Genomic DNA, 144179 nt, shown 5'->3' with positions numbered 1-144179 from the left:
TTTATTTTAAATAAATGACTTGGATGACACACATGTCAAATGCGTAGTCGATTTATGGTGGTAATATATTAGGTAGAGTTTTAAAACTCTTAAATCAAGTAATTTGTGGAATAACTATATCTTAAATAGTTTGTGAAGCAGTAAAGATTCCGTTGATCTTTTCATGTTAATAGCCGTTGTTATCGTAATGGCATCTGATACACATAAGCGATATGACACTGGTGCCTGACGTTACAGTGGTTTTAGCTGAATAATCTAAGTATTCATTATCTTTGAGTCCAATATGTGCCTTAACCCGAATAAATTTTGTATTGAAGGCAGAATCTGCTAAATCCTTTAACTAATGCTTTATTAAAAATATATAAGGATTACCTAATGTTTTGGACAAAGAAGTATTTTTTATGTTCTGTACTTTTTTTTTCAATATAAGAGTTTTTAACATATTTCAACTTATCCATAATTTAAAGATTTCAATCAAAATTGTTACGCTCTATAACATATGATCCAGAAGAATCACTCCAAAATAGATGTGAAACCTTTAAAAAGATCGGAGAAGAACATCTAATAGAAAATAAAGAGAAGATGAAAAATTGGATGAATGACAATATATTGCAACTCGTGGAAGAAAGAAGGAAATCAAAGAATGACAAAAGAATGTACAAAAATATTCAGAGACAAATAAGAATCGAGTTACGAAAGGCCAAAGAATATTAGTTAAAACCACAGTATGAAGAGATAGAGTTGTTGGAACACAATCACAATACATTTAATATGCATAAAAAAGTAAAACAAGCAGCTGGTCTTCAAAAATCCAACACAGCTAGTAAACTGATTTCAACAGGAGAACATCATCACAGATAAAAATCAAGTAATATGCATAAGGATCAAATACATACAAGAACTCTTTGGCGATAATAGATCCGAACAACGTTCGTCCTACATATGTAATGACCACTTACCAATCACATCAGATGAAATAGAAAAAAAAAGCAATATAACTACTAAAAGATGGCAAAGCTCCTGGACCTGACAATACATATGCTGAACTCATAAAGCTATTTTTAACACCGACGGTACTCAACGACTAAGAAAAATATTCAATGATATATATTTAAACGGAGTAATACCAAGATCATGGCTTAAGTCAACGTTTATTGCTCTCCCAAAAGAAACAAAATTTGTATCCTGCAATGCTTTCCGGACCCTCAGCTTAAAGAGCGACATTTTTAAGTTTTTTTTTTTTTTTATTTAAACACAAAACCACATCAACCGCGCAGGGTTATTAGTGGATATAACAAATACATGAAATATTACATTAAATAAAATTGAATAACTTGATGTCTTTTAAATAGCTTAACACTGTCGAAATTTTTTGGTGAGAACTGTCTTGAGACCATCATCTGTGAATCCGTGGGATCTTCTTTTTTCCTTGAATTGAGGACAATCAAGCAGGATATGTTTCACAGTCAGTGGGTTAGAGCATGAAGATAGCTACTCCGCCACTGGCCTGTTGTGCTACTCTGTTTTTTGGAAAACATTGATAATTTCGAAGATTTATATTAACTTGTTTAAAATGAGTTTCTTAAAGACATAAGATATTTGGGCATAATTCATTTATTAATAGTTTTAACTGTTCCAAATGGGTATAAAACCCATTAAGATTCCACTGTAAAATAAAGGAATTGGACATGTTAGAATTCTGCCTGAGATAATTGTTCATCTGTTTCTTCTGTGGAAGAGATATTATTGGGCTTTAGTTTCTTTTTTAATCTAGTTATATTATTTTTTAATTTTGAACTGTGGGTATAAAAATGAACAAAATTAAAGATCTCAATTAGCTCGGTAGTTTCATTCGAGTAATCTTTTGAAATTATTTCAGGGTGTTTGGCATATATTGTATTTTCTAGAAAGTCACATATTTCATTATAATTTAGGATAAACGGTGGTGATCTGTTTTCTATTTTATTTTTAATTGACTCTAATGAAAGTAAAAGTTCTTCTCGGGAATTTCTGGTTGACTTTTTTGATTTTTTTTTGGTTTGCTTACTACAGAAGAACTAAATATCTGTGAATCGATCTGTGGGGTATTTTCGTTAGTATCTGGAGAAGATGAGATGAACCTTTTTAGTTGATTAGGGACGTTTGTATTAATTGGATTTGGTGTTATTTCTACTGGAGTAGGATTTCTGATGTTGTTTGAGGTTAATGATGTTGGAGTTTTTAAGGAAGATGTTTCACTTCTATTACTTATGGATCCTGTCAGGTTATTGTCAGTTTCCATAATTTGTTCTGTTTGGTTATTAAAGGATTTTATTGTAATTAATGTGTTTTGAAAAGTTTCTGGGTGTGCACTAGCAGTGGATGAATTAGCTTTGTCAGAACTTTGTAGTTCTGTTTTGTTATTAGATGTATTTACTGTAGGTAATATGTTTTGAGAAGTTTCTGAGTATACATTAGAAGTAGTGGGGTTTGCTTGGTTAGAGCATTCAGCTTCTTGATGACCAATAGTCTTGCATTTTGTACAGTTAAATCCTTCTATAGAAAGGTATAAACGATAATTGGTATTATCATAAGAGATAATGAAATAATCGGGAATAGATATATTGTCTAAAGGTGTAATAAATATTTGCCTTCTAAAACTCAAGACATGATTGTATTCGCTTTCAGGCATACCTACTCTTAAAAAAGTCATTTTTGAGACGGAGTTTATACCCATCTGATGTAGTTCTTGTTCAATTAACGAGTTTGGAACAGTAGGACAAGCATTTGATATGACTAGTCTTTGAGCTGGAGAGATAAGTCTTCTTATTTCTACTTGAGTTTCTTTTATATTAACATATTTGTGGGAATGTAGTAGTGGATCAACTGCATTTGTGGGTGATGATAGATATAGACATATTCTATTGTTGGCAATTCTGGAAGCGAAGGATACGTTACGTGGACCAACTAGTGAATCAACGGCGATGATATAGTCATGAACTTTAGTTCCTTCAATACTGGAAAGTATTATAGCTTGTTCTTTTGTTGGATCTTTAAATGTGTTGACAACACTGGAATATGAGACGTGAGATGAAGTGTGAGTAGTATTCATAGTTTTATTTGAAGTCATGGTTGATTAATTATAAGTCCGGCCCTATCACCGGCTTGAAAACCGGTGTGGATTTTGACCCAAAACTGGATTTGTTTCTATTTCTTCGGAACGTTATAGGTTATATTAATATAAATATAAATACTATGAAGTGATTTTTGGTACTCACGTAACGTTTACTTGGTTGACTTGAATGTAGCACTATAAAGATTTTCTCCAATAAGTTTACTACCTTTTTACTGCCGAAGTTCACACACTACTTAGTTTTTAACCAGTTTTACTAAATGAAACTGTAAAAAATACTTTAATATTAATTAATATTGAGTATTGTTGAAAGAGTTCTAACTTAATATGTATTCTGACTTTGACATTCATTTGACAGTCCTCCATTTTAAAGTTATTTCTAAAAATCATTCATCAAAAGATATATAGACTATGCGAAGAAAAAATAGGATATATATATTATGCGAAGAGACAGGAGAATCCGATGATATCAAAATCAAACGTGGAGTTCGACAGTGATGTATACTATCACCCTTGTTGTTTAACATATACTTTGAGGAAATCTTTCAAGAAGCAGTAGAGGATGTTATAACCGGAATTCGAATTAACGGAGAATGTAACAATAACATCAGATACGCGGATGACACAGTGGTATTCGCTGACAGTTATGAAGCTCTCCAAGAATTAATGAAGAGAATCACCGAAGTGAGTCAGAGATAATGAACTTTCACTGAACATTAAAAAAACAAAATTTATGATGTTCTTTAAAAAAGAACAGCAAATTAAAAGAATCAGTGTGAATGGTCAACCAATAGAAAGAGTAAAAACATAGCCTACCTTATTACGAACGTCAATGAAAATTGAGACCATTCTCTAGAAATTAAATGTAGGATAGAGAAACCAATATCTGCATTTCAAAAAATGGCTAAGCTATTCAAATACCATGATTTATCAGTACCTATAAAAATTAGGTTACTACGATGTTATATTTTTTCTATTGTTACTTTAAAATGACTCATGTTTGACCTGTAAACATTTTGTTATTTCTAACTTGTGTTTTCTAGTACATTCTCCGACCCGCTAGAAACCTGTCAGGCGTTCCCTTCCATTCGAGAAAGGTCAACATCCAGTAGAGGGGATTCCAGACTAACGGCTGTTTGATATATATATATATATATATATATATATATATATATATATATATATATATATATATATATATATATATATATAGCGGAATTTTCATTATGTGAGAATAATAATATCGAGTCGAGTTTTGAAATGTAATGCACGTATTGTCGGGAATATAAATTGTAATAAATGTAAATAAATTATATAATTATAGTGTGAAATAAATTAGTGTAATATTGTACAAACAAAGACTTTAATAAACTAAGTGTTACAATATTTTATAATAAATAAAGTTAAAAATTGACAAACTTAAATGGAGTTTCGCGGGCCACACTGCTAGACAAAAATACCAACGTTGGAATACTACAATACAACATTGGAGACCTTACGAAAGTAAATGACCAAGAGGAAGACCACAGATGAGATGGGTTGATGACATTAAAAGAATAGCCGGAACCAATTGGAAATATGTTGCTCAGTATAGAGACCGATGAAAGGAGTTGGGAGAGGCCTATGTCCAAATATGGACGACAAAAGGCTAAGAAGAAGAAGAATAAACTCAGTTCACTATACTGTTATACAGAGTTGAGTATTGTACTCTCATAGACGCTACCTGCAAGAAAATTAAGGGATTCGAAATGTGGCTTTATCGTCGAATTCTGAAGATATCGACCCATATCGACCACGTTACTAATCAGGATGTTTTATTAAGCATGCAAAAACCTCGGTCACATCATGAGGAACAGTGAAAGATATAAGTTGCTGTAAATAATCTACAAGGAAAAGTATAAGAAAAACGAGAACCAGGAAGTCGGAGAATTTCCAACACAACAACCATAAATAATTTCAGGGCAGCAGTTTGCAAGATACAGATTGCTATGGTGGTCGCCAAGATCCGAAACGGAGAGCCACTACAAAAACGGTGACATACGCTTCATGGTTCGTGTTAAACAAAGATACTTATTGTGATCTAGAAATATTTACAATCAATAAAGTAATAGATCAGTGCAACGTTTTGTACTTAAAAAGCCTAGAAAACGATATCCAAATGCCCTGGCAATAAACTTTCTTGATAACAATCAACAAACCCAAGGACAAAAACGTAAAAAACCATTATATCTGAATAATAACTAAGTGTTCTAACTCATCATAATTGTGTATACATTTTAGATATAATATGTATTGTTTGTAAATGTAAAGTGTATGTATATATCATATTATCAGAATGTCATTTTTGTTCCTTATCAGAGGTCCTGTTTGGACTGACCTCTCCAAAATCAATTGATATTTAGAACTCCTTCTTCTTCTCTTGGTGCCGTCTCCTTTCGTAGGTTGGCGATCCAAATGGCAATTATAATTTTGGAAACTGCTGCTCCTTAGGTCTTTCAGTCACGAGTTCTGGCGTCTTCATACTGATCTTTTGTCCTGTACTTTTCCTTCCAGTATAACTTGAAGTAATTCGTATCTTTCGCCTCTCAACACATGACCCAAATATTGCATTTTCCTCTCTTTGATTATTCTTAGTAATTCTTTTTGTTTACACATGCGACGAAGTACCTCAACATTAGTAACTCTTTGTACCCATGGAATTCTCAACATTCGTCTGTATATATACATATCAAAGGCATTGTCCAACTTTCAGAGCCATACAGTAAGACAGAAAAAACGTAACATCCGATCATTCGGATTCTAAGCTGCAGACTAAGATCTGATCTTGTAAAAAATGTTTTCATGCTCATGAATGCTTTCCTTGTTTGTTCGATTCTTGATAAGATTTCTTTTTTTGGATTACACTGACTATTGATATTTGCTCGTAAATATTTTATGGAATTTACCTGTTCTATTATTTGACCCTTGGCATACACATGTACGTTTATTGGTGTCTTTACAAATACCAAAGTTTTAGTTTTGAAAACGTTTAGATGTAAACCGAATATTTCGCTGTGGTGAACTACCGCATTTATTATATTTTGTAGTTCTTGTGCGTTGCTTGCTATTAAGAGTGTAAGAGGCGCAACATTTCAGGCCAATGCTTTTTAAATTCATTTATTTTTTTCGAATCCTGAGAAAACTAATTAATATTTTAAACAAATTTAAACGCAGAATGAAAAATTACATTTTTACCGAGGGTCGAAAGTTCATTAGATTAAACAAGTAGTTTTTTTTTAATGAGATATTTTAAATCAAAAATCACACTTAATTTTCTCTTCTCTTCACTTCTCTAATAATGTAATCTTTTATTTTACGTTTAAATTTTTCAAAAATAATCATTAGTTTTCTCAGGATTTGAAAAAAAATGAACGCAGTTAAAAAGCATTGGCCCGAAATTTTGTGCCTACGCTCTTAAGACGGTATGATCAGCATATCTGATGTTGTTATGATGATTCCGTTAATCTTAATTCTGCCTTGGACTCCGAATATAAATTAAACAGTAGCGGTGATAAAACGCAACCCTGTCTCACTCCTTGTCGGATTTGTATATCTTCGGATGTTGTGTGCTCTATTTCAATTGTTGCCGTTTGGTGCCAGTATAGTTCTGAGATCATTCGCAAGTCTTGTCCGTCAACTCCAGTCGTTTTAAGAATTTCGATCATCTTTTGATGGTTAACGCAGTCAAATGCTTTTCGATAGTCAACAAAACATGCATATACATCTACATTCACGTCTCTGCATCGTTGCGTTAACACATTTAAAGCAAAAAGAGCCTCTCGTGTTCCCAATCCGTTTCGAAATCCGAATTGAGTGTCATTCATCTGAGAACCCCAAAGACGCTGACTATTAGAATGTTTATAACCAATAAGTTGCTAAACATACGTTATAAAAAAACTATTGCTGTGACAAAAATTGGCCGTACTACTGCAGAGTTATTAAACTATCATAATACGTTTCCATTTCTGTTTTGATATCCTTTTCGTAAACGAATCTGTATAGTTCAGATATCATGCTTCCATTGTCTGACTTACTTACATAAGTATTTTACTTTTGTTTAATAAATTTCTATAATTTTTGATATAAAATTCGATTATATCGTTCAAATAAATTTAATGAATTTGCTGTACATATAACGAACTGTTGGATCTATTCTAAATGTTTGTGTTTCAGCTCTTAATAGTAGTTTTGCTGAATAACTAATGCTTAGTAAATTGTATTCTAAGATACGATCTATACTAAATTCAGCAGAACATCATTTAAAGTTCGTCTCAACGATTTCCTTCTGCTAGAAGTGAAATTATAACTTGAGCGAAAGACACCGGATTGAGGCTGCAGTGCATATTATCTTGTGAATGGTTTAAGACTTGCCTCTGAATTTAACTTAAATTAGAGATTATCTATTTCCGTTTCTCCTCTTTGTTAAAGAGCTTATCCGATTCTCAACAGATATTTCTCAACGCTCTGAATGAAAGTTCTGTTCCAGATAAGATGCCTTTTTTCGAATTCTCGCTTCTCCACAAACAAATATAAATGCATTATTCATTTGTAGAGAGCGTAAAAAATTACTTAGATACCGATTTTGTCGTACTTTTATCTGTGGTTGTATTAGAATTTACCTAAGTATTTTATATTTTTAATTATAAAAACGCCGTGAAATACAGAAATTCTTGTTGATTGCAAAACGTTTATTTCTAATATGTGAAAACATTTACTTGCATATTTCATATTTTAAGCTTACTTCTTCTCCCTTCGTTAGGTTTTTTGTATCAAAAATTGAACATAGGACTATATTGCCCTCCGTGTCTCTTGTTTGCTGCTCTCGGCTACGTTTAACACGCTATCATTTTGGGTATTGTCGCCATCATGTCTTTATGCTCCTTGTGTGTTTATATATATATATATATATATATATATATATATATATATATATATATATATATATATATATATATATATAGGTGTTCCTAAAGTAATAGTAAAAAAAATTAGATTCTACACTTTTGAATATTACGATTTATGCCACTTCATGTTTATAAACATATTTATATATAAAATGTAGAACTGGGTACTCTACAAAGTAGACCTAATTTCTCTGAACCGAGAAATTATAATTTAATGCATATTTTAATGTATCTGATAGAGGGCGCTACATATCCTACATACGAGGCATTAATTTAATAATAATTTAATAATATTAGTAATAATTAGACTTCGGCAAATATGCATATTGCATATTTTGCATATTGTGCATATTTTATGCAAATATTTCATATTTTGGCATATTTGTATAAAAGTTTGCATAAAGTGCATAAAAGTTCAGATTTTTATACTGTATTTGAAAATTTTTAAACATACCAATTTATTTCAATTCTTGTATAAAATTTTGTAGTCATTTTAATCAAGAAATGATCTAAGTACATAATCTCTACAGGTACAAAACATTTACAATTTCAAAGAAAATCAATTTAAGTAGCCCTCAACATTCTTAGAAAGTCTCGGTCACTGAGGCATTCAGTTATTGGATAATAGCTAAGGGTTCGCTCATTTGCATTTTATGATCTAATCCCCAAATCTATCTACAATTTATTGTATCTTAACAGCAGGTAAAGTGCTAATAGTTTTGTTCCTAATTTATGGATTTTCCAAAATCTCCCAGTTTATTGAATTAGGTACCTAAACATTTCTAATTTGATGCTGAGATTTGTAAATCATTTTTGTTTTGATATTCAAAGCGTAAACACTCGTTGTGCGTAACAAAAAGGAAGATTGTGATTTTATAATGCCTAAAACAACCAGTGCTTCAACTTGGATTAAAACTTATAAAGAGCTGTCTATGGATATGGGAAAAATCTACTGTTCAGTCTGTGGCAAAATTGTAAGTATCTAATATTTTCTATTAAATATATAATATTTCATACATACAGGGTGTTTCCAAATGACACTTACAACGTTTGACTGTAGATACTTCTCGAAAAATTGAACAAAACGATATAGTTAATGAGGGGTCAAACTTATTTACTTTTCGAGATACAGGGTGTTAAAATTAAAAAAAAAATTAAATTCTTTTAGTTAATAACAACAATAACTTTAAAACCAATAAACGTATTTACTTGAAATTTAGTACTCGCAGGTTGTTTTTAAATGAAAAATAGCTTCCTTTAGTGAGAAAAAATTGTCCATGGTACAATACAATGGTGTGTATTTAGAAAAATTTTTCACCTTTACTTTTTTTTATGAAGTCAGCTATTCTAAAACACAATTATTTTTATTGTAATTGAATTAACAAAAAAAAAAACTTTTGTTGAATTTTAAAATAAGTTATATGATGTACTAATGGTTAGTAACAAAAACTAATTTGTGGATTAATACTGCATTTAAAACACTTAGCGAGTGTTTTTTTTTCCAAACCAGTTATTTGATTAACCAAAAACACCTTGTATATTTTTATATTTTAAAGGTTGGGTTAAAATAAAGGTTTTTATTTTTATTTATAGATAGCATGTGAGAAGAAATTTCAGATAGACCAACATGTGAGAACTGCTTCACACATTGCAAAAAAAGGAAAAATAGGAGGAAAACATCAAATTTCAATGGCTAAATGTTTCCAATCTACTTCAAAAAAATTAGATGAGCAAGAAACTTTTAATGAAGACTTGTGTCGCGCATTAGTGTCTGCAAACATACCGCTTTCAAAATTAGCAAATGTAAATTTTAGTTCGTTTCTAAAAAAATATTGCAAACTTAATGTTCCAAGTGATCGGTCTCTAAGAAGAAATAATGTGAACGGGCTATACTCGTCGGTGTTAATTAATATTAAGGAAGAAATTGCAGATAATTATTTTTACATATCTGTAGACGAAACCACTGATTCCTCAGGAAAGTATATTGCTCATTTATTGATTGGTGTTCTTAAAGAAGATACCTTACCAAAATCTCATCTTATTTCATGCCAGCAACTTGAGAAAACAAATGCTTTAACAATTTCGCGTTTTATACAAGAAACATTAGCAACTTTTTTTCTTCCGACAACTATTCCTTCTAATAAATTACTGCTTATTTTATCGGATGCTGCTCCTTATATGGTGAAAGCAGGACAAAATTTAAAAATATTTTTCCCAGATTTAATACATGTTACTTGTGTAGCGCATGGATTAAACAGAGTTGCAGAGGAAATACGAAAAAAGTTTCCTCTTGTAAATACCATGATATCCAGTGTCAAAAAAGTATTTCTTAAATCTCCTATAAGAATTCAACTTTATAAAGAAATGCTACCTAACATTCCTCTTCCACCACAACCTATTTTAACGCGATGGGGAACATGGTTAGAAGCAGCTAATTTTTATGCAGATCATTTTGTTAAAATAAAGAACATAATTGATAAGTTAACAGATGAAAGTTCCCAATCTCTTTTGGATTCTAAACAAACTTTTCAAAGTAACTTGCTTCAACAAGAACTTTCATTTATAAAATCAAATTTTAGTTTTGTTCAAAAAACAATTACTCAGTTAGAATCACCAAAACTGTCATTGTTCGAAAGTACAGCATTAATAAAAGAATTTGCGTCATGTTGTCGGAACGTTAGAGATAATATTGGAAAAGATATTTTAAAAAAATTTGAAGCTACTATGGAAAAAAATAAAGGTTACCATATTCTTTCTGAAGTAGTCAGTGTTTTAGCTGGAAATATTTCGGAAACAATTAATTTAGAACCAAATGTTTTGGTTAGTTTGAAAAATGCTCCCGTTACATCAGTTGATGTTGAACGAAGTTTTTCCATATATAAATATATGTACTCAGACAGAAGCCACAAGTTTTTGTTAGAAAATTTTGAACACCACTTGGTCATTTATTGTTACCATAATTCTAAATAAGTTTATTCATACTTAAAAATGATGTAGTTACTTAAAATAAATGTAAATCTTAATGAATAGTAGGAAATATTTAGTTATGTACACTTTTTTTTTAAATAAAATTGTTACTATTTTACGATTTTTTTATTTATTTGTATGCATATTTTGTAAAATATTTGCATATTTTCGAGTAAACACGTGCATATTTATGCGCATATTTTCTACATTTTTATTTGCATATTTGCCGAAGTCTAGTAATAATAATGTCAAAACTCAACAGTTTTCGAGATAATCGCATTTTATAAATCAGCTGCATAATAATTCTTAGTTGTGATGTTTGTGCAGTAAAGCATTAAATACCTGCGGATAAGCATAATTAATAATTTATTCTTATAAAAACAATTTAAAGATGGTTATCCAATACCACAAAATGCTTGTTAAATGTCTTCTTGGAGCGAAGCTTCTATCTTCTTTGGGTGCCGTGTCCGTATTCGGACGTTGGCCGTCATTATGTTTACAATTTTCTAAAACCTTTCTCTATAGCTTCTATAAGGTTCTATACTCGCGTTGTATGACTTTTTCTGTTTAGTAAAGTTCTGAGGCGAGCGTCACGGAAGAAGCACCACGAGATGGCGTCACGAGTAGTGTCACGAAATACTACGTAAACATAATAATTTATTGAATTATTTTAATATAATATAATTTGTTTAAAATATAAATAATAAATAATCTAATTACTTTAGGGGACGAAAAGGGTATGTTTAAAAAGATACCCAAATAGAAAATCATTACTCTTGATCAAGAAGATGGTTCGCGTTGACGATGATTTTCAAGTAAGTAACTACACGACATTTATCTTCAGCGTTAGGAATCAGCAAAACTTAAGTTTTAAAAATTCTATACCATGAGGATTTTCACCCTTACCGTTTTACACCTGTGTAAAATCTATTACCAGCAGATTTACCTTTAGGATGCAGATTTGCAAATAATATCCGAAACAGGCAAAATCTTGACCACTCTTTCGTCGATAGAATATTATTTACGGGCGAAGCTATATTTAGACAACATGGTGTTTTTAATTTAAGAAACAATCATTTCTGGCATACTGTTGTTTTTATGTAATCTGGCTGTTGGTTAATTTGGTTGGACATATTTTCACAGAATATTTACTTACAAAAACCATTCGAAGACATAATATGAAAAATTTTATCGAGTTGACTCAAGAAACTTTAGCGATAAATTCAGTTACTAACAAGAGGAGATGTTCTGAGTGCCCTGTACACATTAAAAGAATGAGGACCCAAATTTGTCAGCAGTGTAAGTGTCCAATTTGCAAAGATCACAGTGTTTTAATATGCAAGAGTTGTATTGACTAGTTCCTTAACAGGTATTTATAATTTGTTTATGTTTATATTAATTCTTATATTCCTAAAATATTATATCAATATAAATGAAGAAATAATAAATAAATATTAGACAACAATTAAAGAAAAAATCTGTTTTAGTATTTTACACTCATCGACAAAATTAACGGAACACCTTAACTATGGTTCACGTTAGATATCTCGAATTTCCTAAACCTGTTTTCCGATTTGAGTAATTTTTTTAGTATGTTATAGGTATATTATTTAAGAATATTGATGTAATAATATTGTTGCTAGATAGGTCAATGTCATTTTATACCGGGTGTAACAATCATACTGTGTTTTTTCCTTAAAGTTCCTAATACCCTGTGGAATATTCTAGCATATATAAAATATTGAAATTAAAACTCGATTATAGCGTCAGGCTTTTTTAACATTTTCTTTTTTGATTCATTTGCATGTGTTGGATAATAAAAAAGTTAGGTACTTTAACAACTAGCCATGTTTTTCATCAATAAATACTCATTTTCTGCTTGGTTTCACCGGCATATTTAAAGGAACAACCATAAAATCTGAGTATTTTCTCTCTAGTCTATATATTGCTAATATTGTTTAGATAATATCATAATACCAATTTTGGTGAAGTATTTTGAATTTATATTACAATGGTATTACAAGTAGTACAATATGAAACCTGTTTAAGAAGAAATAAAACACAAAGATGTCAGACTCAAACAAAATACGGATTTTAAACACATTAAGTTTATTGTACAGTTTGAACTTAAATTGGTTTTTTTATGCATTTTTTTTGGCTTTAATAGCGTGTGTTTCCCCCACGAGCCCTTACAACTGCAGTTATTCGTCTTCTCATACTTCTAATAACGCTATCGATCAGTTGTTGAGGCAGTCTCCCCCATTCCTCAATCAAAGCAATTCTGACTTCCTCTCTGTTTTGAATAGCAGGAACCCGTGCCCTAAGTTTTCTGCCTAGCATGTCCCACACATGCTCTATCGGGTTCAGGTCTGGGGAACAAGCTGGCCAATTCATCGTTGTTATACCCACTTGTAATAAGAAATCTTTTACATAGCCTGCGACGTGTGGGCGCGCATTATCCTGCATTAAAATAAAATATTAGCCAATATATGGTGCAAAAGGTACCACATGGTCTTGGAGAATATCTCTGATATACCTATCTGCTGTTAATGCTCCATCATCAATCACCACTAACTCTGTTCTTGCTCCCAAACATATACCGCCCCACACCATAATTGAACCTCCACCAAAAGGTACGGTCGCAGTAAAATTGAAAGGGGCATTTTGTTCTACTTGGCATCGAGACAATATTTTTCTACTGTCGATGTAATTTACACAGAAACGGCTCTTGTCCGTAAAGAGAATTTGACTCCAGTGGTTATTATTCCAATTTTGATGTACTCGACCAAATTGTAGTCGTGCTAAACGATGGTGTCTCTGGAGTCTGGGAGCTTTTATTGGCACATATGACTTGAGACCGGCTTCTTTAAGTCTCCTTCTTACTGTGCGCTCACTTATGGTAGTTTCACGAACATTTTGCAACGGGTTTTTGGTTTGAACTGCCGTTTGACGTCTATTACGTAATGTTTGCAACGTTAAAAATCGATCATCTAAAACCGTGGTTAAACGTTTTCTACCTTGTCCCCTTCTTCTTACATACTCCCCGGTTTGTCTCCAACGACTTACACAACGATGGATGGTTGATGGTGATTTACCAAATATTTCAGCAACTTCGCTGTACGTTCGACCATTTTCGACCATTGTTACGGCCCTAGCAATATCAGTCAGTATTAAATCACCCATTTTTACTTACTCTTTGCAATAAGAATACCACTGATTAGAACAAATAAAAAAAATCACATCCAACAAACTCCAACAAATTAACTTATCAATTAAATACAAGTTTATATTTGTTATCAATAGACAGAACGACTGTAAAATGTAAAACACCATACAAATAAACAAATTAATTTGACATTTTGACATCGAAGACTTTCTTGTGACAAGGAACATTCAAAACTATGTAGATATAGTGTATAAAATACAAATTTAAAGAAATATTACCATAATAACTTGTTCCTTTAAATTTGCCAGTATGTGTATTAAATTGTTAACTTCTCATGGCCTACTTTAGGCTTGTTTATTAAACTAAGCAGAAAATGAGGATTTATTGATGAAAAACATGGCTAGTTGTTAACGTACCTAACTTTTTTATTATCAAACACAAGCAAATGAATCACAAAAGAAAATGTTAAGAAAGCCTGAGGCTATAATTGAGTTTTAATTTCAATATGCTAAAATATTCCACAGGGTGTTCCGAACTTTAAGGAAAAAACACAGTATCATTGTTACACCCGGTATAAAATGACATTGACCTGTCTTAACAGCAACAATATTATTACATTGATATTCTTAAATAATATAACTATAATACATATGCTAAAAAAATCACTAAAATCGGACAACAGGTTTAGGAAATTCGAGACAACTAATGTCCCATTTTTAAGGTGTTCCGTTAATTTTGCCGGTGCGTGTATTTACAAAGCAAGTCTTCGAGACTCATGTTATGCCATAACATAGAAATATTTGCTTGTGCATTCAAGGTTTAATTTATTTATTAAAATCAGCTAAAACCCAAGCAAAATCAGTATTGTTGAATAGGTATTTTCAATATCTCACTTGATATAAGGTCCTATTTAAAATTATCGGTGACAGTGGCTCTGTAACGTCATCTATGACTATTACGTCACATATTATAATTTGTTGAGTAGCCTACGTCCGATTATTTCCTCTTTCCAAATTTCACTATTATAAGTATGGGGAGTATACACGAGGAAGGGATGGGACTTTTGGCTAGCACTGTATTATATATGCAGATAGAATATGAAGTATTTTCTGTGAATCGCCCCCTAAACAAATATATAATTTTGTTATAAATGTGGTAATCAATTATTTATTTACATTTGTTAAACATTTATTGAAAACATTACATGTATTAAAAATGTATTTGAGTGCAGGATTAACATGAGGAATTTTAAATTAACTGGAACACTATTTATTTTTGAGTATGTTTCAAGTTTCGGAATATTTATAAAATTATTTATTTGAAAAATTTAATCAAACGTTTTTATAAAGTAATAATAATTATTGTAATAGAAGATCACTGTATGTATTTATATGTCATCGCCATGTTAAAATGTATTAAAACAAAATATGTTTTACGGAGTGGCGTTTTACAAAGGGTGCCTCTAGAGGTCGCATAAAGTTTCAATGTTATACAAACTTTATAAAATATGTAATTTATTTCATCTACAAATTTTGCAGCATCTGATGACAACGTTTCAAGTCAACTCTTTTTTTTTCAACAATAAAACACGGAAAACTTTTATTATTTTTGTAACTTCCACAATATTTACTACAAGTTTTTTATTACTACAGCTGTTTCGGCAGGGTGCCTTTCTCAAGTGATCTATTTTTGGTATGCGTTTAGACTTTATAGTCTTCAATTATTTTGAATTTGAAGAATTTAAGATTGGTTATTAAGACAATGATTATGGTTAAGTAAAATCTGTTTTTCTATAATCGAAAGCCCTTTTATGTTTTGCTATACATTTGTTACAAGTTCTACGAGTTTGACAGATGTAAGTTTTTAGGCAGTTGCTGCATTTAAGTTTGTAGACATCACTGTGTAAGGGCTTTTTCTTCTGGCTCTTGTTGTTCTTAATACATTTACCTAAGTTGTTCTTTGTTCCAAAAGCTGCTGTTATTTCTTTTTTTTTATGTGCTTGGCTATTTTTGTTAATATCTTGCCTGTATACAGGGTGATCCTTACGTAATTGTACAAACGAAAACCGTAAATTCTACATTTTAAAATTTGACGATTTAAGCCAACTTGCTTTAATAAAATGTTGATATTAAGAAAGATACAGGGTGTTAAAGTGGAAATTTAAAATTCTATTTTTCGCTATAACTTTTACGTTTGTAAATATTTTTGGACAAAAATTTATAATTAGATGCTTTAAAGCAAAATAAATTATAATTTTATACTAACTTTATTGTAACTGATAGAGGGCGCCACATATGCCACATATGTGGCATAGATTTGCGCTTAACTTTTTTGCTTTTTAAGTTAGCTCTATTTGTGTTAAAAAATATTAAAGATACATTATTTTTACAAGGAAAAGGTATACTTGTTAGTAACCTTAAAATTTAACCGTTTTCGAGATATTCGCATTTTATAAGTCAGCTGCATAATAATTCTTAGTTGTAATATTTGTGCGGTAAAGCACTGAATACCGGTAGATAAGCATAATTCACAGTTTATTCTTATTACAACAACTCAAAGATGATAATGTAATATGTATTACAAAATTTTTGTTATGGCCGCTAAATGTCTTATTGAAGAAAATATTCTTCATCTTCTTCTTTAGGTGCCGTGTCCGTATTCAGACGTTGGTCGTCATCATGTTTACAATTTCCTTTTTCTATCGCTTCTTAAGTTTCTATACCTACTGGCGTTGTATTACTTTTTCCCTATTGTAAAATGCTGAAAACCCAAAATATGTGGTTTATGAAGATGGTACACAACTACAGTCTAGAGAGAAGGCAGTGAGAACATACTTAAATATAACTGTTCTGAACGTTGGATTGATCGTGGCAGTCATATTCCTTGGCATTGTGGTGAGATATTAATATAATTATTTAATTTATAAAATATCCCAAAAGAATACTTATTATTCATTACGTAAATTGTTTACCCATTTTTATTAGGACAATTAGAAACTAAAGCCCAGGTATTGAATAACACATATGTGTCTTGTTTCATAATACTTTTGCTACCAATCTAACCTTAAAGCCTTAAAGACATTTAAGACTTAAAGCATTTTTACAAAAACATCATCGTTGGCCTAATAACGGATATTGTTATAAATACAGTAAACACACAGGTAATTTAGTTCAGCATAATATTAGTTATTTAGTTAATCATAATAGACCATTTGTTCGAGATGTAATTATAGTTACTCGTAAGCTGTAACGTAATCATATAAATAAGTAATATCGATAGGTTATTTTGTGTTTATATAAGTAACCAATGAATCAGATACATCACAGTTTAATACATTATTTAATCTCTGCGACAAATAGGATGTATTTCCATAATATACCATAAGGTTTGGATATGTATCCAAAAGAATATATTCATCCATTATACACTATAGCCACCACGTAGCCCAGAATTAAATCCGCTTGATTTTGGTGTATGGGGCGTATTAAAACAACGTGTCTATAAGAATCCTATAAACATTCGCAACCAACTATGGGAAGAAATAAATACTGCAACAGTTTCTTTAGAACCAATGATGCTATTTAATATGAGACGATCTTTTACGTAATATATTGACAAATGAATTAAAGAAAATGGTGGACATATCGAACACTTACTTTGACAAAAAGTTATGTTATTTAGTTTAACTATTTCTTAATTTTTTTTGTAAACAAAATGTTTTGATTATGACTTTAATTTAACATAAAACGTAAAATGTTTGAAGTTAAATGTGTCGATAGCAATTAAAGTAAATTGTATACTCACGCTTAATCATTACAAGCTCTCTCTGATGACGGAAAGACCCAGAAACACGTGTCAGGGAGTGGTAAGAAGCTCAAATTAAATCGAAACGCAACCATTTTCGTAAAATGTTTGATGTAAAATCCTATTATTCTGTTTTTGTCAAATCCTATTATTAATTATCTTGCTGATATATTTATTTTATTTAATATTTCGTTAACTATTACCTTTAGTTAAAGGTATTTTATACCAACATTTAGATTTATTAATGTTTTTGTCTATTTTTCCTTCGTTACCTGGAGTAATTGCCTTAAATCAGAATTATGCAGCTGATTTGTAAAATGCGATTATCACGAAAACTGTTAGGTTTTGAACTTATTAAGAAGTATACCTTTTTTTGTTAAAATAATGTATGTTTAATATTTTTCGTCACAAATACAGGTAACTTAAAGAGCAAAAACGATAAGTGCAAATGTATGCCACATATGTGGCGCCTTCTATCAGCTACATCAAAGTGTGCATTAAATTATAATTTCTCATATTTAGAAGTACCCAGTTGTAAATTTTTATGCATAAATCTTTACAAACATGAAAGTTATAGCGAAAAATAGAATTTTAAATTTGCACTTTAACACCCTGTATCTTTCTTAATATCAACATTTTATTAAAGCAATTTGGCTTAAATCGTAATATTTTAAAGTGTAAAATTTGCGGTTTTCGTTTGTACAATTACTTAAGGACCACCCTGTATATAATCGAGCCAAAAATACTTTTTTTTTCTCTGATGGTGAAAATACCAATTTCAGGGCTTTCTTACGTAGTTTGTAGTATTTCAAATCACCTTGTATAAGTTAAAACACCGAAATATTATTTCAATCCTATTTGCGTTGCCGAGGTCGATAATAAACACATTTTAAAGTTTGTTTATATAACACAGATGTGTATTTTCCTCGGTATTCTTTTGATCGAGAGCCACTTTGGAATATTTTGAGTGTCAAGTGGACATAAATATTCCCGTTTGTATGTTTTGTTTATACTGAGTTGGGCGACTAAATTTTAAAGATAATTACATCACTCTCGGTAAGGCCGGCCACTGTTAAAGGCGTTTAGTTTTATTGGAGTCCGAATTTTTCTTTAAATTCGTAATTTTTTTGTTTTTCGTTCTTTATCATGGGAAAATGTGTAGTATTGTGGCAGTTAATTGTGCAGTGTGTGAAGTTAAGCAGGTTTGGAAGAGATTTTATTGAGAGTAGACGGCGGCGTGTGTAGTTTGAAAAAATCGGAAAATTTGTTGCGAAAAAGTGATTTATAATCAATGTAATGTGTCAGTTTTGATAAGATTAGTCACTTTTTTACTTTTATGCCCTTTCTCATCTGAGATACTTGTAGAACGACGTTTTTTCAACAAATTTAAAAGATACCATGTTCCCAGTTCTGCGTCCCAGTGAACAGCTTCCATCCTTATTTTGTTTGCCCCAGATCATCAGTTGGAGATGCATTTGTTCGTGTTGCAGAGAATCTAAATCCAGTTCTAACCCCAGAAGGGGTTAGTAACTCTTTTTCAAAAGAAAAAATGAACATTTAGTAAAATACCAGGTAGTACAAAAGAATAGTAAATTTGGAGTAGGATTTAGAATAAATAAAGCTATAAGTAAGCATGTCCAAATTATCAAAGGTATATCAGATCGGCTGATGTTGATGTTGATGAAAACATCAGCCGAAAAATTGAGAAGGACACAACGAAAGATGGAGAGATCAATGCTTGGAATAAGCTTAAGAAATAGAATAAGAAACGAGGAAGTTCGTAGACGAACCGTAGTGGAAGACATTATCGAACATATTACAAGGCAAAAATGGAGATAGGCAGGACATGTTGCAAGAATGAAAGACGACAGTTGGACAAAAAAATTGCTTGAGTGGAGACCACGGGCTGACAAGCGAAGCGAAGACCCCCAACGCGATGGACCGACGACCTCAAAAGAATCGTGACCAATTGGATAGCAGAGGCGCAGAACAGAAGCAGATGGAAAAGTCTAGAGGAGGCCTATGTTCAACAATGGACAACTCAGGGCTGATTGATGATGATGATAATATCAGATCGTGTCGCCTATGTCATATTTAAATAAGAAGAACATCAATTAAAATTATCCCTGTGGGTATATGCCCCCACGACAGCTTGTGATGACGAAGATATCGAACTATTTTATGAAGATATATCAAAGGCTATGGAAGAACATAAAAATCGTCTTACACTAGTTATTTTAGATTTCAATGCCAAACTGGGTAGAAAACCAAACAAATAGGAGAATGAAATAGGAGATGTATGGTCAGAGAAATGATAGAGGTGCTACTTTGATGAACTACCTAGAACAAAAGCATCTGTACGCAATGAACTCCTTTTACAAAAAGAAGCCCCAACGAAAATGGACATGGATCAGCCCTAATGGATCCACAAAAAATGAGATCGACTACATACTGTCCACGGAACGATATAGCATTAAAGATGTAACAGTTCTTACAACAGGTAGCGATCACAGGATGGTCAGAGCAAAAATTAGTATTGACGGTTACTATGAAATAAAAAGAAAAATAATTAGAAACAAACTAAGGCAATATAAAGAGATATACAAAGACCTAATAAAAGAACAACTTACCCAAAAATTAGACAGTGATGATAAAGATATGGACGAAATATATACCCAAAAAGGGAAGCAACGATGTATGCTCAATGCTGAATGACTTTCTATGGAATTTTCTCGATGTACAATTAAGATCGCTTGAAATATTCTGCGACTCGTGTGGGGGGCAAAATAAAAAATTCACCATGTTTCGGTTTTTGCATTATATTGTATACAATACACGTAGACTTGATTATGTCTTTCTGATTATTTCTTTTCTTTTTAAGTTACTTTCCCTGTTCGTGGGCATTCGTACATGGAACCGGATAAAAATATGGGCTTAAGTAACTCCAAACAACGAGCTGAGATTCCTTTAGATTGTAGATCTAAATTGATCATTCCTACTGTCGAGCATGGACGAATTTTTTTAATGCTAAAACAGATTATTTAAAGAAATGTCCTTTAAATTCCCGTTAAATTCGAGAATTAGAAATACATCAAGAACATGGTAGACTAATATATCACCGGGAGTCCTATAATGGAGCATAAGAGTCAGCAATAGTGAAGGAAAAGTAAGTAAGCGAAAGGGACCTGTGCTACTACAAAATGAATTTGAACTTCCTCCGTGTACTTATTCAGGTATAAAAAAAATATTTATATCTCGGAATACTATTATTAAACAATATATTATTTTTAGGTTTGATACCAACCTCGGCTAAAAAATTTAAATGCTTACAAGATTTAAAACGATTATGTGGTGACGAAGCAAAACAATTTTTTGATAACCTGCCCAAGAATTAGAATTATTTCATATTAATAACTTTTGTTTACTTGGCTCCTTTAGGCCAATAATGTTTGGTGGTTTGACCAATTAAAGCTTATATTCTATTTTGCATAATATCAATATAAGTTTAATTTCTTGTGTGTGTCTCATTAATTACCCAAGTAACTGATCTAATCAATAGAGCTCATGATAACAATCAATAACACAGGTTTACAAAAAAAAAATTTTTTTTTAATTTGTTTGGAATTTCATAACTGATTTTTATGTATTTTTCAGCGCTGATTGCAAAAATGCAATCCATTTTTTTCTATCACGTAAGATTTTGTCACAAAAAAGGAATTAGTTTTTGGTGTAATAACTAAATTTTAGCAATTTTTCAAATTTTTTCTTAAGTTAAAGGATTTTATTTCATGTATAATACATGTTATAAACTACATATCTATTACACTTACATTTCTCTTTAAGCTCATAAGTCCTTATAGTAACGCTTTTGCTTTCCGTCGAAGCTTCTTTTATTGCTTTTCCGGCTGTGTACTCGTTGAGGGTCATCTCGTTTTAGCATCCAGCAGTAGTCCGCTATCATGTTGACGTTCCATCTTCCTTGATACCTTCTTTCCATTTCCTTGATATCTTGGTGGAATCTTTCACCCTGCTCTTCACTTACATTACCAAGGTTTACAGAGAAGTAGTCTAGATGTGAATGGAGGAAATGAACTTTAATGCTCATGTTACATCCCAGCTTCTTAAAGTTGTCGAGCATGTCTGCGACGATTGTCTTGTAGTTAGGATCTTTTTTGTTTCCTAGGACACCGGTAACAATTAGTTTAAAAGATGTCCATGCTGCTTTTTCGTTTGTTTCCATTTTGTCCATAAAATTGGAATATCTCATCAGTTTTCTAATGTCTGGTCCGACAAAGACTCCTTCCTTTAGTTTTGCCTCGGATAAACCAGGAAACTGTCCACACAGATACTTGAAACACTCCCCTTCTTTTGGCAACGCCTTTACAAATTGTTTCATTAACCCCAACTTAATGTGGAGTGGTGGTAGTAATACCTTTTTGGGATCCACAAGGCTTTTCCTCTCAACATTTTTAACCCCCACCTTTAAGGTTTTTCTCAAGGGCCAAACTTTTTTAATGTAGTGTTGCTTTCTGTCTCTACTGTCCCATTCACAGAGAAAACAAGGGAACTTTGTATAACCACTTTGTTGACCAAGCAGCATTGAGATCACTTTCAAATCACCACATAGTGTCCATTTATGGTCTGAATAGCAGAGTTTGTTTAAAACCAGTTCGAGGTTTTCATAACATTCTTTCAAGTGAACAGAATGTCCAACTGGCATAGAAGCATACTTATTACCATTGTGTAGAAGCACTGCTTTAAGGCTTCTTTTTGAAGAATCTATAAAAAGTCTTCACTCATCAGAAGCATATTCTATTTTGAAACGTGCCATAAGTCCAGGAACATCACTGCAAAATACCAAGTCACCTTCTTGAGAGAAAAAAGATACAAACTTCTTTTCCCTGGAACGATACCAAGAAAAGAACGTACCCGGAGCCAACATATTTTTATCTTTTAATCTAGACCCTAAAAGTTCTGCCGAGTCTTTAGGAAGACCTAGGTCTCTAACTAAATCATTCAGTTCAGATTGTGAGAATGGAACGGGATCGGCTGTGCCAGGATCGTAGCCATCACTGTCTTCTTCACTTTCACCTAGCTGAGCCAATGGCTCGTGGTCATCTAAAATACCATCCAAAGAAACTGGAGGAGAGGGTATTGGTACTTCAGGTCCATGAGGAACAGGGCGAATGGCTGATTTGATGTTAGGGTAAGAAATATCCTTTTTGTTTTTCAAATTGAAACCTTGAACATTGCAAGAACAAAAATAGCAGTCATCACTATGGTTTTTAGGCTCCCTCCAAACCATTGGTATTCCAAAACGAAATGACTGCTTTTTACCTTGAAACCATTGTCTCAGTTCTTCAACCCACACTGAACAAACTTTGTGTGGGGCCCAAGACTTGTCTTGATCACCCAACTTTATACCAAAATAGGTAAAATATACCTTTTCAACAAAATCGGAAATGTTTCTTTGTTGCTTTTTAACTGTATAGTTACCACAAATGTAGCAGAAGCAATCTGGTGAGTTGATACATCCTCTGGTAGCCATTTTTCATAAAACAACTTCACACCACAAGAAAACAATCTGTTTAGGCTGATGCCTTGAATTTATGTTCTTTGTAGTTCGATAAAAAATCACTGAAAGCTATTTGATTCACACTTTATTGCCAACTATCCGTGTGTCACGAGATATCATTTAATACTACTCTCACAATCACTACTAAAAATCACTAGTAACCACAGCACGTGAACAGCACAGAGTGAAGAGATACTGTGAACTGAAAAACATGTAGCAGAAGCTCACTGCTTGGTGATGGAGAGGGGGATGGGCACTGTGGCAGACAGGCACTGACATAAAAGATGCTCAGTGAGTCAGTAAGTGGATGGCGAGGGAGGGGAGGCAATGGACAAGTACCGACATGAAAATAATGCTGGTTTCTCCTAATCAACTCTTTATTTTACATACAACTTGTATAGTAAAAAAACAGCTAAGTAACTGAAAATACCTTAAAGTATTTTTTATACTTATTAAAAGTACTATGAGCTTAATAAACAGTTCATAAAGATCCAAAAAACAAAAATTCAAACTCACTAGAGTACGGAACTATGTATAAAATTATCGAAAAAAAAGCTAAAAATAGACAAGCAGTTTGTGGAATAACTGTACGTGATGGAATGTTTTCACTATTTTTCCCAAAATTAGCGTTGAAAATACTATAAAAATCACTTATTCAATTTTAAACAATTTTCATGTCGCAGACCTGTGTAATTTATCAATAACTGGTTTTAAACTTTAAACTTCGTTTTGTACGAAATAAACATTTGGTGACTTAGCTCTTTAAGGACCTGTACCCTTCATATGTAAAGGGCTTATCAGAAAAACTGAAGGGGATAGGCAACAAGTTCAACATCACAACATTCAAAACAACTAACACACTGAGGTCCATCCTGCCCAAAATGAAACCAAACAACACATAAGAAAGATAAAAAACTGCATCTATAAAATAACCTGTGAATGCAACAATTTCTATGTTAAAGAAACAGCAAAACCACTTAATGTCAGGACAAACGAGCATGAAACATACATTAAGAACAGAGACTTCGAGAATTCCCAGATATGCAAACGTGCCTAAGACAACGAGCACAGAGCGTAATGGAAATGAAAGTGAAAGAAACAAACATGAAAAAGAGGAAAGTCAAAGATGCAGCCCTTATCCTACTCAAAGAAGACAAATGTGTAGCAAACCCATCAGTGGAATGTAGCCGGCTTTGGTTGCCAGTACTTAAAGAAGAGGTCAACAATAAGAATATACCAACAATAGCTGAGTAACAGGAGGTCAAACACATCGTCTACAATCTAACACACAACACATATGCAACACACAAGTCACACATAAATAAATAAATTTTTTGATCAACGTACGTTACACAACCAAAACTGTGATATAATTTTTTATACAAACATATAACATGTAATACACAAAAGCTGTTAGAATTTTATATTTCTAGGGTAAAAACACCACCGTCAAAATATGTTGTAACCACTATGGGCTGTTGACCTACAAGATCCATTCAGGTCAAGCATCTCAACTTTAAAATGACATAAACAGTAACAATATCTTTAGGTATACACATTCATATATAATTTGTACAAAAAAACCTTTTTTTGGGAACGATTTCCGGAATGGAAATCGAAACGTCAAATATTACTTAATTAAAAATGTTATTTTTCTCACAGTCAACCAATAATTGTGGCTCTATTACATAAAAAATATGTTTAAATACGTTATCAGTTAAAACCGTATTTTTGCTTGTCTTCGACATTATTTCAAATGAGAAATTTTTATTTACTTTCTTAGCACAGCGTGTAGTGTTTTATATTTAATATCTATATAATAGTATAAATTCTGTTTTAAGTTTTGTATTCAGTTGTTTCAAAATATAGATGTGTTTGTCTCTGTTACATTGTCAGGTAGAAAATTATTCCGGTTAAAACTAGGAAATGAGGACGTTTAAAATAATCAATAAAATGCGTGTTGTTTATGCCGTAGTAAAGACGTATTAACGCTGAGAATATTTTTTGTCTTTATTTACATTAAAATCCTCCTATTCTCTGTATGTATTGTGAGGTAAAAAATTTCCAGTTACCCAATTTAAAAGTAAATATTTCAAGATGTTTTTTTGTCGGTTCGTTGCTAAGAACGAGGTCAAGAGGGGTATTTTGTTTGTTTAGGTTCGTAAACCACAAACTGGCTGCGAGACGTGAAGGGAAATTATTTGGCGTTGAATTTGTAAAATGTAACGCAGATAAAGAGTCAAGCAAGAGATTTTAGACTAGAAAGATGTTTGGGCGATTTTGAATCAGAAGTCGATTCATTTTTTTTTGTGTTATGTCTTAAGACCGGTGAAAGGTTGGATAATACTCTTTTGCAATAATGCAGTTTAGAACAAAGTATCAACCATAAGATTTGTGCAGTACACCGGAACTGATGAAATTTTGAAAATGATTATATAGGATGTCCCACCAGCTTTGTTGTCGTTTGCTTTCTTGATCCAACCCCATCTACGTCAGATCTTCGCTACTGAGTATGGAAATGGTTTCCCTTTTGTTCCAGTTGAGAGTTTTGTCCTTGCAGCTCCAATCCCAGAGATGGTAGCAAGTTTTTCAAAGTTAAGTGGCAAAGTTTGTGAATTAAGGTAACAATTAACATATTAATTTTTCCAAATTAAATAGACATTATTTTTGATAACTGATAATTGCTTTTATTAAAATAAAAGAATTTGTAATATTTAAAGTTTTATATTGTGTTAGAGGTGTGGCCAACAAAATGTCATAATTTATTCTGTCTTACAATGTTATGTTGACATATGACATTTTGGCTTAAATCTGCTGTTGTTGTAAAACAATTTTAATTTGATTATTATATAGAAAAGATATTTCATATATAAGGTTAAATTTTAAGATATTTTCATAAACAAGCATATCTTTAATTCTTAATAATCTAATTTGGCTATATTAATAAATAACCTAGGAACCATTTCGAAAATTTTTGTAGCAATCTCCTTTGTAAACAGATAAGCACGTAAGTTTTTGTTAATTTTGTTATTATTTTATTTAGTATGCTTCTTGTGCAATCTGTATTTTTAGTAACTGTTTGTTTGAGACAAAAATAAACGTTTGATTTGTTTCTCTAATCCATTTTTTTGTTTTTAGTTAGAAAAGTCTCCTAACCCTTGTATGTACTCTTGATTTTAGGGAAGAAGAAATTTTCTTTTTTTTCCAGCAGGAAGTTTTCTTCGAAGCGGCGTCCGAATAAAAATAGCTAGAGGTAACCTTGTCTGCCATATCTTGTTTCGTTTTTGTCCCAGGAGATTTATGTAAGTATTCTTTTGTTTCATTATGTAGTTACCCCAATCCGACCCCTTTGTCATTTATTTCAACTTATCCACGACCCAGCTCTCCAACTAACCCCTGAGTGCCCGTTCGCATATGTTTCGAATTATTTTGTTTGCCCTATTTCTACCCCAGTAGTTTCTGTCCCCAATCTTCTACCCCTATGTTCTTACCCTGAGGTAGGCAAAAAATTTATCGTTACAAGCGGACCGTTTAAGTCAAAGTTTTTATTAGTAGTTAAAAATAATCGCAAAGTCGTGAAATATACTTTGTATAGTTAGCGCGTGTACGGTTAAATGGCCTCCGTATAGCCATGTTCAATTTACAATAGTTTTTTCCTCACAGTCACAGAAAAAAACACGAATGACTTTTACCATAATAATGCACGCGCAAAGCTATTCGTCACCTTCTCCAACATTTAGTTGTATAATTATTAAGGTAAGATAGAGCCATCTGAAAACTTTCAAAATTAATGACCCGATGTGCTGACGTGTTAAATTAGAATATTTAAAATAGTTTAAGCCACGTCGAAGAGAAAATTTAGTTTTCGTAGAATATGTCTTATCTTCGCCGATCTGGAAAATCAGATTTTCAAACTTCCTGTAATAGTGCTTTTAGTTAAATGTTTTTATTCCTTATGCAAGTGCATTGACACAAGGTAATGTCATTAGTGAATTTTATCGGTAACAGCTTGCGCTTTATTTTAGAGTAGGACCGCACTTAAAATGTCAGAATTAATTAGGGCGTAACATCCTCCTTCAGTAAAACATAGTTTTTATTTCTAATAAGCAGTGGCGTAGTTTTTGACAAATCTTAAATGCAATTTGACGCTTATTTTACACTAATCCAGTTACTGAGGCTTAAAATATGGTAATACCTCCGAATTTTTTATAACTGCACCGATTTCTTTTAAAATTTCAAATTCAGCTTATCTTACCCTCCACTTCAAAAGTTATATACGCTCCAGGTGCGCTTTTTGTTTTTAAGGGGTGAAAACTACCCCTTATTGAAGAAACTGGGAAAAACACGGATTTAATTATTTTATTCACTTAAATCTTGTTTATTCGCATAAGGTAAATATTGTAATGTGTTCTCTAATATGAAAATTAATTATTCACAATTTTTAATCCTTAAAATCCTTTAAAAACCCATAAAAGCTAATACTTTTTATAAAAATAATATGAAAAAAAAGTCGTAGCAGCTTGAGACATTTCAATTATGCATTTAAATACAAATAAAAATTAATACCCTAGCTATACAATTATATTTTATTTATTGGAAATTTTCAACCCTTACAACCACCCTTATGACAAAAATGAATTAAAAAATATTTTTATTGGTTTGAAACATTTCTTGAGTGCATTTTATTTAACGAAAATTAATTTTTTGCATATAATACATAGTATATTACTTTATGAGCCGGAGAAGCATGACTTTTCTTGACGCGCCCGATATTTCGCGCCGAACCAACTGAGGTCATGGACAGGCAAGTCAAGAAAAGTCGCTTCTTTGCCGAATAAAGTATACTATTTTTTCTTCGAACGTAGCAATTTTCAACTCTAAATAATACAATTCATACGCTAGTTTTACTCGAAATTAACTGTGACAACTATCTAAGTCGTCTAGATATTAGAAATTAAAATAATTAAGTCGTCGGTGGGATTTGCGTCTTCCTGGTTACAGTTGTTTGACAGTTGTTTGCAATTATTAAAGACAGCTTATTGTTGTTGTATAAATTTAGTGCGAAAATGGAAAACCTAAACGAAATTGAGTCCGCGGCTAATGATGCAGTAGCACGTTTGGGGCCCTCCAAGTCCGGAATAAAGTATCGGTTAGCGTACAAGCACTTCCAGAATGGTGCGATACAAGAGGAGTACGGCAAGTTACCGAAGACGTTTTACTGGCATATTTTAATATAATGGTAAATGAAAATAAAAGGAAATCTTCTACAATGTGATCACGATACTCTATGATAAAATCCGAGTTAGTTATTAGAAAAAATGTGGATATAAGCAAATTTTTAAAGTTACGTGCCTTTCTGGAAAAAAACAAGCGAAGAATATACTGCAAAGAAGTCTAAAGTTTTCACTAAAGACGAGTTTGAGAAATTTTTGTTTGAAGCGCCAGATAAGTTGTATTTAGGATTAGAGGTAAAAAAAATTATATTGCAAAGCATGTAGTATACTCTACTAAATTATAAAAATATTTCAGATTGTTTTGTTAATTGGGGTTACCGGCGCCTGTCGATGCGACGAAATGGTAAAAATGAAGACTGTGGACATTGAGGATAAAGAAAATGTAATAATTATCAAAATCCCAGACAGTAAAATAAGACAAATTAGATCTTTAACGATAATTGGTCAAAAGTACATTAAACTGTATAAAAAGTATGCCTCACTGCGGCCTGAAAATTTCACAGAAAACCGATTTTTTATCAAGTACCAAAATGGAAAGTGTTACCGAAGCGTCATGGGAATACATTCGATCAGCGCAGTAGCCCAAAAAGTAGCTAGTTATTTAAATTTAAACAATGCAAGCGCATACACGGGTCACTCTTTACGACGAACTTCAGCAACACTTTTAATTGATGGAGGCGGAAATCTAGAATGCCTCAAACGACAGAAGATAGAGGATTCAATAAGAAATAAGAACGATAATGCTCAAAAATTTTTAAACTCTTATGATTCGCCAACATCGGGAATGATTGCTGAAAGTTGTTCTCGACCATCAGTATCATCAACAATTACCAATGCGTATCAAGAGTCGGGAACATTTTTGCACGGTTTCAATTTTGAAAATGCCTCATTAACTAATTGTACTTTTAATATTACTATAAATAAAAATGATGTTTAATTGTTGTTAATGACATTTGTATTGTTGCTTTGTGACATGTTTCATATTGTTGCCATGACAACATTTTTCCCTCCGCCGTAAAGAAATGGGAAAAAAAACTGCTGCCGGCGGAGCCATCAAACTTTGACAGGATCAAGTTAGATAAGTAATGTCATCATTATTTGACGTTTGAAGAAAAAATAACTTTTTATTATAATTTCAACATTTCAACCCTCACAACCAACCCCTTTTTTTAAAAATTAATTTAATATATGTTTATTGGTCTGAAACATTTCTTGAGTGCATTTTATTAAACAAAAATTAATTTCTTGCTTATAAAATAACATTTTATTATAATTTCAACATTTCAACCCTCACAACCACTCCCTTTGTCAAAAATGAATTAAAAAATATTTTTAACGATTTGAAACATTTTTAGAGTGCATTGTTTGTAGACAAAAATTAATTTTTTACTTATAAAATGAGCCTACTTTTTTCAACCCTTACAAGCACCCCTTTTGATGAAAATAAAATCCTTAAATCCTTAACTTAGACATGGACATAAATAGAAAAATTTAGTTTATAATATATTACAATTTTTTTATTTTCCAAAATACTAAAAATAAATAATATTTATATAAAACGAGGTATAAAATAAATGAATATCTATTCATCATCGGAATCATAATTTTCACCGTCCAATTGGTCTTCGTTTACTGGAGGACAATTTTGGCAATTGTCACCACAGCATGTTCCACATGTTGCATTGCAAAATAATCCCAGCCTCCGTCAGCCACACGCTGATGCGCAACCTTTTTTTTTACAATAACTCGGTTAATTTTGATGCTACAACATGCATAAAAAACCGATTTTACAGGTAATTAAACGGGCTATAAGTATAGGAATGTTAAAACAATCTAAAGTCCTTCATGTTTAAAGGGTGAAGGGTTAAAGGGTCGGAGACCAGTGGTTCATGCGCTATAAAGCAAACTTCAACCAACTATATCTCCGTTATTTTTTAAGCTACAAAACAAATTAAAAAATGAAAATTTTTGTTAAAAAAAAACCTATTTTTTTGTATTGTTGTATTGTGTTATCTTTTACGTATCTTTTATAGTTTTGAAGTTATTATAAAAAAAAATTTTTTTTTTAATATTTAAAAACAGAAAACAAAATGTAATCATACGTTTTTTAAAAACTGGGTATTCTAAAGTGGCTAAACTTTTGAATCATACAAAAAACACTAAAATAAAGTGAATTCTATAAGGAAAACAATTTATTTCAATCCTAGTCAACATGAAGTTAGTTTTATTGCGTTTTTTTACAAAAATTTGAGAAACCCATTGTTTTTTTGATCGTATCTCACGTACAGTTAGCGTAAAGAACTTTTACTACGACTCATTTTAAAGGTCTTTTTAAGCTCTTTAAGTTTTTGTCGAAAAATGTACCTGTTTTCCGTTAATTAACGTTAAATACTCGTATTGAAAGACAAAAACAAAAACAAACCTTCTTTGAACAGCCATACCTCAGTTAATATTGAACTGAAAATATTTATTAAAAAGCCAATCTTTTTGTTTTTTATGAGCTTTAATTTTAGTCGTTACCCTTTTTTTTTATAAAGCTCTTATTTTCAGAGCTATTTTTAAAAAATCTTTGAAAAACATGTTTTTTTTAACGAAAAATGACACTTTTCAACAGCGAATAACTTAAAAAGTATTGATCTAGCGAAAAAAATGTTTTCCACATTTTTTGTTTGAAATTTATCCTTCTATCGAAAACCGTGGTTATTTTGAGTGAAAAAATTTCCACTCTCGAAAAGAGGTGGCAAACACCCCCAGGGTGGAAGTGCACATCGGCACTATATAACTTTTGTTCCTTGAGTAATTATTTACCAACACACAAAATTTCAAATGAATCGATTCAGTTATAAAGAATTCGGAGGTTAAAACCCTCAGTAACTGATCTACACAGGAAGGACGTTAAGATTTGCATAATTTCAATATTTTTAAAACTAAAAATATTTTGACGAAATCCTCGGACAGGTCGATTTATATTTTGAATTGCGCATCGGCTTAAATAATTCGAAATACTGATGACAATTTTCATCTATATGACGTCATCGATGTTTTTTTCAGATAAAATGATAATATTCTTTTTTCGTTTTTGAATTTTGCTTAAAAAACGATTTCAAAGACACATAGTCTAAAATCATCAGTTCGTGAATTAGAGAGAAATGTTTATTACAATTTTATTACAACTTTTATACAATGTTTACTACAATTTTTGAGTACAATGAGTCTTACCTCATTTCGAATTGTTTCTTTTAATTCTTCAATATTCCCTGGTCTAGTCATGTGTACTTTAGATTTAAGATAACCCCAAAAGTAAAAGTCAAGGGAAGCTAAATTATGAGATCTTACTGGTCACTCTACTCATCCGTCTATTGTAAAAAACAGTATTTAAATAATCGAGCACTTCTTCTTCTTATAGTGCCGTGCACCTATAGTGCGTTGGCGAATTATCTTAAGGCCAGACGTCTGTCTTTTGCGACATGCAAAAGATCGCCAGTGTTATTTGTGCCTGTCTAGTTCTTTATGTTCCGTAGCCACGACATTTGTTTGCGACCTACTCCTCTCTTGCCTTCAATCTTTCCCTGAATGATTAGTTAAGGGATTGCGTATTTTTTTCCTCTCAGAATATGGCCGAGATATCCAATTTTTCGTACCTTGATCAAATTGAGTAGTTCTCTTTCAGTATTTGCCTTTTTTAAGACTTCCTCGTTTCTCACCCTATCTGTCCATGGTATGTGGAACATTCTTCGCAACGTCCACATTTCGAAGGCCTCCAACTTATTAATGGAAGGTACTCTTAACGTCCATGTTTCTATGCCGTATAACAATATGGAACATACATAGCATTTAACCATCCTGTAGCGGAGATTGAAGGAAAGATTGCGGTTACAAAGTAGCGGTTTAAATTTGATAAAAGCTTGTCTTGCTTGTTCGGTACGGCATTTTATTTCTTGTTGAGGATCCCATTGGTCATTCATCATCATTTCCAAGTATTTAAATGTTTTCACTTGATCGATTGGAGCATTATCTACTTGCAGTCGTATTCTCAAAAGTGCGTTTTTTCTTATTGACATGCATTTAGGTTTTCCAGCATTTATCTTCAAGCCATATATTTTTCCTACGGTGTTTATTTTATTAAACATCAACTACATATCATGTTTGTTGTCTGTTATTATCGTGGTGTCGTCGGCGTAACGAATGTCGTTTACCTTTATTCTACACTCAGAGCCTTCCAGTGTCTCTGCGAAAATGTTAGATAGCAGACAAAACACATAAAGATAGCAGACAAAAACACCCCTGTCGCTCCCCTCTTAAAATTTTAAATTCTTCTCTGTTGGTTGATTTGTTCAGTCTCACTCGTGCTTTTTGATTCCAATAGAGATTATGGATAACTTTTATATCTTTCTCGTCAATTTTAGCGTTGTGTAGCATTTTTATCATTGCGTCATGTTTTACTGTGTCAAACGCTTTTTCATAATCGAGGAATATTATGACTATATCCTTTCGTTGATCCATGTAGTTTTGTACAAGCGTACTCAAGCAGAAGGCTGCTTCACGTGTACCCAGTCCGCTCTTGAAACCAAATTGTGTCTCATCGCTTGGGTCTTTCAGCTTTCTGACCATTCTTGTGTGAAGGATGCGAAGAAACACCTTAAGCAAATGGTTCATTAAACTTATCAGTATGTGGTCTCCTTATCGCCTTTGGAACAATATAATCACTTGAATATTTATTTCTACAGGGTTAACCACAAGTGTTGGTTTATTAATACAATTAACTTACAATAAATGTTTACTTAAAATCAATTAAATTATAACAAATGTTCAAATTCACGACCTTCAGCAATAATACAATGTGAAAGATGGGCAATCAATTCTTTCCTAAGGTTTTCGATGAGTTCAGGTGTTATTTGTGCAATTTCCGTTCTGATGGGCTCCATTAACTTTTCTAAATTATTCGGTCGATTTTGATACACTCTGCTCTTTAAATATTCCCACAAAAAAAAGTCTAACGGAGTCAAATCTGGATACCTTGGTGGCCATTCGATGGGCCCCCTTCTACCTATCCAACTACCTGGGAAAACGTTAATTCAACGCCGTAGTGTGGGGAGCCTAATCATGTTGGTATTGCAAATCATTTCTATTTGGAAATAGCTGATTCAGCTGTGGCAACAGATAATCCTGAAGAAATTCTAGATATTGAGAAGCAGTTAAGTTTTCCTCAAAAAAATATGGCCTACGATTTGTTTGTTTATAATGCCGGTTCAAACATTCACCTTCTTGGGATATTGTGTCCTATACTCTTCTATCCAATGTGGATTATCACTTGCTCAGTATCGATATGTCTGGCGATTTACGTGACCGTTCAGCAATAAAGACGCTTCATTGAAAAAAAGTACCTTTTGTATAAAACCCTGATCTCTGTTACATTTTTCCATAACGGTTTCGCAGAATTCGATTCTTCTATCAAAGTCATCTTCTAATAGCTTCTGCACCAGATGTACTTTGTATGGATGCCATTTCTCTTTTTTAAGGAGTCCTACAACAGTTGATTGGTGGACATTATTATCTAGTGCGACCTGCCGAGAACTGTTATGGGGATTTTCTTGAAACGATAGTACAACGTCCAGTTTCTTGGCTTCGGATATTGATTTTCTACCACTTCTGAGAAGATCTTTAACATAACCCGTTTCTCTAATTTTTTTTTCAATTTTACTTACTGTTGATTAAGTACTTGGTTCGCGATAAGGGTATTTAGCATTAAATAAATTACGAACTTCTGCTTGAGTCCTCACTCTATCTCCATAACCAATCAAGATTAAAATCTCGAGTCGTTTTCTTTCTGTTAGTTTCATTTTTCTAAATGCTGTTATTAATGTCGGCAAAAAACTCAAAGGGTAAAAATTTGACGTCTATTATTTGACAGATTCAGAGATCATTGACAAATAAAGACGAGTCAATGACAGTATTGATTTAAATATTTTAAAAAAATAACTTGGAATACTTACTACAATAATTAATTTTAGATTGTAATGTAGCATTGTTTGTTATCAATGTATTTTTTTTTTCGGAACCAGCAAAAAACACTTTACTAGTGGCGTTTCTTAGTGTATTTTAGTTCAGTGAATGAATATTTATTGTAATTCCATGGTATTTACATAATTTTGGTGAACCCTGTAGAAATAAATATTCAAGTGATTACATCGTTGCAAAGTCATCTGTTTCTAAAATAATAAATTTATTCCACACATTTGCATCATACTGTATACCAATACATTATTTGGCCAAAATAACTTGGTTTAAGTATCAATGACTTATGCCATTGTTTTTACACGCTTTAAATGAATGTGATACTACATTCAGACATTTAGTATGCACACAAACATTCTCGGTATATAGAGAGATCTAAACTTATATTTCACTCCAGATATTAAAAAGCTTTATTTACTTCTTTAGTTAATAACGCTAATAGCATCCAGAAAGAAAACAATAAACTAACTTCTCGCCACTCAATCTAATATTGTTCTTTACTTACTCAATCAATATTTGTATTGAGTTGTGGTTTTTCTGTAAAAAGTTCAAATTAAAAAATCTTAGAACGTTTCTGTCCTTGGAAGTTTCCAAAGAGAAGTAAATATTTGAGACCGGATTAATCAGAATTTCATACCCTTTCCAGTTAGAAATTGTGCTCCCAATTTGTTGACAAATGACAAATTTTAATTAACGTTCTTTTCGAATTTGTCTACGAGTTTGATTCTGACATATTGAAGTAAAATTTTTATTAAAATGGATCAAAAATATATAATAAGACATTGTTAATAAGAAATTTATTTCATTGAACTATGTTTATATAGTTTATTCCACGGATTTTGTCTGAAGAATGAAATGATACTCGCAGCAGAGTTTTGTCTCTGTCAGACAGTGATGCGTTTTAAAGAGCCTCTCCTATTCAAATATTAACCTGACCTTTACATTCGTGAACCCTGTTACCACAAACGAGGCTCTGACGACCGAGTATCCGCAACATAATCAAACAATTGTAATTAAGGAAATTAATTTAATTAATGAGTAATGCCGTCCCGTTTTTCTGAGTGGTGTTGGTTGAACTGAGTAGGTGGCACTGCTTAACCCCGGTTCAAACGGTCGATATTAGACTTCTTCTTATACTTCTTTCACTTACACTTCTATTTATATTCTCCTACTTCACCTACCCATCTCTCCAATGTGGTGGAATGTGGCAAAAACCTCTAGAAACAAACATTTCGATAGGACAGACAGGAAAGGCATCGCAGATGAGAAGGAATTTTATTCCACAATCCCACATCGAAGCAACGGTCTGCCTTAAGTATTCTGGAGAGGGGGCCAGTCGACATTGATCAGGAAGATTCACAAGAAACAGCTCCATATAGGAACATATAACATCCATTAACTGGCAAAAAATGAGGAACTCTACGAACTAGAAAAGGTATTGGGGAACATAAATTGGGAACAAATAATGGGAAGGTAAAAATAGAGGAGAAGGGCTGGATTTATATTTAGGCAATAAGCTCTAGTATAAAGGCAAAAAAGACCATTCATACGGTGTAGTAGGTTTCTGAATTAATAAGAAGAGAAAATCACAACTTCAAATAATAAAAAGCATCTCGGCAGGGTTAAAAACATTATCTTAAAACAAAATTCACAAATCGGAATAAAGATCGTGTAGGTTTATGCAACTGATAATAAAATAAATACTTTTTACGAAGACCTTAAAGCTATAGACGACAACAAACAACCTAAAAAAATAATAATAGAAGATTTTTACGCCAAAATTTGAATCAAGATTGAAGACTCTGAAAACAATATTGGAAATTTATGATTGGGAACAAGAAACACAATAGGGGAAACACTTATAGAATTTCTGAAACAAGAAAACATGTATGCTATTAATACCTTTTACAAAAAGAAAGCTAACATAAAGTTTACATGGATCGCAACTAACGAAACCGCCAAAAATGAAATATACTATTTTCTCCCAAACAATAAAAAAATATTTGAAGACATCACAATTATCAACGTATGGTAGTGGCCATCGTATAGCTATGGTGAAAATAAATACTAACACGGAAGAAGAGAGAAAGAGAATCTTTAAAAAAACACAGCGGATAGATGCCTTCAAAGTAAGAACAAATGGAAAAGAATTCCTGAAGGTCTTAGCGAGTAAGTTCGAATCAGATCCTTTACCCTCTGGCCTGCCTCAAAACATTCTTTCATTCTTCTCTATCGAGTGTCTGTTTTCTTTATCCCCTTACTCCAATCTCCCTTAAATCGTCCTGCACATCATTCAGATACTTGAGGGTAGGTCGCCTTTTTCTTTTTATTTCGACCGGCCTATTTAGCATGGTTATCTAAAAATAATCACTTTCATCCATTTGCATAACGTGGCCCACCCATCTTAGGTGGTTTATTTTAATGGTTTTTACGATATCTGCATCACCAAGAAGTCTATAGAGTTCGAAATTATATCACCTTCTTCACAGATCCTGTTCGTTAGTGAACACTGGGCGTATTATTGTATTATTGTTTTATAAAGTTTGCATTTTGTTGCTCTTGGCATATTTCTTGCTCTTAGTTGAGGGCCTAGGCCAAAATAACAGCGGTTAGCCATTCATATTATTTTTTTTATTTCTTTGTATGTGTTGTTTTTGCCAACTAGTGACCTTAAGTAGCAGAACTCTTCTACAAATTATATAGTTTTATGTTGCACCTCTAAGTTATTTAGTTGCATTCATGATGACGATGTTATCAGCATATGCCATTTTTAGTATACCATGGGTATATATCGTACCTGTTAAGTTTATTCCCGAATCTCTCATAACTTTTTCTCACGTTAAGTTGAACAATGTGCATGATAGCGCATCTCCCGGGTGCAGTCTTTTGTTAGTTGTAAATGGTTCTGAAACATCGTCTCGTTCTTATATTGAACTGTTCTAACAGTTCTGTTTTTATATAGAATAAAAAAATAACGACAGCTGTTTGTAATAATTTGGCAAAAAATTAAATTCTTACTATCTAAACGAAAGTTTTAACCCTTTTATGGGCGTGAGTAAATTAAATAGTTTTAAACAATTTTATTTTGACTGGTTAAAAATTATATAACTACCCCTAATGATTCATAGTGTCAAAAAAATTTTGTCTCTCCCCCTATTTTATTTAGAGTGGTGGCGAAAAATATAAATTCAAAAAAAGGAACATTTCAAACTAATTTTACTTTATTTAGAAATTATAAAATGCACAATATGTATGCATAAATGAGTAAATACATCTCATTGACTATGAAATTACTTAATAACAGGTGTTGTGCATAATGGAAGATTGCAGTAGGTACAGATATTCTTCTCTCATTTTGTTTAGTACTGCACATCCAACATTGCCTGTAATGTTGCTCCTTGTTTGGTATATGTCTACCAACTTCCGCTAATCTCACTTCATTTGGATCTAAACGTTTATTTGCTAAATATATTACAGATATATTTCTACGTTTTCGTGACGTAAAGCCCGAAATCAACTGTCTTGCTAACCCTCATTAGTATGAACGAAATACACACACACACACACACACACACACACACACACACACACACACACACACACACACACGCAGTGATCAACCCTCCTCCTTGGAACATGTGTATATCAATATAAGAATGGGATCCACATGTCCGAAGATCAAACCGGTCACACTTCACTAGTCACCAAGTGGTACCTATCTAACCCCCAGGCTTGTCCTCCACCCCTCCTCATCGTGTGACTTACGTGAGGAGGCTTATGATGTGAAAGTTACTTAAGGTGCCCTGGGTAATGGAACACCCTCTGTTTTTATTGACTGTGGTTATGACACCTAACTGTAGGGGTAGCCACATCTAGGCTTTTCTCCCTATTTACTTTACTGACTCTATAGAAGTTACTTTATCATGACTTCGGGACTTGAGTCCCTAAAAGAAAAAGAAAAAAGCGTGTATTCCGACCATAGAGCCGCCAGCCTGAGCTGACGACGCTATGCCCGGAAAAGAGTGTGGGCTCGGTCACTTAGCAGCCGATTTGGCAAAATATATTTTGTTTTCCTCGCCGGCTGAGCACCCGAGTGGGGTCCGGCCACCAAGCCCATGTATGCCGCACATGACTTGAGTACTCGGATTTCGCGTGAAGATCAGCATTCACCTGATCTGCCTTAAGGGCCAAGTCCGCTAATGGGTCATTTTCTATTTATAAATTATGTATGTTCGTTTAGGGCACCTTTGTAGGCTTGGTACTGTTGTCGGTTTTTCAATATTCCGATTTTTTTTATATATTTAATTTTTTACATCAATCCTACGTTTTAACATCGAGCGGTAAAATCACTGTATTTGGCATCATTTTAGAGCCAATAGATGTTGCCGGTATTAATCCTTAAAATAATATTTTATGGTATAATTTCACTATTTGAGAGAGTGAGTCATCGTTTAAAGACCCAGAAATGCGGAAAGCTGTTTGGAAATCCAGTGACGTACACTTACTTTTATTTTAACGTTAATTGTATTTTATTTTTCAAATATTAATGTTCGAAATAGGCCACAATATATTTATTTACAAGTTTTTACTGAAGTTTCGATCTCTATATCCAAAGACCGCTTTCAAAGATAAAAATGGTAGTTATATTTATTTTATTTGTTTATTATTATATATTTTTATAATCTTATATTGTTTATTTTCTTTTTTTTTTCTATCTTTAAAAACGGAATAGAGATCGAAACGTCAATGTATTAAACATGTAAATAGATATATTGTGGCTTATGTCCAACCTTCTCCCTAAAAATACAGAATGTCACAAACAAGCAGCTATAGAAAAATAAATATATCTGTCATTTGTATGTTTGAAAACGGTCTCTTTATAGAGATCGAAACGTCCGTAAATTAAACATTTGAATAAATATATTGTGGCTTATTCCCAACATCATTTCTAAAAATACAGAACGACAAGCGAAAAGCCATAGAAAATAAATAGTACTATCATTTGTATAATTGAAAACGATCTCTGGATATAGAGATCGAAACGTCAATAAATAAACATATGAATAAATATTTTGTGGCCCATTCCCTACATTCCCCTAAAAATACAGAATGCCACAAACAAAAAGCTATAAAAAAGAAGTAATTTTGCAGAAAGTTTACTGATGCCAACCGGCTGTCGCGGAAGTTACGCTAAAACGTCTTTTGACGTGACCCGTCCTTAAACAGTTACACAATGAAATTTTTTTAAAACAAATTTTAAGACAGTTTCCACACCACCCCGGAGGTATGTCTTGTGGCACGATACTTTTTTTAAATGGGTGTTCACCAAGAGCCATATTGTCTTATTAAATAAAATGAACAAAACACTTAAACAGTATAAAACAAAACAAAATAAAATCCTATAAAACAAAATAAAATTCTATAAAAACAAAATAAAAATAATGTTTGATGTGTTTAAACACAAACACTATACACACTTACTATGTTCTTCTCGTTTTTTTTTTGTTTTTGGTTTTTTTTATGCTGATGTTCTTATTAAACTATTCTTCTTCTTAAAGTTCCATCTCCTATCGGAGGTTGGATATCATAACGGCTATGGCCACTTTGTTAGCTGCTGCTCTGAAAAGTTGTAGTGAACTACAGTTAAACCATTCTCTAAGGTTTTTCAGCCAGGAGATGCGTCTTCTTCCTATGCTTCTTCTTCCTTGGATCCTTCCTTGCATAATAATTCTCAGCAGCTCATATTTTTCTCCTCTGGTTATGTGACCCAAATATTCTAGTTTTCTTCTTTTTATGCTGTTCATAATTTCTAACTCCTTATTTAGACGTCGTAGTACCTCAGCATTGGTAATCCTTTGAACCCACTGAATTTTTAATATTCTTCTGTAACACCACATTTCGAACGCTTCTATTTTCCTTATGTGTTGTTTCTTCAATGTCCAAGCTTCCATTCCGTATAGTAAGATAGAAAATATGTAACATCTTAGAGCCCTCAATCTGAGATGCAACTGAAGGTCTCTGTTGGTAAGCATTGTCTTCATTTTCACAAATGCTTGCCTTGCAGTTTCAATTCGGACTTTGATTTCTCTGCTTTGGTCATTTTTGTCATCAACCCAGGTTCCCAGATATTTATATGTCTCTACTTTTTCTATTTGGGTTTGCCCTATCATTAATCTTTCATTTCCATGTTGCGTTTTTGAGACAATCATGAATTTAGTTTTTCTCTTATTTATTTTTAGTCCGTATCTAATGCAATAATCGTTAATTCTATTTACCAATTCTTGTAGCGATTCCAGGGTGTCTGCCATTATAACGGTGTCATCAGCGAATCTTATGTTATTTACTATTCTTCCGTTTACAGAGATTCCATCACCCAGATCCGCTATCGCTTCCTGGAATATGGCTTCACTGTACACGTTAAACAGTAATGGTGACAGAACACAGCCCTTATTAAACTATTAAACTATTAGAAAATATTATTCGCTGTCTAAACCTGAAGATGCAGTGCTGCTATCGCTGTCATTATCTTCACCACCTGGTGTAATTATAATTGGCTTTAGTAAAGCTTTGATATGAGTGTCAAGTTCCCACATACGATGTTCTTCTTTAATTATGTGGCCTATACATTTAGCCCATTTCGCTTGAGTTACATGGAGGATTGCTTGAATCAAAAGTTTCTTAATTTTGTTTAATTTGAACGTTTTGTTATTGCGTGCTACATCTCCTTTCACTTGCTCCCAGATAAGTTCAATGGGATTAAGTTCGCAATGATAAGGTGGTAGACGCAGAACTTTGACACCATAATCTTTTGCAGTTTCATCTACAGCATATTTAAGATATTCAATTTTCCTTATCCGTGCAATGTCAAGGAGCTAAATTTTGAGCATTGATTCTTCGTATGCAATCCCCTTTTCTGTAAGCCATTCTTGAATCCTCCCTTTCAATTTCTTTAATAATCACCTGTTTTTTTCAACTCAAATTGAAGAAAACCATCATCAAGAAACCCTGTATCACTTCCTATATGGGTGACGATTAAACGCCGTCCCTTTCCTGATGGAGCTTTTAATCCAGTATATCAGCCTTCTATAAATGCTTCGCGTTTACTTTTGACATTTAAATCTTGCCAAACTTTTCCAACTGTTTGACCTTTTTCAACCTTGGTTAATCCAGGTTTTATCCAAATAACATATTTTGCGTCCAGTGCTGCGAATTTTGCGTATTTCTTCTAAATATTTTCTTCTCCGCACAATAATTTTATTTTTTTCTAATAGCATACTTTTTCTGTTGAGTTTTACATATCGAAAGTTCATTTCACGCATGGTCCTGGTTAAGACTCTACGAGATATCTTGGGTAAGGAGTCATCGTTTTCGAGCTCTTGAGAAATATTTTTCAGTGTTGGAATTTCATTCCGAAAATAAAATGAATGAATTTTTCGACGTATAATATTTCTTTTCTCGTCATCCAAAACAATGCTTTTCCTACCTCTAGTTTTACCTTTTTCTTGCTTTTTATTTTCCGATGTATTTTTAAGTACACGATAAATACAGCTAACGGATACTTTTGTTAAACTGCTACAAATGTCGACCGCTTGACTAACATTTAATTCCATTTTTCTGCCGACAATTGCTTCATAAACGTTTCGTATTATTACCTTCTCTTCGGACGTTAACATTTTCCGTCTCTTTTGCGGCATTTCATTTTTGGAATCAACATCAGAATTTTGCAGTCTTCTCTTGGAACAACTCGGTTTTTCGTCCAACTCCAATAAAACTCAAACCAAATAATCACAGAATATAACTAAACATTTACTATAAAACAACAAACTATAACACTCGTATTATCAATAACACGTTTTATCAATAACACAAACTTATCGCATAAAATACCCTACTCTCAGATACGCCAATGTAAATAACCTATTGTTTATGGGCACTCGCTCGACAAAAACTAGTTTGACGGCTTTCTGTGGATCTGAATTGAAACGGGGTTCCGTCGCTAATTCCAAAGTTGCCAAACGATTGAAAAATATTGTTTTAAAATATCGATTTTTATTTTATAAATTTAAATATGTAATGAAAATTTTGTGCTTAATTTTTACTATTGAAAAGATCAGGTTTTTTTGTATTTTTATGACGGTAATAATCGCTGCATGGAAGAATACAGGTTTTGTATGACCATAATTACTACTTGTGAACAAGAATTGGCTACACTGTTCGACAACTTCTGGTCAAGTCTACTATAGAGAAGCACAAATAAATATACTACTTTATATATTCTGTAATTTCTTATGAGGAAACGCAAATTGCAATCGAGAAAACAGGCAGTTTTCGAGGGCCGCTGTGTACATTTAAATTTGAGGATATTCCACGTTTAAACTATGATATCACTCTTCTAAATTGAGGGTTTCTACTTTAGATACCTAAATATCGATCGGTGTGGGTCAAGTTCGAATAACGACATTGAAACTACCTGCTCACAAGTTGCAGTCTCAACAGGTTTTTTTCTTCGTTAAGATGTTATATTTATTCAACCTAGATATTTTTGCCCAGAGAATCGTCTAGGGGAATATTTTACATAAATTTCACTTTATAACCTGTTTAGTCGAAGCTATCGATGAATAGTTTGAGATAAATATTATGGTTTTATTGGATTAAGGCCTTAATTATTGGTTGTGATTGTGGTAATGTTTGAAATTTTGATTTCCATTCCGGAAATCGTTCTCAAAAAACGTTTTTCTGTACAAAATGTGTAATGTAATGTGCACATAATTAGTACAATAAACAAATTTATTGTAAAATAATAGTGGAAATCAAAACGTTAAATATTAGTTAATTAAAAATGTAATTTTCATCTCAATAACGACCAATAATTGTGGCTTAATCACATAAAAAAATAATATTTGACTTTGACCATGCCATAATTTGTATACATTCTAAAGAAAAATAATTCAAATAAAAGTTGTAGACCATAAAAAGTTTTTTATGTAGAGAAATACCAAATTTAAATACATAAATAATTGATATAATTCCAAAAAACCGTAAACTCTAAGATATTATGTTTGTAGTAATTTATAAATGTTAATAACTTTGTTTTTTGCCTAACGACAGGTAATATAGCTACTTGAAATTATGGCAATTGATGAGTTATTAAAGTGTGCTAAATATCAAGCAGATCAAAAAATATTTTACAATTTATTCAATTTGTTTATGACAGAACGCGATTATTTAAACAACTGTACTTGTCCAAACAGTATGACTCTACAAGTAATTTGTAACTTGCAATCGATTCTTTGCGCTTTCAGTTTTAGGGTATATTAAAAAAACTTTAACATATTATTAAATTTTTTATTAAAAACCAGTTTGAATAGGGGACTTTTTAGTTTTTAGACCACTTCACTTTAGGGTATAACACATTTGTTGTGGAACCATCTTTGTATTTACAACTGACAAAATCTGTATCTCGTGGAGAGAAATAGTTGCTCAAGATATTGACTAGTTTAGTATCCATCCACTTTATTGCAGCTACCTTTTGTTTTGTACTTAACATAAATTATTAACGGCACATCTTCGTTTTACTTTTATACATATCTGGTAATCCCTTTCTGTGTGATCTTACCGTACCAACAGCATAAACCTTATCTCTAAATAACTTTTTCATAAAAGGAAAGGATGTAAAGAAATTATCAAAGGCTATCAAGCATTCCTTGTTTTTTAGATAGTTCTCAAGGTTTATAACAACCTTTTCATCTAGGTTTTTTGCTCCGGCAACGTCTGCCAACTTTCCAGCGTAAATATGGAATTTGTATAGCCTGTAATTGAGTCTGCTTAACACCATACTTTATAGCCTCGTTTGACAGGTTTCATGGGAATGTATTGTTTGAGTGATGATCTGCCCTTTAACGCTATCATCTATTCATCAACAAATAAGTAAGATGAATGGTTATACGTAGATTGAATTGCACTGTTAAATTTTTTCACAAGTGTTCTCAGCTCATGCAGTTTGTTATATCCAAGTTTTCCTCGAGACACTGCATTTTCATTGTTGTTTATGTGTAAATTTTCAATTAGCTTTTTGTATCTCTTAGATCCAAATACTTGCGAAACTGCTGATACGCCTAAATATGGATCGGTAGATCAGTAATTGGAAAGCTGAGGAAGTTATATATTTCTATATGTATGTATATATTTCTGTTATAATCATTACTCAGATTTTTTTGTGACATCGTTATTTTTTTAAAAGACTAAATCTAATTTTATTTATTTTTAGACTGAATTTAGATTACAAATTAAATACGTTAGAGATTTCAATAAAACAACCTAGCACAATGTATCCAATGTAACAAAGTTTTAGAATATTTTGATTTCATGGTTGTTTTCGCTTTATGATCTTTTAACGGTTAGCCGGAAAAATAATTCGGAATAGAAGTTCAAAGGATATTTTTCGCCTTGAGCAATAAACTGACTGTAAAATACAGGAAGTGTATATATTTCAAATTTATAAACTTATGTTTATTTACAACGGATTTCTCGACAAAGTTGTAAAATAGCAAACTCATTAGCATAAAAATAATATAATAATATCAATATCATAATATCAATATATTTAATACCAATTAAACAATCATCATTTTTAATATCATTAACTGAATAGCCTTTTATGAATCTTAGCTTGTTCTATTATTTTTAGTCATGCTAATATATTCCTTGATTTGCTTTCCTATTTGCTATTTAATACTGCATTCACCTGCTTTCATTTATTATGAGCCATTTAGCAAACTCTTCAATATTTTTAAATTCAATGATGACAGGCTTTTTACTATTAAAGGTAGTTTCCTACCAATTTTTGAGTGCCCATGTCTTTGATCCATATACCAGAACTAGACTGCAAATCGAATTTACACTTCAGTTTTTTGCAATATCTCACTAACTGTTTTAACCTCCTTATTGGTGGTTTTTGGGATCATCATGAAAGCTATGCTGCAACAAATTTTTTGGTCATTTGGCTAGTCTCTCCACCAATACCCGCGGTTATATATATATATATATATATATATATATATATATATATATATATATATATATATATATATATATATATATATATAATGTTATGATGTTTTGTTTGTGTATAGTTTTATCAGCAATGAGTGTTTTTAAATAACATATATATAGGGTTTTTATCGCGGTTCTCAAAGAATTAGTTTGTAAGCACTATTTGAAATTATCTTTATTATAATTATTATGAAACACACATATATATCTAATATAGACAATGTAAATTAAAACAAACTATCTTTAAATTGAAATTCTTATGACACTAATTAAATTATATTAACTAAATTTGTTACCTTTCTGTCACTGAATGCCTAAATGAAACTGTTTTCCAAAATAAAGATTTTAATCACCACTCAATGTCTTCGTTGTCAGCCTCGGTTATCCTTCTTTTTGTGAACTTGCATTGCCAAATACACCACAATGTTTTAATTATCAGCTTTCACCATTTTAAAATATTTTTCTTCTTAATAGCATTTATAAATCGGTAAAATATTCTTCCTTTCTTTTATTGCTTTTTTGTTTATTCTTTTTTCGAATATTTTTTTTTGCTCTTCCAATCTCCAATCACCATATACATAATATATTTTTAATCTCCAACTAATACTCTCCTAATAATATTTTTTAATCTTCATCTAATATACTTTCCAATTACTGAATCACTGATTACTGACTATCTTGAATATTGCATTAATGACTATTGAATACTGTACTAATACCATCGAGCAAAAAGACAAAAGAGGGAATGTAAAGGTAGTGGGGGCAAAAATATTTTTAGACAGGAAGTGCCATCTTGAGAGGCCAAATTAAACAAGGAAAGAGAGTCTTTCCTTGTTTAAGAAATCAAATTTAGTTGGGTTATGTTATTATTTGTCCCAACTGTCACATGAAATCTTATTTATATTGAAGTTTTTTAACAATTGTTTCACATTTTAGACTGTTATCGTTAATATTTAATTAAAATTTTCTCGTCTAAGACACATTCTGAAAACTATTTTATAGCTACTGTTAATAAGTGTCGGAAAATTTAAATTTGGCGCATTCCCATTTCCGGATATGTCCGCCATCAGAGGCCACTTTTTTGGACGCCTTTTCATAACGATTAGATTCCCTCTTTTGTCTTTTTGCTCGATGACTAATACCCTGCGGACTGCGTACTGTCTTTTCAATACTAATACCCTAATACTGACCATACTGACTATACTGACTATACTTACCCCCTTGAATCCAAATCACATCGTATTTATATCATTTTAATGTTCACGGATATTCTTAAAAGAAAATATATTCGAATCCTTATATTTCATAGACACTAAAATGTTCGCGAACATTCTACTCCGAAAAAAGGTTAAATTCTTTCTATTGACGTCTTATTTTAGAGTTCTAGATAATTATTTACCCTTCTATCGAGAATTTTATGGAAATTTAGGCTTTTCAGATCAGAATGTAAACTTAAATTAAAATTAAACATCTTAAATCAATAAATAACACTATTTTAAATCCATAATTATTCACAAAAGTTCCTACAACCAAATTTACTTCAGTGTATATTTGGTTGCCTATAAAGATCTCAATTATCTCAATATATATATATATATATATATATATATATATATATATATATATATATATATATATATATATATATATCAATAGACCTCTTCAGTCATTCGGGTTGATATAAAATTCAAACCCATTTAACTAATGTCTCCAAAATACCCCTATCCATTAATGGAGAATAGTTCAGCCATCTCAGATCTTCAGATAATATCGCTAATATTCCTGCAGAACTACAAGAATTTATAAGCGATCTAAATGCAGCTAGTGCCTAATATAGTAGGCCTAACACTAAATTTGACAAAAACAAAAACCATGTACAACGAGCCAGTGGATGTCCAAGAGGCAGTAAGGCAGTAAACACGTATGTATATCTGGGATAATTAATACATAAAACTTACTCCTTGTTCGCAGAAACCAACAGAAGAATGAAACTGCCCTAGGTATGTTTTGGTAAAAATGCAGTTACAGTCAAATCCAGGATGCCACTCCAATCGAATAAAAAAGCATTCGATCAGTGTATACTACCAATCATTACATACGGCTGTGAAACCTAGACACTAATGAAAGAGAAACTCGAAGTCACTCAAAAGGCAATGTAGCGATGCATGCTAGTCATAACAAAGAGAGATAGCAACAGAATAGAATGGATCAGAAAGAAACCCGAGGTCACTGATATAATTCACAGACCTAAATCTTTAAAATGGCAGTGGGTGAGACATTTGGCGAGAAGAACTGACAATATGTGGTCCATTAAAACTACCCTGTGGTATCCAAGAGGCGTCAAGAGACCAAGACGGTGTCCAAACTTAAGATGTGACTATGATATAAGCAAACAGGCAGGTACAATATGGCACAGAGAAACAAATATTAGACAATCGTGGGCAGAAATAAAGCACGACTAATCAGTTAATTAAAACAGTTTTATTCAGACTAACCATTTTAACTCTAAATAATTATTAGTATATAAATAAAAAATAATATAATAACTTAATATTTTAAAATATTCGATAAAAAAATATTAAAACAAATGAGAATACATGTACATATAATGTAAACTATTAAACCGATCCAGAATATGGTTTTGGTTCTCGTAGATGGATCAAAATTTTTTAAAATATATATTCCAACTAATAGCCCAGTAATTGCACCTGCAATATGAGCTGTGTGTCCTATAGGTCCGTTTTGCTGGTTGTCATCATTATCAATTAGAATAAATATAATATTAAACACTATAATGGACAAAAAACCTCCCAATTGTATTCCTGGTAGTGTCATTTCGCGCCAATTCTAAAAAGAAGATGCATGTAAAAATAAAGCAATATCTATAAATCAAAACGTTAACGCTAAATGTTGACACGAATATTCTTATCTATAAACAAACAGATAGAAACCATTTAAAGATTACAGTATCTTAGTTGCTGGATAACAAACAACCTTGACCTTCTTCTTCTACAGTGCCTTATTAGGTCCGGATGTTGACAATCATCAAGGCTATCATGGTTTTGTTGACTGCTCTGCGAAACAGCTCTGCGGAGGTCATCCCAAACCATTGTCGGAGGTTTTTCAACCACAAGATACGGCGGCGTCCCGGTCTTCTTCTGCCAAATACTTTACCCTGTGTAACGAGTTAAAGAATTCGATATTTTTCTTCGTTCCGCATCACGTGGCCGAGGTATTCAAGCTTACGTTGTTTTAATAAATCAAGCACTTCGTTTTCTTTGCGTCAGTGTCCAGGCTTGCGATGTGGCAAGTTCTTGCATTTAAACTTATATTGTAACATTTGTAAATTCCTTGGAATATATTGAAATCCTTTCATATTTATTTGTATTTTCAATCCTTCTGGCGTCGTCGAATTGATGTAAACCATTTTAGAGTTTGTTTATATTTCACAGAAGTGTATTTTCTCGGCATTCTTTGATCGAAAGCCGCTAGATATATGCGTTTTAAATAAACATCCATTTAGATCGCTGAGAAAGTTCTGCCGGAAAGATAATTGCTCACTCTCGCTGAGGCGTTGTCAGAGACAACTGCTTCCAGCGTTTAGTCCGAATTTTCCTTCTAATTCGTAATGGTTTTTCCTTATTGTTTTTTTTTTTTGTTATCGGAGATAGTGAAATTTGGTAGTATTGTGGCAGTTAATAGTGCAATTCCAGTTTTAATTGAGGTTGGAAGATTTGGTTAAACGAGACAGACGTCATTATGTAGTTTGCAGAAGTCGGCAAAATTTGTTGAAAATAATAAATTTTACTCTATGTAATATATCAGTTTAGAAAGAGTAATAACTATTTTTCTAAGTATCTAAGATATTTGTGTCTTGTACAATAAATTTTAAATATAACCATGATGGTTCCAGTTTTGTGAGAAGCCGAGTCCAAGGTGTGTTCCAATACCCTGACTTTTAGCCTTAAGTTTGTATTTGTTCTAAGAAGCCGTCTCAGAGCATCTTTCATAGTTTGGAGATTGATTTGACCATGTGGCAGAGAAGGTAACCCCAGAAATCTTTTATAGTGCAATTTAGTGCAATCAAGGTAACTTTTTTTGTGATTAAATTTCAAAGTAAAAATAGACGTTTTTTAATAATAATAATTGCTTTCAGTTTATAACCCCTTTTTTGAGTTCCATTTAGAAAGATATATTTTGCATTTCTAATAATTATTTCAATAGTTACAACTAGTTGTTGTAATTGTTATAATTTGACACCTCGAAACGGCGTCCTTATTTTAAATAGCTAGAGGTCCTTCCTGTTGTTTTGTTTGTCCATTTGTTTCAGGAGATTCATGTAACTACCCATTTGTTTCATTTTTGTAGTTGCCCCAATCCCCTTAATCCTCCTCTTTCATTCACTTATCCACGACCCAGCTACTCCAAATAAAGCCTGAGTGCCGTTCGCAAAATATAACTATGTAGTAGGCAAAATATTTCGTTACAATATTTAACGTTGTTAGTTGCAACTTTTCTTTTTTAAAATGCGTAATACAATTTGAGTCTGTTGGTTATTCTATTCTCTTTCTTGAAGTCATGATAGGTGACTTTATTTATCTTATCGACCTTTTAATAAGTATTAGGACAGCAGTTAATAACTCAAATATTTATTATACTAAAGATATACTTAAACAGCTAATATTCAACACAAGGTTTTATATTTTATTTAATACTTTCCTGTTTAAGGTCTACACAAATAAAAAAATTAGCAAATACAGCAACTTTAAATGGAAAACCAAATTCTCTAAAATTAAAGATCGGACACCAGTAATGTATAATAGTACTTTTTTTTATTAACAAAATGGCATCAGCCAGATGGGCTATTAGCTAAACAATAGTAGCTAACAGTAATTTATATTACATTATTTATACCGGGTGGTCCAATAAGCCGATCTCTCGGCTATATATCAGAAACTATTCACGTTATAACTTTAGGAGAAAAAATTTCTTAGTAAAAGTGGCCAAGAGAAATCGCTGGAAATAACTTTCAAGTTTCTGGGTTAACCGCTAGGGGGCGTAACCTGTGAAGAAAACTTTGAAAACCAGTTTTTTTGGGAAATATGCCCAATTATACCAAGTCTTAAATAAGTAAACTAGAAAGAGGCCTAAATTCTGCACAAAATTGTTCAAGTACTTTTTTTATTTTTTTAAATAAAGGGTGGGGGAGAGTGGGAAAGTATTTGTGGATAAATACCTATAACTTTGGTTTGAATCAACCGATTTTAACGAAATTAGTGTCATTAGAAAGAGTGTGGATAAATTAATTTACATCTACTATAAAATAATTGCATTTAGTTTTAATTGTCATAGGTAGAGGGTACTTTCGAATAGAAAAAATTAAAATTTGTTTTTTTTCATAATGTTTAATGAAAACACGTATTTATTGTAAATTATAATAGAACTGGATTGAATTCGTAACAAAATGGCGCAAACTGCATGTTAATAGCTATTGTCGCATTCGAGATATGAATAAAAACGCATAAACATAAGTAAGTATACTATTGACTCACACTGTATTATACATTAAATTAAAAAATAATAGAATCTTAATGTTGATACCTATTTTGACCATTGTTATCTCATATGATTAAAAATAGTTTTTTCGAAACAATGAATTTGACGTGGAGTTCATATTGTTTATTTATTGACAGCGGTCACAACATTGTTAAGAAGTGTTATATTATAATTCGAATTGAAGATTGCACTTTTTTCAATAGATATTAATATTGGTAATATTAGTAATTAATTATCAGTACTAATAATTCGTGATGAGTATATCAAATGCAGAATTGTATGATATGATTGGAGTTTATTTCGAATGTCACCAAAATGCCGCTATTGCCTCACGTATATATTCTGTAAGAAATCCTGACAGGAGACATTATGGCAAAGAAGTATTTGAAAGAAAGGCAAGAAGATTAAGATAAACTGGTAGTTTTCATCGTCCTTGTTTTAAACGACGTAATAGAGGTATGACCGAAGATAATTCAATTAATGTTCTTGCTTTAATTCCACAGAATCCACATATAAGTAGTCGGCAAATCTCTATAGAATTAAACATACCCAAAGCTGCTGTTCTAAGGATTTTAAAACATCACAGGTTGGTTTTTCATATTATAAAGTGAAGAGTCAGAAACTTGGAATTCCCTTTAAACTTTAGATTCAACTGTTATTTTAATATTCCGATAAAAACGGCAACACGGCGCTTTTATCCTTTTATCCGTTTCTTAAAAATACTTATGCACGATTTATTTTGTGAAACAATTATGGATTTTTCAAGATTTTTTGAGTTTTAGTAAATATATAGTGGTTTTTTTTCACCAATATTTGTTGTTGTTTTCTAGACTGCATCCTTATCATGTAGTTCTCCACCAAGCTTTACATGAGAGAGATTTTGATGCAAGGCTGGATTACTGCAATTGGATGTTAGGTCTGCTAGAAGACCAACCGCATATCATGTCAAAGATTTTGTGGACAGACGAGGCTACGTTTAATAGTGCGGGTTTTGTTAATCTGCATAATATGCATTATTGGGCTGAAGAAAATCCACACTGGATACATGAGGTGCAGGTTCAAGGTAGATGGAGTCTTAATGTTTGATGTCGTATAGTTGATGGAAAGATCGTAGGTCCATATTTCTTTGATAGAACTTTAAATGGCGAAAAATATTTGGATTTTCTGGAAAATCAATTGCCTGTTTTATTGAAAGATATTTCCTTACAAACAAGAAGAGATATGATACTACAACATGACGGGTGTCCTGCGCACTTTTCCAGGCGAGTTCAAGATTATTTGTATGCAAGCTATCTAAATAAATGGATTGGAAGGGGAAGTATATTTTCATGACCAGTTAGATCTCCAGATTTAACATGTCTGGACTTTTATCTGTGTGGAAGATTAACGGACTTAGTGTACCAAACTCAACCAACCACGCGAGACGACATGAAACAGCGCATTATAAACGCAATAAATAGTATATCAATAGCTGAGATTGAAGCAGCTGTTATGTCTACGCGCGAAAGATTACATATTTGTGTGGACAACGATGGAAAACAATTTTAACATTTAATTGGACATTAAGTTTTAATGATCGAGATATTTGTATGATCTTTCACATATTTAATTTTAAGTTACAATAAACGGTGAGTCAATACTATACTTACTTATGTTTATGCGTTGTTATTCATATCTCGAGTTCGACAAAAGCTATCAACATGCGATTTGCGCCATTTTGTTACGAGTTCAATCCAGTTTCATTATAATTTTCAATAAATAGGTGTTTTTATTAAACATTATAAAGAAAAACAAATTTTAATTTTTTCTATTCGAAAGTACCCTCTACCCATGACAATTAAAACTAAATGCAATTGTTTTATAGTAGATGTAAATTAAATCACCACACTCTTTCTAATGACACTAATTTAGTTAAAATCGGTTGATCCAAACCAAAGTTATAGGTATTTATCCACAAATACTTTCCCACTCTCCCCCACCCTTTATTTGAAAAAATAAAAAAAAGTACTTGAACAACTTTGTGTAGAATTTAGGCCTCTTTCTAGTTTACTTATTTAACACTTGGAATAATTGGACATATTTCACAAAAAACTGGTTTTCAAATTTTTCTTCACAGGTTACGCCCCCTAGCGGTTAACCTAGAAACTTGAAAGTTATTTCCAGCGATTTCTCTTGGCCACTTTTACTAAGGAATTTTTTCTCCTAAAGTTATAACATGAATAGTTTCTGATATATAGCCGAGAGATCGGCTTATTGGACCACCCGGTATTATAGTATATGTTCAGATAGCGTTTACCATATTGTTTGAAGATAAGAAACTTTTTAGGTTAGACATATTGCACTGTAGACTTAAAATATCATATAGTTTGTTGGGTATATTGTACAACATGTGCTTTGACGTTAAGGCTGGACATTTCTCTAATATATGTTTTACTGTTAATTTTTCTTCACAGTTGTTACATATTGCTTCTTGTTTGTAGGAAAACACATAGCTATTAGTTAATCGCGTATGACCCAACCGGAGTCGCGTTAATATTACCTGGTCTCTTCGACTTGTTGGTAATGTGGGCCAGGGTATTATCCAATTTTTACTATCTCGTAGCTTGGCCGATGACACTTTCCACTTTTCTTTCCACATATATCGCACTTTGCGTTTGACCGTAGCTTTCACGTCCGCACTATCACTAGTTGCAGCTTCTTTTGCAGCGTTGTCTGCCTCTTCATTTCCTTGAATTCCAATATGGGAGGGTATCCAGAAGAATATAATATTTTTCCATTCACTTGAGCGGTATCAACTTCTTGTTTTATGTTGATGATCAAAGGATTAGTTGGATAGTGTGTCGGTGCCATTTCTTGTGTTTATATTTTATATTTTATTTTAATATTTGCCAGGCGGCTGTTTTCCAAGTTTTATTTAGCAATTAAGGCTTTATTTTTATAATTCAACTATACTTGTTTAAATCTGTTTTACATGGATTTCTGTTTTACAAATAATTCTTTGGTGTACAACACTGGTAGCTGTAATTACCATCGATATTGTATTTCCGCTAATATATGGAATAGTAACATATTGCTTTTTCTTTTCTCCTCTTATCTGACTGAGATCTTTACGAGTTTTATCACTTTGTTGCTTATATATTTTATCACATTTATATATATATATATATATATATATATATATATATATATATATATATATATATATATATATATATATATATAAATGTGTGTGTGTGTATTTTAACTTACTATAATAATAGTTCCGATATGAGCAACTAAGAGAGCGTACACTCCAGCACTTGCTCCATAAAGATAATTATTTGGATGAGTGATTGTCGATCCAAGTGATCCAGCTAGTACACCTGCGAGATAAACTATCAGCACTCTCCATTTTTTATGGACTATTTCCAATGGTAAACCAAGAATAAGTTGAACTACCAAGTTAAGAATTAGGTGGGGATACCTAAAAACAAACTATTAATAAAGAAAAATATGAAATGAGTTGTTATAAGAATGTTGGTTTGTTAAGAAGCTGAAAGTGTGATAACTAAAAATATCATTTAGTTGTTTTTCTATAGTGGTTAATATGTAGTTAAATATATCATACGATAAAATACCAAAGTATCTTAATAATGAGTACCTTGACAACAATTTATTTTACGATTATTTGTTTAGCTTTGTAGCATGCAGAACATTCCTTAAAATATTTAATATTTAAGCTATATAAATTTTCTAGTACGTCCCTGGCCCGAGTATAAATATTTTCCCAATTCTCTGTGTACATTGGATGTAAAAGAAAAGATTCCAAATTCCAGTTTGTATCTGCGACTGTAAATATGGTTTTATTTATTTGTATGTGTTAGTACTGAGATTTTAGGGGCCAAGAGTGATTTAAGGTCGTTTTGCGATATTAGTTTGATGCGGTTTAACAAGAATTCCGGTCTCGCTAGTCCCTTTTTTGATAGACGGGGTAAAAAAAACGATAGGAGCCGACCGGTACATGGGAGGTCTAATGAATTTAAGTTAGGTTTGAAATGTAGGCGATAATGAGCAGACGTATTTAATTTAGTCGGAGGGAACCGGCAAATTTGTGAAGAAAAGTGATTTTTTACTCAATGTGATGTGTCAGCTCTGAACGAGTAATCACTGTTTTTTCTATTGTATGCCGTCTCTCATCGTGAGATATTTGTAGAATGGCGTGTGCAACAGCTCTGAGAAATACCCGCATGTTTCCAGTTTTTTAAGAAGCCGTTTCCAGGGTGTGTACAGTGTGCCAGTTTCAACCTTAAACTTCAATGTCCTAAGAAGCTGTTTCAGAACATAATTCGCAATGTGGGATGTAGTTTTTTGTTCCAGTGGCAGAAATTTTAGTAGGTCCAGTTTCTAACCCCAGAAAATTTAAAGAAGTTTTAGTGAAATCAAGGTAACTCTTTTGTGTTGATTTTGAAAAGAAAAAGAAATTTTTTTTCTAATAATTGCTCTTATAATAATTTAAAATAATTTTTAATAAATAAAATTATATGTGTTAGGGCGTGACCATAGCTGTCATAATTATTCTCAGTTTTAAAATTCAAGTATTGACATCTGACAGCTAGTTTTATTTTTTGACATTAGTTTGTTTTGTTTTTAGAAAAAGGTTAACCCATATGAATAGTCTCATTTAAAAAATATCCTTTTATTTGTAGTGATTTATTTCTGCCACAGATCATAACCCAGTAACGTTTGTAAGTATTGTAATATAGTAGTATTTCCAACTTCTAAGAGTTTGTAAACGGACAGGACATACTTAGTTAGTTTTTCTTCTTTGTAATTTTGGTATAAATCTTTGTAACTATTAATATAGTATTTTTGTGCCATTTATATCTGTAACTATTTGTGGTGAGACAACAATAAATGTTTAATTTATTTCTCTAAACTATTTTGTTTATTTATTTAGAAAAAAAGTTTATAACTCCTTTTGTGTTTCTTTTTTAGGAAGGAAGAGCCTTTTTCCTTTATTCAGCAGGAAGTTTCCTCGAAGCGGCGACCATTTTAAATAGCTATAGGTCCTTCTTGGTGTTTTGTTTGTCCATTTGTCCACGAGATTCATGTAAGTACCCCTTTGTTTTATTTTTTGTAGTTGCCCCAATTCAATTCACGAACTGGTTCTCCAAATAAACCCTGAGCGCCGTTCGCATAAGTTTCGATTTGTTTTGCTTGCCCTATCTCCACCCAATAATTTCTGTCCCCAGTTGTTAACCCCTTATAAAAATACCCTATGTGGTATCCAAAATATTTCGTTACAGCTTTAACTGATTTTTAAAAATGAAATGTCAGTTTTAGATGATTTGTCTAGTGTTATTTTTGTGTAAATGTATTATCCAATGTAGTAAAGAATTATTGTTATTAATTATTCGTTTTTTCATTACTTACAGGTACAACTTTTATAACCAGTTCAAACATACCAAATGAAAATGACAAATTTAGCTCTTCTGTATTATTTCTCCACTTATCACAGAAGTCGCTGACAAATATGAAGTACCAAACGAAACCAACCATTCCAAGACATCTGTAAATATTATTCCCCCAGTTACGACAGAAATCGATAAAACAAACGAAGTACAAAACAAAAACAACAATTGCTTATATTCTGTAAATCTTCTTCCTCCAGTTAACCCAGAAGTCAAAGAAACATTTGACGATTTAAACAAATTTAACGAAACCTTAAATGATAATCTTATACCAAACAACAGCCTAATTTTTTGTGGTGTTTGTGAGTTTGAATGTTCGAACGGTTGGGTATGTATCTCGTGCAATATGTTTGTTTATACAGACTGTTATGCTAAAATTAACAAAAATAATAAAAATGATTTAATCTGTCTAATATGTTGCCGAAAGAAATCCATTATCGAAAATAGATTTCAAGCAAAAGATAAAAAAATGAAACTAAATTTGAATAAGTTATTTATCATCATTCTGGCTTTACAACCATGCGTGGGTTCTAGCCCCCTCCAGAATTTCTCATGTCTTCATCGTTGTTATCGATGTTATCATTTCTCATCTCTTCTTCTCTGACCAATTGATCTATCAAGGAGCGTTTTTCTAGCTGGGTCATTTGGTTTCATCCGCATTACATGTTCTATCCATCTCAGACGTTTTATCTTAATATGTTTTACAATATATTCTATAAAGTTCGAAGTTGTATTGCATTCTCCACACTCCATTGTCATTCACTGCTCCATATATTCGCCTTAGTAGTTTTCTTTAGAAGCATCCTAACATGTTTTCATTATTTTTTGTCCAGTCCAGGTCTCTGAACCATATGTTAGGACTGGGCGTATTATTGTTTTATAGAGTTTTATGTTTTTATTTCTCGATATAATTGTGGATTTAAGGAGGAGATTGAGCCCAAAAAAGCATCTTGTGGCCTCGCGAATTTTGCGGCTTATCTCTGCGGTAGTATTATTTTCAGTAAGGAGCGCTTCCAGGTATACAAATTCACTACTTCGATAACGTCGTTTTCTATATCGAACGGTCGTAGGATTTGTGGTTGCCTGCTTATTTTTATATACTTTGTTATTTTTATATACAATATTGTATATTGTAGTACAATGTACTACTCGTACATTGTTTTCCATTCTCCCAACAATATTGATATCAACATAGGCCAGGACTTGCACTGATTTATTATATATTGAACCAGTGATTATGATTTGTGACATACGTATTACTTTTTCCAGAGCTAGATTGAACAGTATACAGAAGATAGTGTCTCCCTGGCGCAGCCCATTATTTGTTTTAAAAGGTTCAGACTTTTCCCCCTGAATTCGTACTGTACATTCAACTTTTTCAAGTGTTAGTTTTGTTAAATTTACCAACTGATTTGGTATTCCTAGCTCTTTCATTGCTTTGAACATTTTTTATCTATTCACAGAGTTGTAGGCTGCTTTGTCTTTATAGTCTATAAATATGTGATAAGTATCAATGCCATATTCCAGTGTCTTTTCCAAAATTTATTTCAGGGTTGCAATTTGATGAATTGTAGATTTACCGCCTGGTATTTTCGGTCTACTGGCTACTATCCGGTCTGCATATGGTGCCATACGGTAACATAGTACTGTGCAAAATATTTTATACGCTGCATTTGGAAGCATAATTCCTCTGTGGTTAGAGCATTTAAAGATATCTCCTCTTTTGTGTATGGTGCAAAGTATTCCAATATTCCAATTATTTGGAAGGGATTTCTGTGTTCATATTTTTTTATAAGCTGCTGCAGTGTCATAATGGTGTCATTTCCACCTTTATATAGATCAGCTGGGGGATTACCTATTCCGGGTGATTTGTTTCTGGCTAGTTTTTTAACTGCATCTATAACTTCAAGAATCGTTGGTGGTTCATCTTTCTTCTTGTCTGCTCCCCTTACCTCATCTCTTTCGTCTTCCAGGCTTTCTTCTTCGTAGAATGATCTGAATTATTTCTCTGTTAAGGTTTTCTATATATTTAAGTTCCGTATTTAGGTGGTTTCTTCTGTTGTCTTTGTCTGGTAATTATCTACAGTTGTTCTAGTTCGTCGGGTAAGCATGTTTCTGTAGGCTTCATTATTAGGCGAAGAAAATTCAACATTTTTAAAAATCTTAGGTACAGAGTCAGTTACAAAATAGTAAAATAAATTTTATTTAAAAAATTCACACCTTTTTATCATTTGTAGTGTTTGGGCGCTGTTTGATGTGTATTGATTCATATATTTCTCCTTTTTTGTGTTTTGGTCTACTTTCAAAAATTTTTGTTTGCTTAAAATTGGAAGTGCGATCTCGTTGTTTTTTATGTTTGTTAAAGGCTGTCGTATTCTTTTTATCATATTTAAATAAATTTAATTTGTAATTTGTGATTCACAACCCAATAAAACAATAATTTGTCTTGCTGCCGAAAAAAATCAACTGATTTTGGTTAATTCGTCTGTGCTGATTCCAAAAATACAAACTTTTTCTTTGTATCAGCTCTAGTTTTCGAGATATGACATTATCAAATATAATATAACTTAAATATTCTTATATTTCTGTATATTCATTCCACCGCTATAATTGCAATATGTTTATAAACAAATTTAACAAATTCTAAGACAAATGCATACTAATGAAAAGGAAAAGACAGTTAAGATTTTATTTCACGTACAGGGAGCTTGCGCATCCATTTATACGTATTTCGGCCCAATAGGCCTCATCAGAACGGCTTTCACAAACGCTCTGAACGTGAAATAAATCTTTTCTGTCTTAGGAAGCAACTCTAACATGGCTTCGTATAGACGCAATGTAGCGACATCTGATAATAAAATCGTAGACTAATTTTCGAAACCAAATTCAAGAATTCCGCTTTAATCTGTGCCTTCTAAAAATTGCAAGGCAAAACAGACGTTGATAAAGATGTTAAGAGAGACATGGGGAATCTAAAAATTGCATTCCACAACATATCTCCTCAACTAAGCAAAATTCTTAGCGAATTGGTTTCTAGTACTCGTACAGAGTATATCGAAATAAAAAGGAAAAGACAGTTAAGATTTTATTTCACGTACAGGTATACTAATGACTTCTAATTAGAGTGTACTTATTGGAAATGTCCATAACTTGAAATTAGCGCTAAGAGCAAAGCGATCTTATTAGAAATTTGAACCTTTCAAATTATTTTTCTAAGTTGCTTGCGTCCAGACTAAAGGAAAAGAATCTTCTTCGCCCAGACACCAAAATTACATACTACCGTAATAGAGAAAAAGATCTTTTTTCTTTTTTTTTCTGAATAAGATGATGTTTTTTGTAACAATATTAAAGGACTGTTAAAAAATTGGTGTATCGGAGTATACACCAGACCACTGGCGTCTTCTTATCGAAAATTCCAAACAAAGTTTAAAGTACGTCCTTCTACATAATGGCAACAAATATATAAGTATACCAATTGGGCATTCTACAAAAATGAAAGAATATAAAACAATATCGCTGGTGCTAAAAAACATTAAGTATGACCAACATCAGTGGGCAATCTGCGTTGATTTTAAGATGGTGAACTTTCTCCTAGGACAACAAGGTGGCTATAAAAAATATCCTTGTTTCCTGTGTCTTTAGGATAGCAGGGCTAAGGACCAATACTGAAGTAAAAGAAAATGGCGTTCTAGAGATGCTTTAGTTCATAGAGAAGCTAACGTAATTAACGTAACATTGGTCGACCGACAGCAAATAATATTACCTCCGTTAAATATGAAACTAGGGCTGATAAAACAACTTGTAAAGTCCCTAGACCAGAATCGGCCTTGTTTTGAAAACTTGTGCTATTTTGTGAATGTTGTGAAAAATTTTCTTGGAAACAATAAATCGGAAAATTACTGGGATATAGTGGAAGAAATGCTCAACAATTTTAACAAACACGGTTGTCATATGAGTATAAACATTCATTACCTCCACAGTCACTTAGACCGTTTCCCAGAAAACCTTGGTGACCTTAGTGAGGAACAAGGAGAACGCTTCCAGCAAGATATCAAAACGATGGTGAGAGGTATCAGGGGAGATAGAACACTCACATGATGGCGGATTAGTGCTGCAGTCTTCAAAGGGACTGTCCTTTTAAAGCCTTTGCAAGAAAATCCTATAAAAGGAAGTTTTTAGGTGAAGCCGAATAACCGATTTGTGCTACGATGCTGGTTAGGTTAGATGGAAAGTTAAGTTTTTTTGGCAGATATGTGTGATGATTTTTGTAAGTACCTATATTGTTGTACAATAAATATCTTACTTTTTATTTGTGTGTTGTTTATTTGATAGGTAGCAGCACTACACATATGTAGGTAGTGCTGCGTTAAATTACCCCATATGTTAGAAATGTGTTTTGTCGTATTTTCTTAAAACGATTTAATGGAGCAAATCTGGTGACATTTTTGGATTCAGCAGACACAAATTACCTAGAAACAGTAAAAAAATTTTCGGCAGCAAACTGTATGTTTACCAGCGTTGCTGATTTTTTTGACGAAAATAAACATTTTGTGGTTGAACAAAAAAAGAGTAAAATTAAGTGGAAAATGGTTTAGGTTTAACCTAGTAAAAAATATTTTTTATACAATAAATAGCACAATCATGAATATAAAAATCGCTGAGAAATACGGATGAAGAGAAAATAATATCTGCAATTAGATATGCAACCATTTATAGCTTGGAATGAATATACTAAAAAACTAATTTATTAATAATTTATTATACCTACCCTATATGAACAAGACTATAAGTGAAATATCTCCACACTTCTTTCCGTTTTTGGGGAATATAAATTAGTGCCTTATCCCATGAGCCTTCACCACTGTTAATCGATACAATAAAAAATATTAGTTGTAAAATTGACATAATAAGTATTACTAAAGGTGGTGGCCATATTGAGTAATATTGTTGCTCATATGTACCGTCTGTTTGTACATCTTCAGTATTGGGTACTTTTTGATGTTGCCGTCTTGGAATGAGGTACCGAATATATCTAAAATAATATAATAAATAATAAATCTCATCTTACGTGCCTTCTAGTGGCATAATAGGGGCAACAGTAAACTAATCAACAAATTTAGCATTATACATTGTTTTATTATTATTAATATTAATATAAAACCTCCAGTATACACTAAGACACTATATACGTTGGTCCTTACCGGACGGTGCTCGCAATCCTATCGAAACAAAGGTCTTCTCAAGGTGATAAATTTTTCATTTTTAAACACGATATTCCCGATATCTCTTTTAAAATAAAATTCCGTCAAAGTTAAGATATTGTCATGTTTTTCGTAATAACTCACGCCTTATTAAAAAAAAATATTATAGATGTCACCTATTTTCCATATTATACAGATTTCAGAGTTGGAATGCTGTTGGAATTTGTTTTTTCTTTTGTGAGACCAGTCTATGACGTGGATGTCGTGTACTTGTATCATTTGGTATATCTATGTTTATTCTACTAACAACCGATAAAATACACAGCAAATCGTCTTGCCTTAACTTAATGTATGATTTTACATCACAATAAAGAACAAATATTATGTTTATATGAGATTAAGTCACAATTGATCGAAATGTCAAACAGCAGTTAAAAATGTAATTTCCATTACAAATAATTGTGGCTTAATACCATATAAACATAGAGGAACTGAGATAAATTTGGATCCCTGCTGATAATTGGGACACCTAAGACAGTTTCGTACAGAGGTGCTACTGCCAATGGGAAAACAGCGTAAACCTTTCTTTGGCATTGCCGGATGTCGAGGCTCTGTCACTGTTTAGTTAGTGAATCACTTTGTGACTCCTGAAATATTTGCAGTGTTCCTGTTTATCATTCCCTACGATAGTTCTCTTGAAGGTAAGAATTTAATACTAACGTAGTATGTAGTAAATAAGTTAGTGTAGTGTTTAAAGTGACGGAAAAAGAATTCTATTGCTAAGTTTTTGAGTGAGGTTAGTTTTGATTTGCATGTTATTTCTTAATTGTGGTCTAAGTTGGTGAAAACCAGCAAAACCAGCTTCTGTTAGGGCAGGAAGGCCTACTGCCTTGCCTTCCGAATTAGAGGAACAGAAGTATTGTTTGGTCATGGAGTCTGCATTTTTTATTTTGACTAGGTGGATGGCCTATCAACTGGCTGAAAGGAATGGCATAACGCATTCTTTTGTTAAACACAACATGGCAGGTAAAGCGCCACTAGCCCTATTCATGAAAAGGCATAAGGTCCGACTTTTAATTCGTAAGCCAACAGGAACCTCATTTGCAAAAACTGTAGGTTTTATCAAAGAAATAATGTCAATATTTTTAACAACATTGAATATGCGTTTAAAAAACACAGCTATCCAACAAACAGAGGTCTTAACGTTAATAAAAGTGGTCTTACAGTGTTTCAGATATAACGTAGAACCAGTCATTGGTCTCCGAGGAAAAAGGCAGGTAGGCTCTTTTATATCAGCAGAAAAAGGTGCCTTGCTAACAACTGTAGTCTCTATTAGTGCTGATGGCGACTATGTTTCACCCATGGTAATATTTTCTCGGAAATACATGAATGCTCAGTTGCAAAAAAGAGCTCCTCCAGGTGCTGTTTTTCACGTGCAGCCATCAGAATGGATCAGTTGTAGGTTTTGTAGTGCCCAAAAATGGTTCGACCATTTTTGGGCACTACAAAACCTACAACTGAATCACCTGTTTTCCTGGTCTTTGCCAGGCATTCAAACCACACAAGAAACATTGGCATTATCAAGAATGCTAGGCAGAACCATGTTACAACCATCTCCTTATCGTCTCATGTAACTCATAAGTCTCCTTTTTTGTCTCTTTTAAAGACTTATTATAGTCAGGAGATTAGGCAATGGTTGTTAATAAACCAACGCGCTCTAACAGCATTTGATGTAATGGAGCTTATTTGGTAAGGCCTACATAAAGGGTCAAAGGGCAAAAATAGCCATTAATGGGTTCAAGATAACTGGAATTTTTCTACTGGATATTCTGATGCCGAGTTCATTGTAGAAGCCCAAAAAGTGAAGCCTATTGATCTATATGATAACGGCTGTACATCTAATTAACCTGTTAAAGTTTTTTCGAACAACACACTTGCTGAGAAAAATCCTGAATCTTCTCACCTAATGCCACATTCTCCGTCATGGGTTGCAACAAGAGTCCACCTCAACTCAGTAGAACCTTCTTTCCTCTCATCAATTTCTCTTTCAAATCCTTCTCCAGTTTACAAAAGCTCCTTTTAAATATTGCTTGAGCCCAAACTGATAAAAAAATTATCTAGAAGAGGCAAATCGGCCATAATCATTTCGTCTTCTTATAAAGCACACTTAGAGGCAGAAATTGCTAAGAATGTTTTGTCAGGAAAAAAGATCTACATTGGAAAGAAGATCTAGATTGGAACAAAAAAGTTAGGAAGATGTCAGAGGCTGAAAATAAAGAAAACTTATAGAAACAGTGTAAAAAGCATAAACTTAGCTCTCAGGTCAAGAGAGCTGAGAGCTTTGTTGGGTCCTTATGAATTAATAGCAAAGAATGGTAACTCGTATTTACAGTTTCTACAAACTACACTTATCGACAATCTAGAAGATTTGCCATGTAATCAAGAAAGAGAAAGGTGGTTCATGCAGGATGGAGCTCAACCTCATTGTTCTTTAAGTACAAAACTAATTAATATTTAAATGGGAATAAGCCACAATTAAAGGTTAAAATACATTTATTGACGTTTCAATTTCCACTTCGGAAATCGTTCTCAAAATACAAACATTAGTAAATTAAACAAATTTTGTTTTTGTTTAATTTACTAATGTTTGTATTTTGAGAACGATTTCCGAAGTGGAAATTGAAACGTCAATAAATTTTAAACAAAAACAAAATTTGTTTAATTTACTAATGTTTGTACTTTGAGAACGATTTCCGAAGTGGAAATTGAAACGTCAATAAATGTATTTTAACCTTTAATTGTGGCTTATTCCCATTTAAATATTAATTAATTTAAAATGCCACAAGAAAATAGCTTCAGAAAAGTACAAAACTATCTAGATCAGCAATTTCCTCATCGTTGGATTGGCAGATGTAGAGGAATTCCGGGCCGCCTAGAACACTTAATGCAATCACTTGGATTTTTGTTTCTTGGTATGTGAAATTACTGGTATACTCATTAGAATTAAATAATCTTCAGTCACTAAGGCAGCAAATAGTAAATTCCGCTAGTTTTATTATCAATCAGCCAAACATATTTTTTAAAGTTATGATATTGTTTAACGAAAAAATTCATAAGCTGTTTGGGGTTATTGAGTTTTTCGTTGAATATTTGTTATAAAAGGTTTGCTTAAAATGAGGTTTTTGATATTTTCGGGATATTAAAATTTTTATTTTTAACAAAATGGTTCTTTTTAAGAAATTTCAATTAATAATATTATGTTTTGTTGTTGATAACGATTAAAATTTTATTTGCATCGTAAATGCAATCCTATGATCCAAAAACATTGACATATTAATACATTAATCAGAATAACTATACAGCATTACTTTATTTAACTTCAAATATCTCGGAAAATAATTAATTTGTTGTTCCAAATAAAGAGTAGATTATTGATATAAAATGTATTGAACAATCGAAAAATTGCAATAAAATAGCAATTCCACCAGTGAAGTAGAATTTGGAAGGGGTCAAACTTTTACTGTCGTACACCTCTGGTTGTACCCAAAAACGTTTTTTAAGATAATTTTCTAGGTTGTACAGTACCTTCACTTCCTGCCAAGTATGGCAAGGATATGTCAAATAGTTTTACAGCACTGGGTACAAATAGTTTTTAAATTTATAAATAAAATACCCTCTAACTCAGTAAGGAACCACATTTTATCTAAGTTGTTTATGTTAAATCTGAATAGTATAAGCTGAGGAATCAATTAAAATATTATCAATTATTAATGAAACATCAAGAATGTTTTTTAGAGGTATAGAAGTTAGAGATGGAATAAAACAATGACAATTTTTATAAATTGACAAGAAATATAACTTTATTCGAAAGATAATCTTTTGGCATTATAATTTAAATATGATTTCTGGCGTATGACCGTTAATGCTAACTATGACGTAGTCTAATCTGGAGGTCTAATTTTTGATCACTTTTTCCAATATTTGTTGCCGTATATCGGCAATAACGCAGCGAATGTTGTCCTCCAACTGATCAATCGTTTGATGCTTATCGGCGTAGAATAGCACCTTCACATATCCTTACATGAAGTAGTCTTACAGTGTTGAATCACATGATCTTTTAAGCCAATTTACGGTCCGAAACGTGAAACTATGCTGTTCCCAAATGTTTCCTTTAATAAATCAATTATGACACATGTGACATGTCGCCTCTTGCCATCTTATTGAAACGACAGGTCCAGCACATCATGGTTGTTAAATTGAGGAATGAAAAAGGCAGTAATCATGGCTCTATACCAGTTAGAATTGACTGTAACCTTCTGGTCAGAATCGTTCTTGAAGAAGTATGGTCCAATGATTTCATCAGACTATCAAGCCCACCAAACTGTCAGTTTTTCTGGATCTAATAGTTTCTCAACATACATTTGTGGATTATTTTAACTTCAAATAGTGCAGTTTTGTTTGTTGACGTAGTCATTCTACCAAAAGTGAGCTTCATCGCTGAGCAAAATTCGCTTATGAAAATCGAAATCAACAGCAATCTCGTATTGGACCCACTCAGCGAATTTACGAATCTATGCCTCGCTAATTCATGATATATAGTATTTTTCATATAAAAATACGTGCACTTCACAATATTTATATAGTTAAAATTTCCAGAACGTCAACCCTAGAGTTCAAATTTTCCTAACACAGCTAATAATACGAAACCCATACGGAACTGCTCGATCTTTCATAGGCGTCAACATGGTATAATAATCAGAAAAATGTAATCATCATTATATTGGGAATTTTAGAATTATATTCTAGTCTAATATTCCACAAAATAATAATTTTAATTAACTATATTAAACAATTGTACGCAACTGATACTGAAATACTTCAAATTTTTTGACAGTTCAGCGTGTGGCAAAATTGTTTAAAGTGTTGCCGCTTTTTTAGAGTAAGAATTTTGTTTATGTTTTGATTTCTTACACAATTTGATCATAATATATTATATATTAATAAAGTGTATTTATAAATACATATTAAATTTGGATTATTAGCTTTAAAAACTAATTAATGTTGTGTATTGTGACTGTGCTATGCCAAAACAACGAAATAGTCTGTAGAAAGCTGATAAGCTTTCATATAAGATAGATTATTTTGAACAAGAAATAATGGCGGGACCTTTTTACTATTAATGCTCATCTTAATAGAGGTAAGTTTAAAATTTAGAATATATAATTTTGTATTAAAATATTTTCTTATGTATTTTAGTGTGTTGCAGTAGTCTTAAAACTAAGTGTATTTACTGTTATATAATAGTTTGACAAATAGTTGACATTTTAATAATTCCTCACTTACTAACTATTCTGATGTTTTGGCAACGCTGTGAGGTTCTGACGTCGTAAATCTTGAATGAGATGCACGCATTTTTATATGAAATATAAATTTTATATGAAATATACCTTCAATTTTTACGTGATTAAATGAGTTTGATTTTGTTAGCACGCAAAGCAAGATAACTTTTTTGCAAAATCTTTTATAAAGTGGATGGACACGTATCCTACTGCTGTGTACGATGGCGCATAGACTGATTCAGGTTTTCCTCTATGTCACGCTCTACAGTAGCAACAACTTCTTCTGTACGCACTGTACGACGTGTTTATGGGTGCATATTATCATTTAGAGTAAACCTGGTGGCAAAACGTTTTATGGTTCATCGAATTACTTGCTCTGATGATCTATTATGTTGACCATAAAATGGACGTAGTGCGCAAAACGTATTTCAAACATTGTCACAATTTTCAAAATAAATTTGTACAATTTGGAAGCGTTGTTCGGGCGTCAAGTGTATTGTGTAAATTGTTATCAACTAACATTTTTATACCTCTTAAAAAAACACCCTTTATAATAAAAAATATGTCTTGATACCAAAATTTCTTATACTTACTGGTTGATGTATTTAGACAGTAAGTTTCTTCTATGGCTCATTTTGAGCAGTAGTTACTTAAGGTGATACTCTGTTACCTAAATCATAGGGTTTCCTGCGATTGCACCAACTAATGTTAATCTAAAACAAATGTATTTATTTATTGTTTTGCCGTCATTACATTTTTTTAAATCAATTTATTTATGCAGATAATCAAATGTATCTATATGTTGTGCAACATTAGTGACGTAAGTCTATATTTTTTAAAGTACCCTTTACATATTTACCATATAATTCTAAATTAAATTCGAAAATTGTTAAGCAAGTATTTTAAGGAAAGAAAACAATATTTTGTATAAAGTGCACAAAAAAAAATTCTAGAAAATTGTCGCCAATAGCAAAATTCGGGCTTTACGATTGGTCAAATTGCAACCTTAGTTGCAGCCAATGGTATTGCCCGAAATTGCAGCTCAATTCCTGCTTTACCATTGATTAAATGGCAACATAATTCCAGCCAATGGTATTGCCCGTTATTGAGCATTGGCTATCGTGCAAGCTCCAATGTTCATCATTCAATCAAGTTCCACAAAGATGTCGGCCTTCTCGCTTCGTGTAGCCGCGTTCCCTCTCCTCGAGAGAGGTACAAGAATGCCGGCAATGTCGACTCTTCCTGCTGCCAGTCGCTTGGTATAGGTCGCTTTTTGTTAACAGTAATTCATATAGTTACTATTTACATAAGGTTTTGGAGACGAAGTGTATTGCAGCTCAACCTGATCGGAAAAGCAATTACAAGTCCCCGTCGGGGCTTTTATTCACTCTTTACCTTGTCAGGCCCAAATAACGCTGTGGTCAGTTCGACACGATTTGAGATAGTTCTAAGACCAATGTCTTTTCTATCTCAGAAAGTCGTGTTCTACTGTCAGGAAGCGTTTTGTAGTCGACACGCCGGTTCTCGTACACTTGATGATTTAACTTCTAAATTGGATAACCATTATTAGGTATTATTCTTCAATTTTGGACGTCTTCGACGATAGCAGGATATTGGTTAATTAATAAAACTCAAAGGTAGCTTGGTAGCGCACCGAACCAACAAGGCCTTACGGGGCTAGTAGTGTATGACGACTGGATCCCTTTCGGAAGATGTGCTTGTCATCGAATGCCATAGTCTGTGGACTAGTACGCATTTCGATGCGCATCGCCCCGCCCCGAATTTTCTCATTGGCTCTTGACCTGGAAATCCCTATTTATCGCTCGAACAGCGCATATAAATATTGGCGATTTTCAGGTCAGCCAAGTCAGTCCCTCACGGGCTCTCCGAGAGCTTAGTGCTCTCGGGAGCTTCCTGCATTTATTTTCCATACTCTGTGGCTGAGAATTGTTTCAACTTAACTTGGTGTTTTTATTTCGACGAAGAAATTGTCATGTAAGAAATATCTTGCCTTTTTCAAGGCAAGACACCGAAGATAAATATTTTCCAAGTCCATAACCCGAAAATGGACTTAAGTAGAGGAGCTCTCGGCAGTGTATTCGAAGCCCTCTACAGAGCACCCGGGGATATCAGAAGGTGGTTAGACCCTTATTTGTTCCCCCGAGGTGACATGCTGCTCTTTTATACACATCATGTTTGAGAATTTTCAGCACACTTCCGCCGAGAGGCCAATGACAGCGCAGTTAATAACGAGCGCTGTGGTTGGCCGGCCAAAGTAACAATCTTTGTCGTGATTGGTTACCTTGGGACAGTGCACGATGGCCAACAATTCGTTCTAGTCAGGGCAGGGTCCGCAGAATCAGCCTTCTTGGCAATAGAGATCTTCTGGTTGATTAAGTTCCTATAAACTCTGCTCTTTTTATTACCTAACCGCTATCCTTTTTATTGCAGAATTTTTTCTTAAGTTCTCTAGCGAGACTGATTTTGTATTTAAAGTGTATTTTTTTCAGCTTTTCGACTTTTCGGATATTTCTCGTGAAATATTTTATTTCGAATTAAATCGTCTTTTTGAATTAGACGAATTTTTAATATTTTTCTGTATGATTTATGTGATATTTTTCAGGGAATTTTAACTTCTAACATAATTTCGTAAATTATTGTTATTTTAACTTCTCTTTCAGATTATTTTTCTAAGTTCCTAAACGAACTTAATATATATTATACTATATATTAATTTGATATTTTTCTACGAATTTCGACTAAGGATAATTTTGTAAATGATTTCTCTTTTAGGTTCACTAAGTCCATGAGCGGGACTTGGACGAATTTTTATAACATTTTTGTTTCAGCAAAAATATAAGCACATTTCTCCTATTTATTAATTTGACTTAGGATAAATTTGTAAATTGTTTTTCTTTCAGACACTTAAAAATATTACTAACATTTTTTATTTTAGGGACTCTGAAATGTTTTCAGACCGAAAATAACTTCTAGTTTACTAATATTTTCTCTTGTAGGGACTTTGAAAATATTTCTAATATTTATTTTTTTTTCAGTATAAAATAACTTAGATGATTTTTCTAACCTTTTGTTTACTGTTTGGACCTTGTAATATTTCAGTATAAAAATAACTTGTTTTATATTGATATTCTGTTACATATCTTTGTCGATTCGTCCGGAAGTCGCGACGACAAACGCATTTTGGACGAAATCTGATATTTAGAAATTACACTTGTTTTCAGAAATGTTTGGGACTTTCACTTTTTTTCCAATTTTACTTTCTTGCATTCTTAGTTCTACAGATTCATACAGATTCTATTCATACAGATTCTTAGTTCTAAAACTAATTAACTCTTTATATGCAGATTCTTAGTTTTAGTAACATTTATTTCCATTTCTTTAAAAAGGTATTTCCCTCTAGCTTTGTGGTCATATACGACCTATATGTCCACGGACCGTGATCCTTACATGCTCCGGTCCATTTCAGCTATGGATAGTGCGACTGGACCACCTTCCCTCATTCCCGAGGGTTAGCGACATGGCGCCCAACCTCTGAGGACAACAACTCCACCACAACCTGAGATATCCCATTCTACGGAAGTCCCAGACTTGACGAAGATGCTTGCATCCCTAATGCAAGCAGTGACGGTCCTAACCCAAGCGCAAACCAAGGCGGAGCACCCACCAGCACCAACGACGCCCTCTCCGAGATGGAAGCCAGCCCTGCAGAAATTCAGCGACAAAATATACTCGTAGAAGAATTGCTAAAACTCACAGCAATTTTTTTTCTGTAAGTAGTAACTTTACAGGTTACTACATAGATAAAAACAAAGCAAGATTTACTAAGATGTAGAAAATAAAAAACGTGTAATAATCTACATCTACATCTGCTTTACAGAATTCGCCGAAACCGACAAATATAATAAATTACGTTGCAGTGGGGATTATTGTAGAAATTTTTGTATGAAATGCTCTGGGCTTAATAAAACGACCACAAAAGCCCACTTGGACCAAAAATTTTCCAATCTAAGATTCTTTTGTACATTGTGTGACTCACCAAGCTTAAAATATTTAAATGAAAAAATTACCAATTTATCAAAAAATCAAATACCTTTAGAGAACTTAGAAGGCGTAATTCAAGTAACTAAAAACTAACTGATAATTTGCCTGTTTTCATTGAGACATACGATTTAATATCCAAAAATGAGGGCAAATCTTACAAAAAAATTGACGAGATCCATAAAATAAATAACCTGCTAAAATCATGACAATGTTTTAAAATCTATAAGGCAGATGGAACAAGATATTTTCAATATATCGTCAGTTTATTTCGACTGTTCTGATGACACTATCAAGGTTCAAATCCAAGACTCAAATTCAACTGAGATTAAGATGGGAATAGAAAGGCTCTCTTCAAACATCAGTGAAATATCTAATAAAATGGGTAATCTGACCAACAAATTATCTAATATACTGTCACCTCGGGGGAACAAATAAGGGCCTAACCACCTTCTGTTGTCTCCGGATGCTCTGTAGAGGGCTTCGGAGTAAACGTCGAGAGCTCCTCTACTTAAGTCCATTTTCGGGTTCTGGACTTGGAAAATATTTATATTCGGTGTCTTGCCTTGAAAAAGGCAAGATATTTCTTACATGACAATTTCTTCGTCGAAATAAAACACCAAGTTAAGTTAAAGCAATTCTCGGCCACAGAGTATGGAAAATGAATGCAGGAAGCAGAGCCCCGAGAGCACTAAGCTCTCGGAGAGCCCGTGAGGGACTGACTTGCTGACCTGAAAATCGCCAATATTTATATGCGCTGTTCGAGCGATAAATAGGGATTTCCAGGTCAAGAGCCAATGGGAAAATTCGAGGCGGGGCAATGCGCATCGAAATGCGTACTAGTCCACAGACTATGGCATTCGATGACATCCCCCCTCCTCTGGAGACTCTGTGGCTGGGAAAAATATTTATTGAATAAAAATACAATAAAAGATACATGTGAAAATATACAAGAAAATATGCATGAAAATATAAGTAAAAATGTGTAAAATAATTCACACAACACTGCACTACTTACGGGGGGAGGTCGGTGGTGATGACGGCATCTCAAGCTCCTACAGGTCCATCCTCGGTCGGCGTGCCAACTCCTCCAACGGGTTCGTCTTCTTCTCGGTCGTCCGGATCCCATCTGCCATATCCAACGGGGTTTCGTAGGGTACCAGTGTGCCGAAGCCTACGTGGTCGTCCAACCACTTTCGGTAGGGGGGGCGATGACTGGGTCATAAGCCTGGCTCGTCAAAGGTGTCTGCACGTCGAAGGCATCAGGTCTGCAGAAGGTCTCGATGTCGGAGTGTTAGAGTATTGCTTTCTAACACTACGTGGTTCTCCCCATTCTTCTCTTGACTTCAACCCATGTTGAAATCAATGGTGTGTTGCCTTCTGTGAATTCGAGCTGGGTCGTGGGTTCGTGCCCCACGTTGGGCGCCATGTCACCTCGGGGGAACAAATAAGGGTCTAACCACCTTCTGTTGTCTCCGGGTGCTCTGTAGAGGGCTTCGGAGTAAACGTCGAGAGCTCCTCTACTTAAGTCCATTTTCGGGTTCTGGACTTGGAAAATATTTATCTTCGGTGTCTTGCCTTGAAAAAGGCAAGATATTTCTTACATGACAATTTCTTTGTCGAAATAAAACACCAAGTTAAGTTAAAGCAATTCTCGGCCACAGAGTATGGAAAATAAATGCAGGAAGCAGAGCCCCGAGAGCACTAAGCTCTCGGAGTGCCCGTGAGGGACTGACTTGCTGACCTGAAAATCGCCAATATTTATATGCGTACTAGTCCACAGACTATGGCATTCGATGACAATACAAACGAACAAAGAAGTATTGAAAATAAACACATTTTGTGTGACCTCAGGTACTCAAACTGAATTTCCTCAATATTTAGAATCAACAGAGAAAAAGCCAAAAATTACAGAAGATGAATGCCATTATATAGTTATTATCAACTTAACCTCAATTTACACCTCTTTGTAAGAGGTGTAAATGCAAGTTGTTCACTTTATTAAAGAGAAGCTGGGTATCAAGGAATATATTAGATGTTATGCTCTCCTTCAAGATTCCGACACAGCGAGTGGTTCCTCATTCAAAATAGGCATAAAATCTAAAACCTCCATTGACGTGATATAAACATTAAATGGTCTACAGAATTTTCATATTCCGAACCAATGCCTTTATCTTAGTCAAATATGAGTTCGAAGAACATCAGAAGCCCCGTTAGCTTGGAAAATCCAATTACCATTTTAAGCAACAACAAAAGTGAAGTGGAAAATACAGTAGTCACAGACAAGCAGGATATCGAAATTTGCAAATTGAAGAATGCTTTCCATTCTCATATTAACTTCATTAAGAAAGATACTTTGGAACCATCAACAAATCTCGATCCTTTGGCCCCACCAAATTAACCAATAACTTGAACAGTCGATATATTCTAGCAAGATTAAGAGAACCGGATATCTTGAAAGCCATTACACTACATCTTGCTTTTCTTCACGACCAACCTGCTTCAGTATGTTACGAAGGATTCAACAACACAAGCGTTAAACTATTTTTGGCTTCCGAAGGACTTCCCACTAAGACTGAAGATCTACGAAACATCCTTCTAGAATTTAACAATGCCTATGGAATTGGTAAAACTGAAATGGAAGCTGATCTTGCTGCTTTTAGGTCCTTTCTCACTTCGGAAAGGATTATTCATCTACAAAAATCAATTGAAAGTCACCGAAACTACTATTCCGTTGCCTCTCCAAAACGAAATTTTTAAATAAAATGGCGTGTTCTGCGGAACTAGAACCCTCACATTTTTATAGTGATGACAAAATTAGGAAAACTAGCTTAATATGAGCTATTTACTGTGATGGAATGTTATCTGTCTTTGACTAAGTCTGTAGAGCTTGGTAAAGTGAACAAAACTGCTATCCAAAATAAATTTGGGAAAAAATGGAATGTTATCCTTTTAGAACTCACCGATTTAATTACTTCTAGGCAGTAATTCTCAGACATTCGATGATAAATTGATTTATATTTAGCTAATGCAAATATGTAAGTACGTTAGAAAAAAGGTAAATTTCATGAAAGTATTATCAACCACAAATAAGAATTTAAGAAAATCAATAAACAAATATCAAAGCATAAAAATTTTTTGACTTACCTGGTCTAGTACACTTTTCAAACTGAAATTAGAATTTAATATTATTCAAAATAGTAAACGTCTTAATCTGTATAAACGTACAGATTGTATAAATTGTATTATCTACTGTATAAATAAGTATCTAAAATAATGTATAAATAATATAAAAATAATATGTAGCCTGTTGCTAAATTGAAAACTCAAGACTAATTGTCATAAATAAGTAATATTTGTCTATCTTATAATAAATAGAATATCAGTTTAAAAATTTAGGGGAGACTGGTGTCACAGTGTAACAAATGTCACAAATTGATTTTTTTTGACTAAGTTGAGCTTTGATAAATTTTTAATTTATTCTAACCTATACTAGGGACTCTAATGCATAGTATCTTTGGCTCAAAAGCTGCTTAAGTATTACAGAAATGAAATTATGACCCTTTGTGTCAGGTTACCTCATGCGTTACAATTGATACCTTATTGGTGTCAATAGTAACAGAGCTGGTGTTGATTGTAACAGATATTAACCTATAGTGTAGAGTAAAAATAAATTAAATATAAAGTAGTAAAAAATATATTTCATATTACAATGACAGAAAATAATAGATATGTGTAAGCATTAGAAATAAAAACAATAACAAATTCTGGTAACATATTTTTACAGAGAAAAAACTAATTACTGTCAGATTCACAATTGAAGCAAATGTAGAATGGGATTTAATTTGTACAGTTTAAATGTGCCCAGTGCTTACATTCTCGACATTGTAACCAATCTTTGGAGCTTGATGAATATGGACCACCGCATACCAAGCACAAAACTTCCTCATCGGAAGACTCAGAAAAATCTTTTTCGGTTGCTTTCAGGGATGCTCTTCGTTTTTTGATATTTTTCTTTAATGGCAAAGCTGGCAAAGATTTTTTCTTTGGATTATGTTTAAGCTGAACTTTACGCTTGACGGTGTCCCTTTTCTTCGAGTTTTCTTCTTCAATCAACATCTTCTGTGGTGTATCAGTCAGAATAGCTGGTGATGGAGTAGTGTGTATTTTTGGTGACAAGGTAGTTGGATAGACCCGATTGACTTTCCAAGTGACTGTTGTGTTGAACTGTAGGTGATTCTGGTTAATTATTTTCTATATTTTCTTCATATAGAGGTCTAACAGTTACAGTTGATGCATTAAAATCACTATCGTTGAAAATCTCTCGATTGAAAGGCCAAATACCAGTGCAGGAGAAACTAGCAAGAATATTGACAGGCGTAGTAGCCAAAGGAAGTGATGTTCTTACAATTGAATGTAAATCGTATAAAGTCATTTTTTTCCAGGATTATTTTTTATCCACTCATCACCAGCATTATTAAAATATTTCTTAAACGGACCATATACCCCACGATCTAAAGGTTGAAGCCTATATGAAGTGTGCGGCGGAAACGAAAGTACAGTAATGAAATTATATATATATATATATATATATATATATATATATATATATATATATATATATATATATATATATATATATATATATATATAAGGATCTTCACAGTTTTCACTGTATTCCTTCACTCAACCGTTTTCTCCAATTTTTCCTGTTTAGCCAGTCCCCTTCATGTAGGTTTCGTCTACTCATTGCTTCGTCCACTTCATCTCTGAAAGATCTTCGGGGTCTGCCTCTCTTTCTTCTTCCTATCGGGCTCCACTCTGTTATTCTATGTATTCACCGATCTTGGTCTACTCTCCTGACATGTCCGTACCAGGTTAACCTCTTCTGTTCGATGTAGTCTATTATGTCGGAGTTCATTCCCATTCTCCTCTTAATCTCCATGTTATTTATTCTATCTCTTCTTGTTACTCTGCAGCTTCTCCTTAGGAATTCCATCTCTGTTGCTCTTATTTTGTTTTTGGTTTTCTTATTTATTGTCCAATTTTCACACCCATAAGTGAGGATACTTCTTGTCATGGTATTATATATTTTTTTCTTTGTTTTCATGCTGATGTTCTTATCCCATAGTACCGGGTTCAATTTTCGTATGCAGTCTATTGTTTGTCCTAGTCTATTTTTTATATCTTCCTCCGTTGTTCCTTTATTTGATATTATGAAGCCTAAATATTTATACTTGTCTGTTCCTTTGATTTGTTTACCTTCGTCTATTTCCAGCTGTTTTATTTCTGTATTCTCCGTTGTTAGGTATTCAGTTTTCTTTAGGTTTATTTCCATCTCATTCTTTGTATATTCCTGCCCCAGTTTTCTCATCATAAAACTGAGGTCATCCTCGTCTTGTGCGATCAATATTTGGTCGTCGGCAAAACTTAGCGTATATAGATATTCGTTCCTTACTGGTATACCCATTCCTTCGCATTTTCTTTTCCATGGTTTCAGGGTTTTTTCCAGGAATATTTTGAACAGGGTGGGGGATGTGGAGCAACCCTGTAGTAGTCCGTTTGTCGTCTTAAATGGACTGCATATTCTATTGTCCGTTTTGATAGCTACTTGGTTATTCTTGTAGAGTGCTTTTACCGCGTTTATTAATCTTCGTGGAACTTCGATGTCTTCCATTGCTTCCCATAGCTTGGTTCTAGGTATTGAGTCATATGCCTTCTTAAGATCAACAAAAGCCAGATGGACGGATCTATTTTTGGCCATTCTTTTTTCTATTAGTTGTTCGACCGTGTAAATGTGATCTAAGCATGCTTTCCCCGCTGTGAAACCTGCCTGGTCTTCTCCGATTTTATCTTGTATATATATTCCTAATTTTTCCATACAGTTTGCCTATAGACGATATAATGCTGATTCCCCGATAGTTTGCGCAGTTTTTTCTATTTCCTTTCTTGTATATTGATGTCATATATGCTTGGGTCCATTCTGCCGGTAAGTCTTCTCCATTCAGTGCTCTCTCAAACATTTTATGTATCATACGGAATAACTTTTCCGATCCGTTTTTGATCAATTTATTTGGTATTTCGCCGGGCCCTTCTGCTTTTTTGTTCTTTAGAGTTTTGATCATTCTTTTTACCTCAGCTAGGCTTAATTCGATTTCGTCATGTGTGTAGATTTCTATTCCGTCTATTTCTGATTCTTCGAATTCGGGGCGATCTTCGGTTAGCAATTTTTTATAGTATTCTTGCCATTCGTTTTCTTTGATTTGACCGATCAAATTAGCTCTGCAAAATTCTATCAGAGATATCGAAATATGAGACGAGTGGTGCAATACAAGCACTTTATTATTTTCACTTGGCTTTACGTATTTAACAAAATGTTTCATAAAATCAAGAAATTCATTATTTTGCATCCATCCAGACTTATTTCCAGTTTCTATACACCCAACTGGTCCATCTCTAATAAAGTGGTCTTGAAAACGTAATCGTGGAAGACGAACATTGGGGGTGCGGCATTTCCCACTGCATTAATGGCTACACATAGTGTTACTAGAGTTCCACGTTCCTGGGATGATATGGATCCTACTTGCTTAGTTCTTTTTCTAGCTGTAAATTTGGATGGCTTCTGAACGGTCGAAACACCCGTCTCGTCAATGTTATATATATTGTAAGGCTTAAAATTATATCTCTCTAAAACAGTTGACAATTTATCAAAAAATTTGTTTACATTTTCCTTATTAAAATTCATGGCTCGTGAAAGACTAGTGGCTTGAGGTGTACAAAGACTTAAATTTGGATTTCGTCGCATAAAAGCAATAAGCCTGTCTTCACTTGCATGTTCAGTCGTGTTCCATTTTTCTGGGTAGGACAATCTGTTACACTTGCAAATTGAAAAGGTAACTTGCGTAAATCTTTTGTGGTAAGTCCGAAATACAAATCTACAGTAGTTTCGCAGTATTTAGTAAGCTGTAACTCCATTTCATCATTAAATACTCTGTTGTGAGGATTGTATCCAACCCGAGGTTGTGAGTTTTCACGTAACGATTTAACATAGCGATATGAAGAAACGTGACACATACCATAATCTTTAGCCACTTTTCTAATAGATTGGTTAGTATCTATTACCTTCCTAGCTGCTTCGTCATAAATAACTTTTGGCGTTAACCTTCTTTCCGTTTTTCTTGGCCTTGGCTTCACCAGTTTTCGTTGATCTAGAAAATAAAGAACTCTATTAAAAAAGAATATAATAGGTGTCAATTGTAACATGTTACAAACGACATCGCAGTGTGTTACAACGACACCAAGTTAACCTATAAATAAGAAAGATGATTTTTGTATACATTATGCCCTTCGTAGAAAAGGTAAGGGTAAACGAAATTAAAGATGTTTGTGACGCAACTAAAATGTACTTTTATGATGAAATACAAACATATGCCTGGAACTTGTGCAATAGGTTACGGCTAACTTTAAAACTACAGTCGGTGGTGTGAGGTAGATATCCGTCTATGCATATTAGTGCGTTTTGATTTGTTTCAAAAGATGGCACAAATATCAATATTGTTACAAACGACACCTGTTACAATTGACACCAGTCTCCCCTATAATTAGATTAGATAAAATCTGATGCATACGCCTTGGTACGATTAGATTAAATAAGTTTATTTAATTCATCAAAAGATTTGGTGATTCATCAATACTTATTAAGTTATAAAAAATAAATTGTGTTATTCCTAAAAAGGTATTTCTATTTTGATATTAGTTTATGCAAGGCGAGATCTAAAAATAACTGTACGAGAGATTTTATCATCCGCCTGCTTAAAAGCAAAAAAATGTATGAGGCTCTCTTTTTAATACTGGTAACTTTCTGTTTGTAGCTCTTTTAATTCAAATATTTGGTCTACTGCCCCTATTTTTTCTGAGTCCATATTGATACTCTCCTATTATTTCATCCACCTTCTCAATCAATATATTTTTTATGGTAATCGTCAGTATTTTGTATGCTACATTAAGAGCAGCTATGCTTCTATAATTTACGTAGTTCATTGATTCCTCTTTTTTAAATATTGGGCATAGTATGGCCTCTGGTCATTCCCTTGGGATCGGTTTTTCACTAGTTCATATATTTTTCATAATTTTTCACAGAAGCAAGCAAAATAAAAAATTCTACAAAGAAGTAAGACGACATAAGAAAGGTGCATATATAAGAACACCGAACTTTGTGAGAGATAAAAATGAGCAAATGATTACAGCTGAAAATAAAATAATCGAAAGATGGGCTGAATACTTTGAAAGTCTTCTAAATGTCCAGGTAGACGCGGATGGAAATAAAGCAAATTGTGAGTACCAAACGGCCGAGGTAGAAGTACCCCCGCCAAGCCTGGAAGAAATTATCACGGCGATAGAAACCCTAAAAAATGACAAATCCCCGGGACTAGACAATATTGATGCAGAACTGATTAAAAAAGGAGGGCATGAACTTAGAACTAAAATACACCAATTAATGAAAGAAGCCTGGGAACAAGAAATAATGCCAAAAGAATGGAGTGGCTGTATTATCGTGCCAATACATAAAAAAGGCAGAAAGGATACATGTAGCAACTACAGGGGAATCTCACTAATCGGTACTACATATAAGACATTAGCTTCAGTTATACTAAAACGATTACTGCCATATACAGAGGAAATTATTGGCGATTACCAATGCAGCTTTAGGCCTGGAAGATCAACAATCGACCAAATATTTACTATCAGACAAATGCTAGAAAAGTATTGGGAATATAATAAAGAAGTACACCAGATCTTCATAGATTTCAAACAAGCATATGATTCCATAGATCGCTTAAAACTGTGGAGTGCAATGATGGAGTTAGGCGTACCAAAGAAGCTAACCATGATTGCGCGAATGTGTGTCAACAATTCCTTTGCACAAATTAGAATAGGGGGCAAAACTTCAAAGGCTTTCGGCATAAGCACCGGACTCAGACAGGGAGACCCGCTGTCCCCATTACTATTTAACCTAGCATTGGAATATGCAATGCGAAAAATCTATACCAGAGTCAAACCAGACATAACTGCCAGAGGAGCAAAGATTATTCTCGCATTTGCAGATGATGTAGATGCAGTAGCACAGACAACTTGGAAGTTAAGGATATAGTATCGAACTTTGAAGAAGCAACACTAAGCGTAGGCCTGAAAATAAACGAAGAAAAAACTAAATACATGGTCGTATCAAAAAAGGAACGACAGCGAATAAGACAAAACATTACCATAAACGATCATAATTTTGAGGTGGTCAAAGAATTCAAATACCTAGGAGCAACAATTACCAGTGAAAACACAGGAGAACGGGAGGTTGAAATACGAATACTGGCGGGGAATAAATCATTCTTTGCCATTCAACATCTAATGAGGTCAAAGCTTCTCTCAAGGCGTGCCAAAATCCAAGTGTACAAAACCATAATACGACCAGCAGTGACATATGGAAGTGAAACATGGACATTGAGAAAGAAAGAAATCAATAAGCTATTAGTATGGGAACGCAAAATCCTGCGAATTATATATGGTCCTTGCAGGGACAGCGTGACAAATGAATGGAGGAGCAGATACAACAATGAAATAGAGACTCTCTTCGGGAAAGGAAACATCGTAAGATACATAAAAGCCAATAGATTAAGATGGGCAGGCCACGTGGTACGGAGTGATGACGACAGACTGATTAGCAATGTGTTTTGGGAAAGACCAGATGGTAGAAGATCGACAGGAAGGCCTAGAAAAAGGTGGAAAGACGCAGTCAGGGAAGACCTGGAGAAGATGGAAGTAAGGCCATGGGAAATAATAGCACAGGATCGGAATCAATGGAAGGCAATAGTAAACGCGGCAAAAACTCACGAAGAGTTGTAAAAGCCAATGATGATGATGATATATTTTTCATCTGGCTTCAATCCAGCGATTATTTTTTCTACCGCTCCCATGATCTCATGATTGTCTAATTGTGTATCTGTTATGCTGTAGTCGTCCTCGTCTGATATACTGTCGTGACTTAATAATTGCTGGAAGTGTTTTTTCGTCCTTCTAATATCCCAGTTTCATCATTTAGAAGCTCCCCTTGCTTAATTTTATAGAACATAGGTTTGAACTGAAAGCCTCTTCTTTTATTCTGCATAAAGTGCCCTTACTTCTTTATTTTTCAAATTGTGTTCTGTATTGTGTATTAAAGCTTCTGAATGTTTTCCATTCATTTCTCCTTTTTTTGACATAATTGTCTGCATGGCTCATAATCACCTTTGTTTTGGTCTGTTTGGTCTTTACATTCTGTATCAAACCACTTTTTCTTATTTTTTTTTGTCAAAGTTTCATATTCTGTAAGACATTGTTTTATTACTTCTTTATACCTAGCCAACTTTCTTCAAACCCATTACTTCATTTACAATTTTTTCCTAATCCTATTCTACATCTACAGATTCTAAAGTTTTCTGAATATTATGTTAAGGCCTCAACTTAACAATAACACGCCTAAACATAATAATCAAAAAACTATAGAATATTTAGGTGTAGAATGTAAAGTAGCATTAAACAAAACTGACCATAATATCGAAAAAAGTGTCATTGAAAAATCTATTATCAATGTGTGCAGTGAAACTAAAAAGTCCTGTTACAAAGAGAATCAAACAGCTATTTCAATTAAAAATAATTCAATAGAAAACAAGAACAATAAATAATGCTAATAAAATAGCATATAATAACAAAAATTTGAAGTTTTAAATAATCAAAATATTGAAACGATAAACAAAGATCCGACGGAATGTATCAAAAACAAATTAAACTGGCGTTAGAAAATTCAGAATTAATTGAACATATTCAATAGAATAGAAATACTTCAATATCATGAATCCACAGCCTCCTAAATTATACTCTTTTATTAAACTACACACACCTAATCATCCAATAAGACACTTTGTTTCTTTTTATACAGCTCCGTCATACAAACTTTTAAAAAAACTGATAGAGATTATTTTAGATGACACTAAATTTTCAACTCAATTTACCGTAAAAAATACAATAGAGCTAGTTATAGTTTATTTTTATGAACGAGAGAGTAATTAGCATAATTTTAACTGGTACCTCCGACCACTCCATGGGCGTGCTCAAGATTAATTGAAAAATTACTTTGAATAATTGTAAAAAATAAATGAATTATTTCAGTGTTATAAAGTGTTATGTGTATGTAAACAAAAGTGACCTCTTTTATCACACACTATATTAGAACTGACTGGCCTACATTAAAAAGGGTTTTAAAAAATTCACATTTTTTTTAATTTTTAAAAATTACAAAAGAGAAAAAGAGTTTTTAAAACCGTCTAAGGTATGTTAAATAGATGAATAAAAATATTAATATAAAACTTACAGCTACTTGTTACAAATCCAAATCAGATTCAGAAGATGAACTTTCAGAACCAAGATTTATAATAACTGGCTCGGTCATTTTATCAGTAATATTGTCCAGCTTCCACATTTTTTCCTCTTCTTTAATAGTGTGATTTACTGCCTTTTCCCAGTTTTCAGGTTTTACATTATTAACGGCCTCCAAAAACAACTGTTTAACATCATGAATTTTAAAAGTGGTATTTTTTCTTGAAACTTCACTCTTTATCTGTGCCCATACCAGTTCAATCGGGTTTAATTCACAATGATATGGTGGGGATCTAAGTACTGTCATTCCACGATTTTTGGCAATTTCATCAATTTCGTATTTTTTAAATTTTTCTTTATGAAGGGCACACAACGAATAAAGTTCCTTTCTTATAGATCCGGGATGGTACGTAATATTTTTTGAACTCAGCCAATTCTGCAAGTCTTTTTTTAACCACTTGGTTGTGGGCAGTCCTTCTATAAGTCTGGAGTGATAACTTGCATTATCCATTACTATTACACAGTTCTTAGGAAGAAGATCTATCATTTGTTCGAACCATTCTTGAAAGACATCAGCGTTCATGTCTTCATGGTAGTCACCGGTACGAGTTGATTCAAAAGTTAATAAACCACCTTCAACAAAACCGTCTGAACTGCCAATGTGTACTATTATCAGCCTGCGTCCCTTTCCTGATGGTGGGTTTAAACCAGTAGATAAGTTATTTACAAAAGCGTGCCTTTGACTTGTAACAGTTTCATCCTGCCAAAATTTATTTGGTGTATGACCCTCGTTGATCCATGTTTCATCAAGATAAAATATTTTTCTTTTTTGGTTTCTCATTTCCTTTATGGTTCTTAGAAAATGTCTTCTCCATATGACAATATCGCTTCTTTCTAATAAAATAGACTTTCTGGGATTCTTTTTCCAGCGGAAGCCTATTTCTTTTAAAAGTTTCCATAACGTACTTCGACTCATTTCTGGGTAATCCTTATCATCTCGAACTGAGACAAGAACTTTATCCAATGTTGGAAATTCTTGTCTAAAGAAGAATTCATGCACTTTCCGTCGAAGTCCTTCTTTAAAATGATATTCTATTTGAAATTTTGGTTTCCCTGGAGCATTACGTGGCATTTGAAAACTACCACATTTCTCTTCTTTAATAACTCTGTAAATCGTAGATTTCCCAACACCAAGTGTACTGATAACTAACTCAACGGTCTCATCAACACTTTCACATAAACGTTTGTCTGTAAATGATTTAAAACAATTAAATATTAATGTTTTTTCATTAACTGTTAAAGGACCAATTTTTCGGCGTTTACACGGCACTTCCAAATTTTCCATAACACTAGTATACACAATAAACTGCACCTTGCAACTGAAGTACCTACTTTTAGTGAACTGTTAAGAATTTTGAATACGCCACTTGGACCTTCCTACAAAATGGAAAAACCCACTATCACATTTTCTGTGGAATAAGTTTAGAATGTAATTATCTAGTCAATTACTGTCGTAGATTCCTGGAATTAAAGAATTAAATGTTTGATTGTTGAAACCCTTACTTCGTGGAATGCACTCATTTCAGATAAAATAAAACGTTTTATTTTATCTAAAGAATTAAACTTTATTTTGCAAATAGGTAGGTACTTATTAAACTTTTATTGGTTATATATAACCAATAAAATAAACACTTACATTTCTTGCAAATTCATTAGTACCTGTTAACCTCCATCACTCCGACACTGGCAACCTTATTTAGGGATTAGTAGGCCTCACAACTATTGTATTCTATTCTGCTCCAACCTTTATACCTGGTGGTCATAGTCAATTTAAAATTGTTTTCCTATATACTTCTGTAAACTTGTTGACAAATATCTGTTTTTCATTGAGTCACCCGTATCAACAGTTTAGGGATTTGCATACATAATTTATTGTTTTATTACTCTCTCATACATAAAAATACACTATAGTAAAATACAACATTTTCAATTACCTAACAACTCCAGATTAATTTCATTTGACGTAAAAAATCTTTTTCCCAGTATTCCTCCTATAAAAACTTTTGTTCTAGTAAAAAACCTTTTAGACCATTATATTAAAAATCCAATCATTACATCTGAAATTTTGAATCGTCTTGAAATTTATATAAACCAGGACTACTTTAAATTTAATAAGTAATCAAATTTAATAATCACATATAAAAGTGCAGGACTTATAATGGTTAATCCTCTAAGCCTATTCCTATCAGATATTTTTATGGATCATCTAAAAACAAAGATTTCAAAACATCCCGTATTTTATATTGGTGGAGATACGTAGACGATGTACTGGTATGTTTTACAGGAACTAATCAATACAGGAATAAATGGTACAAATGACTAGATTAATAGTTACAAAGATTTATACCAAAAATAACAAAGAAACACTTACTTTGTCCTATCTGTTTACAAACTCTGTTACAAGTGGGAATTGCTACAAAACTTACAAAGAAATTGTTGCAAATAAAAAAATATCTTTAAAATGAAACTATTCATAGAGAGGTTAACCTTTTTTAAAAACCCAAAACAAATTAATATTAAAAATAATAGAACGAGCTGTCATATGTCAACATTAAATTTAAAACTGAGAATAATTATGACAGCTATGGCCACTCCCTAATACATATAATTTTAATTATTACAAGTTCTTAAATTTTAATGAAAGCAATTATTATTATAAAAAAACGTCTATTTTTACTTCGATATTTAAACACAAAAAAAGTTACCTTGATTGCACTAAATTCCACTTTAAAAGATTTCTGAGGTTACCTTCTCTGCCACACGGTCAAATCCATCTCCAAACTGTGAAAGATGCTCCGAGGTGCTTCTTAGGACAAATACAAACTTGAGGTTGAAAGTTTGGAACACAAACTTTGGACTGGTCTTCTTAAAATAACAGGAATAGGTACAGCTGGACACAATGGCAACATTTCAAATTTCACTTTATCTGTAACTATTAATTGAACTTTACAACTAACTGCCATTACACACTAGATTTCCATGAAAAGGGGCGAAGAACGAGAAAAAAATACAAATTCGACGTAGAATTTGGACTAAACGCTGGAAGCAGTTGTCTCTAACAACGCTTCAGCGAGAGTGTCGCAATTATCTTTCCGGCAAATCCTTCTCAGCGATCCAAATGGATGTTTATTTGAAACGCATATATCGGGCGGCTTAACGGTCAAATAAAAATACCAAAGAATTACGCGTCCGTGGTATATAAACAAACTCTAAAATGGTTTACATTAAGTCGACGACGAAAAAAGGAAATAGAAATACACTGAAATTATTCTTCCATGTTTTAATACATATACGAGGGGATTTCAATTAATATCAAGGAATTTACAAATGCTACACTATAATGAATCAAAAGGAGGTACAGATACGTTTGATCTACTATGCCATTCTTATACTACATCACGAAAATCCAGATGATGGCCACTAAAAATTTTTGGAAATCCTCATTGGAAAGAAAATGCATCTAATAATAAATCATTTCTGATGTCTTTGGGAAGGGCTTTAATTGAACCACTAAACCGAGAGAGACTTCATAATGCATACTGCATGGAGCATAGACCTAAACTGTGTTGTGAATGTAGTCACCAAAATGAGTGAAATTGAAATACCTGGCTAAGAATGAATATGAGTTCTATAATGAAAAGTTGTTTGTATTACTATAATTAAGAGAGAGAAAATAAAATGATTGATTTAATAATTCTTGTGTATTCAATAATGATTAGACAGTGTCTGAAAATAATAAAATATTTCCTTTTTTTATTTCTTTACAAAAAATCATTGGATATCTGATAACCATATGTGCGGTATAAAAAAAAAGTTGTGATTTTCCAGGGTTAGAAACACTGTATTTTAGCTCTTTTCCCTGGGCTATATAAATTGCTACAAAGAAATAACTCAACTTATACGTCCCAATGTTGATTGAAAAATTGTATTATTATATTATCAAAATTGACCTTGACTTTTCCAAAAGAAAGTAAATAATGATTTTATCAGCCGCCTCTATATATTATACATACTTACATATAATCTGGTAATTTTAGTGCCTCAGATATGCAAAATTCAATTATTCTTATCCTAATGCGGATACCGTATTAGGATAATTTTCAGGGAACTTGGCCTCTGCTTTGGAAAAAGTTTTTGTAACCTACTTTAATTTGTAGCTGATAGTATCGAATGTCCCTCTTTTTGTTCGTATGGAACTTTACTTAGGATTCAGGAAACAAACATCTTTTGTATTAAGTGCCAACAAGGGATTTATAGTGAATTTAATCTTTGTCCACACCATTTCTGACCCTTTGTTGACAAGGGTGAGTTAGTTGTAAAGATAAACATCTCTCCCAAATACAGTAAAATCACAATGAACCATTTGCTCCTTACTTAACCCGCATCTTTGTATCGTTGCGGACCACGACACAAAAAATGAGAGGCCAAGACTCTGCTTGTTCCTACAATACAGGGTTTGATACCATGCTTTGACGTAATTAGACATATGAACATTGATTAAATCATTCTTAATTCGTCTAAATTTGCAACATTTTAATATTACATATTTTTCAAACAGCCTCTGTTATATATTGTATTTTCCTAATATTTCAATTTAATTTTAATTGGAGCTGTTTTAATATAGAAATTATGGGCTTGTTTATTATTTTTATACACAAGTCTATTTTTGATACAATATTCTAGGGGTCATTAGTCGAAATCAAATAAACCGTCGAAAAAAGTTAAACAACTTTAATACAAAATGTAATATTGGCTTATTCTGTCTGTCTGTCCATAACAAAACCCCAGCGCCGGCATTACATCATATCTCCGTTGGTATTGGTCCGATTGGAGCGTGTTATGCGTTAAATGAAAGGGGCTGAGATAAAAATAGCGAACAAGGTGACTATCAAAACTGCACTACATCTTATATTCTTTATTACTTAACGTATAGCGACATACGAGATATCACATGAAAGTATCAATATATAAAGTTTGCTTATTCTGTCTGTATGTCAGCATGTGATGCGATAAATGAAAAGAGAGGGGTAACGATTATATTAAGATAGAAAAAACAAACAAGCTAACCATCAAAAGGGCACTACACATTATCTTCTTTATTATTGAACATTTAGTGATATACGAGATATCGCATGACAGTATAAGGTAAATTTGCAATATTGAACTGAAATGCCTGTGACTGAGTACAAAATAAACAATTAGAATTATAACATGTAACACAGCAAATGAAAGGAAAGAATATAAAAAAACTAAGATAGAAAAAAAAAACAAGTTTACCAAAAGGGCGCGACACAGCATCTTCGTTATTAAGAAACGTATAGTGACATACGAGATATTATAAGACACTATGAATAAAAATAGATTTACTTTAGGAGAAATTTTGATTTATTGACTTAAAGAAGGCCTCTGGCTGAGTACACAATAAACCGCCTTTGGGTTCCCGTTCGCCAAGCCTGTCTATTCTGCCAGTCTTCTTCATATAGATTTCTTGCTGACATTGCTTTTTAAATTTCTTGCTTCCATGTTGTTGGTGGTCGTCCTCGTTTCTTTTCTCTGGTGGTATCTATTCTAATATTTTTTTTTGGTAGTCTTTCTTCCCCCATACGTCTTACATATCCGTACCATGTTAATTGTTTGTTTTTCGATGTCTTCTATAATTGATCTTTGTACATTCATTTGATTCCTTATGTCCTTATTTCTCATATGTTCTAATCTAGACTTTCCCGTTGCTCTCCTCCAAAAATCCATTTCAACAGCCAATAGGTTACCTTTAAGTTTTTGTGATAACAGCCATACTTCTGAGCCATAGACGATTACTGGTTTCAGAATGGTATCATATATTCTTTTTTTCGTTTCCGGTCTTATATTTTTCTGCCATAGTACTGAATTCAATGCACCTATAACTCGTGTCCCTTTGGTTATTCCGTCTTTTATGGCTTCATCAGTTCTTCTTGTCTTTGTTAGTTTTACCCCCAAATATATACATTGATCGCATTTCTTAATTTTCCCGTCTTGTAAGTCGAGGTCATCTGCAATATTTTCTCCTCCTATGCAAAGATATTGCGTTTTTTGTAAATTTACTTCGAGGCCCCATTGTTTGTACTCTTCCATTAGTTTTCTAGCCATATACTCCAGGTTTTCCTTGTCTTGGGCAATAACTACCTGGTCATCTGCATAGTGCAACATGTATAATATAATATAATATTTTATTCCCAATACACAGTACCATCCGTTTACCTTTCTTTTTCCAGTGCCTGAGTGCTTCGTCGATATATATATATATATATATATATATATATATATATATATATATATATATATATATATATATATATATATATATATATATATATATATATATATATAAACTAAGGTACACTCGAAGAGTGGTGGGTTTTTCGGTCAAAGTGGAGAAATAAAAGACAAAGAAGGTGGCTACTTCATCTATTTATTGAAGACGTTTCGCTTTCTGCTCAGAAAGCATCATCAGTTCATCTAAAAAGAACAATATGAAACCAAAACATCCAAGGAGAAGTTACAACAAAAGTGTGTTACCTTACAAAGACATGTAGCAGTCAATGATGTTAAAAATATGAAAAAACTTACGAAACTGGACATTCAGAGTTAACGTTGTATAAAATAATTAATTGAAACTAGGTATAGTTTGCAATTTAACAAAATTAGCACAGCAAAAGAACATGTGATAAAAATACATGTATTAAAAAGTTATTATAAAAACTTAAGTAAAAAACATTAAGGTTTATATTAAAGTGTAAAGAACTAAAAAGATCATACGAATGCACTTCCAACAAATTTATTTAATAAATTAGCTTTTAATTTTAACTTTAGGTAACATTATAAGTTATTTAGAATAATAGTAATAAGATAAAATGAAGTTACCAGTCTTTAGCTTACTGAGACTCGCCGATAAATGAATTTACAAGTTTAACACCCACGACAACACGTGAAAATAGGTGGCCTTGAGGTCAGAGTGACATAAACAGCAAGGCAACCTACCAACTTCTATATATTATTATAAGGCGGTATATTCAAAATTTGTGATAAATTTGGTTGACAGCTTGTCGTTAAAAAACCAAGCAATGAAAGGAAAAGGTGGTTAAAATCACCACTCACCCCAACAGTGATTGATCTGTCAACACAGAACAAAGCATGCGAAGTCAATCCAAAATATCATATATTATAATATTATGACGTCACTAGTTAGCCAGCTAACAGGTGAAGATTAATACAAATTTCCACAGTCCAAAGGCTCAAACATTTAGGACCGTATGATATATATATATATATATATTGAATGGTATGGGAGATAAATCTTTTTTTATATAATTCTCTAGTACTATCGTTGTCTAAACTTGTTACTTGTACTGCAGTTGTTCAACTTCTACTGGGTGATTTTCATTTAGATTTTTATTTTGTTGATGTTTACCATTTCCGCTTAAAGGTAGTATCATTTTGGCTTTTACTAGATGGTGATCACATCCACATTCGGCTCATATATATATATATATATATATATATATATATATATATATATATATATATATATATATGAAAGTAAAAGATTGCATTTCATTTCAATCGGAACTCCACCATTGCTCTACACGTGTTTCGAGTTATTCAACTCATCATCAGGAGCACTTGTGGAAGTTCAACTGAAATGAAATGCAGTCTAGTATTTGGTTATTATAACCAAAATAACAAGCCAGGTACGCTAGCAGCGACATCTATACGAAGTAACAAGAAGTCCAGAGACCTCTCTCTGATATATATATATATATATATATATATATATATATATATATATATATATATATATATGTTCGGATAACTTTCCGCGGTCAGATGAATGAAAATTATTGAGTTCTCGGGAAGAACCGCGTTGAGAATTTAAAACTCGACGTTTCGGCACCCATTTTGGAGCCATTATCAAGAGGGATACGGTTCGGTTCGAGTTCGGGGTCTCAATCTGCCTACTCCCCTCACTCGAGACGTACCAGTATCGTGTTCTATATTGCAAGAACTGTCTCTCGGCACTGAGGTCTCAATCTGCCTACTCCCCAGTGTCGAGTGACAACCGGTCTTACCCTGTGTGGCTGCTTTTATACTCGCTGTATGCGCGGGAACGGTATGCGCTGACGTGGTCTGAACTGACGTGGCCTGAGCGGTGTGGGCGGGAGGTCGCTGAAGAAGGGGTCGCCATGTTGCCGGCAATCGTTTCGCGTCATCGCGCGTGTTCAAGCTGTGAGGCCGTTTTTCGATTTCGATAGCTTCACGAATGATTCTCGCTTTTAATGAGCGGATGGGAGCGATGGTTTTTGCTTTTTCGAAATCTATTTTGTGGCCTGTCTGAATATGATGTTGGGCTAGGGCTGAAGTGGTATCGGAATGTTTGACTGATAGAGAATGTTCGTAAATACGGTTATGGATTCGTCGGTTTGTCTGTCCTACGTATGTACGTGGGCAACTGGAACAAGCTATCTCGTAGACACCATGGTCTTCATTGGGGATTTGGTCTTTTACGGATCTAACGAGATTGGACAATTTGGAGTGAGTGGTGAAGATGGTTTTGATATTAAGAGGGATAAGAGTTCTACTGATCTTGTCAGTGACACCTTTAATAAAAGGTAGAAAGATTTTGGGTTGATCCGGCGGCAAGGTTTCTTTTTTGGATGGAATGGGGTTTAGAAGTTTTTGAATGCTTCTATTGATTTGGGTTTTGTGGTAGCCGTTTTGTACGAGTGTTTGTCTTATTGAATTGATTTCGGATGACCTGTGATTGTTATCGCTAAGTCTTATGGAACGGGAAATAAGAGTGTTGATGACTGAATTAAGTTGGGCGGGGTGATGATGTGACTGGGCATTGAGATAGCGGTTTGTATGAGTGGGTTTCCGGTACACGGAATAGGAAAAACTGTGAGGTGGATTTTTCTGAATAAGAACATCAAGGAATGGCAAAGACGCTTCAGACTCAACTTCCATCGTGAATTGAATGCTGGGATGTATTCCATTCAGGTGGGAGAGGAAGAGATCTAATGTGTCTTTACCATGGGGCCAAATGACAAAGGTGTCATCAACGTACCGTAACCAGCAGGTGGGTTTGAGATTTGACGAGGACAAGGCTACTATTTCGAAATGTTCCATGTATATATCTGCTATTACGGGAGAGAGGGGCGATCCCATTGGGGCACCTTTGATTTGACGATAGAAACGATTTTGGAACGTGAAATATGTATTAGACATGCAGTGTTTTATAAGAGATAATGTGTCTTGGGGAATTTGATGTTTAGAGTCCAAGATGGAAATGGTTTCATCGATGGGAATGTTGGTGAATAAAGAGACAATGTCAAAACTGACTAGTATGTCTGAGGGCGAAATAGAAAAGTTTTTCAGAAGATCAATGAAATGAAAAGAGTTTTTGACAAAGGACGAGGCGTTTTCGGCTAATGGTTGTAAGGATGAAGCGAGATGTTTTGCCAATTTCTGAGTGGGGCAGTTGTATGCACTGACGATAGGTCTTAGGGGAACATTGGGCTTATGGATTTTTGGAAGGCCGTATATCTTTGGAATTCGGGATGATTTTTCTCTGGGTATAAGAGATTTTTTGAGGTCTGGAGATAGAGTAGACTTATTTATAATGGATTTGGTCGTTTTTTCTAGATATGTGGTTGGATCATTTGGGACATGTTTGTATTCTGTGGAATTCAGAAGTTCGGACATTTTGTCGAAATAGTTAGAAGAGTTGAGAATGACGGTGGCATTACCTTTGTCGGCCGGAAGGATGACGATGTCAGGGTTGTTGTAAAGTTCTTTGAGGGCACGTCTTTCTGAAAGACTGATATTTGAAGGTGGCGGTTTGGAAGTACGGAGAATTCTGGCGACATCTTGTCTGGCAACTTCGGCTTGGTCGGAAGGAAGATGGGAAATAGCTTCTTCAGTTTGACAAATAATTTTCTCAGTTGGAATGGAAAGAGGAGTGACAGAGAAATTGAAGCCTTTTGACAGAGCTTTGGTAGCTGAATCGGATATGTGAATATCTGAGAAATTATGGACAACAGTAGAAGGTTGTTGATTTGAAACGGGCGGTGGATTTTGCTGAGAGATAAGTTGGTCCAGTTTGCGTTTCTGGGTTTGGGTTTTGTTGTCAGAAATGTGTTGGGCTTTTTGGTGAGAAAGACGATCGAAAGTGTCCCATAATAATGGATGGATATTGAAAGAGTGGATGTCATTGTAGGTTTTAAGAAGTTGGGAATTTGTTGTATCTAAGTTGCGTCGGGTGGAATGAATTGAATTTCTAAGAAGCGAAAAACCAGTGGCTCTAAGAATTTTGGAAATTGATGAAGATTTGGTGTGATGTTTAACTTGTAAAGATTTTGGAATGACTTGATGGTCACGACATGATTTAAGAAAAGCAAGATCACAGAGAAGACGGTATTTGCGTGTTAGAAGATTAGAAAAAGATTTGGTAAGAATGAAAAATTCCTCCCCGTAGAGGCGAATAAAATGTTCGGATAAGTTTCCGCGGTCAGATGAATGAAAATTACTGAGTTCTCGGGAAGAACCGCGTTGAGAATTTAAAACTCGACGTTTCGGCACCCATTTTGGAGCCATTATCAAGAGGGATACGGTTCGGTTCGAGTTCGGGGTCTCAATCTGCCTACTCCCCTCACTCGAGACGTACCAGTATCGTGTTCTATATTGCAAGAACTGTCTCTCGGCACTGAGGTCTCAATCTGCCTACTCCCCAGTGTCGAGTGACAACCGGTCTTACCCTGTGTGGCTGCTTTTATACTCGCTGTATGCGCGGGAACGGTATGCGCTGACGTGGTCTGAACTGACGTGGCCTGAGCGGTGTGGGCGGGAGGTCGCTGAAGAAGGGGTCGCCATGTTGCCGGCAATCGTTTCGCGTCATCGCGCGTGTTCAAGCTGTGAGGCCGTTTTTCGATTTCGATAGCTTCACGAATGATTCTCGCTTTTAATGAGCGGATGGGAGCGATGGTTTTTGCTTTTTCGAAATCTATTTTGTGGCCTGTCTGAATATGATGTTCATATTTCATTTGTGAACCCGACGCAACTTAGATACAACAAATTCCCAACTTCTTAAAACCTACAATGACATCCACTCTTTCAATATCCATCCATTATTATGGGACACTTTCGATCGTCTTTCTCACCAAAAAGCCCAACACATTTCTGACAACAAAACCCAAACCCAGAAACGCAAACTGGACCAACTTATCTCTCAGCAAAATCCACCGCCCGTTTCAAATCAACAACCTTCTACTGTTGTCCATAATTTCTCAGATATTCACATATCCGATTCAGCTACCAAAGCTCTGTCAAAAGGCTTCAATTTCTCTGTCACTCCTCTTTCCATTCCAACTGAGAAAATTATTTGTCAAACTGAAGAAGCTATTTCCCATCTTCCTTCCGACCAAGCCGAAGTTGCCAGACAAGATGTCGCCAGAATTCTCCGTACTTCCAAACCGCCACCTTCAAATATCAGTCTTTCAGAAAGACGTGCCCTCAAAGAACTTTACAACAACCCTGACATCGTCATCCTTCCGGCCGACAAAGGTAATGCCACCGTCATTCTCAACTCTTCTAACTATTTCGACAAAATGTCCGAACTTCTGAATTCCACAGAATACAAACATGTCCCAAATGATCCAACCACATATCTAGAAAAAACGACCAAATCCATTATAAATAAGTCTACTCTATCTCCAGACCTCAAAAAATCTCTTATACCCAGAGAAAAATCATCCCGAATTCCAAAGATATACGGCCTTCCAAAAATCCATAAGCCCAATGTTCCCCTAAGACCTATCGTCAGTGCATACAACTGCCCCACTCAGAAATTGGCAAAACATCTCGCTTCATCCTTACAACCATTAGCCGAAAACGCCTCGTCCTTTGTCAAAAACTCTTTTCATTTCATTGATCTTCTGAAAAACTTTTCTATTTCGCCCTCAGACATACTAGTCAGTTTTGACATTGTCTCTTTATTCACCAACATTCCCATCGATGAAACCATTTCCATCTTGGACTCTAAACATCAAATTCCCCAAGACACATTATCTCTTATAAAACACTGCATGTCTAATACATATTTCACGTTCCAAAATCGTTTCTATCGTCAAATCAAAGGTGCCCCAATGGGATCGCCCCTCTCTCCCGTAATAGCAGATATATACATGGAACATTTCGAAACAGTAGCCTTGTCCTCGTCAAATCTCAAACCCACCTGCTGGTTACGGTACGTTGATGACACCTTTGTCATTTGGCCCCATGGTAAAGACACATTAGATCTCTTCCTCTCCCACCTGAATGGAATACATCCCAGCATTCAATTCACGATGGAAGTTGAGTCTGAAGCGTCTTTGTCATTCCTTGATGTTCTTATTCAGAAAAATCCACCTCACAGTTTTTCCTATTCCGTGTACCGGAAACCCACTCATACAAACCGCTATCTCAATGCCCAGTCACATCATCACCCCGCCCAACTTAATTCAGTCATCAACACTCTTATTTCCCGTTCCATAAGACTTAGCGATAACAATCACAGGTCATCCGAAATCAATTCAATAAGACAAACACTCGTACAAAACGGCTACCACAAAACCCAAATCAATAGAAGCATTCAAAAACTTCTAAACCCCATTCCATCCAAAAAAGAAACCTTGCCGCCGGATCAACCCAAAATCTTTCTACCTTTTATTAAAGGTGTCACTGACAAGATCAGTAGAACTCTTATCCCTCTTAATATCAAAACCATCTTCACCACTCACTCCAAATTGTCCAATCTCGTTAGATCCGTAAAAGACCAAATCCCCAATGAAGACCATGGTGTCTACGAGATAGCTTGTTCCAGTTGCCCACGTACATACGTAGGACAGACAAACCGACGAATCCATAACCGTATTTACGAACATTCTCTATCAGTCAAACATTCCGATACCACTTCAGCCCTAGCCCAACATCATATTCAGACAGGCCACAAAATAGATTTCGAAAAAGCAAAAACCATCGCTCCCATCCGCTCATTAAAAGCGAGAATCATTCGTGAAGCTATCGAAATCGAAAAACGGCCTCACAGCTTGAACACGCGCGATGACGCGAAACGATTGCCGGCAACATGGCGACCCCTTCTTCAGCGACCTCCCGCCCACACCGCTCAGGCCACGTCAGTTCAGACCACGTCAGCGCATACCGTTCCCGCGCATACAGCGAGTATAAAAGCAGCCACACAGGGTAAGACCGGTTGTCACTCGACACTGGGGAGTAGGCAGATTGAGACCTCAGTGCCGAGAGACAGTTCTTGCAATATAGAACACGATACTGGTACGTCTCGAGTGAGGGGAGTAGGCAGATTGAGACCCCGAACTCGAACCGAACCGTATCCCTCTTGATAATGGCTCCAAAATGGGTGCCGAAACGTCGAGTTTTAAATTCTCAACGCGGTTCTTCCCGAGAACTCAGTAATTTTCATATATATATATATATATATATATATATATATATATATATATATATATATATATATATATATATATATATATATATATATATATATATATATATATATATATATATATATATATATTGAATGGTATGGGAGATAAACAACAACCTTGCTTCAGTCCTATTGTTACCTGGAAACAATTAGAAACCTTATTTCCTATTTTAACTTTTGATATTGTGTTGTTATATAGATCTTTAATAGCGTCGATTAGTGGAACGCTGATACTGGTTTTCTCCAATACTTCCTACAATTTCGCAACATTCACGGTGTCATATGCTTTTGTTAAATCTACTTAAAGTAAATGCACTTCTCGAGATCTCAGTATTCTTTTCTCGAGTATTTGGGATAAGTAGAAAATCCTATCTATTGTGGATCGTCCTGCTCTTAATCCGTTTTGTTCTTCTGATTCAAAAAGACGGTATTCTTCGCATATGCGTTCTTTTATAATTCTCCCATATAATCTGCTAAGCGTGCTCGTAGCAGTTATACCCCGATAGTTATTGCAATCTTCCTTATTTCCTTTTTTATGGATAGATCCATCCTTCTTTCCAACTTTATGACACTGGTTCTCCGTGCAAGTGCCTATTGAAAACTTCTGTTAGTATCTCTAATAAGTTGTTGGTTACATTTTTTATTAATCCTGCATATATCCCCTCTGGACCCGGAGCACGTCCATTTTTCAACAATGATACAGCTTTTTTAGTTTCTTCGATGTTAATTGTTGGTTTTGAATCAGGACTTCATGTTGTTCAATGTTTTTGAATTCCGGTCTTTCTTCTACTAACAGTGTTTTATAGTGTTTTTCCATTTTTCGGGCTCTATGGAGTGTATGGCTATTTGTTCTGTTTTGTTGAATCTGATGTTTTTTATAAACCTTCAGGATTCTCTTGATTTGCGGCTGCCAATGTACGTATCTAATTCCTGACATTTTCTCTCCCAGTTTTAATTTTTTGACTCTATTATCGTGGATTTAAATTTATTTACCATTTCTCTATATTCTCTTTTGTGTTCTTGATCCTTTGTTCCCAGCAATCTGTGATATAATTTTTGATTTTGTTCTTTCATTTCCTGCAGTTCATCATTCCACCAATTATTTGTCTTTCTGAGTTTATTTACTCTTATACCTAATGCTTCTTTGGCCGCTTGATGCATTCCTTTTCTTATTATTCTATGTAAATCTTCTGTTGTTTTATGTTTGAATTCCTGTGATAGTTGTTGCTCCAATCTTTTTTTAAATAATTCTCCAGTACTATCGTTGTCTAAACTACTACTGGGTGATTTTCATTTAGATTTTTATTTTTTTGGTGTTTACCATTTCCGCTTAAAGGTAGTATCCTTTTGGCTTTTACTAGATGGTGGTCACTTCCACATTCGGCTCATATACAATTGACTTACCTTCGCTTCTGTAATATTTAATTTTGTCCAAATATTGAATGCATATTGCACGAATATCATTCCGTTCAATTAATAAACGTCAATTATCTTTTGTTTTCTTCCATTTAAATCCCAAATCTTTCATAATTCTGTAGAGAGAACTCACACTTCCAGTCGTATACCTCTCCAAGCCTTTTCTGCAAAAGCTTCAATGATACACGATAACGTTCATTCTCATGAAAACGAAAAAATTCTTATCAGTTCTTTATATGTCCTTAACGAGTCGTTAAGGAGTCATTAATAATGACTTTATAATTACGGTTGTAAGGTTACTGATACTAATTTAGAAATTAACTTTTACCAAACTTTATAGAGTATCAATTATTAAAGATCGTATTAGGACAAACAAAAAGTTTGGTATCTACAAAACAATCTGTGTACAATCAAACTCCATTTATTATTTAAGTGAGTAATAATTTTGTAATTAGTGCGATTTCAAATAATTTAATTTATTTAATATTGCAATGCCACTGCATGTGTCTGATCATAGATATTCTATTGTCTGCGCGATTATTTTATTTCGTAGAAGGTTCGCCACTTGATTTGAAATAAGCTGTACCTTCAATTGAAAATTGTTTTAGTTATACTCATCAGTGAAAACAATGTCGTACAAGGGAATTGTTTGAAATTCTCTATTCCTGATGAAAATAGGCTTATATGTATACTTCACAGTAGATGATAATTTTATATTCGGAACTTATTGCATTATTCGAAAAACAGTGGCACGTTTTTAGGCCATTTATTTAATTAATTTGAACATACAATAATTATAAATATTCAGCGTGAACTTGTATAACTGATTTATGTGTTGCGAACTTTTCTTTGTTCCTGTTTGTAACTAATAAACACTAGACTAAAATATATTAGCTATCGCGTGCTGGAAATTTGAGTTCCAATCTGCAAACTGGGTCGTTTCTGCATAATTTATTTGAAGATGAACACGGAGCAAGAGCCGCTAAAAAATAGAAGTCAATACTGATAAAGCTTTCATCAATATCTGAGAATTATAAAGTGTGTTCGTTATTTACGTGGCTACCAAATCATCAGATTATTATTAAATTTACAGGATTTGTCAGCGTATATCAGCCACAGCAATAACAGCTTTACCTCATAAATCACTTTAATTCCAGTAGTCCAGATGAAAGGTGCGTAAAATCAGCTAATTAGTAAAAGATTAGTATTCCAGAAAATCCTTTTTTAAAATCTATTATTGTTTTTGTTTCAAATCGTAACCAATTTAAACTTAATAAAAGACATAACGTAAATTTTTTATATAATTTAAAGTATTTAAAGTGATTTTTCATTAAATAAGTGTTTTATGTATATTTTTCTGACTTACCACCCAGTTTTACTGCCATATATAATCGAAGGTTGCACAATCATCATCATCATTCTGGCTTTATAACCCTGCGTGGGTCTTCTCAAGAATTTCTCTCCAGTCGTCCCTATTCATCGCCTTTCTCTGCCAAGTACGTATTCCCATATTTCTCATGTCTTCATCGATGTTATCAAGGAACCTTGTTCTGGGTCTTCCTCTTCTTCTCTGACCAATGGGTCAAGGAGCGTTTTTCTAGCTGGGTCATTTTGTTCCATCCGCATTACATGTCCTATCCACCTCAGACGTCTTATCTTAATATGTTTTACGATATCAGGTTCCTGGTATATTCCATAAAGTTCGAAGTTGTATCGTCTTCTCCGCACTAGATTGTCATTCACTGCTCCATAGATTCGCCTTAGTACTTTTCTTTCGAACCATCCTAATATGTTTTCATTATTATTTGTTAGAGTCCAGGTCTCTGAACCATATGTTAGGACTGGGCGTATTATTGTTTTGTAGAGTTTTATTTTTGTATTTCTCGATATAATTGGATTTAAGGAGGAGATTGAGCCCAAAATAGCATATGTTTGCCGTGCAAATTCTGCGGTTTATCTTTGCAGTAGTATTATTTTCAGTGTTAAGGAGCGCTCCCAGGTACACAAATTCGTTCACTGCTTCGATGACGTCGTTTTCTATAACGAGTGGCCGTAGGATTTGTGGTTGCGTGCTTATTTTCTTATACTTCGTTTTGTTGGTGCTTATTATTAAACCTCATGCAGGGCAAAATTAAGGGCAAAAGAAGTGTGGGAAGAAGAAAAATATCGTGGCTTCGTAATCTACGTGAATGGTTCGGGTGTAGTTCGATTGAACTTTTTAGGCGCTCTGCTAACAAAGTCGCAGTGGCCATGATGATTTCCAATCTCCGCTAGGAGTGGCACGAGAAGAAGAAGAATTATTAAACCCATTTTTGTAGCTGATTCCTATAATGCTACATACGCCTGTCGTACAGCGTTTTCTCCAAACAATATTGATATCATCAGCATAGGCCAGGATTTGCGCTGATTTTGCACTGATATTGAACCAGTGGTTGTGAATTGTGACATACGTATTACTTTTTCCAGAGCCAGATTAAAGAGTATACAGGAGAGAGGGTCTCCCTGGCGCAGTCCATTATTTGTTTTAAAAGGTTGAGACAGTTCTCCCTGCCTTCGTACTCTACATTCAACTTTTTCAAGAGTTAGTTTTGTTAAATTTACCAACTGATTTGGTATTCCTAGCTCTTTCATTGCTTTGAACATCTCTCTTCTATTCGCAGAGTCGTAGGCTGCTTTGTAGTCTATAAATATGTCATGAGTATCAATGCCATATTTCAGTGTTTTTTCCAAATTTGTTTCAGGGTTGCAATCTGATGAATTGTAGATTTACCACCTCTGAAACCAGCCTGGTATTTTGCTACTGTCTGTTCTGCATATGGTGCCATACAGTGACATAGTACTGTGAAAAATATTTTATACTCTGCATTAAGAAGCGTAATTCTTCTGTGGTTAGAGCATTCAAAGATATATCTTTTTTGTGTATGGTGCAAAATATTCTAATATTTCAATCATTGGGGAGGGATTTCTGTGTCCATATTTCTTTGCTGCTGTAATGCTATAGTGTTATCATGGCCACCTTCCTTATACACTTTAGCTGGGAGATTATCTATTTCGAGTGACTTGTTCTGGGTAGTTTTTAACTGCATCTTTAACTTCAAGAATCGTTGGTGGATTCTCTTCCCTCTCGTTTGCTTCCCTTACCTCATCTCTTTCGTCTTGCAGGTTTTCTTCTTCTTCGGGGATCATCAAGCAGGGTTTAGGCAAAATAGATCTACCATTGACCAACTATTTACAGTTAAACAAATACTAGCCAAAGATGGGAATATAACATGGACGTTTACAATCTCTTTGTAGATTTTAAACAAACCTATGATTCAATATATAGAACAATTCTACCTAATATATTAGAAGAATTTGGCATACCATCAAAATTAATACGACTAGTGCAAATGACAATGACAGAAAGAGAATCACAGGTATGTATTCAGGGACAGATCACTGATGCGTTTACGATAACGCAAGGACCGAAACAAGGCGACGGACTGGCCCCAACGCTCTTTAATGTTGTTCTTGAATATGTAATTAGACAGTTGACGGTGAGCGGAAATAACATACTTACAAACAAATCTACCCAATTAGCAGCATACGCAGATGATATAAACATAATGAGCAGAACAGTGAATACAGCGGAAGAAACCTACGTTGAGTTGAAACAGAGTGCAGAAGCAGTAGGGCTAGCAATAAATACAAATAAAACAAAACTACTTATACAAACCAGATTAAATAGACCGGCGCAACAACACTTTATTGACGATATAAAAACATGTGAATAGATTCACATACCTAGGAATGGATCTGGTCGCAAGCAATGAAGAAGAACCGGAAATAAATAGAAGGCTTATGCTGGCAAATAAAGCCTATTTCGCGATGGGCCACATATTCAAATCGCGAGACGTACACCGGAAAACAAAACTCCGGGTCTATAAAACAATAATCAGTAAGTCATGGTTGTGAAACATGGGTGGTGACACAGAAATCTGCCAACTGGCGAATTAGGTATATTAGAGAAATATACGAGCAATATAGCGAACCAACTCTAGCACAATGCACTAAACTGTAGAGATTACATTAGGCAGGACACGTGGTCCGCATGCATGAGAATAGAATCCCCAGAAAATTACTAAATGCAAGAATGCAGGGAAAAAGACCTGTTGGAAGACCTAAAAGGGGATGGGAAGACGAAGTCGATGAGGATACCAGGAACTGCCTGGGAACGCGTTCATGGAAAAGAACAGCGGTAAATCGAAATGATTGGAGAAGCTTGTTGAAGGAGGCCAAGGCCCGAGTTGAGCTGTAGTGCCATTGGATGGATGGATGAATTTCATCTTTCACTGCTGCTTCAATGTCTTTCTTTATTCTGGTCCAGTAAAAGTGTATATCTGTCTGGCCTTCTGCATTTACATTTTGATTCCTTAGCCTGTTGTTGATGTTTTCCGAGTACCGTTTTGCAATTGTCGCATCTCTCAGCTTTTGTACATTTCATTTTTTTGTATCCATTTTATTTTCTTGACTGCTATGCATTCATGTCACCTAATACAATCTTAATGTCATTTCTGGGACATCTCCTGTAGGCTTGCTCTAGGTCTTTGAAGAATTGTTCTTTTATTTCCTCTGGTTTATCATCAATTGGGGCATGTGCATTGATCAAACTGTAATTAAAGAATTTCCCTTTTAAGTGCAAGTAGCACATTCTTTGACTGTAGGCTATAGGCAATAATTAAGCCTTTTTTCTTCGTTTTACAATAAATCTCACCCCATCTATGTGTTGACTTTCATTGTAGCTATAATATATGGAATGGGTTCTCTTGCCAAGAGTGCCAGTTCCTGTCCACCGCATGGAGTGCTAAAACATTTACTTCGTACGTATTCACTATGTTTAGTAAAGATGATGTGAGTGCTCCAGTTCGCTACACGGTTCGGGTATTCCATGTTTCTAATCTCAGTTCGCAGTTTGTATTTTTTTTCCCTATTCGCATTCCGCGTTCCCCTATCCACCACCTGGGGACGTGTCCGATGGGAGACAGACAACTCCCCCACGGACGAAGATTGCACAATCGTTTTGCAAATCTTGATTTTTGTATTCCTGGATATTAACTGAGATTTGATCATTTTGTTTAGTTTTCTTACAGCTGTATTTCCTTTAGTTTTTCTTTATTCTATTTTAGCATCTTCTTGTGCTCTATTTGTAATCGTCACTCTGAGGTATTCGGATTGATCCAATTTTTCAAAGCAATATTCTCTACTTCCACTTTTTATGTTTAGATTATCTTCGGGCTTTATTTTGTTTGCTTTATTTTTGTTTTCTTTTATACATAGTCCAAAATTTCTCAATATTGTTTCTATTTTTTAAATATCTTAGTTAATTAGTTCTGATTTTGATCTCGCAATCAATACTATATCGTCTGCAAAAGCGATTCATTGTTGTCTCTTATAGTACATTATACTATATATGCTTCTACACCCCTTTTTCGAAGGATGGATTCTAGGATAACGATACTGTTCGGAACGATCTAATTGTTCTTAGATGTTCCCTTTTCCAAACAAATAATATAATCTTTGTAAAGAAGTAAAGCTCTTTTATACCATACATTTTGCTGGAGTAAACTTTAACAATTTTTTTTACAATACAGTTAATACTTATTTACTGCTCTATCTGACAAAAAAGTTTTTTTAAAAATCAAAAACGTGTTTTCTGTTCATAAAAAGTTTATAATTAAAAGTGGCAATTAAATTACCCCATATCAGCATTTAAATGTATATTTTTTTGTTCTCTCTACATCTCTAAAAAACTGACGATTCCATAATCCGATTTTCAACCGAACTGGAACCGGTTAAATAAGAGAAACATGCAAAACGAATTGGAGCGATACATTCACATTCATGTTTATCTAATGCACACCATTGACTCACTTATCTGTTAAATGCATTAAAGATTGCAAGGTCATCAAGCGTACTCCGGGAAATTACCAACAAACATTTCGGCTAAAGTTCGACTGACTATCTGGGAAACTATTTAACTGGTGCATTTAATTTTAGACCGGATATCGTATACCAGAGATCAGACAAGTAATGTCAGATAAGAATTATCTAATTAAAACATAACTTGAATATGATTACACATAAAAAAAATTCAAGGTTAATTAATACTTGTATTTTTTTATTCTTAAATAAATAGAGTGAGACAAGACGACTCCGTTTAAACTGTATTGTTTATTACAGCAATTAATGAGATTCCATTTCTTCAAGTTTTTCTTATTCAAAAACACCCACCTCACAGTTTTTCCTATTCCGTGTTCCGGAAACCCATCCATACAAATCGTTATCTCAATGCCCAATCACATTATCACCCCGCCCAACCCAATTCAGTTATCAACACTCTTGTTTCCCATTCCATAAGACTGACTTAGTGACAACAATCACAGATCATTCAAAATCAATTATTCAATAAGGCAAACACTCTTACAAAACGGCTACCACAAAACCCAAATCAATAGGAGCGTTCAAAAACATATAAACGCCCTTCCATCCAAAAAAGCAATCGCCTATTCAACCAAAGATCTTTCTACCTTTTATAAAAGGTGTCACTGACAAGATCAGTAGAAATCTTAACCCTCTAAACCTCAAAACCATCTTCACTACTCACTCCAAGTTGTCCAATATCGTCAGATCCGCAAAAGACCAAATCCCCTACGAAGACCATGATGTCTACGAGATACCTTGTTCCAGTTGCCCACGTACATACATAGGACCGAAAAACTGACAAATCCATAACCGTATTTACGAACATTCTATATCTGTAAAACATTTCGATACTACTTCATCCCTAGCCTAACATCATATTCAGACAGGCCAGAAAATAGATTTCGAAAAAGCAAAAATCATCGCTCCCATCCGCTCCTTAAAATCAAGAATCATTCGTGAAGGAGTATCTTTACTGGGAGTATAAAAGCAGCTACACAGGGTAAGACCGGTCGTCACTTGACAGTGGCAGGAGGCAGATTGAGACCTAAGATTGTTATTGCTTCCATTGGAGCGTGTGATGCATTAAATGAAAAGGGAGGAGATGGCGATTATATTAAGATAAAAAAAAGTTTAAGGCGACTACCAAACGGGCGTCTACCTTATCTGCATTACTGAACGTATAGCGACATACGAGATATCACATGACAATATCAGAACATATAATTTGCTTATTTTGTTTGTCTGTATATCTGTCTGTCTGTCCGTAACGAAAAACTTATGCCTTAAATGAAAGAAGGGGAGATAAGGATTATGTGAAGATAGAAAAAACAAACAAAGCGACTACTAAAAGGGCACTATGCCTTCTTTTCGTTATTAATGAACTGTCTGTCCATAACGAAAACCCCAGTGCCGGTATTACATCGTATATCTGTTGTTATTGGTCTGATTGGAGCGCGTGATGCGTTTTATTGACCTGAAAAACTCCTCTGACTGAGTAAAAAATAAACAACTGATCGAATCCTAACATGCGACATAGCAAATAAAAGGGAAGAATATAACAAATATATTAAAATAGAAAAAACAAACAAGGCGACTACGAAAAGGGCACTATACAGCATCTTAGGTATTAATGAACGTAAAGCGACATACGAACTGTCAGAGGACGCTATAGATAAAAATTGATTTATTTTAAGACACATTTTGATTTGTTAACTTAAAGAAGGCTTCTGGCTGAGTACAAAACAAAGAACTGATCGAATCCTATGCTACATAGCAAATAAAAGTGGAGGATTTAACAAATATATTAAGATATAAAAAACAAACAACGCAACTACCAAAAGGGCTCTGTACAGTATCTTCTTATATACTTATATAAACTAATAAACGAAACCAACGTCGAACAAGTGGACAAATATGCATACCTGGGAACAATGATTAACTCCACAAATGATTACAATCAGGAGATAAAAATAAGAATAGAAAAGGCTAGAGCAAATTTCAACAAAATGAGAAGAGTTCTATGTACCAGGGATTTAAAACTGGAACTAAGAGTTAGGTTGGCGAGGTGCTATGTTTTTTCGACTTTATTTTATGTTGTTCTGAAGCTATTTTCTTGTGGCATTTTAAATTAATTACTATTTAACTGGGAATAAGCCACAATTAAAGGTTAAAATACGTTTATTGACGTTTCAATTTCCACTTCGGAAATTTATTTTATGGAATGGAATCTTGGACCTTGAATGCGACATCAATGAAAAAACTGGAATCATTTGAGCTGTGAGTGTACAGAAGAATTCTAAAAATATCATGGACAGAACACGTCACAAACAAAGAGGTTCTGGGAAGGATGAACAAAGAAATGGAAATTTTAAATTCAATAAAAACAAGAAAATTAGAATATCTCGAACATATTACACGTGGACAGAAATACACCTTGCTCCAACTGATTATGCAGGGAAAGATCCAAGGAAAGAGAAGCATAGGCAGGCGTAGAATGTCATGGCTGCGCAACCTGAGAGAGTGGTACGGATGTACATCAAATGAACTTTTCAGAGCAGCCGTTTTAAAAGTCCGAATAGCTATGATGATTGCCGACCTCCGCCTCGGAGATGGCACTTGAAGAAGACAGTATCTTCATTATTAATGAACGTATACCAACATACGAGATATCATAGGGCACTATGCATAAAAATAGATTTAGTAGCTGAGTACAATATAAACAACTGATCGAAGTTCAACATGCGTCATAGAAAATGAAAGGGGAGGAAATAACGAATATATTAAGATAGAAAAAAATCAATTACTTCTTAGTTGTTGCCACCCGTAGAGAAACAATGACGACTATTAGACCAAAGTCTTTTTCGTTGCTAAGTGCCGAACACGATACTGTATCTTATTTGCAGTGTACCGTTTTCTGCGCCTTAAGGCGGGTTGACACGATCCAAGAATGCTTGTATTCCAACTTGGACCAAGTGGACTTGTACAAGTGTACTTGTATTACGTTGGTTGCCACAGTTAAATGATGTGGATGTCAAATAACCATTGTAAAGAATGGGGGAAGTGATTGTGGAAGGTGTTCTAGCTCTTTTAGCACTTCCAGCATCCTTATTTTAATATTACTTTATCCGTACATTCCATAATGCTTCCTCAGCTCCGTATAACTCCATGAATCTAACACTCTCCCTTTCAGACCATTTTCTTTCTGTGTTTACTTCTCGTTTTCGATTTTTCGACACCAACGCCGACACCGACGCCTTACCAAAATAAATCTGCATACAATATTTTTGGTATGACAAAACAAAAAGATTTAAGTAGAATATCATATGTTCTAGAATCTCGATGCAATGGCGCACCCAGGGGGTGGGATTTGCGGGTTAAACCCCCCCCCCCCCTAGGACCCTATTCCGACACTGTTACTCACACATTTTAAGGGCTCAAAATGGAGGTAACATCATAAAAAAAATTTCGGTGACCAACCAAACCCCCCCCCAGAGGCAAATTCTAGGTGCGCTACTGTCTCGATGCGTTATAAACGGGCCACTTTCTAGTATTATTATAAGAAATATAAAAAAAAGTAGTCAAGTATATTGTTCATTATAAAACATTTTCGCAGATAAGCTTAGTATCTTTACGTTTATAATTTGCAAAAGTGTATGACATCATTATCAACATTTATAGAAAGCTGATAAGGTTGCACATAATCATTACAATAAATAGACATAAAGGGAAACATATATGAAAACTATGTGGTTTACTGGAAACGTTTCGTAAAAATTAAATTTTCTTTTGCAAAATTTTTTTTGTAAAAACTTTTTCCCCATTTATGGTATAAGGGTTACTGTTGTTTTAATAGTGATAATTATGACCTAAACATGTAATGTTTTTAAGTCAATCTTCCTGATTTTCTCCTTCATGCCACTTGAAGTTTGTTAGTTTTCATGATAAAGAACCTACAAAAAAGACATAATGGCAGGTCGTGCAAACTAAAAATTAAACCTTGGAAAACTGCAGAAAATCACACCTTGTTTCATCTCGAAATGCCTTTTTTTTACTTATCTCATATGACAGTTTCAGTACACAAAAAGGCATGAAGCAGGGGTTCCCAACCTTCTAGCAATTGAGTACCACCTGAAATATTTTGAAGATTTTGGCGTACCCTAAACACCAGAGGGGCATGGAATGGAAGGAAGCCTCCCTCACCCGATCCTATTTTTTTTAGAAACATATTTACTATCATAAACATGTCCATTGGCTTGTTTTATTTTAAATAAATAACTAATATAACTTTATATTTAATTATTCATTCACTTTTCCAAGCCTTCATCAAGACAACAATAATTAAATAATTATTTGTCAACATTATGCTTTCTAATTTTGAGTTAAAAATATATACAGATATACGTCTATTAATTAAATTTTGACAATAAAGGAAAAATAAAACAATTATAAACATATTATTATTATTAATAATGGCTATACAAAAAAATGGTGCAAATTTTGACAATAAAGGAAAAATAAAACAATTATGAACATATTATTATTATTAATGGCTATATAAAAAATAGTGCAATATTATACAATTGGTACAAACTATCAGCCAAAAAAAAATATAATTCAACAAAAATCAATATTAGTCATTGTGTATCGAGATTATTGCGAAACTTGTTGCAGTTTATCTATCAATAAAAGTATTATTCATTCAATTGCAGGAATAATTGAACTTAATTTTATTCTTAAGTTCTCTTCAACACTTGTTAGTCTGTTTCTATATTTATTTTATATATAATAGTTTAGAAAAACCAGCCTCACACAAGTAACTAGTGAAAAATGGTATCAAAAACAGGATAGCTTGCTGGAAGAGCATTGGATACTTGGATTTAAACCCGATCCAAAAGTCAATTATGGATTTTTCTTTAAAATTGTCTTTCATAGAACTGTATATATATATATATATATATATATATATATATATATATATATATATATATATATATATAAGAAAAAAGAAGTACTTGTGACTCGTTTGGAACAAATATATAACTGTTTTGGATGGGTTGGAGTCAATAATAGGGCTATTGGTTAACTATTTTTTTTATTCTCGAGCTTTCAATTGTGTTTACAATTATTATCAAGAGCTAAAAAAGACAAAATACTTACAAGGTTGAACTAAAAAGAAAAAACAATTTTTGTTAACTTACCAAATAAAAATTAGTTTGGTAAGTAAAAATCACTGCTTACATCTTCAAAATATTTAATACAAAAATGTTTTTATCTAATAAATGTTTCTCCGAAAATTTTTATAATTTTGAAAACATTTTTTTAATATAAAAATAATTGAATTTATATAAATACGTTCAAATAGCAACCAATTACAAATAGCCTCAATGTCATAAATGCCAACATAAAATTTTTATTTTTGACAATTATATTGCCAAAAGTAAAATTTCGTTTAAACATTCTTTTTTGTTTAGTAACAAAAAGAAGAAGATTTATTCACCGTTGACAGATGTCTGAAAGAATGTGACAGATATATGGAGAATTAAATATGACATTTTACAAGTTTTATATATAAATCATAAAGAAAGAATATAATTATAAATTTTGCTTAAATTTTGAATTTCAGATCTTTTGTTTAAACTTATCACTTTTGTGAGAATCTTTCAAATCGCATTATGTCTCAGAATTCTCAGACATCTGTCAACGGTGAATAAATCTTCTTCTTTTTGTTACTAAACAAAAAGAATGTTTAAACGAAATTTTACTTTTGGCAATATAATTGTCAAAAATAAAAATTTTATGTTGGCATTTATGACATTGAGGCTATTTGTAATTGGTTGCTATTTGAACGTATTTATATAAATTCAATTATTTTTATATTAAAAAAATGTTTTCAAAATTATAAAAATTTTCGGAGAAACATTTATTAGATAAAAACATTTTTGTATTAAATATTTTGAAGATGTAAGCAGTGATTTTTACTTACCAAACTAATTTTTATTTGGTAAGTTAACAAAAATTGTTTTTTCTTTTTAGTTCAACCTTGTAAGTATTTTGTCTTTTTTAGCTCTTGATAATAATTGTAAACACAATTGAAAGCTCGAGAATAAAAAAAATAGTTAACCAATAGCCCTATTATTGACTCCAACCCATCCAAAACAGTTATATATTTATATATATATATATATATATATATATATATATATATATATATATATATATATATATATATATATATATATATATATATAAGAAATACTGAATATTATTGACTGTCGATATAAACAAACAACACAGTTTATTAGGGCTGCAGTCAGTAGGTTTGGCCGGGATGTTATAGAAACACTCTTTTGACTTTTGGTCGAGCTTTCGGAATTCTTTTATTCCTTCTTCAAGACACTGTAATTAGAAGAAAGTGTAAATATTTACAACATATCTCAAATTGTCATTACAACTTACTAATCGTTGAGATTATTTGTGTAAAGCTACGACACTCAACATTAAAAACAGACATATAAAATATAACATGTAAAATAATGGACAAAATACATTTTAAAATTTAGTTGGAAAGTTGAAATTTTGTTAGTGACATCTTTTAATGGTGTGTTTTGACTGATCCATAGAGAACAGAAAAAAAAACAAAAATAGTGTGATTAAAAGGTAATTAGGAGTTCTTGCTATTATATTAATGGAAGTAGTATATTAAACCTGTCTTGATAGTATGCAACATGTTTTGTATGCAGGTGTATTATGGGGTGTATATGCAAAAGTAAATCTTTATTTTATTTTTGATGTTTTGTCAGTAAGTAACAATAAATGTTGCTCAATTTATCTATGTCTGACTTTTTATTTATACAAGACGTATTAGATTTTATGAAACACATTTCCAAGAAAACACGTTTTGAATGGTTTTTTTCCTTTGCCAAAATACAGGAATCTTCAAAATTAAATTCATGTTTTAAAGTTAATGCATGTTCTGTGAGTGCACATGCGTTTATCTTTTTGGTTTTTATGTCGCTGCGATGTGATATTACTCTATTGTGAAAATTACGAGATGATTCTCCGATATACACGTTTTTACAATTGGCACACGGTATAGAATAAACAACATTCGATTACTCCTGTATTGTGAAAGGATCCTTTGTCTTTGTGTACAACTTCGATACCGTTTTCACATTCTTAGTTGCAATTTTTAAGCCACTAATATTTTTGAAAATGTTCAATAGCTTAGGTGTGAGAACTGGAATATAGGGTTGGCAACCATACGTTATTTTAGATTGTGGTAGCTCTGATGTGTTCTGTGTCAATGTCTGTGTCAGTTGTCGGACCTTATTCACCTCATTATTATGAAAATTTTGGTTGTCAGAAAATTGCAAAGGAAAAGGAGAACCAAAAATGTATTTATTCAAAAGCTCTATAGGATAGGAGTTCTCTTGTAGTATAGATCTCAACTTTTTTAGTCCCTTGTCCCTGAACTTGATGTGTGATAAGTTGATAACCCTAGTTTTAAGGGCTAAAACCAAATTTGTTTTCATCTTAGATGGATGTTGAGAATAACAGTTTATGAAATGGTTACTAAAACAAGGTTTATACCACTCTGTCCTTAGCATGCCATCACTGCCACGATGTATAAGCATGTCTAAAAACGGAATCATATTTTTAGATTCTCTCTCAACCGTAAACTTTAAGTGTTCACACTGGGCGTTAAAAGTGTTTAGAACATCAGTTACTTTGTTTTCAGGGACCGATAAGATCAAATCATCTACATATCGTTTGATAAAAGGTATGTGAAAAGGTATCTTTTCCTTACATGTTCTTATAAGTTCATCCAATACAAAGTTACATAGTATGGGGGATATTTTGCTGCCCATTGGAGTGCCAAAAATTTGTTTAAAAAAATTACCATTAAACACTAAAAATGCAAAATCTTTGAAAATTTACAATGCAGTTGCACCCACGTTTTATACACTTCCTAAAGTTCAAAAACCCACTCTTTCAATGAGGACTATTGTCTCTTCCATTGATGCTCCTAATAGTAAGCTTGCTAAACACCTTACAGATATCCCCACAATTTCCTACAACGAATCCAATGAATTCTATATTAGAGATTCTTTCACATTTAGTAACTTCATTAATAATGTTCCGAATAATTATATACTAATTATTTTAGATGTTGTGTCACTATTTACAAACCTACCACTAGATGCTATTCTCAACAGCATCAAAAATAACTGGAACAGCATCTTTCTGCATACCAAGGTCAGTTTAGATGATTTCATAAGAATTTTAACATTCATTTTTGACTCTAACATCTTTTTGTTTTATGGTAATTTTTTTAAACAAATTTTTGGCACTCCAATGGGCAGCAAAATATCCCCCATACTATGTAACTTTGTAGTATTGGATAAACTTATAAGAACATGTAAGGTAAAGATACCTTTTCACATACCTTTTATCAAACGATATGTAGATGATTTGATCTTATCGGTCCCTGAAAACAAAGTAACTGATGTTCTAAACACTTTTAACGCCCAGTGTGAACATTTAAAGTTTACGGTTGAGAGAGAAGCTGATAATATGATTCCGTTTTTAGACATGCTTATACATCGTGGCAGTGATGGCATGCTAAGGACGGAGTGGTATCGTAAACCTTGTTTTAGTAATCGTTTCATAAACTTTTATTCTCAACATCCATCTAAGCTGAAAACAAATTCGGTTTTGGCCCTTAAAACTAGGGTTATCAACTTATCACACATCGAGTTCAGGGACAAGGGGCTAAAAAATTTGAGATCTATACTACAAGAGAACTCCTATCCTACAGGGCTTTTGAATAAACTCATTTTTGATTCTCCTTTTCCTTTGCAATTTTCTGACAACCAAAATGTTCATAATAATGATTTGAATGAGGTCCGACAACTGACACAGACATTGACACAGAACACATCAAAGCTACCACAATCTAAAATAACGTATGGTTGCCTACCCTATATTCCAGTTCTTACACCTAAGCTATTGAACATTTTCAAAAATGTTAGTGGCTTAAAAATTGCAACTAAGAATGTGAAAACGGTATCGAAGTTGTACACAAAGACAAAGGATCCTTTCACAATACAGGAGTCATCGAATGTTGTTTATTCTATACCGTGTGCCAATTGTAAAAACGTGTATATTGGAGAACCATCTCGTAATTTTCACAATAGAGTAATATCACATCGCAGCGACATAAAAACCAAAAAGATAAACGCATGTGCACTCACAGAACATGCATTAACTTTAAAACATGAATTTAATTTTGAAGATTCCTGTATTTTGGCAAAGGAAAAAAACCATTCAAAACGTGTTTTCTTGGAAATGTGTTTCATAAAATCTAATACGTCTTGTATAAATAAAAAGTCAGACATAGATAAATTGAGCAACATTTATTGTTACTTACTGACAAAACATCAAAAATAAAATAAAGATTTACTTTTGCATATACACACCATAATACACCTGCATACAAAACATGTTGCATACTATCAAGACAGGTTTAATATACTACTTCCATTAATATAATAGCAAGAACTCCTAATTACCTTTTAATCACACTATTTTTGTTTTTTTTTTCTGTTCTCTATGGATCAGTCAAAACACACCATTAAAAGATGTCACTAACAAAATTTTAACTTTCCAACTAAATTTTAAAATGTATTTTGTCCATTATTTTACATGTTATATTTTATATGTGTGTTTTTAATGTTGAGTGTCGTAGCTTTACACAAATAATCTCAACGACTAGTAAGTTGTAATGACAATTTGAGATATGTTGTAAATATTTACACTTTCTTTTAATTACAGTGTCTTGAAGAAGGAATAAAAGAATTCCGAAAGCTCGACCAAAAGTCAAAAGAGTGTTTCTATAACATCCCGGCCAAACCTACTGACTGCAGCCCTAATAAACTGTGTTGTTTGTATATATATATATATATATATATATATATATATATATATATATATATATATATATATATATATATATATATATATCAGATATATATGTCAGATCCGTAAAAGACCAAATCCCCAATGAAGACCATGGTATCTATGAGATACCTTGTTCCAGTTGCCCACGTACATACGTAGGACAGACAAACCGACGAATCCATAACCGTATTTACGAACATTCTCTATCAGTCAAACATTCCGATACCACTTCAGCCCTATCCCAACATCATATTCAGATAGGCCACAAAATAGATTTCGAAAAAGCAAAAACCATCGCTCCCATCCACTCCTTAAAATCGAGAATCATTCGTGAAGCCATCGAGATCGAAAAACGGCCAAACAGTTTAAACACGCGCGATGATGCTAAACGACTGCCGGCAATATGGCGACCGTTGCTGCAGCGACCCCCCACCCCAACCCACACCGCTCAGGCCACGTCAGCGCATACCGTTCCCGCGCATACGGATGGTATAAAAGCAGCTACACAGGGTAAGACCGGTTGTCACTCGACACTGAGGAGTAGGCAGATTGAGACCTCAGTGCCGAGAGACAGTTCTTGTACTTATACAAAACACGATACTGGTACGTCTCGAGTGAGGGGAGTAGGCAGATTGAGACCCCGAACTCGAACGGAACCGTATCATCACTCTTGAAAATGGCTCCAAAATGGGAGCCGAAACGTCGAGCTTGGGACGATAAAAAAAGGAAAATCTTTGTTAAAAAAAACCTCAAATTTTGTGTTGTATCATTTTTTTAAGTATATTGAGTATATATGGAGTTATTCTCAAAAGAAAATGAAATTTATGAAAATTTGAAAATTTCTGATTTTTTTAAATCAAATTTTTTTTTTCAAAAATATGCATTCTAAACCGGTCAAAATTTTGAGGTCATTACTTATGCTAAAATAAAGAAAGTCTTATAGGGATTACTATAAATTTTAATTTTTGTGGAAATGGTATATTATGTTTTATTTTTCACTTTTTCCAAAAAAATTCGAAAGGGTCCTCTTATTTTCATCATAACTTGCTTAATTTTGATGCTATCAATTTCTTCTAGAGCTCAATTTTATAGGTATTTCTAAGTACTTTAAAAATTGTTGAATAAGTATATTTTATAAAATGCATCGTTTTCCCGTTATTTAAGCTTGATTATTAAATTTGAGTACTAGCCAAAAAAAATACATTTAATTACCTATAACTCATTTTAAATTAATATTAAAAAGTTTTTCAAGCAAGGAATTTATTCAATTTTTTATTAGCTTCAATTTTGGTAATGTCAACTTTTTTATAAAAACTTTTTTTTATAAAAACGTTTTTGAGTTATTTATGAAAAACCGCTTTAAAACATGCATTTTTTCACGAAAAATCAAAATCTTTGATCTTCAATAACTTAAAAAGTATTGATTTATTTTAATAACTTTATAAGATAAATTTTGTTTAGAATTGGTCCCTCTATCGATTCCTTGAGTTATTTTTAATAAAATAATTTCCAACCCCGAGAAGGGGTGGCATATACCCCCAGGAGAAAAACGCAAGTTGTGACCATGTCACTTTTATTTCTTAAGGTATCCTCTAACTACTCACTAATTTTCATAAAAATCAATAAAGGTTCAACGAAATCGGAGTGAAAACCTTTAGTGACTGTACTAAAACCTAATCATCCATTTATTTTCTTTTTAAAAAAAGTAGATTTTCTTTCAAAAAATTCGATGGTCTTACCAACCAAATTAGAGTGCTTTGTGTGTTGGTGACGTATCCGCCTAGAAGGCTTCATGCTTTGGTTCGAATGCATAAAGCCTTCTAATGAACAGGAAAGCCGGTTCCAATCAGGGCTTCAACATCATCTACTGCTTCTTGAAAGATTTCCTAAGAGTATATGTTGAACAGCAGGGGTGATAGTGCTTATCATTGATATACATTGATATCATTAGATTCTTCTGCCTCTACACGGATAGACGATGTTTTATTCTAGTAAAGATTGCATATAATTCTTAGATCACAGGTATTTATTCCAATATTTGTTAATATCTCCATCAGCTTGTCGTGCTTTACTGCATCGAACGCTTTATGGTAATCAATGAAGCATGCATAAATATCGCAATTCACATCTCTACTTCGTTGAAATAGCACTTGTATGCTAAAGAGAGCCTCTCTCATATCCACTGCGTTCCGGAAACCAAACTGTGTAGGGCTGATTTTTTCTTCGCATGGTCCATATATCCGTTGGTGTATGATTTTTAGAAATAACTTTAAAATGGGTGATGGTCCAGAAATTATTGCAGATTTTTTTCTTTGGTATTCTACATTTAGAGCAATAAACGTCGACTTCCTTAAAGATAATATTTCCTTTATATTCGATCAGCTTGTTTAGCCTAAGTATACTCTGTGGTATAACTGTAAAATTCCAAGTTAACTTACTATGTTAACTAAGATGTCAGCTATTGTACTAATGATGTTGAATTAAAAAAAGGGGTAATTAACAAACAAATATACCAATCCAACATCCAAAATAAGTTTGTCATGTAGAACACAAGTTTTTCCAAAACACGGTATAAAATATGCAAAGTACAAAGCAAAATCCAATCACTTAAACTACACGAAATTTTGAGGACAGCAGAACAACTTCTTCTTCTTCTTACGATGCCTATCCGTTCCGGATGTTGGCGATCAACATGGCTATCCTAACTTTGCTTGCTGCTATTCTGAATAGTCCGGTTGTCGATGTATTAAACCACTTTCTTAGGTTTTGAAGCCAAGATATTCTTCTTCTCCCTGGTCCTCTCTTTCCAAATACCTTGCCCTGAAGAATGAGTTGCAACAAGCCGTATCTCTGTTCATTCCTCATAACATGGCCAATATATTCTAGTTTGCGCTCTTTGATGGTGTTAATAATCTCGCATTCCTTGCCTATTCTACGTAGGACCTCAACATTAGTCACACGATTCACCCATGAAATTCTTAAAATACGTCTGTAACACCACATCTCGAATGCCTCGAGTTTTCTTAAAGAAGCTTCGGAAAGTGTCCAGGCCTCTACTCCGTATAATAACGTAGAAAATACATAGCATCTAATGAGAGAGATTTTGGTAGCAAGTGGTAAATCGTGACTTCTGAAAAGAGACTTCATCATTATGAACGCCGATCTCGCTTTTCCTATGCGTTGTTTTATTTCACTGGAGTGATCCTATTGACTGTTAATGTTGGTACCAAGGTATGTGTAGCTGTCCACTTTGTCAATTTGATGTTGGTTAACCAAAAGCTGTGTATTTAATATTTCGCGCTTACTGATTACCATGTACTTTGTTTTCTTCGTATTAAGATCAAGTCCGTGTTCTCTACTTATATCTGATATACGCGACATTATTCTTTGCAAACCGTCCAGACTATCTGCAAAAACTACTGCGTTGTCGGCATATCTAATGTTGTTTAGACGTATTCCGTTGACTAATACGCCTTCTTGTAGTTCGCCTAGCGCTTGCTCGAAGATATATTCAGAGTATATATTAAATAACACCGGGGACAGAATGCATCCTTGTCTCACTCCTCTATCTATGGAGACTGCCTCTGTCAATCGGTCATCCACTTTAATATTGGCTGTTTAGTTGTAATATAAATTATAGATGATTCTTAAGTCCCCATCATCTAACCCCACTTCTTTCAAGATGTTTATAAGTTTATCAGAACAACTTGTATGTTTTAAATAATTTAGGGAAATATTAAAGAAAAATGGTCGCTGACATTTTCTTTACTTGTTTGTCTTAATATTTAAGTGTCAACCCAATATTTCATTATTTATTACATATATCATTTCTAGACAAATTTTGTTTTCGGCTTTAGTCATTATTTTAAATCGGTGTTTCCACTTGTCGTCACCTGCACACAATCTTCTCTCCAGTATGCGTCGTGATTTATACGAAATCATTTTCCAAGCCAAAAAGAGTTAAAATTACCATTTGGTTTGATTTATTATTCTTCGTAACTTTTACGGGATAAAATGTCGCTGTATTTTGGTGGAAACTTAAATTTGTTCGCGTTTATAAAGAACATTTGGGTATTCTTTTATTTTTATAGATCGAAAAATTTTTTAGCCTACTAGTACGTCTAGAAAGCATGTAGAAATAAATAAAAAAATAACTAAAATAGTCCAAAATATGACGGTAAAATAAAAGAAAACCTCTAAATTTTTTTATATGCATCTATTTGCTTGAAATTTTGACAGTAGTTAAAAAATAGCTCAAATCTACCTTATGGCAATATGTGCTTTTTCTCTTGGGGTGGTTACTGCCCCAACTCGGGGGTGGAAAAAGTTTATGAAAAAAACTATGTTACTCATAAGAATATTGAATTCTAAGACAAAAATGTTTTTTAGATTTTTTTAGAAAAGTCAATATTTTTAGAGTAATTCATAACTAAAAGTTCACAAATTACACGGCAAAAAGCATGTTTTTAAACGGTTTTCCTTAACTTAAAAAAACAACAGTACAAAAAAAACAGGAGAAAATGGTGAGTAGTTAGTTAACAAAGACACTTTTAATGAAGATAATACATGTGCTATATTAGATTCTGACAACCACTTATATGTTTCTTCAAGCTCAGAAGTTGAAGAACTTCAACTGACGTTGCCTCCCATGATTATAAAGAGTCATTAATGGTTTATGAAAAAGATGTCATTAATTCTAATTAGTGACAAAGAGACAAGATATTAAAGACGACCAAGTAGATAACCATGTATATAACTAGGTAACTTGTAGCTGATCAAAGTAAAAATAAACAATGGACAATCTCAGTCGTTAAGCACCAACGATTCGAATTTGGGGAAAACTTCAGAGTCAACTTAAACTACGCAGTGACTATTGCTCTAGATGTAGTATCTCTCATTACCTATTTTTAATAATTTCGTGATCACAAAATAGTCTATAAAATTAATCTTTATGCAACATTAGTACTGTTCTCAACAAATACCTCCGAAAAATCAAAGTCAAATTGTTAACTGAAAATTGGGAAGAAATTTTTAAATTTATTGGGTATATAAACCTAGTTTGAATGCCTTCTTTATCACACTACTGACGCACAGTGTACGATTTGACTAATCTAAGTGGACAAAAGGTATTTAAATTTTATTGTTAAAACTACGTTTAATCACTTCCATTTCACTTTTAAATACATACTTTAACTGATGATACAAAACAAAGACCCCAGCAGATTGCAGATCTTTTAGAAACAATGGCCGAAACTACCTGCACCTTTTTCAGGTAGACGATCGGCCGCTCAGTATGACCGTTAACGCTAACTTGTGTACACGTGTCTTGGTTTTCAGTGCAATTTTAAGTGCTTTTTTATGATGGATTCGACATCTACAGGTAATTATGCATTTACTTAATGAACCAGATATAAACAAATATGCATTTGAAAATATATAATACCCAATACAAAATAGGTCATCAATTTTTTTTATTCATTTGTCATACGTAACATTCATTTAGATATATATTATGTTGTCAAGTGTAGTAAAGCTGTAGGTATGATCTTAAAGTACTCTCTATTTAGTACACTTTCATAATATAATTACTGTTTTTTGCGATTTTTTGCGATTTTTAACATATTTAGTAAATAAAATATAAACAGATATGTATTTTTAAATACTATACTTGTCTTAATACTCAATACAAAATAGGTCATCAAAATTATTTATTCATTTGCCATACGTATCTTTCATTTAGATATGCTATGTTGTCAAGTGTAGTAAAGCTGTATGTACTTATTGTCTTAAACTACTTTCTATTTCGTACACGTTCACGGGCGCCCATATTAAAAATTTAAGAGGGGGCTACACGTAAAGATGTTTCACATTATATTTTGTAAACTTTGGATAACCATATAGTTTAAAGCATCCGAAAAGCTAGAAGGGGTCCATGGTCTCCCCTGCTCATAGGTATGGGCGCCTATGTACACTTTCATAATACATTGTATAATTAATATTTCTTGCGTTTTTTAACATATTTTATGTTTGTGTTTACAGGTGCCCAAATGAAGCGGAAATTATTATTTGAATTTTGGCGTTCTATACCGGCTAATGGTCGATTAAATGCAGTAATCAACTTTGTGAAGATGAGTTTTGATGATCTGGATATTGATCAAGAACAAGAGAAGCAGTTAAAGGTGTTCTTAAAAAATGAATGCGAAAAAATTCGAGTCAAATGGGTTCAGAAGCAAAGACGACTGGACTTGTTTTTAAGTGAATACGAACAATGGTTAAATAATGATTTAACTTTCGATATGCTGATATTAGAAAATCAATCTCCAAAACCAAGTACTAGTGGTGGTAGACCTCAAAAAACTTTTATGGATAGCTCCAAAAAGACAAAAAAGAGGAAAATTCAACATTTACTTAGCGACTACAGTAAAGACCAATTATCGTTTGCTGCACAATTAAGTGTCCGAGCGAGTGGCAAACGTAATGCTGCTATGTTGATGGAAGAAGTATCGTCAGCCTCACCAAAACGTGCTTCCACATATAAGAAAGCAAGAAAAAATTTAGATGTCCAAATGAAACAAAGACCCTATACACCTGAAAAAGCTTTGGCCTTTTTTATAGCAAACAATTTTACTGTCCAATCTTATAAGAATGTACAACAAGAGGCAAAAGAAAGAGGTTTTAATGCGTATCCATGTTATGATTACGTAGCAAAGGTAAAAGAGCAGTGTTATCCTCGAGTTGAAAATATTACAGTGACTGATATATCGGCGGAAGTAAGACTGGATGCTCTACTTAATCATACCGCACAGAGAATATGTAAGAACATTCTAGGAGAAAGGTTAGACACCAACATGCAAAATTATTCTTTAATATATAAGTGGGGGTGTGATGGTTCATCAGGACATAGTTTATATAAGCAACCGTTTGAGGATCCAGAGAGCACAGATGAATATATGTTTATAATCTCATTAGTTCCAATAAAACTCGTAAACAATCTACAAGAGACCATATGGCAAAATCCTCGGCCATCATCACCAAGATTCTGTAGAGTACTCAAATTTATTTATAAGAAAGAAAGCGAAGCACTGATAAAAGATGAATGTAGAGCGATTGAAAGTCAAATTCAAGAGTTAGTTCCAACTCTTATAGAAGTCCGAGGCGTTACCATCTCGGTCACGCATCAAATGATTCTGACAATGATTGATGGTAAAGTGTGTAATGTGTTAAGTGATAATAGATCAACTCAAAGGTGTTTTATCTGTAAGGCAACATCTAAAGAAATGAATACAGCATTAATAACGAAAGAGCCAGACGATAATATGTACCAGTTTGGAATATCTAGCTTACATGCTTACATTCGTACGATGGAATGCCTTTTAAATATTAGTTATCGTCAAGATTTTTGTGAGTGGCAAGTAAGAGGAGACAATAAAAAAGAAATGTTTAAAACAAGGAAAGACGAAATCAAGAAAAAATTTAAAGAAGTGGGTCTCATTATCGACAAAGTAAAACCAGGATTTGGTACCAGTAACGATGGGAATACCGCAAGAGCATTTTTTTATAATTATACGACCACAGCACGCATCATCAACCTTAATGAAGGGCTCATTCACAATTTTGGGACGATTCTTGCAGCTGTTGCGTCTGGTTATGAGATTGACTCTGTTAAATTTCAGAACTACTGTATAAAGACTAGGAAACTATATTTAAGTTTGTACCCATGGTATAACATGCCTGTGACTGTTCACAAAATATTGGTACATGGAGCAGACATAATCAAAAATTCACTAATACCGGTAGGGCAAATGTCTGAAGAAGCATCCGAGGCTAAAAATAAAGAAATAAGAAGAGTCAGACTGGGACATACAATGAAAATTTCAAGACAGCGAAGCAATTATGACTTAATTAAATATTTATTAATATCATCTGATCCATATATATCGTTGTTGCGAAAACTTCCACTAAAACAATTTTCTAGACATGATAGAGATATAAAATTTCTATTAAAACAATAAAAACTATTTAAAATTTGGTCATGCCTTTTATTTACCACAATTAACTATGATTTTATCATAAAATGTAATTTAGAATCACTTAAGAGAGTTTCAGAGTTTTGTCCACCTAGATTAGTCAAATCGTACACTGTGTGACGTAGAGAATCTTTATTTCAAAATGATATTATACCTACTACCATGAGTCAAAAATAACTTCGAGCTTATGCGTAGAATGTGGCAGTTCGCAAATAACTCAGATTGCAAAGAAGGAGGTAGACTTCACAAAATAAAGTTATTAAAAGATTTGCTCATCAAAAACTTTTATTTATGATATACATTAGCCATTTATACCCCAGCATAAGTTTTCTGTATCTACGAGAGTGTTAGCCAGCTTTCACACAGACAGCGGTCAGGTATTTCGAGTTTTGAGTTAAGAGCTCTGAGTTCTTTGTAGTACTTACATCCTAATCTAATGACACACACTGCCAGCGTTCATATCTCGGCGGTCAGTCAGAGAACTCTTGCCGTCTGGCGTTCTATTCATATAAAGACAGAGACCACGAGACCTATTTAAAAACATATTATTTCAAATTCATTATTTGGAAAGAAACTGGAACGCTGTTAATTTACCGCCGCATGAGTGCTCGAAACTCCAAAAAAAGAACGCAGAACTCGGAACGTCTGACCGCTGTCTGTGCGCGCGGTCTAATTTCATTTTAAGGAAGACTGGTAATAAAGCGATATATTCCGCAGAAAAGATACAAATATGATGAGAAAGTTATATAACTCTTTGTTAATTCTAAGCCGGTACGAAATTTGCCGGGTCAGCTAGTTATACCTATAGTATATTTTCAGATATATTAAAACGTCTATTTATAGTATGTATGGTATAGTAGTAGATATGTTATACGTTAATTTTCATGTTATCGTCGAAAAATTATTTTTAAATGCGCTGTTAAGTACCATGAAATGCCATTTTCACAAGTTCATTAAATTTTCTAAGAAAAAATTCAAAATAATAAATCTCCAACCAGCATCTATTCCAGCTAAATTGAAACCAGAAAGAACTCTTTTCCAGACTGGAGACCGCTGATTCTGAGTAAATTTACAGATCCTTTGCTGGTTGCGTGTTGTGCTTTACATTTTGTTTCTCTCCCTTACCGAGTTCGGTTTTCAAGTACTTAATCCCTTTGTTGTGTTACTGGAGCAGAAGAAAACTATATTCGGATTTAAAGGAAGTTACTTCGCGACAATAAATTGAAAATGCTTTTTATACGGTGCCATATTTTTACAGAAAGATCGTAATAGGATTTTAAAACTTTTAGCGAACGGGAAAAGAAGTTTAAAAAACTTTTATCCGAAGAAAAATTGTAAAGTATATAAAAAAGTGGAGAATTATAAAATAAACGAACTTTACTTTAAATTGAGATTAATATTAAAGTAGGTTTCATTCCTTAAGACAACAATATTCAAAGAATGCTATTTGCGTTTGAGATATTTTATGAAGTTTTAATACACAACAAACAAAAATAAATACTTTACGTAAAAGCTTACTTTCCACGTATAGTCCAGGAAACTATACATAGAAGTATTTCTCATAATAGCCAGGTATTTAATGAGTTTTCCGTTTATTTATTTATTTAGCGTATGGCTTAAGCTGGATTTATAGTTTGACGGACTGTAGACGCAGACGCACTGGAAAAGGATCAACATAGACTTTTGTGTACTCCTATTTATAAATGAACGTAAACGCATGACGGGACGTAAGCGAAACGCACTGTAACGGAAGAGTTGGTGAACTTTCATCTTTTACAGTGCATTACTTGCGTCTCTCCAATCAAAAGAAAGAATTTTGTGTTGTCAATTGTCAACAAAAGCGAACTGTCTGGCCCGCCTTCCATTTTGGTTTTGTAAAGTTGTTTACATATATGTTTATGTTGTTTATATTTTCGAATTTTGTTGATTATTAGATACAAGGACGGTAAGTTAATAATTTATAAAATAATAAAAGGATATCATAGTATAATTTCAATATTTCAGATAAATATGAGTTGTTAATTGGTCTAATTCGGGGTTACCCACACATTTATGATAAATCCAATAAACACTTTAAAGACCAAGAAATGAAACAAAACAGGTATGTTTATCTTGTGTCATTCGAAGTAAACTGCCTAATTGCAGTTTTGCACTACTAGTAAATGTGTTTTTTGCATTATACTTTTTCAGTGAAAGATTACCAGAGAATTTGGATAAATTTAAGAAATAAGTATGGAAGGGAGAAGAAAGCGTCGCCTTCTGGTTCCGGAGCTCCTGTTACCCCACAATGGGAGTACTTTGATTCAATGTCATTTCTAAATACATATATTAAGCCCAGAAAGTAAGTACAGAATTACTTAAACATGTATTTTTGACCATAGATCACGAAAATGATTTGTAGCCTTAAAGAGACTATATCTTAAACAAATACGAATTTCTGACAAAAAATTTAAACATTTTTTCGTGATCTACAGCCAAAAATACGTAAGTATACCAAATGTCATGAGCATCAAGATGGAACAGAGAAAGTAAAAAATTACCCCAACTTTTTAGTACAAATACAACAACAGAAGATGCAAAAACAATGACAGCCCTAAATCAACTCCACCTTTACAATCACCGGTTTTTGACTCATCAAGCTGCTCCAGTGCATGGTCAAATTCCACAATGATTGAAAGCACCTTAGACACAGGTCTGACACAGGATTGTAATATGGAAATGTTTGCACATTCAATATATGAAGAAAATATTATTATTCAGATGGAAGGGACAGAGGATCAAAGAGTGACTGTAAATTCAGAAAAGGTGCAGGTTGCTGATAAAGGTGAGGCTTAATTTTAATAAAAATAATTCCACTTACTTGTGCCAAGTAATTTTGTAAAAAAATCCAATAATAATTAATAGGAGGTTACGTTAGTAAACACTACAAAAAATATTTAGCATTGTCGATTATAAATTTAATAATTTATTAATTGAAAATTTTTTAATTAAAGTTTTCAAAGTGTTTTATTTCAAATTTTATTCTGAATTATGGGTAACATCTTGGGAATCTAATTTAATATTCAAAGGAACATTAAGATCTCTCCATATTTTGACCAGTGTGTCAGGTTGTAGATTGCAGAGTATATCGGACTGACCCAGTATCATTGAAAAAAGTATTTCAAACTTGTTTCTTACTTGCAGATGAAATAAGATTTTTGTTTTAAGGCACCAATAATCTACTGTAGTTGAAATCTTGCTATTATTAATTTTAGATATATTATTAAAAGAACCAACTCGAATATTATTTATATTTGTTGACTCAAACACAAAAAACGGGCCAATATATTTTTTAGAATAAATATTAACAATTGAATTTAATTTGTTTTGTTAAAATTATACACACAAAATCAGTCGGGTAGGTAGGTCAAATGTATTTGACCTAAATGCATTGAAATTCAGGTACTGCCATCTATTAAAAAAATGTTAAATGTTCTTTTACACATGTTTATTCATTGGACTTAATACATTGTGTTCATTATAGAAAAAAATAAAAAGAAAAAAAACTTAAATGGACCTGACCCATCTCTTGAGATAATTGATGCCGCTAAGTCCATCACTCAACATTTAAAAAATCTTACTGGTCAGATGAAAGAACCAACAACTTCAGTAGATACCTTGGGGGAGTATATTGCTAGTGTCTTAAAAGAAATGACTCCGGAGCAGCAAAAAAATAAAAGACGAAGACTTCTTGAAGTTTTAGAAGACAATGATTAGATATTACGTAAAATTTTTGTAAATATTATCTTTTAATAAAAAATATTACAGAAAATGCATGTTTATTTAATTTTGATTTGTTGGTTAATAAAATTAATTAAAATCAAACTAACAAAGTAACCTATCATATTACACCCATAAAATAATGAATCCTTATGTATTTAGAGATTAGACATTTAGACATTATCATTCATTTAGAGATTTAGACATTATCATTCAAGATGGCAGAAAGTAAAAATGTGCTGTCACCTCTTTCTGTAGTAAAAGAGGTAGATTTTGAAGAGAATACATTTAAATGTTGTCATAAGCCTAATAAAACACTCGTTTGTATAGTATGTGGAAATAGTTATCACATCTCATGTGCTGTGAAAAACAAAGTGAAATTCTTCAAGATAGGGGATTCACGTGTAATTTGTTGCCAAAATAGTGATGGTCAACCCATCGAATCATTTAGTGCCATAGCGAACATAACAATAGAGGTCTGTCAACTGGAGAAGATAGACCATACTCTTTTTTAGTTAAGTAAATCCAAGAGAATCGTTACTTTTATCATCGCCAGACAGTTGTTTAAAAATATGGCAATTAAATGTCCAATCTTTGACAAATAAGTTACTCAAACTTGAAGTCATAACATTGCAAGAAACATCTGATATAATTTGTATAAATATCAGAACATTGATGTACTGAAGAAAACATTCAATTTATGACCCTGAATGGATACAACATCGCCTCTTATGTTTGTCGAAAGTTCCATATCCATGGAGAATCCATCATCTACATCAAAGCTGATATTAAATTAAAACATTAGATGTCTCTAACTTTAGTGAAGAAATGGTGTGTGAGTGCTGTGCGATTTCTCTGTTTATAGCCAATAGGAAAATTTGTGTTATTAGTGTTTATCATGCCACAAATTCATTTGTTAGCATTTTAGATTATAGTGTAAATTTATATTGTCCATAAAAACACAGTATAAAGCACACAAAACAAATAAGGCTACATGGGTAACAAATGAGGTAAAACACGCTAGTGGAAAACTAAAAAATCTACACTGAATAGCAAAAAATATAGGGAGTCTTGAGTCTCAAGATACCTATAAACAGGCAAAAAAAGAATATAAATCTCTATTAATAAATACTAAAAAAACTTTCATACTGACTTAATTAATTAATCAATCTTACAATATACCAAACACAATTTGAAATTTAGTAAACAGTGAAACTGGTCGGCAAAAGAACAGGTCTGATATTATTCTACATTATGATAATAAAATTATTACCAAGTCTTGTGATATTGCTAATCCATTTGCCTCATATTTTGATACAATTACAGAATATAATCTTCAAACTCATTTTGGCACATCGTTGCCTTCTTCTTGTACTACCTCAAAAATGTGTACCTAACAAAACATTTTTCTTTTTACCCGTAACTCCAATTGAAATAAAAAATACAATCGATCAACTAAAAAATAAGACTAGTACTGCCTTTATATCTACAAATGTTTACTTTATGTAAAACGGGAAATCAATACATTTCCAGTAAATTTAGACAATCACTATTACAATACAAGAAGTTCTGAATCTTTACGAGTTCCTAAACACAGAATATCTAAATTTCAAAATTGCTTCAGATATATGGGGCTGACCCTATACAATCATTTACCAAAAACTGTGAAAGAAATACCACTTTTCTCTAAATTTAAAAACAAAACGGGTGTGGCAGTCCAGTGGGACTGCCGGTGGAAGTTACAATTCTATACACGCATTCGCCGTTACAAATTTATTTGGGAGTCAATCTGCACAATCATTACATATGTAATGCTATAGGTAAGACATAGCAGAAAGAGAAACAGAATTAATAACAACTTACTAACAATGAAGGATTAAATCAATATTTTGATGAAAATGTATATTTTTATTTTCATATAAGTATGAAAGGAGTTGAATGCAAATTTTTTTTACACTTACTCTGCAGTAAAATTCATTGTTTATTTTGTTATTAATATAATAATACAATTGTGTTTTCATCTTGTTCAGCATTTGTGTTTGGGCATAAAATGTTATGAGTATTATTGAAAATATGCTTTTCTCGATTTGAACTGTCTTTTAGCAAAGCAAATTCCATATACGAGCTAGGCTTTTGCTTATATTTAGTACAAGTTTGTTTTTCGTTGTAAGAAAAGTCTTCTAATTTTATTTTAGAAAACGGTAAAATGATATTTAAAATACCAAAATTTAGACCTAAAATAATACAATATAAATTAAACTGCCATATTAATAAGTATTTAAAAATGACAATAATATACATAAAAAAATACACTACAATACAGTGCAACATAATTCCATATAATAATACAATACAAATTAAAATGTAATATCCATAAGTATTTAAAAATGACAATAATGTAATAATATTAACAAAAAAGTCCTCCCCGGCTGAGAATCGAACCCCGGTCTCCCGCGTGACAGGCGGGGATACTGACTACTACACTACCGAGGACATAACACAAATGTATTTCAAAATTGACAGTTCTGGATCATACAGTGATTTATTGAGATTATTATTTTGAAATACAAAAGAATAATATAATTATGAACATTTAATAAATAATACAAAACATATCACATAAATAATAATATTAATAAATATTTTATTATATGTATAATATATGTATATATATCTTCATATAATATATAAAATATTAAATAATATATACAAAAGGAACATTTTTATATTCGAGTGAGGAAGAGAGAGAAACTATATCTTCTGTCTCTCTCTTACTCATTATCTTACATATGTAATGATTTCACAGATTCACTCCCATACAAATTTTCAACGTGGAGCGCGCGTATAGAAGTATAACTCAAAAATGTTAAAGATTTACTCTTAAGAAAAGAATATTATTTTATAAATGAATATCTTGAGGACAAACTGCAGTAGCTTCATATTTTACTGTAAAAATGTTATTTTATATATTTTATGTTTTGTCAATTTTGTTACACTGTGAATATTGTATTATACACATTAATATTTTGTATACTGAATTCTGTAGTAACTGTCTTAATTGTTGAATCTCTTAAAAGATCCACAAAGTATGACTATGACTATTGGAGTGTTCTTCCTCTCAATACCTTTTCTAATTGCCGGGGAAGTTCTTCTTGAGTTGATACAAAATAATTTGTCATGGTATTTCGTGACTCAATATTTATGCGTCTAGCATTGTTGGCTGATAAACGTCCAACTGACTGTAGTGGTTCACCGATTTCTTTCCGCCATATGGCATTTTCTTCATCTCCACAATCTACATATCCGGGAGGGCAATAATGAGTTGTATCAGTTGTTCCTTCAGTTTTGAACATGCAAAAATTATGGAGATTCACACATGCTTTTACAATACTGTCCACATTTTTTACATCAGCAATAAGGGTTTGCTTGAGAATTCGCCATCTGGCAACTAAAATTCCAAATGTGTTTTCAATAATCTATAATTGAAAATCTGCTGTTTCAGTGTCATGTTGTTCTTTGCAGATGGACGCATGATGTACTCTGTTAGGGGGAATGCTTCATCAGCAACGAACACATAGGGAAATTTAATGTCAGTGTTGGGAGTTTCAGAAGGCAAAGGCACATTTACTGTTTTTGACTCAAGACGCTTACCAAACACACTATGTTTAAAATACCCCCATCACTTTGGGATCCATAGGCTCCAATATCTACCAAAGTAAACACATACTTAGCATCACAAGCTGCCATCAATACAATGCTAAAAGTGTTCTTATAATTAAAGGAAAGAGAGCCAGTTTTTGGAGGAGCTTGTATGTTTATGTGTTTCCCATCTAAAGCGCCTATGCAATTGGGAAAATTCCAGAGATCAAAGAAGTTCTTGGCAATATTCTTTCATTCTTGGGTAGACGAAGGACTTCTTAGATAGTTTGGAGAAAGTGCCTCCCATATTGCATTACAAGTTTCATTAATAATTTTGTGAACAGTTGTTAAGCCCATTTGGTAATGCCATGTTAAACTTTTATTGTTAAACAAATAAGATAAATTACTTACTGCAATGTTATGGCAAGCCTTTCTTCTTCTGATATCCCGTCTTTTATTTTTCTCTTGGAAATTCTACTTTTTACAAGACCTAATAGCTCATTAAATACTGGAACAGTCATTCTTGTATACTTGAAAAATTGCTCTGCATCTGCTGCCTTCATCTTTAAAAAATGATTATACGCATTCTCTATTTTTCTGTTACGGTTTATGGGTCTTGTTTTATATCGTCTTGGTCGGCTTATTATTGCCCTTCGAGTTTTTTGTAATGCTACTGCACACAAGAGCAATCCTACAGCACCAAGGAGCATACCTTCGTATATTTCACAATCCATTGTAACACACAAAATGGATAAATATTATAATAAACAATAGTAATAGTATAAACACACACAGTTGGTTTATTACGATTCCTATAATGTATAGGTTATATTGAATGTTGGTTAATGTCACTCATTCTGGTCACCAATTCTTGCCACTGTTTTACTCATGCGCAAAAATTCCACTACGTCCATTTATAAATTGACAAAATATTTACAGTCCGTTTCTTACGTCTCCAGTGCGTCTACGTCTACAGTACGTCAAACTATAAATCCAGCTTTATAGTCCATAATAATATTGGCCTTATTAGTGACCTGATATATAGACGAATCATAATACATCGTAGAAAATTAAATAACCGCTCTGTTCTTTTTTGGAACAAATAATACAAGTGTAGATTCCTATTGAAACCCAAAAAGAGATGAACCTTCTATTTGATTTTTATTTGGTAAAAATTTTTTTGAGATCTCTCTTTTATTTTTTGTTTTTTTTATTGTTCCAATTATTAAAGTCTTTTTTTTTCAACAGATTTATTGCTAACTTTTAACTGGTGTACCAGTTATCACAAGTTAGATTACTGTTTTTTTCGTTCCATTTTTCAACCAATCGTTGTGTAATATCCTCTGGCTTAATCGATTTTTTGCAAGACTCATCTGATTGTTGCCCACAATACAACTCGATACTGCTTACATAAAATGTTCACACAATACGAATGCATTTATTCCATATTTTGCTGGCTTATTTGGGATATACTGTAAAAAGCTGCATCTCCCTCGGAAAGGAATAAGCATTTCGTCAATTGTCAGATGTTCTCCTAATATGTAATATTGTAGTATATACTAATATGCAAATAGAAAAGATGCACCCAAATTACAATCGCGAAAGAGATGATAGAAATACAACCAAATCTGAAATTATGGCAACGATAGGACTTTTGTTTTTAACTAGGCTTAAAAAACAAGGTCTCACAAATTTTTTGGAATTGTGGACAACTGGTGAAACGGGCTCAGAAATTTTCAGACATTTTATGAGCCTCAACCGATTTTTATTTCTCTTATTAGCTCTTAGGTTTGACAATAGAGATACAAGAGCTAAAAGAAAAGCTACTTACAAACTTGCCCCTATACGATTTATGCTGGACCGCTTTTCCGAAAATTGTTATAATTAGCTGTTTATTATTTATTTTGTTGTTCCCAGTGGTGTACAAAATACGCTACGCGTGTAGTGATGTAAGTACATCTTTCAATTATTTTTTTAAGTCAATATTTTTCAGAGATCAGATTCCAGTTAAAAATCCCAATCGAGTTACTGATAAAGAACTTCAAGCATTCGCTGATGCATTATTTCGAGAAGAAGACGAAGAAGTAATTAGGAAAAATCCTGATACTTCGGTCGAAGAAGTTATTTTTAATGAAGAACCTAGTTCTGATGCGAATAGATATTTAAGTGAAACTTCTGGCGAAAATTAAAATGAACTAAGTTTAGAAGACTTCTATGAAAGTAAGGATGGAACAAAATGGTATAAGTATTCTTTGAAAAGTAAGTTTAGTAAATCTAACAAAACGAATATTTTAAAAGTACTTTCTGGACCCAAAGTGTCAACTCTTTCGCGATTGTAATTTGGGTGCATCTTTTCTATTTGCATATTGGTACATACTACAATATTTTCAATAGTGTCATCAGTAAACAGTTTAACGAAAGCACTTATCCCATTTGTAATATCTTTATCGTACACTTTGGGTCCAGAAAGTACTTTTAAAATATTCGTTTTGTTAGATTTACTAAACTTACTTTTCAAAGAATACTTATACCATTTTTTCCATCCATGCCTTCATAGAAGTCTTCTAAACTAGTTCATTTTCATTTTCGCTAGAAGTTTCACTTGAATATCTATTCGCATCAGAACTGGGTTCTTCGTTAAAATGGTTTAACTGGAATCTGATCTCTGAAAAATATCGAAATAAAACTAATTAAAAGATGTACTTACATTACTATATGCGTGGTGTATTTTGTACACCACCGGGAACAACAAATAATAAACAGCTAATTACGATCTTCTCAAAACGTCGATTCTAACAAAACTAAAACCAGTTGTAAAGCACGTTCCAATGATAGGTTAGATATGTAAGCGGGGTCGATCTTTAAATTTTTAAATTAAGTTAGTCACATAAAATTAAATTATTAGAAGAATTTTTCACCAATTAAACAATTAAATTGTTTAATTTAATAATGTTTGTATTTTCAGAATGATTTCCGAAGTTATTGTAATCTTTTATTGTAGCTTATTTCCAACGAGAATAGTAATTGTATTAATATGCCACAAGAAAATAGCTTTAGAACTTTTCATTGGTCATTTAGGTCACCTGGTCAATGAACCTGGCAAATTAGAAAGAGATGCAAGGACTGCTTTGAGGCAGTTTTCTCCGTCGTACTGGGCAAACGCGACTGTACTGCAACGCTCAGACATTTGCATTATAGTCTAGGTGCCAGGCGACATACTGTATCACTCATACATAACAGGCTAGAATTTTCAGGATAGCTTCACAAGACCTCGACCCCCAAATATCTCTTGGGATACTTTCTGTACCGGGTGCTTTTTCTCTCCAGCTTATTCAAAAGTGGTCATTTTGAAGTGATGTATCAAATTGAATAATAACGTATTGCTGTTTAATGGATACAAAAGTCGACTTCGTGAAATATCCGAAAAAAATCTTGTCCGACAAAAATTTTGGTTCCATAAGAGAGTCCACCAAGTTAAACATGCCAAAAAAACAACTTTAAAACATTTAGTAATAACAAGCTGATTTTCTCTGTATCGTTCAAAAATACCGTGAAAAATACTATTTTTATATTGTCCGACAAAATGTACTCGCCGATTTTTCCGTCCGAAAGTGAAAATCGGCTTTTCCATGAGTCTGTGGAAATTTATTAACAACGTTATTTTTTTATGATTTTTAGTTTTTAAATGAAGAGTCCAACTTAATAAATGGATTGTCTTTAAAAATAGGGCCTTTTATCTAAAAATTAAAAAAATATACAGTCGAGATTACTTTTTTGTAGAATGTGTGAGCATTAAAATTGTAGATATATGCTATTTATAAATAACAAGCTGATTTTTTTAAAGCTGTTTTATAAAATCTCGTAGTACCTATACAAATGTAGAATTGACGGACAAGAATCTTTTTCCGATTTTTCAGTCGGACACGTTTTGTCGTACCCTTCGCTGAAATTGTTGTATATAATTTTTTTTTATTGTAAAACTTGCGTTTTTATTTATTAATATCTTTGACATTACTATTTATGATGGATTTTACTTGCTACATACTTTAACAAGATTACCTCAAAAGTATGCAGCAATTTCTAAATACATTTTTAAATTTCTACTCTTTGAAAGAAAAGAAGTTCATGTCATATTTGACAAATACAACTCATCAACTATTAAAAACCACGAACATCAGTTGAGCGGAGAAGAGAGTAATATTCAGTATGATGTTAGAAGAGAAAATATGCGCTCAACAGATTTTGGCAAATTATTAAGAAATAGAAATTTTGAAGAAAAGTTTGTGGAATTTCTCATTGAAGACTGGTGCAACGACGAATTGGCTGAGATATGTAAAGGAAAAATATTAAAATTGAATTATGATAATTGTTACGTGTATGAAGTTTTTAACAATCGAATGAAAAATCTGTAGATTATAATTCATCTTGTACACATAAAGAAGCAGATACAAAGATTGTACACCATATTTGCCAGATGAACACGAAATACCGAGTGACAGTACCGTTGTCATCGTTGTACCGATTCTGACATTCCTATAATTATGTTATCCAATTCGCTCCGTGCGTGACTGACGCGATACCTACCGCCTTCATCTGACAGTTTTGGACCTACCAATTTTCAGGTTAAACATATGATATATGTTTGACATTGTTAAATACATGCGAAATTGACAATTATTAATAATTACCTTTTTAATTATATTTTTTCAGTTTATGTACAAAATAAATGTAGTATTAAAAACTGGATTTCTCAAAATTCATCATAATATATCTTTTCAACCATAAACGGAAAAGAAAGAGAAAATCTAGTAGGTACTGGCAAATCAAGTTTTTCACGTGAAAGAGCATATATTTAAAAACAGTACCAGTAAAAGTTATGATATAAAAGCTAAAGTCATCAGGCACTCTGCAGTTAGCTTGAAGCCTTATAAAATATCATTTAAGGTAAATTATGTAAATTTTTCCTATTTCAATGGCATAAAAATGAAGTTATGTGTATTACTTATTAAGTATTACTTTTTCATATTAATAGGTAGCACGGATCCATCTTTTTCTTTTCTCTAATTTATATGTAATCTTTGGGAACCTATAAAAACTACACTTACGATTTTTGCTATTATTAGCACAATTAAATACGCAATATGTATTTGCACACATTTTTGATAAAATTTATGCGTACAAAGGTAGGTCCAATTTTGTCACATTTCGCCGCAACGCACGCTGGCATCGTTTCAAAGTACCCCTACCATGGTCACGCACGGAGCGAATATGGAATTTTTAAAATCTAATGTGGAAGTAATTATAGATATGTCAAAAAAGGGAATATTTTAATATCAATGATATTTATCAAAATTATGTAGAGCAAATGACACGAGTTTTGACAGTATGTCATGTATTTACTGGCAATGATTATAACCCTGCATTTTATAGAAAAAGAAATGAAGAGACCATTTTATATTTTGAAGAAAAACGAGAGGTACCTGGTAGCCTTCCTGGATCTTTTAAGAATCCCTCCATCTGAAATGAATACTTCAAACTCAACATTTAAAGTTATTGAAGAATTTATTTGTAAAGTTTATTTCTTAAAAAGCAAAGACGTCAACATGGGGCGAGTTGAGCTCTTCGAGAAGGCTTTTGGAAACAACAAAAATCACGATGAAATGCTAATAAAAGCTCAGTTAAGAGGTCTCGATGCATCAAGTATGCCTCCATATAAAGAAAAGCTATTGCAACAAATTAAAAGAACAATTTATATATGCAGTGTGTGGCGCAATGCACATTTAAGATCACCAACAAATTTTAAACCTGAAAATTGTGGATGGACACTGATTGATAGAAGAAAAATATTACCACCATTGGTTTGATGGCTAACAGTGTCCTATATTTGATGATATATCTATAATATTTTATGCTTGTTATTTATATTTGAAATATAGTACTTGTAAAAAATCATAATCTATTATTATTTCAGATACGGAAAGTTAAAATAAAAAGAACGATGACATTATTAGTTTAAGTGATGAAGAGTTAAATAACAGTTCTGATGAGGAATGACAAAAAAAAGTTTAATTATTTAATTATTTTTTATTGTATAGGTATATATGTTTATATATTGTTGTGATCTGCTTTATGATTTTTTATTATTAATTAACACTAATTTAATTTATCCAATTATTTAATTAATTAATTCACTAATTTATGCAGAGTCATACAAATCAATTACTATTAAAAATTCTCAGGGTGCCTTTTTAATTTTACTTTAATCAGTTTACTTTATATATCTCTTCTAGTGGGTTCAGTATTTCCTAGTTGCTCATAATCGGGATAGAACAGGAAACGGAACTAACATTAAAACAACATAAATATGCACACAAATTATTATTTATTTTCAATAAGCAATACGATCAATATTAATAAATAACTTTTGTGGGCAATTATCTTTCCCAACAAACTCCTATACTCTAAATTTAATTTTAATTACAAACTATCTATTGATCTGTTTTATAATAATATCTACTAAAAAAATGACCATATAAAAATATAATTTATTCACAAAAAAATAACTCTTTGAAACTTGGAATCTTAGTTCGTATGCTTATATTTGATTTTATCTTTAGAATATCTTAAAATGTTCTTTCATTCAAATTATTTGACTGACCTTTAATTTTTTACACCAATGATGTCTCCTCTCGATCAAACCACAGTTCCTTCCTTGATTGATTATGTCCGGCTACCATCAAATCTTTCCCGTTCTCAGCATCGATCCAAACCGCATACCAGCAAACTACTCCTCCGAAAACACAAGCCCAAGCCTCTTTTGACCGGTACTCTTTATTCACAAATTCTCCTTTCTTTCTCAATTATATCTGACTATGCAGACTCAAAAGAGGTATTAATCTTCTCGATTTTGATCTGCTCTCAGCTTCCACCTTTTTCACTAACAAACGAAAAACACTGGTACTCAGATTGACTACACGAAAACACGTCTTCTCTTCTGGTCTGCCGGTAACATAATAATTTTTTCAATCTCTCCCAGACAACCTTCTCAACTCTCTCATTCCCACCATTCCTTTTTAACCAATCATAAGCATTCATCTTTCCCACTTTTTTCGATTTAGAAAATTTCCAACATGATATTTAAAACAAATGTAACGTTATAAACGTCACATCTCTATTAATTTATATTTAAATAATTATTTCATTCTAATTTGTTTATTAATTTATTAATTTCTTTATCTTTAGTTTAATTTTTACTATTTTTTTTATTCATAAAAATAGTTGGCGCCCACAAAATGTTTTTTCTCTTCTTCCTCTGTCTTTATTTTCTCTCTTTCTGTCCCATAGAATAAATATTTGCCCTCTCACTTTTGTTCGGCAGACTATTCTGTTCTGTGTTGACTGACAAGCTAGTTTCATGATATCTATACCAACATTCTATGACATCTGTGCTAACTTCATTCAGTCTCCCACTTTCTGTCAAAACAACTTTTCTGTAGTGGGATTATTTTTTGCCTCTTTTTGAAATTTATAAAAGAAGGCAAAAATTATTATAAGACTCATTTTTATGGTCTACAACTTCTCTTGGGGTAAGTACTTTCATTGTGATATTTATTCTATAATCCTGACCACATTTCCAATATTTGTAACCTTACTTTCTTTCGAAAGCACATTTTCTTTTGATATATGCATTAGGACTCTATAACAGAATTTAACTAAGTAGTAACATTCATATTTCATTTTATCCTTGCCATATGCTATTTGTTTAAGTGTAATTTTGTAAGATGGCAAGGAAGTTAAACCTTTCTTTTTGATGTGTTTCTAATGCATGTTGTTTCTTATCCTTTTAGTTTATTGGAGATATCAAAACTTTAACTGGATATTTTATTGGGTTTGTTGGACACATCAAAACTTTATTGGAGATATAAAACTTATTGGTTTACTGGACAATTTAATTAGTTTATTGGTTTTATTGGCATATTTGGAGTTCAATAATTGGTCTGGACATACAGCCACGTGTAACTGCAGCTCTCCAGAAGCCACAACTTCTAATTGGAGGATCCAACAGCTAGAACACACAAGCCGCCCATCGAAGCAATAAGTAACACTTATAACTGTTAAGCTTTGGCAGGGTTAATTATTGTTTTTTTTTATTGATTTAAATAAATATGATTGGTTAAAATTTGTCTTATTTGCTATCAACTGAGAACTCAGGTTCAATCCCTAATTAAGACAAGACGAACTCACCCTTGAGATACTGAGCTAGGCAAGGTATAGACGATAAGCTCCCATGGTTGATTGAGGTATTATTTCTACAATAGTATTTCAATTCTCTTTGGTAGTCTTATCGTTACACATTGGCGCCCAACCGTACTTGTTTTATTCAGGGAATTGTGCTCTGGGTTTTTGGTTTGGTGGCAGATAACAAACTTTGATAAATACTTTCTTATTTATATTTTTTGTGTGTTCATATTATCATTATTTGCAGTTAATTTTAATATTTCCATATTTTTGACTGTTTTTATATATTTTCACATGTTGGGTTAAAAAGTATTACCATTTTTTATATATTTCAGCATATATTTTATACTCAGATATTTTTATATGTTTTTTTTTTGATGGTAGGTACTTTTATACTGTTGTAAGTGGTTTGTTTTTTATTAACTTAACCAGTTTTTGTGGATAGTGTATTTTAATTACTTTCTTAATTTTTTAAATTATTTCTTCAAGATGCTACCTAAACATTTAAAGACAGATGAATTATCATATGAAATTCTTATTAGGAATGTCTCTGTCCCAAATACAGTAGAGGAAAAACGAAAGATCCTTGCTGGACTTCTTTCTCAAGAAGCCAGTAACCGTAGTTTTTCTGATGTTTCTGTTAATTTATCTTTTGATGTTGATTACCAACAAGCTTTAGCTTCCTATTCTGACCTATTAAGTCTCATATCTGATTATTCAGGTACAAAATTTGATAGTAGATTCAAAGCTTTCAGTTCTCGTTTAACTCATTTGTCTGGTAGAATCTCCCGTCTACAGCCAACTTCTGTAGACGAAGAAAAATTAAAAAAAGCTATCCGCTATGATTTGTTGAAATTAGAAGGTACTTTGTCTGACATTGTAGATCAACCTGATATGGTAGACCAACCTGTTGCTTCTACTCCTGATAGAGTAAACCTCGATTATTCTCAATCTTCAGTCTCACCTGTTAAGTCTGTTCCTGTTTATAAATGGGGTATTAAAAAATTTTCTGGTAAAGAACCTCTAATTCCATTTCTCGAACAGATTGAAACTTTAAAGTTTTCTAGGAACTGCACTGATGAAGATTTATTCATCTCTGCAGGAGACCTATTTGAAGGTGCTGCTTTTACTTGGTGGCATAATCACTTTACAAAAAAATCTTTTAATTCTTGGTCTGAATTAGTTGCTTCCTTAAAGGAAACGTATTTACCTTACAATTATGAAAGAAATTTGTGGGAACAAATACGTTCTACAAAACAGTCTTTCAAACAACCTGTCTCTGCATATATTTCTTATATGGAGTCTTTGATGCTCCGGTCTTCAAAATCTATTCCTGAGTGTGAAAAAGTAGATGAAATCATTAATGGTCTTCTTCCTGATTATGTCAAGGCTCTTGCTTTCCAGGATGTGGAATCAGTTGCAGACCTTACAAAGTATTGTAAGAGATTTGAAGCTGCTCTTACTATTTCGTCTCGCAGTAAATTTTCTGTTGAGTCTCTTTCTTCTTCTGCTACATGTTGGAACTGCAACATGACAGGCCATATTTTTCAAGTATGTAATAAACCCAAGAGAAAGTTTTGTCATGGTTGTGGGTTTAAGAATATTACCACAAATGAATGTAGCAGATGTTCAAAAAACGGTTTGAAAGAACATTCCAGGGAAAACTTTTCGAAGACATTCAAACAACCCAAGTCAGTGAATGTGTCTAAGAAAGTTATACCTAAAACTACTTCTTTTATATCTAATGATAATTTAAGCACTTTTTCTTCAGTACAATCTGAAACTTTACCTTCTTCTAGTACTTCTGTTCTTTCTAGTGGTCCTTTAAATTCTAAGGTACATTTAAATTCTACTTCATTATTAGATGTTCATAATAATGATAATAGACCATATATTTCTATTTCTGTAGGTAGTGAAACAATCTCTGCACTTCTTGATACTGGCAGTAATGTTAGTATTATTGGTTCTCCTTCTTTATTTTTACTTAAAAAACTCAAATTAGCACTTAATTTTGATGTTTCAAGTCAACTCACTACTGCTGATGGAAACATTCAGAGTATTTTAGGATATGTTTGGTTACCTGTTACTTTATTGAGTAAAACTCAATCACTTAAAGTGTTAATAGTTCCTTCTATTTCACATAAGATGATATTAGGTATGGATTTTATTCGTTTGTTTCAACTTTGTTTGGATTTCTCAAATTTTTCATTTAAGGCTACAGATTTATCTACTTGTGTAGTAAATACTGTTAGCAGTGCTGAAAATCTTTCTGACATTCAACAGTCACAACTTAACTCTGTTCATCGTAGTGATTCTGTAAATGTAGTAACTGACTCTCTTTCAAGAATTCCTGAAGTATCTCAAGTTTCTCTCTTGAATTTATCTAATTTAAAAACAGATGCTTGGTATAGGAATATGATAGGGAAAGTTACAGTAAACCCTAACTTATATCCTGCTTTTAAGGTTCAGGATGATGTTCTTTATAAATATGTTTTTTCTAGCTCAAAGTTTTCTGATTCTTCTCCAGAATGGAAAATTTTTGTTCCTTCTCCACATAGGAAGGAAATTTTGCAAATTTATCATGATGATCCTACAGCTGCTCATTTAGGTGTCTTTAAAACCCTTTGTAGGATTTCAGAATTGTATTACTGGCCTAAAATGAGATCTTTTGTTGTGAACTATGTTCATAAATGTAAAGTTTGTGCTTCTTGCAAGCCTTTAGAGAATATTTCTCCTGTCTTTAATGAAGTTCAGAAGAGAATAGGTCACTCTTACAATACCAACACTAAATGCTACAATTTATGTAGACATGATGTAAAATTTCATGTAGGTGCTAAAGTCCGGAAGAAAAATAACATCCTTTCAAATGCTGTGCATGATTTTTCTGCTAAATTAGCTCCCAAATGTATTCCCTGTATTATACATAAAGTTTTATCTCCTTTAGTATATAATCTTAAGGATCTAGATGGTAAAGACCTTGGTAATTTTCATGTGCAAGATATTAAGTTAGATGTTACTGATTCTAGTGATGATGAGTCTCAATAATGTTGTATAATATGGTAAAGCATTATCTTTTATTATTTTATCTCTTTATATTTTGATATTTCTGTAGTTATGATAAACATATTAATCTTATTTATTTGACATTACCCTAACTGTTTATATATTCCTATTATTTTACTTTGGGTAATTGTTTTTGATTTTGATACAATTAAAAGCCTCATCCAGCACTTTATGTATGACAACATGGTTAGTTGCATACATGGTGTTTTAGTTTTCCTAGGATACATATATCCTAAGGAGATTTTGGGCCAGATTATATGAATCTGTGTTCCTTTTTGGTCTTTTAGAGACAATTAATATACCGTAGTAGGTATATATATTTTTTTTGGATGATGTGTTTTTTCTTATTTCTTTTGGAGTTAAAATAATTCTATGCATCTACTTTTAGAAATCTGGTGTAGAATTATGGCGCTTTGAAGTTTGATTGTAGTATACCTACTTTCACTTGTTTTCTTCTATTTTTGTAAACTATATTTATGCAGTACTTTATTCTTTTGTGTAGATCCCTGGTTTATATTTAGTGAGAATAACATTTCTTATGTATCATTATCTTATTTTCATTATTAACTTACTCTTAGTCTTCTAAGACTTGTTTTATGCAGTTACCATATCTCTTTTGTGTAGAACTTTGTCTTATTTGACATATCAAGTAAAGTTTATATGTATTTTTGAGTTGTTTATCAATAATTACATTTGCATATCAATGTCTACATGCTTTTACTCATTTTATAATTTTGATATTATTGTTACCTTACTTTAGGTACTCAGTTATCCTGAGTACTAATTTTTTTTTGAGATTCATTCATTAGCAGTATCCATTAACTATTCATTTTTGTGAGATATGATCTCTATATTATGTATTTACCTGACTTTGCTTATTTGTCTTTATTTTTGTATACTTACCTTTGACTTTGATTATTAACTAGACTTCATACTATGTGTATAGAATGCTATTTTGCAAAGGAAGTTGTTGTACTTCCGAAGAAGAATTTCTGAAGACAGAATTCTTCAACAATGTATATCTGAATATATCAGATGCATTGCCCCTTTGTTATTATTATTTTTGTTATTGTGGGCCTGAGCTTTGATGCAGATGTACATTCGTACCACTGGATCTTCCTTAAATGGTGGGTTGTCTCCAGGGTATGGCGTCGGGGGGTTCATGGCACATAGGGCTGTCGTCTCCGAGGAGCGCTGTCGTGGTTTAACCGTGGGCTATGGGCTACTGCGTTCATACCAACATGGTTTCAATTGATCCTTTGGTAGGGTCCATGTACAGTACCAAAGTCTACAGATACCCGATTACTTTAAATTAATTTTTTCCCTTCATTTTTAGTCTGATGAATACTAAAATTCATTGGGTAATATGCATTTATATTCCCCTGAGCGTTCCCCTCAAAAACTGTATATTATAATTAATAAATTTTTATTATAAACTTTATGCTACACCATCTTACTGCTTACTTTATAACAGTACCTATTTAATTTCAGTTTAATGAATACTGAAATTCATTGAGTAATTTTTTTTATTTTTCCAGAGATAATCTCTGTAGTAATTTATTAATATTAGATTAATAATTTTAGTGTGATGAATACTACAATTCATTGGGTAATTTTTTTTATTTTCCCCAGATTAACATCTGAAAATTATTTTGTTATTTTTTTTAAATATAGCAAATTTGAGTTATACTTTAAATTTTCTATGAATAGTAATGTATACTAATTACTTATATTTATTAATTTAATTATTTTGTTATATAAATTTTTTAAATAACATAACAAATTTTAGTTTGACGGATACTACAATTCGTTGGGAAGTATTCAATTTCCCTGAGTAATACTCTAAATTTTTTTTATGATCATTCTTTTGTTATTATATTCATTAACTTGATTGCTTTGTTATAAAGTATTTATTTTTGATTTGTTACTACAGATTACTACTGCATATATTTATTCCTAGGTAGAACATTATGTTCTTGTTTTCTTTGAGAAAAATTTCTCAGTTGTGTTCGAAATTTTTCTGATGGGTGGTAGGAGTGTGTAACGTTATAAACGTCACATCTCTATTAATTTATATTTAAATAATTATTTCATTCTAATTTGTTTATTAATTTATTAATTTCTTTATCTTTAGTTTAATTTTTACTATTTTTTTTATTCATAAAAATAGTTGGCGCCCACAAAATGTTTTTTCTCTTCTTCCTCTGTCTTTATTTTCTCTCTTTCTGTCCCATAGAATAAATATTTGCCCTCTCACTTTTGTTCGGCAGACTATTCTGTTCTGTGTTGACTGACAAGCTAGTTTCATGATATCTATACCAACATTCTATGACATCTGTGCTAACTTCATTCAGTCTCCCACTTTCTGTCAAAACAACTTTTCTGTAGTGGGATTATTTTTTGCCTCTTTTTGAAATTTATAAAAGAAGGCAAAAATTATTATAAGACTCATTTTTATGGTCTACAACTTCTCTTGGGGTAAGTACTTTCATTGTGATATTTATTCTATAATCCTGACCACATTTCCAATATTTGTAACCTTACTTTCTTTCGAAAGCACATTTTCTTTTGATATATGCATTAGGACTCTATAACAGAATTTAACTAAGTAGTAACATTCATATTTCATTTTATCCTTGCCATATGCTATTTGTTTAAGTGTAATTTTGTAAGATGGCAAGGAAGTTAAACCTTTCTTTTTGATGTGTTTCTAATGCATGTTGTTTCTTATCCTTTTAGTTTATTGGAGATATCAAAACTTTAACTGGATATTTTATTGGGTTTGTTGGACACATCAAAACTTTATTGGAGATATAAAACTTATTGGTTTACTGGACAATTTAATTAGTTTATTGGTTTTATTGGCATATTTGGAGTTCAATAATTGGTCTGGACATACAGCCACGTGTAACTGCAGCTCTCCAGAAGCCACAACTTCTAATTGGAGGATCCAACAGCTAGAACACACAAGCCGCCCATCGAAGCAATAAGTAACACTTATAACTGTTAAGCTTTGGCAGGGTTAATTATTGTTTTTTTTTATTGATTTAAATAAATATGATTGGTTAAAATTTGTCTTATTTGCTATCAACTGAGAACTCAGGTTCAATCCCTAATTAAGACAAGACGAACTCACCCTTGAGATACTGAGCTAGGCAAGGTATAGACGATAAGCTCCCATGGTTGATTGAGGTATTATTTCTACAATAGTATTTCAATTCTCTTTGGTAGTCTTATCGTTACACAAATAAACTACTTTCACTCAAATTACTTTTCTGAAACCATTAACAATTTTGCCTTTTTCAACAGAAATAAGTTTCCAAATTCTTGTTATCTCATATCTAAATCTAATTCTTATTTACTTTCGAAAAATGCCCACCGCAAATTACAATTACAAGTTTATTCCTAAATCTATAATTATACGGGTTCCATTGTCCTTTCACTATTCACTCAGTCTTTCACGGAAAAACTCGTTAGGGTCCCGTCACAGAACAATGTTTTTTTTTATTCTAACTATTACAAATAAGTACAGGGTTGTATTTTAACTTATATGCCCGCGGTATATTAAAATAATAAAAAAACTCTTTATTCTATTTCTGATCGATAAACTGATCCATAACAATATATATATATATATATATAT

The 144179-nt window shown here is 32.9% G+C and overlaps 2 protein-coding genes across 5 annotated transcripts; one reads left to right on the top strand and one right to left on the bottom strand.

Annotated features, from left to right (window-relative positions):
* Nucleotides 1-48340: 48340 nt before the first annotated feature.
* LOC140440555 (rhomboid-related protein 2-like) lies at nucleotides 48341-136177 on the bottom strand. Of its 3 annotated transcripts, none has more exons than XM_072530934.1 (5): nucleotides 135894-136177; nucleotides 68008-68127; nucleotides 61643-61906; nucleotides 54674-54887; nucleotides 48341-48715 (listed from the first exon to the last, which is right to left on the bottom strand). In XM_072530934.1, the coding sequence occupies exons 2-5, from the start codon at nucleotides 68046-68048 to the stop codon at nucleotides 48416-48418; spliced, it is 819 nt and encodes a 272-aa protein (XP_072387035.1). In that variant the 5' UTR covers nucleotides 68049-68127; nucleotides 135894-136177; the 3' UTR covers nucleotides 48341-48415. The 3 variants fall into 3 exon arrangements, with proteins under 3 accessions (XP_072387035.1, XP_072387033.1, XP_072387034.1); XM_072530932.1 differs by lacking the exon at nucleotides 135894-136177 and adding an exon at nucleotides 74621-74796; XM_072530933.1 differs by lacking the exon at nucleotides 135894-136177 and adding an exon at nucleotides 72492-73076.
* Nucleotides 136178-136412: 235 nt separating this feature from the next.
* Nucleotides 136413-143607, top strand: LOC140441161 (uncharacterized). 2 transcript variants are annotated; one of them, XR_011950967.1, is made up of 2 exons: nucleotides 136413-143014; nucleotides 143276-143607. XR_011950967.1 is itself a non-coding variant. In XM_072531632.1 (2 exons), the coding sequence occupies exon 2, from the start codon at nucleotides 137963-137965 to the stop codon at nucleotides 140516-140518; it is 2556 nt and encodes an 851-aa protein (XP_072387733.1). In that variant the 5' UTR covers nucleotides 136413-136821; nucleotides 137083-137962; the 3' UTR covers nucleotides 140519-143607. The 2 variants fall into 2 exon arrangements, 1 of the variants encoding a protein (XP_072387733.1); XM_072531632.1 differs by having other exon boundaries at nucleotides 136413-136821; nucleotides 137083-143607.
* The last annotated feature ends 572 nt before the right edge of the window (nucleotides 143608-144179 follow it).

This window comes from Diabrotica undecimpunctata, chromosome 5, assembly GCF_040954645.1.
Source record: "Diabrotica undecimpunctata isolate CICGRU chromosome 5, icDiaUnde3, whole genome shotgun sequence".
Classification (NCBI taxonomy): domain Eukaryota; kingdom Metazoa; phylum Arthropoda; class Insecta; order Coleoptera; family Chrysomelidae; genus Diabrotica; species Diabrotica undecimpunctata.
The sequence above is the reverse complement of the archived record's forward strand: the minus strand, read 5'-3'. Positions and strand labels throughout refer to the sequence as shown.

Coding starts and splice junctions, on each gene's coding strand:
- LOC140441161 (XM_072531632.1), top strand. CDS start 137,963: ATGCTACCTAAACATTTAAAGACAGATGAATTATCATATGAAATTCTT.
- LOC140440555 (XM_072530934.1), bottom strand. CDS start 68,048: ATGAGCCATAGAAGAAACTTACTGTCTAAATACATCAACCA. Junction 54,888..61,642: donor TATAGTCTTGTTCATATAGG/GTAGGTATAATA, acceptor GTTTGTTTTTAG/GTATCCCCACCTAATTCTTA. Junction 48,716..54,673: donor ATATCGGAACTATTATTATA/GTAAGTTAAAAT, acceptor TCTTCTTTTTAG/AATTGGCGCGAAATGACACT.